Source organism: Podarcis liolepis (assembly GCF_965112155.1).
Source record: "Podarcis liolepis genome assembly, chromosome: 11".
In the NCBI taxonomy this organism is placed as follows: domain Eukaryota; kingdom Metazoa; phylum Chordata; class Lepidosauria; order Squamata; family Lacertidae; genus Podarcis; species Podarcis liolepis.
The window spans coordinates 15,398,259-15,520,154 of record NC_139565.1 but is presented as its reverse complement, the minus strand read 5'-3'; the positions used below and the strand labels follow the sequence as shown (position 1 = coordinate 15,520,154).

The window sequence follows — 121,896 nt, the reverse complement described above, 5'->3', positions numbered from 1 at the left end:
GAAGAAGGCAGTGGGTGGTGAGAAGGGATTTATGTGACCATTTGTGAAGAAACGATGAGCTGCCGACGTACGAGAGGAATCCCGAACTCTGGGCGCAAAGAGTTACTGGAAGAAAAGCATTTTGGGAAGACTAATTCTGGGGTTGCCATATTTCAAAAAGTAAGTTTTTTAAAGGAACACCTGGAAGTTGTTCAGCTTTTTTTAGGAAGACCCAAAATTGTTGAGCTTTGTGGTGTCCAAACTTTTTCCAAAGAGGGCCAGATGTGATGAAGTGAAGGACCATGAGGGCCGACCAAAGGACCAACCAAAGTTGTTGACCTTTTTTAAGGATTGAAGTTGTTTAGCTTTTTTTTAGGATTGAAGTTGTGGAGGTTTTTTAGAATTTTACCCCAAGAAATAAACTGCCACAAGGGCCGAATTAAGCCAACCGGCGGGCCAGATTAGGCCCCTGAAATGGACTTTAGAGGTGCCTGGTTTAGACATGTCTAACATTTCAAACATTTGCCCAATTTCCGAAAAATAATCCAGGCCCGCCTATTTCTGGTTTATTTCTGGAATTATCAGGTTTAACATATGGAATGTGAGAGCGAGAAGAACCGGTATTTAAAGATGAGTGGGGAAATGATACAGTGGTACCTCTGGTTACGAAATTAATTCATTCCGGAGGTCTGTTCTTAAGTTGAAACCGTTCTTATCCTGAGGCGTGCTTTCGCTAATGGGGGTCTCCTGCTGCACGTGCGCCTCCAGCACATGATTTCCGTTCGCATCCTGGGGCAAAGTATGCAGCCAGGAGACTTACTTCTGGGTTAGCGGAGTTCGTAACCAGAGGTACCACTGTATATGGAAAACCATAGCACAGGTGAAAACGCAGGCAGAATGAGACAAAATCGACATTGCAAAGTGACATTTGTAGGTGTTGCAGGAGTGGAGAACTAATAAAGAGTGGCTATAGTTAAAATATGCAGGAATAAGAGTTAACAACAACAACAACAATAAAATTTATTTATACCCCGCCTCCCCGGCCAGGACTGCGCTCAGGGAGGCTAACATCAAAGTATGATACATTAAAAACATAAATCAAACAATCGATTGAAATACAGTTTAAAATCAAATTTGGAGCAGAATAAAATCAGATGGCAACCCACGGATTATAACTATAACTATAGGGGATGAAATGAACCTTGGAAGGAGGAGGAGGGAAGAAACTGAAGATAGAGAATACGATGGGAAATGTTTGTGGTGAGACGTAAAAATTGATAACTCAATAGAAACTCTGTCTATATATAAAATAATGAAATGAAATTTAATAATAATCCCGGGCGCGAGGCGAATTGCTGGACGTGTCCTGGAAAACACGGACGTATGGCAGGCCTGGGAATTCTGAACCGATTCCCTTGCGGAGAGGCGGTTGCGGAGGAGTCTCGTGTAGCAGCAACCCCCCCCCCGTGGGAGTGGCGCCGGCTTTAGCCGCTCCTTCCTGAGGGAGGCGCTCGGAATCCACGGCCGGCGGCGCAGAGCGAGGCGGCGCCGGCCTCCTTGCCCGGCTCCAGCAGCAGCAGCAGCAGCGGCCGCTCGTTCGCTGGCTGCTTCTTCTTCTTCTTCTTCTTCTGCCGCCCTTGCGCGGAGGAGGCCGGGCCGTGGGAGGGGCCGCCGCCGCCCAGGTGCCGCCGCCGCCGCCAGCGAAGCCCGACGTGTGCCTCCGCGGCGCCGGCGGCGGGAGAGAAGTTTTCGCTCGGAGCCGCCGCCGCCGCCGCCGCCTTCTCTGCCTCAGCTGCGCGCCGAGAAGCGGACTCTGTGGTGACGGCGAAGAGGCGGCGGCAGCGGGACCCTCAGCTCGCCTCCCCAGCGCCATGGCCGCGCGCTCCCGGCGCCCGTGGCTCAGCGTGGCGCTGGGGCTGGTGCTGGGCTTCACCGTCGCCTCGTGGCTCGTCGCGCCCAAAGTGGCCGAGCTGAGCGAGAGGAAAAGGCGAGGCGGCGGCGGTGGAGGAGGCGGCGGCGGCGTGAGTTCCGCCGGGGCGGGCGTCGGCGGCGGCCGCCTCTGCGCTTTCTACGGCCGCGCGGCTGCGCTGCCCGCGGACAAGAGGCAGCTGCGCCCTGAGGCGGCTGAAGGGGAGAAGCAGAGGCGGGAACCGGAGGGCCAGCTCGCGCCCGCTTTCGCCGTGGCAGCCGCCGGAGAAGGAGACCCGTCGCCCCCGCCGCCGCCGCCGCCTCTGGAGGCGGAGGAGGAGGAGGAGGAAGAAGAGGAAGAAGGCGCCGGGCGCCACGGCAGCAGCAGCCACAACGGCAGCGGGGACTACGCGGGCGCGCCGGGCTGCGCGCCCCGCGGCCGCTTCCTCTACGTCGGGGTGATGACCGCGCAGAAGTACCTGGGCAGCCGCGCGCTGGCGGCGCAGCGGACGTGGGCCGCCTCCATCCCCGGCCGCGTGGAGTTCTTCTCCAGCCAAGGCTCGGTGCCTCCGGCCGCCTCGAGGGGGGAGCGGCCGCTGCCCGTGGTCGCCTTGCCCGGCGTGGACGACTCGTACCCGCCGCAGAAGAAGTCCTTCATGATGCTCAAGTATATGCACGACCACTACCTGGACGCCTACGAGTGGTTCATGCGCGCCGACGACGACGTCTACATCAAAGGTGAAAAGGGGAGGGATGGAGAGGGGCGCCCTGTTTCACAAAGTAAAAGCCAGGGCACCCCAAAAGTTGTTGAGGTGTTTTGTTTTTTTAGGAAGACCCGAAATTGATGAGCTTCTTTTTAAAGGAAACCCCCAAAAGTTGTTGAGTGTTTTTAAAGACAAAACCCAAAAGTTGCTGAGGGTTCCACCCAAAAATGATTTTTTGATTGACTTCGGAAATCGCCCCCCCCCAAGTCAATCCCGCCTTTGAAATCTCAGCAGTGTCTTTGAAAATCTAAACATATGGCTGCCCCATATTTTTATGAACATGAAATTTATAATGCAAGTTGTATGTTCTTTGGAGTTGATTTGTCGTTTGGCCTGCTAAATGATGCTCAAGCTGTTTTCTGGGTGCAGTGTTAAAACATCTGAACATATGGCAGCCCTGTGGATGGATGGCGGGGCTGAAGGGCTGAGCCCCGGGACTTGCTGCTGATGTTTCCCGGGTTTTTAAGCTCTGAACAACCGTGTGAGGTATGGTGAAACAAGGCGGACCTGAGCATGGGCAGAGTGCATGGGCGCACCACTGAGAAAGTCTCAGTAGATGCCTGCATGTGTAAAACTAGACCACCAGACCTTCTGGTGTAGAGACTCGATGCCACTCATTTTAGGAGTTGTTCTGGAATGGCGTCTTACACGTGTCCTGCAATCCTGAGTGTTAGGGCAGTGATGTGCCCCACTGACCTCAGTGCAAACATGTATAGGATTGTGCTGCAGCCCATAGGTGCTGGTACCCTGGGTGCCTGAGTACCCACCAGATTCCCCATGAAGGGGTTGGGCAAATTTCAGTGCCAGGGCCATTCACTCCATGGCAACCTACAAGTGATTAAGAGTAGCACCTATCCTATTCAGGCCCTTTCTCTGGTTGGCTTACCTTGCAGAGTTGTCAAAAAGGGACACACTGAGATGTATTTCATTTTTTGCAAAGCTGAGTTTGTTGCATCAGGTTTCAACAAGTTGGTTAGAATCTCAGGTGCTTTGGGTAGCTTTCTGCTGCATCCTACCTGCAATAAATAACTTGGAAAGTTATGCCATTTAATGACCCCCTTTTAAAACAGAAGTGAGTGTGGCAGCGTGGCTGGCTTCCTAGATCTCTAGTGGTTTTGTTGAGCACACGCCTGCCTATGCAGGTCCCTGCCCCACCTTCCAAACTCCAGGACTTTGCTTAGACCTGTCAGTGTTTGTCAGAGTTTAAGGCTTTGTTTTTCCTCTGGCCGAGAGCCCATCTTGTGGAAGAATCTTAAGTCACCTGCAGAGTGGGATGAAAACAAACAAACCCAGTCTTCCCTCTGGCCTTAATTGATAGAAATACACACATTCACTTATTATTTCTACAGATTTGGAGTTTTACCTGCATTAACATATTATCAAGAGCAGTGATGTTCACAGTAAATGTTCTGAAGTACTGTACTCACAGAAACTGTGACTTGCTTGGAAGTGTGATGGGAGACCTGTGGCAACAACCAGGAAGCTTCAGGACTATTTTGTTGTGTATTATTATTAGACTGTTATAAAAGTTATACTGGTAGAAGGTGGATGAGTTGGATTTCTTCCTAGCAGTATACACAGTCTGATGTGGTATTTAATTGCATGAAAGCTTTTATGGTTTGCAGCTTGTTAAGGATTTGCAGGTTTGTGATGAGTTCCAGCAGAACAGCTGGAATCCAGTGCTTAAGTATAAAGACAAACCAGTTTATTGTCTCAGAAAGTTTTGCAAAGTGAAGCTGGAAGTGGACAGAGAAAGTTGTAGGATGCATATACATTGTTGTGACAGGCTGAAGGGAAGAGAAGTGAACAAGGCAAGAGGTTGAAAGTGCAAGGAATAATTCATGCCAATAACTGGGTGTAAAACAAGATTATGATGCCTCATCCATACATATTCTCTTTTTTTAGATTTAGAAAGCATAGCCAATATTTTTGTACTCGGCCACATGTAAACATTTCTTTAATGTCACTAACAACAAATACTGGAATTATCCTTCAATTCTTTGCTTATTTTCAAGATCACTTGGCATGTTGTGCGAGTGACATGTTGAGATCCTGGTGTCCATAGCTCTGTGGGCAATGCAGAAAGGAGCATGTGTTTCAGAAGTAATGTGCTTGTCAGCATAATAATCAGTTTCCTCTATCCATAAGTAGTAAGGAATGTTGATAACATTTCCTCTTAGAAATAAGATTGAAGTGTTCACTTCAGTCCCTAATGTGGTTTAAAAGTTCTTAGTTTCACTTAAGTAACTGTTTATGTGTTACAGAGGCAGCAAATGGTCAAAGTGTGATCATTCAGGTGTTATCTGTTTCATATTTCTGCATTGCACTGGTTGCCAGTGTTGTTCTTTAGTTGGAACTTTCTTTAAATTACAAGGCAAAAGGAACTGACTCAAGACTTTTCAAGGAATATCAATATTAATTATGGAACCAAGGCATCTTTTTGCTCAACTATGCCCCTTAGTGATCTCTGTGACCAACTGGGAATATAGCCTTCTAGGAACACAATCACAGTTCAATATGTCTTGGGCTGCAACCCTAGACTCATTTACTGGTAGTAAAGCACATAGAACCTAGTGGAACTTACATCTGAGTTAATCATGAGATAACAAAAAGGTGCTGGAACCTGTCAAATGTTGTCCAAACATAATTGTTCTCTGGCCTCTCCAGTAAAAATAAATAATCTTCCCTGAGCCCCCAGTCAGGGAAAAAGGGCGGGAGATAAACAAACAATCTAGTTTACATGGTGTGAAATAAAATGCTAGGGAGATGTTAATTTAGGGTTGCTAGGAATTCAACATTGTTGTTTTTTAGTATGCTACAGTTGGATTTCTTGCATCACTCAGCTTTGCAACCTAAGGGTGGCAGTCCATCCTCATCTTACCCTTTGTAAGTATACAGGTAGCATTACATGTTGGTTATCCATTGCTGTCCTTTTTAACTTAGGAACTGGAATGCAAACGCTTTGTTTCTTTAATGACTTTAAATATCCCCCCCCCCCATTTTAAAATGTAAGGAAGATAAAAGTAAAAAATTGTAAAGTATATGTTATGGTGTTGCTTAATTCAGTGCATTTTTGTTGTTGTTGACAATCTTCCCCCCTCTTCAGTTCTTAATAGAGATAGGCAACTTGTCACATTCCTGGTCTGGGTTTGCAGCAGGGCATTGTGGAAAACCTTTATATGGATTCATCAGGACAGAATCTGCATGCATAAGTACCCTCCCTTTGTGCACATTGCTGATGTACTTCCAGGCGCACATCTCTATGTGCATTAGGATGCTTACCTGAGCCCCACTGAAGTGGATGGATGTGTCGCTTGTTGCAAATGGGAATGCAAGTCCTTTGACTACAGCTGGCTTTGGGCTACTGACAGTATACCGTATTTTTTGCTCTATAAGACTCACTTTTTCCCTCCTAAAAAGTAAGGGGAAATGTGTGTGCGTCTTATGGAGCGAATGCAGGCTGCGCAGCTATCACAGAAGACAGAACAGCAAGAGGGATTGCTGCTTTCGCTGCTAAGCAATCCCTCTTGTTGTTCTGGCTTCTGAGATCCAGAATATTTTTTTTCTTGTTTTCCTCCTCCAAAAACTAGATGCGTCTTGTGGTCTGGTGCGTCTTATAGAGTGAAAAATACGGTATATGTTTTATTATTGTAAATCCAGAGAGTATGTTCTTGAGTGGAGAAATTTTAAAGCAGTGCCCAAGGTTTTGCAGTACTTCCTTAAGAAACTCAAGTCCATTGATTTCATTGGGTATGTTCTGAGTATGGCTAAGGTTGGACGTCACACACTGTTATGATGTAGCAAATAATGGTCAATATTACCAGTGATGTTAAGAGACTGAAAATTAGTGATGAAGTGGATCAATCTGAGTTACACTGCAAAAAGAATAAAAATCATTTAATGTGTGCATTGTGATAATATTTCTCTCTCTCTCTCTCTCTCTCAACAAACTGTGTGTCCTCATATGAAATGGCCTTCGTTACAAGTTTCAGTTTTCAAGTTAACATATTCAGCCATGGAAGTGCAGGGGAACATGTACTTATTGATGGTTCAAATTGCTTTCTACACTAGGGCTAAACTTTTAAAAAATGTTAATAAACTCAGCCAGATGGGCGGGATATAAATAATAAATTATTATTATTATTATTACTTTGATACATAACAATGGACTCTGCAGCTGCTTTTGAAATTTGTCAGGTGCTAGGCACATATTGTACCTGGCTATCAGTCAATTGTGACCAAGTGAAGATGTCCAGGCACCAGAATGATGCCTGACGTCTCCACCATCTGGAGATAGATGCCTGGAGATCCTTGGATCTTGACTGTTTTCGCGCACTAGCAACACGTCCTGTAGAATTCTGCCCATGATATTTGATCTGCACAATCGGACCAAATTTCAGGAACCAAAAGGTTGTACAGTGGTACCTCAGGTTACAGACGCTTCAGGTTACAGACTTAGCTAACCCAGAAATAGTACCTCTGGTTAAGAACTTTGCTGCAGGATGAGAACAGAAATCGGGCGGCGGCAGCGGGAGGCCCCATTAGCTAAAGTGGTCCCTCAGGTTAAGAACAGTTTCAGGTTAAGAACAGACCTCCAGAACGAATTAAGTTCTTAACCCGAGGTACCACTGTATTGAAAAATAGACTTTTGAGGCATCTCGCCCAAAAATGGCAACCAGGCATTCCATTTTGGCAACTGTAACTCTGGTTTAAGGAGCCACTTGGTGCCTAGCGTATATACAGTATCTGAGTTTATAACACTGCTCTGCAACAGTGACGTTGCGGTAGCCTGCAACAGAATCAAAAGAGGAATGTAGGAAGCTGCCTTATACGGAGTCAAACCATCTAACTCAGTACTGTCTGCACAGACTTGCATTGGCTCTTCAAGATTTCAGGCAGAAGGTCAAACCCAGTCCTATCTGGAGATGCCAGGCATTGAACCGGGGGCCTTCTGTATGTAAAGCAAATACACTGCTACATTTCATGGCCCTTCCCCTTTAAAAGATTTTTATAAAGTTCATTTATCCATATAACTATTGCCCTCTATTTTAAATTTAATTTGCACTTCTAGCTCAAACCGTGGTGGAGGGAAGTCAGATTAACAATATAGTACGAACTAATGTTCTTTTATGTACTTTAATGTGCTTATGTATTTTGCTTTTTTTTCTTCTTTCCTTTTTGGAATGTTTGTGGTTTTCTTTTTTTGATGTATTTTATGCTGGAAATAAAATAAAAAGAATTAGCAAAAAAAAAAATTAATTTGCACTTCAGTATATTCAATTAGAATTAAATTCCATTGATTTTAGTGGGATTTACTTTAAGGAAAGTATATAGTTATAGTCCCTTGTTTTAACTTGGAGTATTTTTCATTGTCATAAACAGATCTCAGCCTTGCAAATATATGTCTATGTCGGTAATTTTATTTTAATATTTATTAAACTTTGCTTGCTTGGACTCTTCCTCTACTTTTTCCATATTCTTCTTGTTCCACTGTTGTAGTTACTTACCTCTCTTTATTGTATTTGGATCTAGTTGGACGAATGGATGACTGAACTATTTTAAGTTTAGGTATGCTTTTCTTTCACCCAGGGGCTTGAATAGCCCTTGAATGCCCAGAAACTCAGCAGTGTGTATATGATGGTTACAGTCATAGAGAAAGGGAAAATGGGTACAGTTGCATCAGTAACCAAGTGGGGAGAAATTGGATGGTGGAGATTGGTGTATTTTAAGCTTGCCACTTAACTCTTGAATCTGGGAATTAGTTTCTATCCACAGAACTCAGTGTAGAGTTCTGCTTGCGTAATGGGGCTTTCCATTCTCTTTATCCCACTGCAGATTCTGAAAAGGTTGCTCATGAAGTTTGAAATCCAGTGTAGAAGGATGCAACTGGGGGTGATGGAGGTTGGAAATGGTAGGAATCTGATTTCCCCTTGTGTAAGCAGAAGTGTCTTTTACTGGTTCTAGGGACTAAGCCACTGTCCTAGAGAAACATTGACTTAATGTTACAGGCAGTCATGGCCCCAGTAGCATGTAGAAAGTTTTTCAAAGGCCTACTATCCTTGTCTTCCTCTTGCCTTGGTATGCTTGCATTTCGTTGAAGTGGAAGAGAGGTAATTGCTGTGTTAGTGAAAGAGAGGTAATTGCTGTGTTAGAGCAAGTGATTATAGTTGTAATGTCAAAAGACAGAATCTCTTGATTGTGTGGCATAAACAATATTTCCTCTCCTTTTTCTTACAGGGGAAAAATTGGAAGAGTTCCTTCGGTCACTGAACAGCAGTAAACCTCTCTATTTGGGCCAGACAGGACTGGGGAATATTGAAGAACTTGGAAAACTGGGCCTTGAGCCAGGAGAGAATTTCTGCATGGGAGGACCTGGGATGATCTTCAGCCGCGAAGTTCTTAGGAGGATGGTGCCACATATAGGTGAATGCCTTCGAGAAATGTACACTACTCATGAGGATGTGGAAGTGGGCCGATGTGTTCGCCGGTTTGGTGGAACTCAGTGTGTCTGGTCGTATGAGGTAAGGAAGAGTGGATTAGTAATGGTGGTTTTTGAAATTAAACGTCTTCCAATATACATAGAAGTGTAAAGCTGTCATCACGCAGTCCTGATTGGAGGATATGTCCGCACACTGGAGGATTTGTAGTGCCCCATCACAATCCTGGATTTTCATGAAGTCAGGTTGGGGGGTGGGGGAGCAAAAAAGAAGGCAGGTTTTAAAATGGCAGTTGAATAAAGGAAACAGAGGGGAAACAATTTGAAACAATTGCAGAGATGAGAGCTGAGTGAGCAGGATGGGTTAGGAGACGTGGCCATTTAAAACATAACTGCTTTGCCTCAAGCTCATTTCCTGCCCCTCCCCCTGCTATATAGGTCCATTCTCTGGTGACACCGATCAACCCACTATGATGTAGGGAGCCAATTTAGGGGTGTGACGAAACTACTGTATGTCTGCTTAATATACATGGAGCAGAAAAACTCTGTTTTCTACATCCATAGCCAACCCTAAAAAAACAGCTGTGAAAATCTGTACCAAGCTTGAAGCCCTATGCACATTTGATATATGTTTTGTCAAAATTAAATGAAAACATCTGAGTGAGTGTGGTCAGGATCAAGTTATTAATCCCCATAACTTTTCAGCAAGGTGACATGCCTAGATTTTGCGTAACATCAATGGATGACATAAACAGTCATAACTTTTATTATGCATATGATCCATGTTTTTGTGCTGGTTTAGTATTAGAATATGCTTGCCCCAGTGTCACTATCTCATTAAGTAGTGAAAAAAATCAATTTAAATAGGCCAATGAAAGAGGTTATGTGCCATGAAAAACAAAACGCAGAACAGCAATTGGATTTGTGCATTATACAGCAAATTTCAGCTAAGGGTACCCTGTTCTTTTGATTGAATGTGTTTTTTAAGTAAAGCCTATGACTTCTAAACATCTATGTTCTATAAATATATTAAAACCAGTATGATATATTAAAATGTAATATGTAAAATATCAGCTTTATAATTATTTCAATGAAACTCCTTAATTGAGTTGTGACCTTTGGAAGGAAAATACTATTTTCAGGAGTTTTTCAGGGCATTATTCAAGAATCTGTTCTGAGCTTTGGATGTGCTCTTTCTTTATCCAAAACGTTTACTTGTGAGTTCATCTTCATTATTTCAGGCTGCGGTCCTAAGCACAACCACCTTGGAGTAAATCTCATTGAGTATAGTGGGGTTAACCTGAGTAAATATGTATTTGTTGTTTAGTCATTTAGTCGTGTCTGACTCTTCATGACCCTATGGACCAGAGCACGCCAGGCACTCCTGTCTTCTACTGCCTCCCGCAGTTTGGTCAAACTCATGTTAGTAGCTAACATGTTAGTTAGCTACTAATTCATGTTAGTAGCCAAACCTAAATATGTATCTGTTTGCATAATGTGTTGGTTTTTAAAGTGAGAATGTGACCATTTTTATTTGGTTGGCTGTACATTTACATTTTCAGTGCGCAAATGCTGAAGTACTTACATTGTCTTTAGTGGGCCTTTGCTGAAAGTAATTTAAAGTGAGTGCAGATTATTTGCTGACCTTAAAAATAAATCCTTTGAGAAGAATCTCTACTGGCATTTTAGATATATTCTTTTTCATTTCATGTTGACTATCAGCACACAGTTTCTCTAGATCCCCTGGGATTAATGGTGTAATGCTAATTTAAGTACAGGATTTCACTGAATTTGCGGGAGCATACGTATTAATGGTACATAGTTCAGGGGAAGACCCGAAAAGGCTTAAAACATGAAGGCATTTGACTATTGGGATGGCCATTTAACCTTGGGTCATATATGGAAATTTCTGAACACACTGCAACTCTGTGATGTAGGATCTTTGAATCAAATACCTGGAACATGCCACAAACAAGACTGATACTCACTGTCAAACATTTCTAGCTTGAAAATGTGACTGTCAGGCAGAGTGGGAATATTCCCTGTAAATGCCTTGCTCTTTTGTGTTGGCATGTAATTTCTTCACAGCCACTGCTTCAGTTACATTTTTCTTTGAAACCAGAACCTTGTCTTCCTAGGTGATGCCTGTCAGATTTTGCCTCGTAATGATGTCACTGAGAGCAAACCAAGCTAGTTCAGAGTGACGACAACTTCGTTGAAGTTGTCTCATACTTAGTTTGCAGCCTTAGGAAAATAGTTCGTCTATCTAATCCAGCATTCTGGTTGCAGCTGCTTTCTGTGTGGCAGAGAATATGGGCAACCGTGGCCCCATATTTGTCTTAATGTTGTTCAAGGTAGAAAGATGAGGAATGTGTCATTTGTGACTTGGCTCGCTTTCCGGAGGTATTTGCTTGAACAGCAAATTCCAACCAAAGAAACTGCATTGGGATGTCTGTTTAAGAGTGGAGGAGCAGTGTGTTTGGTTTTTTGGGGGGTGGGGGAAGATATGGTTTCAAAATCAGTTTGGTTTGGTTTGGTATGATTTAACAAACCATAGTTACAGCATAGATCTCCCTGCAAAAACTGCTGCTGTGCCGTATAGAGTAGAGTGTATTCATGAACCTGATTTTTTTTTTCCTCTGCAAAGGTAATTAAAAACCCTGTTTAGGGAAAGGTTATCTCAGTAAATACCAGGTTAATGAAATCTGTTCATTTTGACTTTCCACTGACAAGTTGCTATTACTTATTTTCTGCATCCATTCTCAGACATGCAGCATGACCACAAATACTATACTATACTGTACTGTACTAGTACCATCAGATTTCGAGTCCTTATAGTAAAAATACATAATTATGGGATGGTTTGGGCATCTTGCTAAACTGTAGTTTTATGAACATGCTGGAACAAGGCTTACAAATTCCCTCATGCATGGCTGCAAAGAGTTATGAAACTTTTGCTTCCCTTTTAGTTTAACTGTAGCTGGATGTGACATTTGAACTTGCGCAAACTGTGGTTAGTTGTAACTGTGGCTACTTCAAACTGTTTTTATATTAAGCTACTTTGTTTCAACATGCCATAGTTCAGACTCTCCAGTTCAGGATTTGATGACATCTGATCCAAAGTTGGTCTAGGATGAAAATGGAAGCTTCCAATCTCCTTCCAGACACACTGGAATCGGAGAGATGAGCATGTGAGCCCGTCTTGCTGCTGTTCGTTCACATAATGCAAATCTATTGTTTAAAGTTCTGTCTCATTGTGGCCATACTGGGGGGGAAATGCAAATATAGAAGCTTAAATAACTTGCAATATCGCTTGTGAAGCTTCCTGACCCCCCATATGTATTGTTTCTCTAATAGTTTTTGTATTTGTTAAATATATTTTAATTATTTCACATAGATGTATTGGCTTTTCCAGCTGGCTTTCATTGGTATTTGGGTTAAGATAAATTAGTTACAGAACGTAATAGCTTAATATCTTGCACTATTAGGCAAGCTGATGCTTATTTGCTGAATTTGTTGGCCTAGTGAGCTAGTAAAATTGCTAATGAACAAGAACCCATTTTTATGCCTATAACCTAGTTACACAGCAATAGCCTAACTGCAACACACAGCCAAATATTGCTCTGGGGCTTGTGGACATCACTTGTACATGTTAATATTATCTTAAAACAAAAATTTGGCATTCCTTTGTTCTGTCATTGTACTCTAAGGAGTGAAAAGAGTACGTAAACAGAAGGAAAAGGCTGAGGGAAGGTGGGTGGTTCTTGTGTCCTGGAAATTGGCATTGATTCTGCTTTGGAATGAGTTGTGCTCTCCCAGAAAGAACAAGTATGCCATTTGATGGTACTCCTTGATCTATCATTCACTTGGGTTCCTGATGACCAGAGTGTTTTTTACCAGCTTCAGCTGGTTCACCAAGAGTGACTGTTCCTGGATAAGGATAGCCTAGCCATAGTGAGACAGGCTTTGGTGACCTACTACTTTATTACTGTAATGCATTCTATGTGTGGTTACCCTTCAAGACAATCTAGAACAGGGGTAGGCAACCTAAAGCCCATGGCCCACAAGTGGCCCACAGGGGTCATTTAACCGCCCCACGAGCCACCCCCAAACTGAGCTGCCTAGTTGGCGAGTCCCTGCGTGCGGTGCGGGAACTCACTTCCATGGCCCCAGAAATCGCACCTGCGCAGACGCCGGAAATCGTGGGCGCAATCCGGCCCATGGAAGGATCTCCACTAGAGTGAAATGGCCCAGGCGAGGTAAACCTTGCCGACCCCTGATCTAGAAGCTTCATTAGTACAGAACCCAGTTGCAATAATTTTCATGGGGGTAGAAAGAGTTGTTCCATAATTTTTTGAAAAATCTACATTGATATAATCTACCCACTTTCAAGCCCGATTTAAGATACTTGTGCTGGTCTTTTAAAGCCTTAAATGATTTAGGACCAAGATACTCTAGGAGAGCCTTTCCCCATCTTTTAGAATCCTGCTTTAGCCAAGGGTATGTTGTGGTTTAACATAAAGGTAAAGGAGCCCTGGTCAGTTAACTTGCGGTTGCTCTGTCCAGCTTCTGCCAACCTAGCAGTTCGAAAGCATACTAGTGCAAGTAGTAAATAGGTACTGCTGCAGCGGGAAGGTAAATGATGTTTCCGTGCGCTCTGGCACTCATCACGGTGTCCTGTTGCTCCAGAAGTGGTTTAGTCATGCTGGCCAAATGACCCGGAAAGCTGTCTGCGGACAAACACCGGCTCCCTCAGCCTGAAGTGAGAGGAACTCTGCACCCCATAGTCGCCTTTCACTGGACTTAATGGTCCAGGGGTCCTTTACCTTTTTTTCTTTTCTATGTTGTGGTTTCACTAAGGCAAGGTTTTTTGGTTGGTTTTTTTTTAAAAAATGGAATGCTTTTCCTAAAAAGACATGTGTGGCATCATCATTTGTAGGCAAATAAACAATTAAGAATTACCGTATTTTTCGCTCTATAACACGCACCCGACCATAACACGCATGTAGTTTTTAGAGGAGGAAAATCCGTAGGCATGCCACCCGTAGGCATTCCCTCCATAACACGCACAGACATTTCCCCTTACTTTTTAGGAGGAAAAAAGTGAGTGTTATGGTGCAAAAAATACGGTATTTAAATACAACAACATTTAGTAAGCATAATTTGGACGGGGGATGTGGAACATCAGTTCTACTGCTTTCAAAACATTTCACATTTCAGGCCAAATCTTGATTTTGTTATTAAGTGTGTCCCTTTACAATATCACAATTTGAAACCACACTGAGGTGAGTGTGCTCACTGTGGTTTGAATACAAACATTAACCATAGTTTGCCTGCTCATACTTCATTAAAAGGAGGAGGGAACTTGCATGAGGAAAGAGCAAAGACTCAGCCTTCAGGTTACAGCAGTGAAAAATGTGAGCCTTCTTTTAATTACTCATTTGTTTTTAGGAATAAAACATTTGTCAGAAATATTGAATGTTTAATTACACTGTCAATAGCATTTTAATTTTATGTGCCAATGAGACTTAAGCTCACTTCTGTTGGACAAAATGGCAATGGCAGCTGCCAGTGCTTATAGCTTAAAACTGGTAACTTGAGCAAATGTTTCAGATATGCTTCCCCATCAAGAGACGTTATAAGGTGGTTTGCAGAATCCAGCTATTTTCCAAAAAGAACCTAGCAGTTTTTCATGATAAAGCAGAGGGCCTCTTTGCTTTGAGAAACTTGCGGCTTAGAAAACTATTTGAGCGTCTCCCTATTTTATAAAATGTGACATCTTTTAAGAGTTGTCATAATTCAATAAGGTGTTTAATTTAAAAGGTTGAAGAAGGACACACATAGGAGCAATACTGCAAAAATAATTGTATAAGAATAGATCTGTGTTCTTTGATTTCAAGCCTGAGGTGCAGTGCTAACAGCTCAAAATAATTTTGACCTGTTGGTAGCTTCAGATTAGTCCTGGAGCATAGACAGGATTTTAGAAACTCTTAAGTATAATCTTTTTTTTCTCCCATTAGAGGTAAAGAAGACTGTGATTGTATATGTTGGCTTTTCCATCTGTAAGAGTGTTTTCTCCCTGGATTTAGAAACTTACTCATCCCCCCCTTTTATATAGAAAGATGCACTCTGATTCCTGCTTTCTAAAATAAAAACAGGTAGGATTTATCTAATTGTAGGAGGTTGGAACTATGGAAAGATTTTCTTTGTGATCAGATGGAGTGACTAGCACAGTAAACGTGACACAAAGTAATTTATTAGTAATTCTTTTATGTATGCAATCTTGGTTTATTACCCTGATTTCTTAAGTTCCTTAAGGCAGAGTTCCCCTGTTCGGATGTATTTATTTTTATTTTATTTGCAACTGTTTTATACCATCAGTTAACCAAGTTCTCTGGGTAGAGGACAGAAAATATTCAAGATAACAAACTATAATATGCCTCAGGAACAAAAAACCAGAAAGAAAATTTTTAAATCATCAGAAAACACCAAAGTAACACCTGCAACAGAGAAGACTAGTGATAAAGATCTCTAAAGCACTAAACCAAATTTTTAAAAGTTGGGAAAATAGAAAAGTTTTCACCTGGCACCGAAAAGACCACAAACTAGGCACCAGATGAGTCTCTCTATTGAAGGCATTCTAGAACCAGTGTGTTACCACTGAAAAAGCCCTTTTCTTTAAAGCCATTCAATTTGCTTCATTTTGTGGGTGCACCCAGAGGAGAGCACCTGATCATTATCTTGGGGTCTGGGCACATATCTATGGGAGGATGCAAAAAGTACCTTATGGTGATACCAAATGAGGGTGTTTTTTGGGTCTTTTCTCCAAGGCCATCCAAATGTGGCCATATTCGCTAAAGATATTAAATACTTCAGGATCATTAGAACAAGAAGAGATGGACTTCTTCAAACTGAAAATGGCAAATTCACTTCAGTGTAAACAAGTCTAAAGACTTAATCTCACATATATGTTCATAGGATCTGAACTGGCCACAACTGACGAGGACCAAGACCTTGGGGTTGTAGTACAAAGCTTGATGAAGACATCGTCTCATTGTGTGTCAGCTGTGGAAAAGCCAAAATCCATGCTAGGGATCATTAGGAAAGGAAGTGAGAACTGTTGATACCATAATGCTGTTACACAGATCTATAGTGTGACTGCACTTGGAGTGCTTTGTACAGTACTGGAAGCATAGTTATACAGGTGAAACTACAAAAATTAGAATATTGTGGAAAAGTTCATTTATTTCAGTAATTCAACTTAAAAGGTGAAACTAATATATGAGATAGACTCATGACATGCAAAGCGAGATATGTCAAGCCTTTTTTTGTTATAATTGTTATTATTATGGCGTACATAATCATCAGTACAGTGTCTCCATTCCTTCCTCGAGGAATGAACCCAGAGTATGGTGTTGGGGGGACTCCTGTTCAGTGCCTTGGCTGATGGCTTGCAGGGTCCCTCCCTCAGGGTTCTGTTCTGTCTCCACATGCTGTTTAACATTTACAGGAAATCCCTGGAAGATGTTGTCCAGACTTTTGGGTTTCAGTGTCATCAGTATGCTGTTGACTCCCAACTCTTATTTTCTCATTTTCTCCTACAACCAAGGAAGGTGTGTCAGTTCTGAACCAGTGTCTGTCATCAGTAATGGACTGGATGAGGGTAAATAAATTGAAACTTAATCCAGACAATCAGAGGTGTTACCTGTCTTTCTTGGGAGACAGTGGAGGTGTGTGCCTTTGAGGGTGATGTCAAACTGTTGGAAAGTTACAACGCTTGCTGTGGTTGTAGAGACTGATATAGGGGAGACATAGTCTGTTGTAGCTGGGGCAGATGAAGGCATCTGATTGTGCTGCTGCAGATGCACCGTGGTGGTTCTTTTCTTTGCTCCTCCCAGCAGTTATTCCTTCTCTGGTCACTGCTATGGATGCATGACCTGACTGTCTCCAGACACTGTGGTCATCTGCAAGGGATTTCCGCATGGTGGGGTTGATGTTAACAGCCTTCATGTTGCATTTGCAGACATCTTTACAACACAGAGTTGGTCTGCCAATGGGCCTGGTGCCTGAAGCCAGCTCCCCGAGGACAAGACAGGTTGTGGTGACAATGATGGCTGGCGAATGAGTACAGTGATGCCTCGCAAGACGAAAAGAATCCGTTCTGTGATTCTCTTTGTCTAGCGTTTTTTTTCGTCTTGCGAAGCAAGCCCATTGAAGGATTAGCGGCGTAGCGCTATTAGCGGCTTTTAGCGGCTTATCTGCTGATCGGATCAGCTGATAAGCGGCTTAGCACTATTAGTGGCTTTTAGCTGCTTTTAGCGGCTTATCTGCTGATCGGATCAGCTGATAAGCGGCTTAGCGGCTTAGAAGAAGGGGGGGAGGGGGGGAAAAACCAGCAGGAACTCGCAAGACATTGTCGTCTTGCGAAGCAAGCCCATAGGAGATTCGTTTTGCGAAGCACCTCCAAAACGGAAAACTCTTTCGTCTAGCGAGTTTTCCGTCTTGCGAGGCATTCGTCTTGCGGGGCACCACTGTACTGATTTTAATCTCCAGAATACAGATTTTAGCTGAAGGCCTCCTGCCGCCGGTGCCCTTCCACAGTTCGGCTTCCATTTGGCTTCTGGTTTTGCGGAGCTTGTTCACCAAATAGTTTGTTAACAGTGCTGTTCGTAGTCTGAGGTACCACTGTATAGGGAATTTTTAATTACATCAACTTCTTCATGCGGATTTGGCATATGTTGCTGTTGTTAACTTTGCTGTCTGGTCTTTGACCGCAGTAATGATTGATTGCCAGGACATCCTTGGGGATCCTGCCATCTTCCATTTTGTGGACATTTTGGGATTTTTTCGTTCAGAGAAAAGGCGAGTAAGATGTGACATGATATAAATTTATAAAATTATGTATGGCATGGAGAAAGTAGTTAGAGAAAGGTTTTTCTCCCTTAACAACAAAAGAACTTGTAGACATTCAATGAAGCTGAACGTCAGAAGATTCAGGACAGATAAAAGAAGGTACTTTCCCCCCACAAAGCACATAGTTAAATTATGGGGCTCACTCTCAGAGGAGAAGGTGATGGCCATCAGTTTAGATGGCTGTAGAAGGCGATTAGAGAATGGAGGAGAGGGCTTCCAAAGGCTGGAAGCCGTGATGGTTATGCTCTGCCTCTACAGTCATGCTTCCATATACCAGTGGCTGGAGAACACAGGAGGAGAAAATGTTCTTGTGCTAGGATCTAACCCCTAAGTGTTCTTGAGGGTTCCCCACAGGCATTTGGTTGGCGGCTGTGAGAACTTGATGTGTACTGTTTATTAATACGTTGACCTGCGCAAAGGTGCTAAAATGTTCACATTTGGCAGTTATAATTTGGGAGGTGTCAGAATTAAGAAATATTTTGACAATGTGCACTTTATAAACTCAATGTCCCTGTTTTAAAGCAGCACATAATATCAGTTTTGTCTCTTTATCTTTACTTATTTCTAGGTTCCAGCAAATGCTGGTCTCTTGATTTGTTTACTTTTGCCAAAACACACACAGTATAGTATAGGCCTATGGGGCATGGGGAAAATAAGATTTTTTAAAATAAAAAAACCCTCAAGTATCTGTAGTTATAAATAGAACTATTGACAGTAGTACATGGTGTTTTCTTGCATGAATATTAAGTGAAACACTGGCAGAAATAAATGTTAAGTGTGGCAGAAAAATATGGATGAAAAATGTGTTATATCTTACTGCAACATTGTGCAAAGCTATTTTAATTTGATTCTAAGAGGAACATCGCTTAGTTTATTGCTTCTGTAAATTAGTCAAGAGGACCACTGGTAACTGAAAATAGTGTTATATTCCTAGATCTTGCCAGTGCAGATAAATATATATCTCTCACAATTGCAAAATGTGTACTAAGTAGAAACATACAAATAAGCATATCAAATGTCCAAATTAAATTCTTATACAAATTAAAGTTCAGAGCAACCCTTATTTTAACAACAGTCTTTACTGTCACTAGCTTACCTTGGTCTCTGCAGGGAGAACATTCACCTAATCAGCTGAATGCCCTAGTTGGGATAATCGTGAAAAGGTGGCACTCTATATCAAAATTTCTGTAAAAAACAGCACAATAGCAATATATAATTGAATGTTTCATTATTGCCATCTCTTCATACAATTTTGGAATAACATGCTCTTAAAACAACCCTCAAGTACTGCTGAAGACAGCACATTAAATTGTTCTCTCAAGAAAGCACTTCTGTATTTTCCCTTGCTCAGGAAAGCTCTTTCATATTTTAGAATAGATACATCTTTTAGGTAAGACATCATTGTATTATGAATGTTATTCTAGAAGCACATTTTGTTGGACCACTGTTAGCATTGCACATCCTGGTCATTTTCATGGTCTTATATTATATAAAAAAGAGGCCCAATTTGATTTTTTAGGGGGAGGGGATCTGTAAAATTCATTTATTTTGACAATTTATATACCACTTAATTACAGTATAGTGTACAAGAAGCTCAATACAAAACCAATAAAAATCAGTTAAAATTATAAAACTAGAATTCAGTTAAATTGGCTGCTGGATTTTTTTTTTTTAAGTATTTAGTAGGTGCCAGAATTTCAACAGAGAGTGGACCTCAGCTGAAGTGGAGTTCCATAAAAGTGAGCCCATGATACTGAATGCAAAGCTCCTGGTGGATACAGGCTCTGAATCTGAGCCATGGGGGTGGGCCACCACCACTGACTCCCCTGAAGACCTGAGTGATCAGGCAGGGATATAAGGGTACAGGTGGTCCTTGAGGTCTCCTGGACCCAACTTGTTAATGACCTTGTGAATTATTACAAGACCTGGATAGCTCAGTTGGTTAAAGCATGGCGCTGATAATGCCAAGGTTGCAGGCTCTATTACTGCATGGGACAACTGCATCTTCCTGCAATTCCAACTATGATTCTATGAAGAACCTCAAACCTGGTTGCAAAATGTATGGCCAGCCAGTGCAAGATGATCAGCCCTGGAGTTATGTGCTGGGAACAGTCTGTCCGCATCAACAGTGTAGCTGCTAGCTGCAGCTTTTTTCACCAGTTGGAGCTTCTGTATCAGGCAGAAGGGTAGCCTTAGACCTAGTAACCAAATAGATTTGGGTCAGTTTTACTTAAGAATAAGCAAGGGTGGGAAGCCTGGTGCTATTTATCTCATATAGTTTGATGCAGTTTGCAACAGACTGCTAGAATAGGACTGAAAATTACTAAATGGCTCTCGTGAGGTTTCCAGGGGAACCGTGGATTGTGAGTCCTAAAACGATGGCTGCAATCCAACGCGTAGTTTTGTGAAGATATAAAACCCATTAAAATCATACTACCTGTGTACGGGATTGCAGTCCTTTTCTGTCTTTCAACTTGCAGTGTTTGTCATTGTGAAAAAGATTGCGTGGTTAGAAAGCCCAATAGATTACTTTGCAAGCAATCATTTTCACACTTGCAACAATACCATTATTTCAGCTTCAGAAAGCAATGTTTCCTGTTTCTGTAATGTTATTATAGCAATGTTTTTCTTAGTTTTAATATGCACTCTACATAACTAATATATGCACCAAGATGCATTGATGTGCATAAAGAAAAGAAGCAGGATTAGTAAAGCACATTTCCAAAAAGTGATTATGGGATTACAAATCTAAGCATGGTTTTAATCCCATAATGGTCTCATCACCCTTTTGAACCTTTTTGGAAATCTATATAGGTTTAGGAGTTGGGACTTTTTAAAAAAATAACAATGTGCTGCTGTTCTTGTCAATTTGTCATCTATTTTCCAAGATGTATATTAAAGCCATAATTGTTTTGCAACTGTTTCCTTTTTTAATTAGCCAAGTTTATAATAGTGATCTGCCACATTGGAGAGGAATACAGAGGAGGAATGCTTCTAGCTTTGGAAAGCATTGGAAAGAGAATTTCTTGGAAGTATGGAAGGAGAAAGTAAGATATTCTCTGGAAAGTCTTAGCTCCCTCCCCTCCCATTTTTATTTTTTAATTTTTGCAGTAGTGGTTCTAAACTATGGAGCCAAGGGTTAGATCTCTCTCCCTCCCTCCCTCTCTATCGGTCCACAGTTATGATTACTTATTTAAATTCTACCCTTTCTCCAAGAAACTCAGAGCAGTTTACATTGTCCCTCCCCCTTTTATCTTCATAACAATACAGTGGTACCTCAGGTTACATACGCTTCAGGTTACAGACTCCGCTAACCCAGAAATAGTACCTCAGGTTAAGAACTTTGCTTCAGGATGAGAACACAAATCGTGCTCCGGCAGCGTGACGGTAGCGGGAGGCCCCATTAGCTAGGGGTGGTGCTTCAGGTTAAGAACAGTTTCAGGTTAAGAACAGACCTCCAGAACGAATTAAGTTCTTAACCCGAGGTACCACTGTACTGGGAGGAAGATTAGAGATTGTAATCAGCCCATAGACACCCAGTGAGCTTTCATGGTTGTGAGGATTTGCACCTGAGATTCCTGGTCCTAAACGAACACTCTGAGCACTTTGCTACACTTGCTATGATTCTTTGTCAGACAACTCAAATAACTTTTTGCCTGAATCCAGCAAGTGTGATTTTAAAATGGTCGAATCACGCTTTATCCAATAGAGAGTGAATTGTTTTCTCTCCTCTTGTCTGTGATACAACTCCTGCCCAGAAACCTATGTCCCCTCTGTGGAAGGTTGTGCAGATCCAAAAGTGGCCTGCACAGTCACTTACGGACTCACTGTTAAGACCATGTTCATGGAAGACAATCTTACTCAGCTATGCGTGATCACTACAGAAAAAAAAAGGATGTACAAGATAAATTAAATGGCAAAATTTCCACTCCAGACCATCATTGTAGGATCACCTTATTGGTTTAGTGTCACCCATTGTTTTTAGAAGCTGATCAGCTCTCCAAGGCATTCCTAGGAGAAATAAAGGGGACTGGCAACATCACTGGGGAGCTACAAAATATTGGTAGATGAATGTGAAGTTGGCTGGATCATGGTATCTTTGTATGTACATTTACAGCATATCTTCAGAGTGCCTTTTTGGTGTGTGTTATTGATGAAAGTGATTAATTTTAATAACTGAATTACTATAAATGATAAAATTATGTAACATATAATGAGATATTCCATGTTTTAAAATCTCCGTGAACTTGCTCAAAAGGCTTAAAACGTGGGTAAAAAATAATAATTCAATCACATCACATTCCTTTTGTCCGCAGGTGGTTTTGTATTTTAAATAATTTGCAGCTGTAGATTTTCCAAGTGTGATTGGTTTTAAAAATACCACTATGGCTGCTCTGCTGCTGATGTGAAAAAACATGTGTGACCAACAAGAACCTCTAATTTGAATGGTATCTGATCTTATTTATATATAATCTGGTGCACAGATTTGCCTAGTCATTGGCACATTTGCTTTCATAATACAACCAAGGAACATCATGCTGAAATATATTTACTCTGCGTAAATATAGAAGTGATTTTGCTGAAATTGCAGAAGAGGAAATTGGGAGTGCATAATTCAGAATATACTAATGAGAATTCATTGAATTGATTTCCTTTTAGCATGTGGATTAGAAACTGCATAAAATGGCAGGCGCCATCTATGTACCTAATAAGCCATGTGCTCATGTTCAAATCTGATGTGTGTGGCAATGGTGGTGGAAGACAAATGTTTTCGCCTGGTGCCTAAAGATATGTAAATTAGAAGTTGGTACTATTTGCTTCAAGATATTACATTGGGATCCAGGTTGGCCATGGAATTTTGTTGTTGGATAAAAATTGAATGGTTTTTGTAACAGTTACTATCCTCGATCACATTATTGAAATATATCCATATTTCACTTATTCATTCTTTATGGGGGTATGGAAGGTGAAGGAATAAGGATATTGGGATGATAAAGGTGAAGGGACCCCTGACAATTAAATCCAGTCATGAACAACTCTGGGATTGCAGCACTCATCTCGCTTTAAAGGCTGAGTTTGTCCGCTTCCGCAGACCGTTTTTCCGGGTCATGTGGCCAGCATGACTAAGCTGCTTCTGGCGAAACCAGAGCAGTGCACAGAAACGCCGTTTACCTTCCTGCTGGAGTGCTACCTATTTATTTACCTGCACTGTGTTCTTTCGAACTGCTAGGTTGGCAGGAGCTGGGACCAAACAATGGGAGCTCACCCCATCATGGGGATTTGAACCGCCGACCTTTTGATCGGTAAGCCCAAGTGGCACAGTGGTTTAACCCACAGTGCCACTTCTTTTGACTAGAAGTGAACCAGACCAGGATCCTGCCAGCAAGGTGTCTTTAAGGGGGCCTCTTTTGGTGGCATGTGTGGGGAACTGACTCTCCATGCCCCATGACTGTGGTTACTGTTGGGCAACCAAGTGTTACGACAATTCAAAGTGCTTGAAGATGGTTATGGTGATAGTTACTATAGTTACTATAACCACAGTCTACTGGAAAGGGACTGGATGAAAGATCCTCAGATCACTGTTTCCTATGAAAAAGGCAAAAACCTTTTCCTTACCTCCCAAATGGATACCCAGGTAATTATTATTATTATTATTATTATTATTGGCCTTGTCTGCTGGTAGCTGACAGAAATCCATAGCAGTATGAGAAGTGGATAGATAGAACTTACTTTACCTCTTTCCCAACACTCAGCAATGTGGAATAGTGGAAGATTCTCGATGGATAAAAGGAAATATTTCTGTAGCCCTGAACTCAACTTCACTTTGGACCTATTTTTGTAGCTTTAGGAATAGATCAGAGGGAAGGAGGCTTTCTCATCTGCATCAACTAGAACTCCCACCCCTGAAACTTGTCAGCTGAAGAGAGGGGTCAGTGTGGTGATGTGGCAAGGGACATAGGACTTAGAATTTGGGGTCGGGTGCTGAAGCCACATCTTTATGTGCTTCCCTCTTTCAGGCACAGTAAGCTTAGCTTATGGTCAGTGTATTCAGTCAAAGAAGTGGGCTTAAAGTTGAATATTCCATGATAGAAAATGGGGAAACAAAGGTGCTGGTTTTTGTAGTGAAAGTGTATATATAGTCATATCTTGGGTTACAGATGCTTCAGGTTGTGTGTTTTTGGGTTGCGCACATTGCCGAACCCGGAAGTACTGGAAAAGGTTACTTCCGGGTTTCGGCATCTGCGCATGTACAGAACCACGCTTTGCTCATGCACAGAAGTACCAAATTGCAACCTGCGAGTGCGCAGACGTGGCGCTGCAGGTTGCGAACGTGCCTCCCACATGGATCACGTTCGCAACCCAAGCATCCACTGAATATTATTTTGTAGCCAAAAAGACATTATATTGCTGATGCAATCAATTAGATGAAAATAGCAATGTATCACATCACTGGATTCTGTCTCTTTCTGGCTCTGATTATATTATGGCTAGAAAACTACTTCTAAAAACTAGTAAACATTTCCATAGACATGGATTTTTGTAGTGAATAAATGCCTTTATGTGGCAATAAGTATGTTTCTCAGAAGTTGTGAGCTTTCTGGTGGATATTAAAGCCTTATTCATGAGCACTGGCAGACCTCTCCCTCTCTCTTGGCAAGGCAGACACTTTTGACATAAACGATGTGGTTGCCACAGTCAGGGTTTTTTATAGAAAAAACTGAAACACTCTTAAAACAATTTTAGGCACTGGGCATGACTTTGTGCCATGATGCCATAATTTACTCCTCTGACCTTAATATGTATTTAATAATCTTAAATATCCCACCAAACCAAATATCCATCAAAAACAAGAAAGCTGAATCATAGTTGTGAGTACTTTTTAGCATGATTTTTTTTAAAAGCTTAGTTGTTTGAGCAATCAGTTCAAAGTAGGTGAAATATTTTCTACCCTTTAATGAGAACATAAATACACCATTGTTGCATGCTTTAAATGCAGCATACAGAACAGAAAATACTTTGTTACTGTACAAATTAAAATAATGCATGTTGCTCACCGATCTAAGAGGACAGATGAGATTTAAACTAAATGGAGCTCCAGGTTAAGAACCTTCATTTGTAAGAACCAACCTGTTTTCTTCCCAATAGCATTGATGTTCTGTTGTCATGATTCCAAAGAAGCAAAGGACACTACTCAAAACATCAGTTCATGTTATAGTACTTTTTCCATTTGTTTCCTGAATTTTACTTCCTTTGTATGGATGAGGTTATTGTTCAAGGCCTTAAAAAATTCCCACACCCTTGTGGGTCTAAACACACCTTATGCATCCTATAGATACAACTATATAACCCATGAATATATCAACAAATTGACCTTCCTAGCCCTAGACAGCATCTTAAAAAGCAGAGACATCACCTTGCCGACAAAGGTCCGTATAGTTAAAGCTATGGTTTTCCCAGTAGTGATGAATGGAAGTGAGAGCAGGACCATAAAGAAGGCTGATCGCCAAAGAATTTATGCTTTTGAATTATGGTGCTGGAGGAGACTTGAGAGTCCCATGGACTGCAAGAAGGTCAAACCTATCCATTAGGAAGGAAATCAGCTCTGAGTGCTCACTGGAAGGACAGATCCTGAAGCTGAGGCTCCAATACTTTGGCCACCTCATGAGAAGAGAAGACTCCCTGGAAAAGACCCTGATGTTGGCACAAGGAGAAGGGGACGACAGAAGACGAAATGGTTGGACAGTGTTCTCGAAGCTACCAGCATGAGTTTGACCAAATTGCGGGAGGCAGTGGAAGACAGGAGTGCCTGGCGTGCTCTGGTCCATGGGGTCACGAAGAGTCGGACACAACTAAACAACAACAAGCCCTTGTGCAAAGAAAGAAGGAGTGATTGAGGTCCAGACTCCTTGGTGGATGAAGACTATTAAAAGGGACCTCCACTTTGACCTTGGCTAAAGTTATAGCAGAAGGATAGTCTTGAGTCATTGGTTACCTTACCTCACCTCTCATAATCTCAAGTTGCTGTGGGATCCAAGCATCATCAAGAAATTGTGCAGTGTGCATGTTTACTGCTAAGGTGTGTTTCAGTATGTCATAGTCCAGGATGTATGTTGCTTACCCTGCTTCAATGTATGCAGGAGGAAAGACTGGCTATAAGTTAAACACATAGATAGGATGCAGACTGCTCCTCTTAGTGCTCTGGCTTTATACTCTGCAGATGACCCAGTTCCATGGAAAACCAATCCCGCATTGAAAAATTTGGACAGTATATGGATGGTTGCAAGGGAGCCAGTAAATTTATTCTGCCTCTCACTTTCAGCAGAGGTGAGAGTGCCTGCCAATTGCACAGACAAGCTGATGAACAATTAGGGCACAGTGTCTGAATCAGCAGTGGTTGTTGGCGCTGTAAAAGGCAGACTGGCTGCCTAATATTTATAATTAAAGTATGAAGAAGGGACAGTCTTGACCTTAATGGGACTCTTGAGAAAGTAAACCAGGGGTGTCATCCATGCCAACCATTTTCATGGTGGTTTATTGAATCTTTACATAAACACAGTTTTTGAAGATGTTTCCTTGATCTAAACATTGTATGCGGAGGTAAGGGAGTCCCATCTCTCTTTAGGATTGTTGGCTTCTTCCTGCAGATAGACATTTCTGAACTAGGAGAACTGTAGTCATGTATCTCCCCCACCTCAGAGTTTCTTTACTGGCATAAAAACCACAAGGCATGAAAGATTCTTTCTGTTGCTTCATGAATATGCAGTATCTAACTTGGATGCTAAATCAGGTAGACTGCTTTATGACAAGGTAGCATTATAGGTTTATTCAAGCCATTGACATGTACATTTCCACTGATTAATATTTCATATTGACTGGGCAATATTTATTGCAGTTACTTTAGTAGTCTTCACATTTGCCTGTGCAGTGCTTCCCCCCCCCCTTAAAAATGTTTAGGGGTACTCTCCTTTTCCTACTCATATTGAAATACTGCCCCTCAATGAAGCCAAAGTTTAATTCACAAAATGTTTAGGGGTATGCGTCCCCTAACGTCCTCCCAGGAAAAAAAGCACTGAGCGTGTGTATAAGTTCTGCAGCGTTGGATGGGGCAAAATTATAAAAATCCTGCCAATTGTTGGCTTCCTTATAGGCTTGCCTTGGGGGAAACGAACAGCTGTCCCTATGACAGTGGTACATAAAATATGGAAGACAAGAAATGCGTATTTTAAGGCAGATTCATATGAGTGGCATATGTAGTACTTTTATGTTCCAAGTTATGGAGAAAATGTCAACCAATCATCAGATATGAAAGAAATCTGAATCCATGTGAAGAAATGTTCAACGTATGTGACTTGTCTGCTGTAGAATGGGGATTAGATTTTGGCTTAAGATTTTTTTCAAGAACATGCTGTCTCCTACAGAGTGCCTAGGACTGTGATGAATTAATAAACTGGGAGATACTTCACTGAGCATTTGCCAGTACTAAACTGAAAAGACCATCTGACTACGAGGCACTAACTTGTAACAGTTCTTTGCATTTCACATTGATACCTGGTTAGTTATAGTAGCGGTCTGGGGTAGAACTAGCAGGAAACGGAGGTTTTCTTACAAAGTCTCTTCATTTGTAGGTTATGCATTTGTATGTGCCCTACAGTCAGCCAAAAAGGATACAATTACCACTTTTATCTATGTTTAAGACTAGGTTGTTTTTGTTTTTTTTAAATAAAAGGTTTAAAATTGGGGCTTGTCTTATACCGTATTTTTCACCCTATAGGATGCACTTTTTCCCCTCCAAAAATGAAGGGGAAATGTGTGTGCGTCCTATGGGGTGAATGCAGGCTTTCACTGAAGCCTGGAGAGCGAGAGGCGTCGGTGCGCACCGACGCCTCTCGCTCTCCAGGCTTCAGGAGAGCCCCAGCGCCAGCCCCACAAGGTCGGGGGACAGCGGGGAGGCGGAACGCCGCCATCCCGCTGTCTCCCAATGTGGTTTGGAGGCTGACGGCGGGGAAACGCGTGCTTCTCCCCGCCGCCAGCCCCGCAAGCTCCGGGGACAGCGGGGAGGCGCAGCGCATCTTCCCGCTGTCTCCGGAGCTGGTCTGAAGGTGGGTGGCAGGGAGAAGAGCTCTTCTCCCCGCTGCCTGCCCCGCAAGCTCCGGGGACAGCTGGGAGGCGCAGCGTGTCTTCCCGCTGTCCCCGGACCTGGTTTGAAGGCGGGCGGCTAGGCCCAGCTTGGAAGTTCAGGATGATAACTAGGGGACTATTCCAGTACATTATTGGTCCAACACGCTTCACAGGTCACTTCCTTAAGTTAGGGTTTTTGGGGGGGCTGGTCTTGGCTCCATATTAGAGGTCTTATGTCGTGAACTGACCATGTCCTGGTGAGGTTTGATCTGACAGTGACAGCCACCCCCTGCACAGAGGTAGGGAAACAATTAGAATGGTTCATCTCCAGAGACTGATGGGCTCTCAAAGACCCTCCTGAACGTTTTGAGGAATTTCCTGGTTGGCATGTCAGAGGATCCCGTCTTTAGTTTCATTATTGAATGGCACACTGGAAAGGGCCTCCCAACAGGATTGCTCCTAAGAGACCTCTCTGATACCCCTGGTTTGCCAGTGAACTTCAGATGGGGAACACACTTGAGAGGGTTGTGAGTGTTCTTGGGTGAAGCTATTTAAGTCTGGCTTCAGACCTGGTTTTGGCACTGACACAGTTCTGGTGTCACCCTTTTGGTTCTCCTCTTTTTTCTTCTATTTGTTTTTAAACACTGCATTATTTTGACGGAATGGATTTTATGGTGCATTGTTCCTTGAAGAGAATTGTAGGCAATGTTTGCCAACACAGGTGAAAGCATTTAATTAGCTGAGGGTATGCCTCGTAGTTCTGCTTTAGGATTATGAACAGGACTACTGGGCATGAATGTTTAAAATGAATTCTGTGTCTGGATTCATAATAATAAATGTTAATATAGTAGACTTGAATGCCTTGAGGTCTGTCTAATGGCATTATTTTTTATTTTTAGGTTTTCCAGTTTTACATTTGCACCTTTCCCCCATTCTTATACAGTAGTTCTGTTTGACTTCCCACCCAGCACTCCATGACAGTTCTTTTTACATCTTACTTAGCTGCATATACATTAATTCCTTCACCTTGTTTTCCACACTCTCGTATCTTTAAAATTGTCAACTGTTGGTCACAAAGTACCCCCTACCTGGAATTTGTATTTGAGGTCATTTTTTTGGTAAATATTGCCCTAAGTACTCCCATTCACTCCTCGTCTGTTTATCATATTGATTTCTTATTTTAGATGTCATGCTGGCAAGCTCTGCATATTCAATTAGTTTATACAGCCATTGTTCTTTCCCTGGGGTATCTTTTTATTTCCAGTATCTTGCATATACTATTCATGCTGCTGCTGTTGCATATAAGAATAGGTTGTGGGCTTTCTTTGGTAACTTTCTTTGGTTTCTTGGGGAAAGTAAATTTAAAGATTTTCTTTAACTCATTGCACACTATTTCCCAGAATTCCTTTGCCCATTTACATTTCCACCATAAATGATGTCTAATGGCATTCTGTGCAGCAGGCATGTTGACATATGTATGTTGAAAAGTGCTACATAAATATACTAAATAATTAAATAACATAGGCAATATATAGAATAGTTTGGCATAATGTAGCCACTGTGTATGTTTTTTAGTTCCCTAAGTTCTTATAGTGAAAAGAGTGGATTTTAAGAGGGCAACTGAGAAACAACAAAAATCTTACTTACATATATAAACAGGATATTAAAGAGACTTGGGAAAACTGCATATAAACCACTCAACTGATCTTGATAGTAGCCAATCTTTAAGGATTTAAAGGAATTATTATGTGTTCTTACGAAAGTCATGGAACAGCAGATGGCATTTGAAGATTGGGAAGAAAAGCCCCAAATGTACTGCTGTTCAAAAAAGAGAGAGAGAGAGAGAGAGAAGAAGAAGAAGAAGAAGAAGAAGAAGAAGAAGAAGAAGAAGAAGAAGAAGAAGAAGAAGATCCAGATAATGTTTGATTATCAAGTCCCTATCCTTTATTCTTTAGTAAGCAACTAGCAAATGCATCAGAGGCACATAATGTGTAGTTGTAATGCTTTTGTGTGCTGAACTAAAAGAGTTGTTTGTTAAATATGAAATAGACGTAAGCAAGCAGTTCCAGCCTAAAGTCACCTACTATTTATACTACTACTGCAACTACACATCTGTTAGTACAACAATTATGGTACCCACTGTAGCCACGGCACAAAACAAAATGTCAATCCGGAGGGAAGGGACAAACAACACTGATGGAGAGGTTAGTACCCTGGTTGCCAACTAATTTTTAACAAGGGCAGTTGACCAAGGGCTGAAGGGACAACATCACTTTTTCTTGTCCCCATTCGAGACAAACACAGGAAATGGATTCCTGAATCTCCCAATGCGCACAGGAACAGGGCCTTTTCTAGATTTTCTTTTTGCTTCTGGGCTGCTTGCACTCATTTGTCTTGGGGATGCTTGGGTGCATAATGGGATAGTATTGGGATCAGAACCATACTGGGGGGGGGGCAGAGTTTTGTGGGGCTGGACTAAGCCTCATTGATAAGGGACCAACACTGCCCCTCTGTAGAAGTTTTCCTTCATATACTGAGCTTTGCATAGAGGAGAGAGCAATACTGTGGTTGCTAGCGGTGCTCTGACATTGTGCACCCTGCCTTTGACATAGACTTGCCTTTTGCAAATATCATGCTTCGTGCAAGCATATGTTGGGCTGTGTGGCTTGTAAGAGTGGCCCTGCTCTTTTCTCCACATGTAGTGTCAACACATAAATGGAAACATCTGTATAGAACTACTGAGAAATAGGGATACAATATATCAAGGGTGGTCTTCCCATTTGGCCCGTGAGCCCATTTACCCCAAACCACACTCAGCTTCCCCATATTGACAGGTGTGGAGCAGGTGGAGGTGTGGCTGGATTGGCTGCATATGCACCCAAATCTTGCAAAATGCAGCATTAAAATGTATAGGGAGTTCAATTCTGCTCCGTTCAGTTGCACCAGTGAGTCGAGGATGGAGCAACATAATCAAGAAGATGGGAGATTTTCATTTATGTTAATGACTAGAACCTTGAACTTGACACAGAACAGAATAAGAAACCAGTGCAACCGGCCAGATAGAGAAGAGACAGCTACAAGTCCTCATCTGCATGGCTCATGGTTAGGGTTTGTGGGAGTAGTAGTTCAGCAATGTATGCACACCATATTGACTATGCTGTGCTATCATAATGGCAGAAAAGACAGTTACGTTTGGAGAGGCATTCTGAACAGCTTAGAGAGGGAAGATGTAACTAATAATAATAATAATAATAATAATAATAATATTTATACCCTGCCCATCTGGCTGGGTTTCCCCGGCCACTCTGGGAGGCTCCCAATCAAATATTAAAAACTTCCCTAAACAGGGCTGCCTTCAGATGTCTTTTAAAAGTAGAGTGGTTGTTTATCTCCTTAGCATCTGATGGGAGGGCGTTCCACAGGGCGGGCGCCATTACCAAGAAGGCCCTCTGCCTGGTTCCCTGTAACCTCCCTTCTCACAGTGAGGGAACCGCCAGAAGGCCCTCAGCGCTGGACCTCAATGTCCATGTAGTATGGAAGGCAATCAAGATGGGAATTGCATTCGGTGCTTTAACAGTCACATATGGAGGGATGGTTGTATAGTGGACATTGTGAGAAGGAAAGACTACACAGGGTTTGGGAGCTGCTTGGATTTGTGAGGGGGTGAATAGCTTGCTTGAATTCAGGGATGGGGTGATGCTGTACCTCAAGAGAATAGAATAAGTGTGGGAAGGAGAGTATATGCTGTACCATCATCTTTAAGATGTTGGCAATACACGTAGTAGCCAATATTGTATCACCTTAACATAATAAAAAAATATTTATAAACAGTTTACGTAGAAGCTATACAATGTAGAAAGTGGGCTTGGGATACAATATTTCATGTTAAGTTGCAGAATGAGAGAAGTCAGGCATAGAGATTCTCTCTAAAAGAACAGAAGAAGAGATGTATCGAATCCAAAGGCTAAGCCCTGAAGGGCAAAGCAGGCAGGGAAAACATTGAATGGAAACATGCCCCAAAGAGACAGAATGTGTACTGTATTTAGGAAGACAGAGAGAAGGGGACCCAGGAGATGGTAGTCATAAATATTTTTTTGGAAGACAAAATTAAATATAACCATCAATTGATTGGAGCAAGAGTTAAACTCCATGGAAATTGATTTTTTTACTTATTTATTTGTACAAATTTGTACACTCCTTATTCATAAAGACAATATCAAAGCAGTGACGAACAGTAAAACTGAACACCAAATATTGGGATAAAATTCCACAGAGCAATAAAACGAACAGTAATTGTTTATAGAATGGAAACATGCTTATTCATGCTACTGGATAATTTCACAGACTTCCCCTGTTTTACTGGGCATGTGTGGGCAAAGAAAGGACTTGACAACTTGTAGAAATACATTTTTTTTAAAAAAAACAACAACAACCCCAAAACCCCCAACAGATGCTTAGTAGCACCTAGAGGGTTATATTGTGAATCCAATATTTTGTTATAGGAATCTTCACACTTCAGTTTATAAATCAATCACTGATTGCCTGAAGCTAGAAATAAACTTACCTGGGCTCCCTTTGCTCTTCTGAAACGTGAAATAAAAGCTGTTTTATGAGACAGAGTGCTAGATACATTGTACTACTAGGTAAATCTTTTATGGCATCTTCTCTCAGCTGGATCTATCAACCAAAGCAAACATGACACAGTGCAGTAGAGAATAATTTATAAATCCAAATGATCTTTTTTTTTTTTTAAGTTTACTTCTGGGAACTCATAAAATAAGGATTATACAGTATTTTTTTTTTCTTTTGAAGAGGACAACATATCACCCCCCCATTTTAAACTCTGCGTTCACAGTCACCTAACATTTGAACAAGTACTTTGAAAATCCGCCTCTTTTCCCAAAGCTCATGCAGATAGAACATCCTTTTTTTAAAAAAAAAGAAGAAAAATAAGCTTCTGAGGGCATTTGAAGAAAGTTGACTGATTTTTTATGCAGCTGGAAACTAAGGAGAAAAGATTGCAGTGTCTATGGAAAGCATAACTTCTAAATCTAAAAGTTCTGAAATAATACTTTGTTAGGTTCCACATTTACCCCAGATCACACATTTTTTATTTCTGGAACTGCACTAAAAATGCAATGTTCAAATTGCTGACGGTTTTTATGGTGTCATCAGTTCTGGAAGCTGCAGGGCTCATATTTAGAACCTGGACCTTACCACAGGTGAGATTTATGTTTCAGTGAAGATTACATCTGTAGTGCGGATACAGATATTTATCTGGTTCCTCTGTCAGAAGTACCTGATAAAATTTGATATCTGAATTGCCTAGATTGAGTAAGGAGTTTAAAGGCACTCAGTTTATCTGTTACTTTTCTTTTGCATGTGGATACAAGATAGATAGAATATCTGGTGTTGAGATAAACAACAGAGATGCAGTTGAAATCTGGTAAAAACTGCCAAAAAAAGGAAACTAATTTTCTTATGTTTCTTGTGCTAATTTTCGTATGTTATAACATCATAGCATCAGCTAACTACACATTCATATGAAATTTGCATAGTTGTGAAAACATAATATAAACAAGAGTGATTGCAAATAAAATTCTTTTAAACTTTATATTTCTTCTCAATTTAGAAACTGGGATTTGGGGAAATCCTCTTAAACATAGCCTTTGAAGCAAAAGTAAGCAATCACTTATATCCTGTTTCTAAGGGTGAAACATTTGCTGTTCTAGTAAATGAGTCTAGAGGTCTACAGATTGATCTTCTGGTGTTTCAGTTGGGACTAAGAGTGACCTAGTTGATAATATCTGACAAAGGGTTAGTGTAAGATGAAAAACTGCAGAAGTTGTTCTATCTTTAGAACGTTTGCTAATGTCATTTTTTGCCTTTTCTGTCAAATGTGCTACATTTCTTAAGAAGAGGCAACTTAATCAGTGTCATGCTTTACTCATCATATAGCAGATGCAGTCATGAAATTTTCTTAACTGTTTTAAGCAAACAACAGTTGGGTCATCTTCAGTGAAAGAAACAGCATGCAGCATTTATCCATTCGCACAACAACTTGTGCAATATGCGTTTGCCAGTGAAAATGTGCTGCTTTATGCTGTTGATGGCAAGGAAACTGAAGAAGTATGTGATTCTTACTGCATAATTATATGGCATTATTAAATGATAATATTTAATATAATATATTTAGATATTCCTAATTAAATATGAATTAAAGTCTTCATATAAATTACAATTAAAAATATAAATCTTTTAAAACTTTTTTAATATGCAGAGATCAAATTTCTCTGCCCTATGGAAACGAATGTAGCTAAGATTGCAATCCTATATATGTGCACTCAGAAGTAAGACCCCCTGCATTCAATGAGGCTTATGTCCAGGGAAGTGGAAATAGGATTACAGCCTTAATTGTACAGTGATGAGTTTACAATCTCGTTATTTTTACTCTTGTTAATATTTAATAGACATATAGAACAATTATTAACTATTAATGAAATGCATGTTTAGTGTCCCCATACAAAATCAGTTCAAGAGTACATAAGTGGGTTCAAATAGAGGTACACTTTTAGAGGGAGGTTTAGAGAACCACCTAAAATTATAGGAATAGGGTCATCTTGTAGGATATTCACCCTCCCCGCTGGGAAGGCGCTCTGGCAATCCTCAAAGGAATGCCTGTGTGTCCCGGCAGGATTGGCTGTCATGCACAATTCAAAGTGTTGGTGCTGACCTTTAAAGCCCTAAACGGCCTCGGTCCAGTATACCTGAAGGAGCGTCTCCACCCCCATCGTTCTACCCGGACACTGAGGTCCAGCACCGAGGGCCTTCTGGCGGTTCCCTCCCTGTGAGAAGCCAAGTTACAGGGAACCAGGCAGAGGGCCTTCTCGGTAGTGGCGCCCTCCCTGTGGAACGCCCTCCCATCAGATGTCAAAGAGAACAACAACTACCAGACTTTTAGAAGACATCTGAAGGCAGCCCTGTTTAGGGAAGCTTTTAATGTTTGATGTATCACAGTATTTTAATATTCTTTTGGAAGCCGCCCAGAGTGGCTGGGGAAACCCAGCCAGATGGGTGGGGTATAAATAATAAATTATTATTATTATTATTATTATTATTATTATTATTATGCATGTGGAACGCTCCCTCCCATGTTGGGCCCAACTCAATGTGCCTGGTGATGTATATGAATATATATTGAATATTAAAACCTGGTTTCATTTGCGTTGTGGATCTTGGTAGTAAAGAAGATTGCTGCTGCAGCAGATACTTTATTTTTTATAGTTATTTATAAAATAAAATGGTGTGTAGCCTACCTTGCACAGTGCTAAGAAACTGGTGTTGAGCTTTTATATTTTCCTTTGCTGTTCAATACTTTGGAAATGAAATAAGGCATTTGTCATTGTGGAGGCATTTGTCATTGGCTGTATTCACACTATACCTTTAAAGCACATTTGAATAAGAATTTCCCTCAGAGAATTCTGGGCACGGTAGTTTTTTTAAGAGTTGCTGGGAATTGTAACTTTGTGAGGGTTAAACAACAGTGCCCAAAATTCTTTGAGAGAAATAAGGTGCTTTGAAGGTATAGCGTATACACAGTCAGGATTTGTTTTGTTTCCTTTAACAGGGGTGGGGGCATAGGGAAGGGTTTTTTTTTAAATAAAAACAAGAAACTGTAAAATGGCCTGGATGAGTTTTCAATTATTTCCTAGTCAGCATGATTACTGATTTATTAGTGCCAGCATCAACAGCCTGGCAATCTTGTGTAATAAGCAGTTGTCCTTTAGAGCCAATGTGATGCATAAGCTTGTTAATTTAATATACAAGCTGCTAAGGTAAGCAGAATTTGCTATGATATACTGCACTTCTGAATTAATAAGCGCATCCTATAAATATATTAGGCCTACTTCTTACTGAAATACTAAACCTGTGTCTGGGCCTGTACTGCAGACTGCAAATGGGAGCTCTAGTTGATATATTTCTTCTTGCAAACAACAACAACCCTCTGCAGATAAAATTACATGTCAGTGGGAAGGCTGGCCTAGAAGCTTTCTCCTTTTACATCTATTTTTTTTATAGATTTTTTTTGTTCAGAGTATTTGGTCATTTCAGCCTGAAGTTGTACAGGCCAGGCACATGTTTAACACCTCATTGAGAACTAGGGCTTGGACTCAGCTACATTAGTAAAGAATAGGCATTTTAAAATATGTTATAACACTGTGATGGCACTGTGGCACCCGTCTTTTGGCAACATGGTTTTCCATTATGAGGTCTACAATACGTTTTCCTGAAATGCTTTGTTTGATGTGTCTAGATCCAGCCCTTGATAGGAAAATTACACAAACTGCAGGTATTTGAGACTTCACATAGAATCATAGAGTTGGAAGGGATGTCCAGTGTCATCTAGTTCAACCCCGTTCAATGCAGGAATCAAAACACACAGTCCCCCATCCAGTTTGAAACCATACCGGACCCTGCTTAGCTTTGCAAATGTGCTAGCAGTGACATCCGCTTGTATGCACATTACACTGAGCCACAAACCAAAGCTTAATATGCAGAATCCAATTGCACTTCTCTCTCTTAGTACTGGGGAGAAACAAACAATGAAGCAAATCATGATTCCTGGTGTAGTGTTAGTTTAAACTTAAGGTTGTTTTAGGGAAACAAACAGCAATCCTTGTTTAGGATATAGGGACAAACCAGAGATTGTGGTACGTTTCTTCTATGCGCTAGTGGGGAGGAACAAAACAGCTCAGATAGGCATGTTCATGGGTTTACTGTGACATGTGAACTGAACCAGTATGAAAATTCTTGTAAGTGTTGAGACCGGATAGTTGTTTCCAGATAGCCTCAATATCTCTGAGTAGCACGTTACTAGTTTCGGGAAAAGGGCAGGGCTTCTCTGATTCAGCGACAGCTTGCATGGAGTCTATAATATCTGGAGGTCACCAAGCTGGTAACCCCAACCATAATTTGTGCTGGAGAAGCTAAAATAAGAAAGAAAAAGAGCCTTCTCTTCTCCTTGTTTACCTTCCTCAAATAGCGGCACAAGCAGAGGGAAAATCAGAGTCTGGTCTGAGTTGCAGGGTATTGCTTTGACAGCCTGAATGGTGGAGAGATCAGAGGGGAAAGGAAAACCCATCACAGATTTCTCAAACAAAGTGTGGCCAAAATAGAAATCAAGGTTTCTATACTCAGCAGTTTGCTGCAGCTTCAGTTTAGGATTCAGACACAATTATATTAGAATTATGACATTTCTTTGGTTGTACAAAATTTCTTTACCATTTTTACTTTTCCAGTTTTTAATTTGAAAAAGTATTTTTTTGCTTTCCATTCAGTAAACTATTATTAGGGGTATTTTAATATTAAAGTCATGCAGCTTTTTATTTTGTCAGTTGTGTAGTCAAACCCTTCAGGGCAATTTTCATATATGATACTGTGTGCACTGCTTTAATATTCCAATCTAGAACTCTTAGCTTTTTGGTTTTTATACATATGATTCATATTCAGCAAATTAAAAGGTCTTTCAATTGTCTTTAAAGAGATATGGTGTAGCATCAATGACTTTTACTATGGTTGTTGCTGTAAATGAAAAGTGAATAAAGTATTTGTATGGATTATTGTTGTAGTTCGGGCAGGGAGGGAGTGCGAGAACTCACTCTCTTAATTTCTTTTCTTTTTCGCTTCTTCATGATTTTTTATCAGGTTTTTTTTTTTAGGTATGCCTTATACCAAAAAGTAAGATACACTGATAAACAATGCAGTGTTACAAGGATTGTGACCATTTGGTGGGCAGAAAAGCTCCAGCAAAATGAGATTTTGGCAGCTTATTTTTTCCTTTGCTGCTGTAGTGCGTGTTTATGTATTGGTTTCTACATAATCTCCTGGGTTTTTCTCTCTCCCTAAATACTAGAAGTAATAATGACTTGTACAGCAGCTGCTTTGCTGTTTTTTTACATAAAAGTACCACTATACACTTTTAAACCTGTTTCATTGTGACTTTCTTTCTGTTTGTACATGTTTGTGTGGAGCTGCTTCCCCTTAACTAAGGCAAGTGCCCAAATTTAATTTAATTTAATTTAAGTTTAATTTGGCTAATTAAACTATCAATGGCCTTTTAAACAGTGTGTGGGGGGTATTGTTTTTGTTTGTTATTATGGAATGTATTTTTGTGTTTTTATATTGTAAGCTACCCTACTGCTTTATTTTTTATTGTAATTTTAATGTACTTTTTGCTACATACCAATACCGTTGACTGCTCTCCCTTTTCCCCATTGCAGACAGCATTTTCAGTACAGATTTCCCAGAAACATGGAGATGGAAATAATGAGTAGGTTTAGAAGGAAGCTAGGCATTCCACTAAAGAGTAATGACTGCATATTTTATGTAACTTGGGATATAAAGGCCAGGATCTAAAGGAACAGTTTGGTGTTTCGGATTAGTGTTTCTTAGACAGTAGCTCCCTGTGCTCTGCAGCAAACCACATTTGAAATTGTGGAGCTCATAACACAGCATGGAACTTGTGGCACAACACTCAAAAAATGAATAAAATAATTAAATTATAAGCAAGTTTAAAATCTCCGTAATCATGTGAGCCTCTGGGTTTGCCAGAAGTAGTAGTATTTTTGATCCTCCCCCAAAACAGTAGAGCCCTTTTCCTAATGGGTAGCAATTTATTATTTCCAATACTGAAATGTCCAGTAATATCTACAGAATGGATTGAATGTTCATTCAGGCTCCTGGAAAAAGCTAAGGATGTATTAGAGTAGCTGTCTCTTGGGAGGTGTTGTGTAGAAGAAGAAGAAGAAAAATTAAGAGTGCCAGATTTGTGGCTGCACAGCTGTTCCCTCTCCCAGATTAGACTTTCTCATCTGTTTTCTTGCCATGTCGACCTACCATTACATTCTGCATTCACTGAACTTCAATAATAAAGCCTAACAGACAAGAATATGCTGACTGCAAACAACTTGCAAACTGGATTTTAATTTACAATGGAAGGTCCAGCAAATCTGTTCACCTAGAAAATTCATTTACACATACAGTGGTGCCTCGCAAGACAAAAGTAATTCGTTTTTTCATCTTGCGAATTTTTCGTCTTGCGAAGCACGGTCAAGTCGCAACTGCACCTCTTCAAGCGGTTTTAAGAAAAAGGAAAGAAACTTGCAAGACGTTTTCGTCTTGCGAAGCAAGCCCATAGGGAAATTCGTCTTGCAAAGCAACTCAAAAAACGAAAAACTCTTTCGTCTTGCGAGTTTTTCGTCTTCCGAGGCATTCGTCTTGCGAGGTACCACTGTATTATTCATTGCACAAAACAGAGATTGGATTAGGCACCCAACTAGAGAGTAGTACTATTCTCTTCTGTTTCTTTTTTTAATAAAGAAATGAGAGTGTTTATAGATTCATGGAGTTGAAAGGGACCCCAAGGGTCATCTAGTCCAACCCCCTGCAATGCTGGAATCTTAGCTAAAGCATCCATGACAGATGGACATCCATAATGTAACATTGCTCTGTAACAGGCATTCTTATAAACTTCACATTCTTTGTTCAGTGCAGGAAACCGCAACATCTACAGAGAGTTTGTGGTTAATGTACTCATTTCTCAGAGTTGAAGGGTGTTTTGATGTGTGGTGCTCTGATCATTTTGTGTGTGTGTGTGTGTCTCAAAATAAGAGTGGAGTGTTCATTCCACTCTGAAAAAAATATTCTATATGACAAATATATATTGTGGACCAGGCATCTGTCTTTTGCATTGCAATAGACCTACCGAAAATTCATTTGTGTATTGACAAGCACAGTGCAAGTATTTCAAAACTACCCATTTTCAAGATATGCTTGCTTGATTTTGTGGGATAGCTATACATGTTAAGAAGTGTGCATTTTGGGCCCCACGTTCAGTGTCTTGTGAGTGGACTGCCCTTTCTTTTCATCTCCCAGGCAGCCTCTCTGCTAAAGAGGGTCCCTACCAATCTTCTTGAGTAGATAGGGTGCGCGCAACAACGGTTGTGCATTCTATTGGTGGGAGAGCACCATGGCTATGTTCTACTTGCTTTTGCAGCCCTTTCTGGTTAGAATATTCTTTTGTGTGTCTGTGACTATGGTTTGTTCTCAGCTACAGCTCATTGTTAACAAGGACAGAGTTTTATCCATAAGTCCTGGTTTGGACAGCACACTCAGTCAAACCTTAGATTAGATTAGTGTGCAGATTTCTATCTGGAAGCCCACTTGATTGCATGATTTCATTAAGCCAAGGTTTGCCTTAGCATGGCATGCAAATCATGTTTAAAAGATTAGAATATTAACAGTATTTGATCCTTCTTATAGCCTGCTTTTCTCAGGGCCAAAGTAGACATAAGGAAACTATTAGAACTGTCCAGTGGAATGTGATCTTCACTTGTAGTATGTGCTGCACACCTACGCATTACAAATGTGTGTGTGTGCGTGCACGTTGTCACATTTTATGATACTTGGAAGCATGCACCCAGTGGAAGAAAATCCATAAAACTGGGAACTTTAGAGCAGTAGCACAGAAGCGAAGGAAATAGCTGAAGGATGGGGGAGAGCTTTTTATTTGCTACTCATCTCTTCCTGTTTCTGTTGGTGGGTACAGCGAATTAGCATGCACACACCAAAAATATTTCTTGCTACTCCATAGGTTCCCTAAGCTCTTTGTTACAATATGTTAAGGTTTTGTGTAGCATAGATCAAATTGTAAACTTCTGTAGGCGTCCTAAAAAATTAAACTCTGCCCTTCTGAAGGCAAGGTCAGCAGAAACTCTAAGCCCAAGTGAAAAGCTAGGACATCTTGAGGATTATAGTAGTAGAAAAAATGATGTGTGTTGCCACATTTTTGTCAAATACAGAAAGTTTTCCCTTTAGTTTCTATTTTCATTAGACTATTGAATCAGAACAGCCCAAATCCCCATTAGATCTGGTCTACAGCAGTGCATTTTGTGTTGAAGTGCGCATTAGTAAAAGTCCTGACTAGACATGAGACCCATCTACACTAATTGCTTTATAACATTAAGGGATCATTATGGAAGGGTTATAACATGTATAAGGGCAGACTACGTCCTTCTATAATGCTATTAATGTGTTGTTACCTTGTATGTTATATCACTTCTCTTTTAATCGTTTTGTAGCATTTTACTTGCTTTTCTGCATTCAAACGCTGACCACCATCCAATGGTATTTGGGGGGCAATGTTAAGTAAAATCGTTCTATTCCACAAGCCTGTCCTGTGATGTTATAAAACAATCTATTTCAGATCATTTTGAAATCATTCTAGAGGTCAGTTTAGATCCAGCCATGGACTGTGTTAATGTGCACATTTTTGTACATATTACAAAAGCTTGGCTAGCTCACAGATCCTTCAGGTGGAAAGAGACAGTGTAATTCCCCCCCACCACAATGGTGAAGATGACCTGTCCTGAAGCTGCTATCTGCATCTCGTTGAGATTCTTCCTCTCTACTCTCGTGGTCCTGGGGCGAGTTGGGCTTCTCCACAGCTGCTACTTACATAAAAAACAAAAGTGCAAATTAATTGCATCCATACAATTAATGCATTTGATTTGACTTTGAGTTTAATGATTTCGCTGGTGTCAATTCATAGCCTCTATAAGCTTCTGTTGATTGTGCATAATACATATTTCCTTCTAAAAACGTAGTGCTAGAATTAAAACCTACGATACTGATATACCCGCAAGATACTGAATGATTTTTGAAGATTACAAATGAGTTCTCGCAAAGATGCAATTTAATTTCAAGGCTGTAGGGCCTGGGGTTAACCCAAGTTTTCAAATTGCTTTGAATAGTTTAAACCTAAAGGGTAACGACTTGGATTTATGTCAAAGTGGAAGGAGGCTGACTTTTGGCAAGTATTGGTTCTCTTTAGTCAAAATCTGCTCTCTGCCAAGACAGCCGTGCTTAAATTCCTGTTTTCCTTCTTGAGTTAAAAAATACACAAATGTTGCTACAGAAATGTGCGCTTGTGCATATGAGTGCACGTCTTGTCACTTGTCGGCTTTTGTTTTCACTCAACAGAGCATTTTAACTAAAATATGCACAGTGGAGAGTGCTGGGCTCGCCTCAATTTATGCCCCAGGGGGTGGACCCAAGCAAGGCCCATTGGCTGGTTGGCCCCACCCACTGGGGAATCCCCAGACCCAGGCCTGCCTGCAGTCCCCCCCCCCAGCTGGCTGCCAGATTGCTGACCAAGTTCGTGGCCAGGCTGCAATACCGCCTGACCATTTAAGGTAAGCGGGCCTGTGGCGTAAGTTTAAGCATACCTTGTTTATTCAGTTTATTTCTTGAATGGTATTGTAAGAGTTGTCCTCTTACTTACTACGTGTGTCTTTAAATCACTTTTCTTATCACATTTTGCTATACTTGTATGCGTGCAATATAATTTCAGTAAATACAATTAGGAAATATAAAGCAACGTCACAGAAGATGCTTCTTCTTCTTCTTTTATTTAAAGAAAGATTGGCTTTGTATGTGTCTGTTTAAAATATTAGACAGTAAGCCAACACTTGTAGTTTAAATCTTCCAATATCCTGATCAAGCCCCGAATGATTATTTTGTAAACCCATCTAATTAATATTTTAATATTTAATATTAATATTTTAAAACTTAAATTATGTGGTACTTCCTTTTTTTCATTTTGGGGACTGGTTCATGCTCTGTGAGGAGCAAGTTTTCACCCTAAGATTTGAGTTACATAAAATTGTCTTATAGAACATGGGTGGGGGAAGACTTTGAAATATTGAATAGGTGAATAGGAAGATGAATGGAGTAGTCTAATAACTCATGCCCCGCCCCCCCACACCTACATCACATCAGTTGTTTTTCTGCCAGCTGAACTATGAGGATGCATATAGACTATAACATTTATTATTATTGTTAGTTTCTATTAAATTTACATATGGCCCTTCATCTGAAGAGCATAGGGTGGGTTACACTATAAAAACACAAAAACACATACCATAATAACAAACAAAAACAATAGCCGCCCCCCCCCCCCCGAAGTTTAAAGCCATAGATTGGCTAATTAAATAAAGGGTTGGGAGTAGAGGAGCATTTCTGCATGGTGCCTAAAGATATGTATCAAAGGTGCCAGGCGAGTCTCCCTGGGGAGAGCATTCTACGAGCGAGGAACCAGCTCAGACAAGACCAGTTCTTCCGTTGCTGCCCAGCATCTGTGAATAGTATCCCTTGGGTGAACGTGCACAGCTTTCCTCAGTGTCGTATTCTGAACTAGATGAAGTTTCTTCAAAGGTAGCCATATACACGCGGGTGGCGCTGTGGGTTAAACCACAGAGCCTAGGACTTGCCGATCAGAAGGTCGGCAGTTGAATCCCCATGATGGGGTGAGCTCCCGTTGCTCGGTCCCAACTCCTGCCAACCTAGCAGTTCGAAAGCACATCAAAGTGCAAGTAGATAAATAGGTATCGCTCCGGCAGGAAGGTAAACAACGTTTCCATGTGCTGCTCTGGTTCGCCAGAAGCGGCTTAGTCATGCTGGCCACATGACCCGAAAGCTGTACGCCGGCTCCCTCGGCCAATAAAGCGAGATGAGCGTCGCAACCCCAGAGTCGGCCACGACTGGACCTTATGGTCAGGGGTCCCTTTACCTTTACCTAGCCATATACAAAGTGTATTGCAATGAGCCAGTTTTGGTGCAACTAAGGAATGTCTCGCGGTGGCCAGGTCTACATACCTACACAGGAAAGGACTCATTTGCCACACTAGCCTAAGCTGGACAAAGATAATTCTGGCTATAGCTGTTACCATAGCATCCAGCTGCAAAGCACAACCAAACTGCAAACCTAATTCTGCAAAGGGAGTACTGTCCAGTAGAAGGTGCCACCCTGGGACTACTGTGGCACAGCCCTCCCAAGGAGAATGTCAAGCAATTAAAAACAAAACATAACACCTGAAATGGCCAGTTCTGACATACGTCTTTGCAACTGAATCCCCAACACAATTGCATTATTGTTTTGCATGTACTATCTACATTATTTATAAGATGGCATTGCTAAATGATACTTTCTGAAACATTTAAACATAGCCCAGGTTACAAAACACAGCAAAACCATATGTTTCTGGGACTAAATAAACCTGCATTTTCTAGCAAGTTGCACAAAATCCAAGGAGTCGAAATGAGGGATGATTAGTGTGATTTAAACTGAAAAAGTAATACACTTAGGTAGCATGTAATTATCTGAATTGCAAGTTGGCCAAGACATGAGGGTTAGCTCCTCACCCTGGAGAATAAAGAACGTTTTATTATAGCTAGCTACATTGCAAGATTTAGCTTGCTGAATATATATATATCATACACACACACACACACACACACACACATACACAAGATTAACTGTTCATAATCCTAAATGATGCTTACTGACAGTGCAATTTGGCAGACTTTATTACTATGCAGTGTTTCCTACTTCTTGAATGCATTAGCACTTTAATAGCACGTATATAATTTCTGTTGCTCATCTGTTGTTACCAGTCTGTGTTACACAAGAGAATTAGCTTGAGCAAGACAAATAATTCACATTATTGCTACACATACATCGTTACCCTTTTACTGTCATTATTAAAGCAATGCTAATTTTCATTTTCCATAGGTGAAACACTCCCACTGGTCAGCAACAAGTCCTACTCTCTTTTGTAGAATAATATAAAACTCCTATATAGTACATAAGTTGCTAAAAAAAGCAGTAGTGGATGGTACTTAGATCAGTGTGAAGCCACAGTGTTCAGCTGGCTTGTAGCTAACATTTGGCCCTCAGTATTTTTTGGACTCAAACTATCATTTCTGACCATTGGGCGTTGTGGCTGATAGGAGCTCAACGACAACATCTGGAAAGTGATAAGATAGCCTTTAGTGTCCTAAACTATAGTTAATACTAAAGCAGGATGCGGGTGGCCCTGTGGTCTAAACCACTGAGCCTCTTGGGCTTATTTATTGGAAGATCAGTGGTTCAAATCCACATGACTAGGTGAGCTCCCATTGCTCTTTCTCAGCTTCTGCCAACCTAGCAGTTCGAAAGCATACCAGGGCAAGTAGATAAATAGGTACCACTGCGGTGGGAAGGTAAACAGCGTTTCTGTGTGCTCTGGTTTCCATCACAGTGTTCTGTTGTGCCAGAAGCATTTAGTCATGCTGGCCACGTGACCCGGAAAGCTGTCTGAGGACAAACGCCAGCTCCCTCCGCCTGAAGCAAGATGAGCACCACACCCCATAGTCGCCTTTGACTGGACTTGAGCATCCAGGGGTCCCTTACCTTTTACCTACCTAGTTAATACTAACCAGGTTCAGACATGGGAAGTAACTGTAGCTAGCTGAAAATGGAAAACAAAGCTTCCCATCTCATGTCTGTGCTGGAGGAATAAAAGAGATGGATGAACTCAAGAATCTAAGTCTGACCCATATAACACTAGAGAACAGTGTTTCCCAAATTTGGGTCTCCATCTGTTTTTGGACTACAGTTCCCATCATCCCTGAACACTGGTCCTGCTAGCTAGGGATGATGGGAGTTGTAGTCCAAAAACAACTGGAAACTCCAGTTTGGGAAACCCTGGCATAGAGTTATGTCCCATCATAACCATATTGGCTGACTGCTTTATAACTCTTTCCCAGATAACTAACAAGCTAAGCATTAAAAACAAAAAGCTCTCAGTGTCACATGACGCAAATAATCTGTCCTAGTGGTTAAAACTACCAGTGACCGCTCAGTTCTAAACTGTAATTTCACTGTGTTTACACATGTCTCTGTAAGTCTGTAGCCCTTTTTGAGGTGGAGGTTTCTCACTCATTAATTGGATACAGGAAAAACATTTTAGATGTATATGACAAAGATTATTGCTTGAATAACTTTACTGGCAGCAAATATTTCAGAAATGAAGTGTTTTCGTGATTTGAAGAAAAGAGGCTAATAAAGCAGTGTTGGCATTTCATTACAAATGGCAATCGAACGTCAGGGTTTAGGTAATTGTACAGTTTATCTTTTTTTCAGGGTTAATGGAATAGAACCAAATTCTGATTAATTCACCTGATGTGTCAGACTTATGTAAGGGAAGAGCAACATTGTTTAATCATTTATAATTGTAAAAGTACAAGTGATTTTGCTTTTCTACTTGCAGGCATTAATAATAAAGAGAAGTGAGCAAGTTTATATCCTTCATATTTCTGGTATAGCTTAGTGGAAAAACTATAAAGTAGTACTAGTAATATATTTTATTTCTGTCTGTTAACTGTACTGTGGTACCTCAGGTTACATACGCTTCAGGTTACAGACTTCGCTAACCCAGAAATAGTGCTTCAAGTTAAGAACTTTGCTTCAGGATGAGAACAGAAATCGGGCTCCGGCTGTGCGGCAGCAGCAGGAGGCCCCATTAGCTAAAGTGGTGCTTCAGGTTAAGAACAGTTTCAGGTTAAGTACGGACCTCCGGAACGAATTAAGTACTTAACCCGAGGTACCACTGTATTACGCTGAGTTACAAATGGTTAAAATAAGAGGCACTTTGTTAGATTCATAGAACTTTAGAGTTGGAAGGGACTCCAAGGGTCATCTAGTCCAACCCCCTGCAGTGCAGGATTTAAACAGAAATGGCGGCTGCTTTCACAAGTGACAATAAGCCCGAAGCATGGCTCAGTGCAAATGTGCTTTACTGCTCTCAGGACTTTTCAGATATCCGAGCCCCGGATTATGGTTAAGGTCTCTATTCCTTAACGATGATCTGTAGGCAAGGCTTTTCCTATGGTTATAGATTGTGGTTAAACTGGTTTTGACGTCATTTGTTTCAGCTAGCCATAGTCAAGATGAATCCTAGTTTTTCCAGGATCGGGCAGCATGTCAAGAAAAGAATCTAAAACAGAAGCTCTCCTGGTGATTGGAGCATATTAGCCAGAGGTTCACTGCAACTGATTCCTGTATTGTTAAACTATAGCTTTTAGAATGCTGGAAAATTCCCCTACCCGTGCAGTTAATTGTGTTAAAACTACCTTGTTTAATAAGATCGCATTTCAACAGTAATGATTGTCCGGTAGTGCATTGTTTATCCTTAATTTAATAATTGAAAGATTAAATGAAATCTTAAATGGGTGGTTTGGTGTTATGTAATGGTTCACTTGCTTTGGTAGCTGTTAGAAATTCAATTAACCTTAGCTCCTCTTTTTCTAGCTCCTTGCCAGCAAAGACTTAAGTATTATGAGATGCTGTATTTGGCATCTGAGAAAATGGAATTAAATGTACTAGATTATATATAAAAAAGGTAAAGGACCCCTGGACGGTTAAGTCCAATCAAAGGCAACTATGGGGTTGTGGTTCTAATCTGGATTATTATATATGTAATCCTGTTGCGGGTAATGCCTCTCATGGTAGCTGGTCTTCAAGAAAAAAAGAGTGTATAAAAAGGTAGAAAGAATACTGATGGGAGGGACTGATTTATTTATTATTTAACATAATTGCATACCAACAAAAATGTAAGAAGCTATTACAGAAAACAAAACACTAACATTCTTGATAAAAACAGTCATATGAAAGACAATTAAAATCAACAGTGGCTAAAAGAAGATAAAACACATAACTTCTGTATGCCTGGATAGGTTTGCCTAAACAAAAACAAATAATACAGGTGTTGGAAAGAATACAGTGATCTCAATAGGTGGGAAGTTCTGAAGTATGCTGGAAGACTGATTTCTTGCAAGTACAGAGCAAGTATTATATGACGCTTTCAACAGTGCCAGCTGCACAGATTGAAGCAGTTGTGTGGGCACATATATTTTAGCACGTAGTTGGGTAGGCGGCTGCCACCACACTGGGATAAGTTGAAACAGATCCCACAACACATCAATCATGGCACTGGACCTGTAGTAACTGCAGTGTGAAGAAGAAGAAGAAGAAGAAGAAGAGGAAGAGTTGTTGTTTGGATTTGATATCCCACTTTATCACTACCCTAAGGAGTCACAAAGCGGCTAACATTCTCCTTTCCCTTCCTCCCCCACAACAAACACTCTGTGAGGTGAGTGGGGCTGAGAGACTTCAGAGAAGTGTGACTAGCCCAAGGTCACCCAGCAGCTGCATGTGGAGGAGCAGAGATGCGAACCCAGTTCACCAGATTACGAGTCTACCGCTCTTAACCACTACACCACACTGGCTCTCAAGGTCAGCAGTAGTGTAGCTGGGGGCAGGGGCGGGGGGGGGGGGGAGAGCGGTCCGCACTGGCGGCAGCCTTCTAGAAGGCAGCCCAAAGCTCACTGCTGGACACTGGTTGCGTGTGGCCTGCAGGGTACCCCAGCCGTGCCCACGTGCAAGATGTGCACGCCTGCCCCAAGCACCTGAGCGGCTTGCTATGCCACTGAAGGTCACTGTAAGCAAATGTGTCCTCAAAATGTGTAATCAGATGGGCACAGCGGGTCATCAAATGCTCTAGAATTCCTTCTGCACAGAGGGAGTCAGTAGCCTTTGGACCATCTGAAATAACTCTGTGGGCAGGCTACTAGAAGGTCCAGTGCAAGCTGCCAAATAAGCCACCTTCACAACCTGCATTGCCGCATGATTATGTGTACTACCCAGCAATTGGTTGGCTTCAGAACAAGACTTGCACCATTCATGCTCTAGTTTTCATCACTATGCCGGCATGGTGATGAAAATTAAGATGAATCATTTATCCATAGTGGGGGAAACTGATAGATTTATGTAGGAGATTAATTGGTAAATATAATGATGATTGCACAACTGTATAAGTATAAGTATATTATATTTATTTTTTTTTGCCTTGAACTCTTACTACATTGCTACTTACATGTTGAGGAAATGTTATGCTCCCAAACTTTAAAACTTCATATTGCAATTTCTTTTCTGTGCATGTCAGTCTCTTGGCCTCAGAAAATACGTGATGGCATCCCCTGGTTATTTAAAGGAAAGTGTTTTGCTCCATGGGTTATCAAAAATGTGCCTTATCAAGAATGATGTCCTTGCAACTCACTCATCTTTTAAGAAGTGTGAGAACATTTTTTCTAGCTTCTGTTGCTCTTTCTCCCCCTCCCCCTTTTTTCTGAAGATCCGAAAGGGTGGTGCTTTATAATTCTTCACGCTGAGCAGATATTATTCACAAACATTCAAATCATCTTGCTCTGTCTAAACTCAGAGAGCATAGAACCCCTGACTTCCTTGAATTTTTGCAACCTGTCTTAAGCTTTCACAATAATGTAGCATTATTTTACTTACAGCTCACAGTAACCTCTTTTTAAATTATGAATCTCCTCCATGTATAATGCTTAAACCAGAACAAGGAACCCAGTGATCATGGAATATTGGCACATTCATTTAAAGAAATCTCAGAGTAACTTTATGATGCAAATACAGTAATGGCCTATAATTCTAGTCTAAACTGGTTTATCCTTTAATGCCTGGATGATCTTTTATTAAACTTTGCCGTATTTAATACTCTTGAGTGGGAAGTAAGGCAGATGCACACTTAAAGATTTTCCAGAATCATTTCTTGTAGCACTTGAAATATTACAGGGACTTGAATTCATAAGAGTCATTGCATGAGTGGAGTCATTGTGGGAGAACTGGGAGCCCCCAGAGCAGATTTGTATAGGTTTGCAGAGGGAGGAGGCATGAGAAGGAGGGGAAACTTCATTGCACAAGTGGAAGTTGTGAAACACAATCATTTTATGATGATTTATAAATCTTTTTTGGGGGGATTTTTTATTACAATGAGTGAATGAATGAATAAAAACAGAACTGCACTTTTAAAAAATGCATTTTGACTGCCAATAATATTGATGCACAAAGTGGAAAAAGGAGCTTAATAAAACACAACATTGTTACCTGTAACGACTGCGTTGTTTAATGAACACATTCAATACTTTACCATAATCTCCCTTCTGGTTGCAGCGACAATCATAGACACATTCCCAAAACAGAAGCAACACTGAACAATTGTTTACCCTTATGGGAAATGAGCCTCCTGAAGCCTTTGGATTTAGCACTCCCCTTTCCTCTTTGTGTCTCCAATGCATCTCAGATCAGGAGACTAGAAGCAAATGCATCCTGCTTTAAGCTAACTATTGTGTGTGTATATCGATGGATTCTTCCAGGGATGGGGAACTGCCATCCTCTTGCTTGGCTTCAGCCTGCAGAGCCTTTCTATTTGGACCATAGCATCTCCTCTTCCATCAGATTTTTCCACCAGATTATAATTGCCCTTATGAAAACTATTCAGTTACTCAGGGCCGTCTTAGGCATATCTGGCGCCGTGGTGCAAAGATGCCCCCTTCTCAGAGTTGTCGACCAAAGGGCTGGAGGAGACGGGCAGCAGCTGGAGGGTGGCTCCTCTGGAGGGGAAGAGGCAGAGGCTGGATGCGGCGCCTCTTGGCTCAGCTGGCCGCTTCGTGCTGCGGTGGCTATGGCAGGCAGGATACCGAGCGAGCGGCCTGCACTGAGCGAGCGAGGGTGCGTGCGCTGCTCCTGATGAGCGTTGGCTCGGTTTTGTCCCTTTTAGCCTTCTGCCGCCCCACAGAATTCGGTACCTGTAGGCTAAAAGGGAAAAAGCTGAGTCGACGCTCGGCGGGAGCGGTGCACGCACCCTCCCTCCCTCCCTCACTCACTCAGCATGCTCGTTCGGTGTTCCCTGGACTCTCGCCTGGCGCCCTCCAGAACCTGGCGCCACCAGCCTCTATGGATAAGACAGGCCTGCAGTTACTCTTCCAATGCCTCCTGAGACAAATGGATGCCAAAAATTACCCTTACAAATACTATTCAGTTTGTGGAACTGACAACATTCTATATTCTAAGTAGTAAGTAAAGGTAAAGGGACCATTAGGTCCAGTTGTGGCCGACTCTGGGGTTGCGGCGCTCATCTCAGCTTTCAGGTCATGTGGCCAGCATGACTAAGCCGCTTCTGGTGAACCAGAGCAGCACACAGAAACGCCGTTTACCTTCCCGCTGGAGCGGTACCTATTTATCTACTTGCACTTTAACGTGCTTTCGAACTGCTAGGTTGGCAGGAGCAGGGACTCATCAACGGGAGCTCACCCTGTCGTGGGGATTCGAACCACCAACCTTCTGATTGGCAAGTCCTAGGCTCTTTGGTTTAACCCACAGCGCCACCCGCATCCCTTTAAGTAGTAGATTCTCCCTCTATTCTCTAGAGATGTTTACTCTTGAGATTACTGTTCTGAAGATACATTTGTTAATATTTCAAACTTTACTTCGTTCACTTTATATCCAGATTATTTAATATAAATTCATATTATGCTTTCTGAATTAACAGGGTCAGTAATTGAAACAACACTGTCATTCACATATAACATAATTAAACTCATTGTTGTGAATTGTATTAATTCCTCATTGTTTTCCTCTGTCCTTGAATAATGAGAGTCAAGGGCTTCATCAAGAATATGAATATTATAGGAGGGAATGGACTCCTAACATATGCTGCTCTGAAGATAAAAAGGTTCTTTGTAATTCACTTTTCTTGCAACTTTCATGTGAATACTTCCTTTAATAGAGAAAGTAGGCTATCATTCACAGGATTACCTGATTTATGAGGTGTGACACAGTATGGGAATTGACTCAATTTTGGCTTAAAGCAACAAACCCAAACTTCCCATTGCTGTATTCTTCAGCCATCTGAACAAAATCTTTATTATTATTATTATTTTTAGTTTCATTTATACAGTAAATTGCTTGATACCACATATAATCTATGTTAAACACAAACCATAGCAACAGTAAAAGCAAAAATAGGAATAGCAGCAGTTCATATTTTTTTTTAAAGGATCAGTCAGAAGTCAGCACCATCTGTTTCACAAAAGCCAAAGTAGATGGAAAACTTTTATTTTGCTTGTAGAGAAAGACAATTGCTGTTTCACCACATCATGCTAAGCCAAACCATGGCTTAGTGCAAACGTACAAGGACCTGAAAAGACAATTAGCCACTTTGTCCCTCTCCAATCATTGTATCATTTTGCTGCTGTACTGTGCTTTGGGTTGCCATATTTCAAAAAGTAAAAACCAGGACACCCCAAAGGTTGTTGAGCCTTTTTTAGACAAACCCCAAAGTTGTTGAGCTCTCCCTAGACTTACTGGAACAGTAACCCAGGTTTGTCCTGTGGTTTACAGCTCTTTCAGTGGATCTGGGAAGGCTCCCTCGCAGAGGGAAGCATTCACCACTGCAGAGCCCATCGCCCAGCGCTTCCCAGCTCTCTTTTATTAGCCCGGATGGGCAAGGATCAAGGAGACACATGGTCAGTTTCACTTGTCCGAACAATCTGCCACATCCTCGGAGGTAACAGCTTAGAATTGATCCCATGTAACATGACTAGACAGGACTCTAGCACTCTCCCCTGCTCCCACGGTGGAGTCTACCTCCTTCCGAATCTGAGCGACTTTATCTGCAAAATACTTTGCAAAAGCAAAATAACTCTCTTAAAAACAGCACTGGGGGGTTGGGGGGACAGCACTAAATCATTTCAAAACCTTTAAAAGCACACACAGAAGTACAACACCTACCCTCAGAAGACTGTGATAACAGCCAGTTAGTGGCCCAAGGTCTTTTAGAACAAAGAAGTATTTGCCTCCCAGCAAAAGGAAATTGGGGAGAGAACAAGTCTAGCCTCCTGTGAAAGGGGGTTTCACAATCTTGGAGTAACCACTGAGAAGGCCCTCTCACCTGTATTCACCAAACGTGTCTGCAAAGCTCCTTTCCAGAAAATCTCACAGCGCAGGCAGGCTCATATAGGGAAATATGGTCCGTCAGATGTAGGAAGATGTGATCTTTAGTTTTAAACTTAAACATGAAGGTATGAGAAGTGTCCAAGGAGGTTAATCAGCCGTCAGAATAATATAAGATTCACCTGATCTGTTATGTGGTGGTTTAAGCAGTGTTAACTCAACCACCATGCAAGCAACAACAACTACCCTGTCAGGGAAAGAATATGCTGTTGCCATAAATTAAAATTACTTTAAAATTTTGTTCTTTTGTTGATTTTTGCAGAAGGTTCAGGATCCAAATTTTCATCAGTAGGGAAATATTGCCTGCTTAATGTAGTTTCACATAGGGCAGTACTACAGTTGTGGGCTTACTTAACTTTGCTGCCCTATCCTATTTCTGCTCTGCCTCCTGCCGCTTAAAAAACTGTCCCATGGCGTTCAGTGAGGCTTTCTTCCAAGCATATGTGTATAGTCCCCCTCCACCCTAGCATTTCATTTTCTAGAATATGAATTGTTTTTATATATGCTTATATGCATAATTTGAAAATTTGTTTGCTCCCTATACTTAGCATTGCTCCTGAAGGGTTCATGCTAGGGAGCAGAACAATAAATGTGTAAAGCATGAAGAAAAGACACCTGAGGCACAAAATTATTGTGGAATCAGTTAAATGTTTTCATGTGTTGTTGTTGTTTTTAATTTTTTTATCATTTGGATTTCCTCAAATTGAGTTCCCTCCCCATCTCACCATTTATTTTCCTGGTGGGGAAGGGGCACAATTGGTTGTTCTGCTTCAGGCAGCAAAATGTATTGGACCTTATTTAGGTGGTAAATTTTATGAGTGACTGCTGTTACGGATAACCATGGGTATTATTTCCTTTTCACACAACAACAACAAAAGTTGCTGGTTTGCTAGTCTCTCCCTCCCCCCCCCCCGCTTCTTTTGATTTCTTATTTGCTGCAGATGGTGGGAACAGATCATTTGTTCTGTAACTCGTTAGTTTGGCAAAGGCCCATTTTTCCGCTACTGTTGAAGCAACAGATGTAAGTAGCTGAGAACAAATGTTTGGCATAATCTTCTTCTTTTTATGTGTGGCTTTATTCTAAGAACAATCCACTTTATTGTTAAACTTAGGAGCAAATTAGGCTATAGGTACTAAGGAAAGTCAAGGAGAAAGCGCACCCATGTTCCACTTTTTAAATGGTAATATCTGTAAACTTTTTAAAAGACAACAACGTGAACATTCAATATGTAAGCTTAGGTATAAAGTCAGTGGAGAGAACAAACCATTAGATGTAGTCTTGTATAAGTGTAATTGTTCTTGTTTTTGTATTTGTTTAAAAACCACTAATCATTATTATTTTTAAAAAGGTGTTGGTGTGACAGCACTAGAACAGTTTCACAAGTGCAGCATTTAACAGATTTATGGGATATCCATCACTACAAGTTTAACACATACTCCAAAGATCTTTCGAGACAGTTTATTTAGGGGTTGCTCTGTTCAGGGCCTAGGAATGGTGAACCTAACAGCAAAATTTTCAGCAAAGCTCAGTAAAGGCTTTAAGTATCGTATGCAAAAGTGCAGCATTAACAAATGTGTGTGTTTACTTAGTATATAAAATTGAAAAGGTTGCAGCATTAAAGGATGGAATCTACCATGTTTACTCAAGTCTAATGTGCCATCGAATCAAATGCGCACCTCAATTTTCAGAACCTTGAAACAAAAACAAAAAAAAAATGCATTTGCTGGTGAATGTAAATGTGCCATTGAATCAAATGCGCACCTTAATATTCACAATGTAATTTGGCCTGAAATGGTGAGCATTAGATTCAAGCAAATACAGTATTTTTTTATTTGAAAGTAAGTCCCATTAAACTTGGAGGAACTTTCTTTCAAGTAGACATGCATAAGTTCATGCTTCATCTTATCACCCATGCATGGAATACTCCTAAGCGATGGAGAATGGAGGGAATATCCATGGGGATATTGATAGCACTGTCATGTGGCAAATATAGCAGACACCTTCCCTCTTAAAGTGTGCTGTTGACCACATATTTCATGGCCACCAGCCTTACAGTTTACATATCCACAGTTCATGCATGTGTGGTAGTTTGCAGCACAGTGATGACCAGCAAGGTCAGCTACACATTGACAAGGTCACTGGGGCAGGTCTTGGGGTCATATCTTTCTGCCACCACATTTAGGAAGGAGCATGTGGCTAGATATACGTACAGAGGAAAATGTAGCATAACAAATGTGCCCAGTAGTTCTCTTTCCATAACTTTTGGGAGGTGAAGATTTCATCCAATGCATTTCTCTATGCTGATATTGGAGAAAAGGAACTCATGGAGCCCAGAAAAAAAATACATTGTTCGAAAACCATGCTATAAATAGTAGTGGGCATGTATATGTAATCCTGCCCTCTCATGGGTGGAATATTTGAGAAGCTTTCATGTTTCACCACCCCACTTCAGTGGTTGCAAAAGAGGCTGCATTTAATCATCCTAAAAAACTGTAGAATCTGATATCTAAGCATTTTAATAAAATAATAAAGGTAGTTTTTCTAAATGCTGAATGTTTTCTAGAAAAGATGCAAAATATTATTTCTTCAGATATTGTCATCAGTGTTGTCACAATAGCTACAAATCTCGTTAGCAATGCCCTCGTTACTACAAAGCCTTATTTCTTTCTCCACCCATCAGGGCTGGTACCCAGATCTCATTTTCAGAGCAGGGAGCAGATTATATTCTGTCTTCATACGCAAAGAACAGGCATTAGACAGCAGAACAAGTGAACCCAATTATTTCACTGTTCATCTGAATAAAATGAATACAGATTCTGGAGATACTTGCAATTTTTGAAGCTGTTCGCTTGTCAAAGATTCCTGCCTTCCTAATGGTAACCATTGGAAGGTCATTTCATGATACTTGAAAAGGTATTCTTAACTGATGTGGAGAAGAGCTGGGAAGTTTTAAGCAGTTCCTATTGCTGCAGACCCATATAATAGTTTAGAAAGCTCCAGTAAATGAAGGGGAAACTTGTTGGAATGAAAGCAGTCTGAGGGGGAGGAGGAGAGGGAGGAAGGGGTAGCTAGCAATAACTTAAAATGTGCTAGGAAAATGGGTCAGGCCTAATCGTGCTATGCTTCCTTACATAAGCATATCTGTTTACATGTGCTCATGTAGACTTTTGTTTAAAGAACTGTGCGTGCAAGTGTGTTCAAGTAGGAACTGAAGTAAGAGACATTATTTTATTTTTTGTCAACTCCCCTCTGCCTCTCCCCAAATTATCATCTGCAAGAGAAAGTGCTTTTGTGGGCAGAAAGGCTTGTTTTAAGTAGGGTTGCCATATGGCCACAATTTCCCGGACGCATCTGGAATACTGCAGTCGGCAGTAGTGTCTGGGTGAAAACCGGGCAAGTGTCTGGGAAAATCCAGACATTTCCCATAAAAATAGCTCCGTTTTTTAGGGGTGTGTGTGTGTGCGCGCGCGCTCATAAACCAAGAATTTTAGTGGGATATGCAACTAGTTGCTGGTGTGCCAACAGCAGTTGGGGGAGATTTCCCTGCCCCCCACTGACTGCGTTATGACACTGGACACTTACTGTATGATAGAAATACAGAGCAAAATCAGTTAACTTCATAGGATAGCTTTGAACAATAGATATGATAACGATCTATCAGGCAGGGTTACCAAACCACCCGCCTGTGGGGCTTATAGTCTTTCCAGTTCCTTGAAATTGAAACAATTCTAACTGTTCAGTCTATTAAACACTCTTTGCATATAGAACAAACAAACGTGCCTCTTTATGCTCTATATGCTACAAAAAGGAGTCATCAGAATGTAAGAGTGGTTTGCTGGATCAGGCCAATGGCCCATCTATTCACTGTGGAAAAAGCAGTAATGTATCAAAACAAACTTTATCTTCTTGCTTTGCTATTTTGAATACATATTTTTCGCTCTATAACACGCACCCGACCATAACACGCATGTAGTTTTTAGAGGAGGAAAATCCATAGTCATGCCACCCGTAGGCATTCCCTCCATAACACGCACAGACATTTCCCCTTACTTTTTAGGAGGAAAAAAGTGAGTGTTATGGTGCAAAAAATACGGTAAATATTTTTCAATGCAGGATATTTCAAACGGGGTACTTTTAGGAAGTGACCTTAATGTAGACGAAACCTTGACTTAATAGTTTGGGGATACATTTATATAAATTCAAATTGAAATACATACTAATTTTTTTATTAGAAAATGTTTGTTTACAAGTCAATTAATAGGCAGTGATGCGCATATATAGATATATTAATAATAGTAATTCCTGTGGAAATGGGGTGCGCACAGAAGCAGCTTTAATAATAATAATAATAATATTTTTTATTTATACCCCATCCTCCCCAGCCAAGGCCGGGCTCAGGGTGGCTAAGAAGCAATAAGAAGAACAAGTTGAATGAATATAACTTAAAAACAAGATTAAAATACAACATTAAAATATTGAAACAATAAAATATTAAAATGCAGCTTCATCACAGGAGGAGAAAAAGAAAAAAGAAAGAGGGGGAAGGAATAAAATTGGCTCCAAGCCAAAGGCCAGGCAGAACAACATAGGCTTGTTTATAACTATACAGTCAATAGATTAGGCTTGTATATCTTCTGTTATACAAAATATTATAGACTATATCTCTTAGGTTTATTTTTACACTGCCTGAAGGCCTCCTCCTCCTTTTCAGCAACTGGAATTGGAATATTTTAACTATGCAGGTTATTGCTGATACAGTATTGTAAGGGTCTCAGCCCTTCATTCCACTTCTCACTTGTTATTACCATATGAAATGAATGGATAGTTATAAGATGTTAAGATGCTTATAGTGCATTCAAGTATCTTGAGTATTTCTAACCATTCAGTCTATTAAGCACTCTCTGCACATAGAATAAAGAATAATTGTGCCTTTTGTTGTTCTGTATGCTACAAAAGCAGACTGTATTCATTCTGCATTTTCAAATAGCAAAGTATTACAGTGTAAGTGTTTTCCTACTTTATTAGGTGTTATATGGCTACTTCTATTCCATTATGGCTGGTATCCAATAAATATTTTGATAATCACTTAGTTGTATGAACATGGTAGCCTTAAGAACAGGGGTCAGCAAACTTTTCCAGCAGGGGGCCGGTCCACTGTCCCTCAGACCTTGTGGGGGGGGGCTGGACTATATTTTGGGGGGGGGCAGGGGACAACAACAACAAATTCCTATGCCCCACAAATAACCCAGAGATGCATTTTAAATAAAAGCACACATTCCACTCATGTAAAAACATACTGATTCCCTGACCATCCGTAGGCTGGATTTCGAAGGCAAAAGGTCCGTATCCAGCCCCCAGGCCTTAGTTTGCCTACCCATGCTTAAGCACAATAATTTTTTAAAAAAATGATAGTCTTATCTAAGAAATGGTGGAGATATCTTAAAAACAACAACAACACAGCAAGGAATGTTTGCAGCAGATTAAGTAGAAGAAGAAGAAGAAGAGTTTGGATTTGATATCCCGCCTTTCACTCCCCTTCAGGAGTCTCAAAGCGGCTAACATTCTCCTTTCCCTTCCTCCCCCACAACAAACACTCTGTGAGGTGAGTGGGGCTGAGAGACTTCATAGAAGTGTGACTGGCCCAAGGTCACCCAGCAGCTGCATGTGGAGGAGCGGAGACACGAACCCGGTTTCCCAGATTACGTGACTACCGCTCTTAACCACTACACCACACTGGTGTACCACACAGTAGTAAAGCGATTAGTTGCGCACCAGAGAAGTAAGTGCTGGTGCCTATATTTATGTTTTAGACAACTGTTAAAAAAGGAAAACACCTATTGGTATTTTTTTAGAGATCTTTGAGAATTTGTGAATTGCATTATGGCAAGATAGAGAGAGAGGGTTCTCTAGTCACTGACAGAAGTTTCAGGTTTCGTCACCATTTGGGTTCAAACTTGAGATTTAACTGCCATTTCAAAAATGTTTGGAATGCATGAATGAAAGATGGGAAGTTATGTACTAAAGTGCAATCACAGGTCACTTATAGGCTGATATCATCCACTTAAACTGTATTCCAGAGTCCTCTAGTATGCTTACCTGAAATATTGATGGAGGCAACTTTAAACATGCCTTGGTAGTTACTTGTCAGGCACTCTCTAGCTTGCTATTTTATGAACTCTTGGGCATGAAATTTTAAATGCAAGTTGTATGTTCTTTGGAGCAAGTGTAAAGCAGATTTGTCATTTGGGCTGCTGAAGCTGTTTTCTGTGTGCAGTGGTAAAACATCTGAAATCATGTGAAGCGTTCTTTGCACATGACTGTCAGGAACAGTGGAAAATACAATTGGAAGAGATGGGCTTGTGAAATATTTATAATGACTACTTTAGCAGCGGATAAATGCTAACGAAGTTGGAAGCACTGCCAAGACTGCTCAGATTCGTTTCCTTTAAAAACCTTTTTAGTTCTTGTTTAACTGAAAACCTCTTGGTTTAATTCCTGCTTGCATAAAGGAGAGCTGATGTTACATACAAGGCCAACAAAAGGTGGTTTCATATCTTGCCTTATTGATTCAGTCACATAGTGTGGTGCAAACGCAAGAGTTGTAACATCAGGTCATTTTGCTGAGGGTTAAGTTCAGTCATCTGATACTAAGAATTGAAAGGGCTGATATGCTTCTGTAATTTTAGTGATGGATCTTGCTTTTCATTTATATCAAGAATTGGGGGGGGGGGGATTAGTTTAGAAGAAATATGTTCTTAACCTTTTATTAGTTCCTTTAAAGTAGCATAGATTGATGATACTGTTCTACCTACTAAAGTCGTCTTCTTCTTTGGCGATCACTCGTAGCTGAGTAAGATTGTCTTCCATGAACACTGTCTCAACAGTGAGTCCGTAAGTGCCTGTGGAGGCCAATTCTGGATCCACATGTCCTTCCACAGTGGGGACCTAGGTTTCCAGGTGGGGGAGTTGTATCACAGACAAGAGGCAAGCAAACCCCTAGAAGGTTGAAATCATTTTGGGATTCAGGAAGGATATCCTTGGATATAGTTAGACGGCTTGCAAGAATTTTGCTGGCTGCAGATAATAAAGAGATGCGTCAATAATTTCTGCAATGTGTTCTATCCATTCTATAACCCACTAAAGGAGGAGGAGGAGGAGGAGTGGAAAACACTGATCTGCAAAATTCTTCCATCCTCATGGCTAGATGTTGCTGAATAACTTTGAATGCCTGGAATGGATCTATAGGAACACAATCTGGGGCTGTTGTCAGCCTTGTAGGGTCTGGTTCAAGTGCAGCCAGTCGATTACTAGTGGGGGTATTACCCTTAATAGGAAATGCTGGAGAAACCAAAAGGAAACTCTTTTATTTTGTTTTGGCTTGAGCACATAAGAAATAAAGCTGGGTCTACCTGAGCATTTGGCACCTGATAAATTGAGAAAAAAGATGATTAAAACACAACTTATTAAAACATCCCAAATTAACTGAAATACACAGTATGACTAAAATAAAGATGAAATTTTAAATCTTGGCATGTCATATATATTTCAGAACTCTGACATAAAAAGAACTTATATAAAGGCAATTGATGATTAAGATACATCCGTGTGTTTTTTCTAGTTCTCTAGAGTGAAGTTAGTGTGTAATACACTGCCAAACATTCTTAAAACAATGAACAGGTGATTAGGCAGCTATATTTTTTAATTTGAGCTTTCTAAATCTGTATTGCAATGAAGACAACTCCTACAATTATATTTTCATGATACAGCTCCACACATCTAAAGGACAAGTTCTTATTTTCAAAATAGCAATTAATTAGAAATGGTGTGATACAGTTTCCATAGCAGCTTTACAGAAATGATGTACTTTTCACTGGTTTCTGGCAAGAATGTTATCTCTTTGAAACTTCAGAGGGCTTTGTTTGATTTATTGCTTACACAAAATTACATTTTCCCTCTAATCTCACACATACGCTGATTTCTCTCTCTCTCTTTCAATGCAGATAGTTTCATAGAAACTAGTGGGGCTGTTGATCATTTTAAGGTGCTCAGTTTATTTTAGGATGTAACATTGTGAGGTCAGAGGAGCTGGGTTTACTCTTAAGTACCACAGAGCTGCATGCTGTACTAACGGTGTAATAGCTAGTTCATGTCTTCCATTTCTATGCAAATGTCTCAAAGAATTAATTAGATTAGATTACTATTTTTCCCAAAGGCATCAAAAGAGATGTAGGAAATTCTGTTCTCTCTGAGTGCCCTGGGGACACATGTTTGATGTTTTGTTTAAACTGGATTCCTCAGTTGCAATTCCTACACTATGGTAGTAATTTCCACTATTTTAGGTCAACTTCTTTTACCCCCTTGCAATCACTGGAATCACCTAAGAATAATCATTCTCTGTGTGAATGCATCCCTGAGACCTTTGATGAGAATCACACGGAGACAGTGTTGATAATAGTGCCAGGCTGTTGTCTAAGAAATGCTGAATTATAAGTAATAATTTATCTACACTGAGACCGTGACTGCATTAATAAGGCAGGAGATGAAACCACCTTTTGTCTGCCTTGTATGTAACATCATCTTTCCTCCATGCAAGCAGGAATTACCGTATTTTCCCCTCTATAACACGCAGATTTTTTCTCCTAAAAAGGAAGGGGAAATGTCTGTGCATGTTATTGAGCGAATGTGTGGTCCCTGGAGCCGAAAAATCAGGCAAAAATCAAATCGCGCTTCACGGAGAAGGGAAACCTGAAAAGAGGAAGCGGCTGCTTTCCTGCATTCTGCCTCAGGGTCTTACTGCCCACCCTCCTCTGTTTCTTTGCTGTGTTTGCTGAAACGGAACAAAGAGCAGGGAAAGCCCCTCCCCTCCAGGCAAGCAGAGGGGAAAGCAGAGTGTCGTTCCTTCTAATTCCTCTCTGTGCTCCGGTGCTGCTGGGGGAGAGGGAGAGAGAGGGGGGAGGGAGAGAAAGGGGGGCGGGAGGGAGAGAGAGGGGGAGGGAGGGAGAGAGAGAGAGAGAGAGAGAGAGAGAGAGAGAGAGAGAGAGAGATGGCTGGCTTGGGTGGGGAGAAACTTTTGCCTTTCTTTCCTCCCTCCCTAAAATCCCTCTCCTGCATTCTTAGCCAGCTGCTTCTCTGCACACTCCTCTCATGTCCCTTCTTTGTTTTTCCTTCGCTCCCCACTTAAAATGTGGTTACAAAGCATAGATCCGTATGGATCCTCAGGATCTTTGCATTGGGTCACCCCAAATTCACCATCAGATCACATAGCATGTCCATGGCTACAGCCTGCACCAAGAAAATCACGCACCCACTGTTGCCTGGGGCTGCAATGGTGCAAAAATGTGGTTACAAAGCATGGATCCACAGGGATTCTCAGGATCTTTGCATTGGGTCAACCCAAATTCACCATCAGATCACATAGCATGTCCATGGCTACAGCCTGCACCAAAAAATCACGCACCCACTGTTGCCTGGGGCTGCAATGGTGCAAAAACGTGGTTACAAAGCATGGATCCACAGGAATTCTCAGGATTTTTGCATTGGGTCACCCCAAATTCACCATCAGATCACATGTCTGTGGCCACAGCATGAAGCACAAAAATGATACATCCACTGTTTCATTCAGAATGTTTTTTCCCTTGTTTTCCTCCTCTAAAAACGATGTGCGTGTTATGGTCAGGTGCGTGTTATAGAGCAAAAAATACGGTAAACCAAGAGGTTTTCAGTTAAACATAGCTTAGCTCTCTATTTGCATCTAAATCAGGAAACTATTTGAAGGAAACCAGGGCTGGATCTACACAGATATAAAAAATGCTATTAAAAAATACAGCTCCCAATGGAAATTTTCATTGAATTCAGATCTCTGCTCTACAGTGCCATCTGGTGTCACCTTTTTATAACGCATATATAGTGCTATAAATTTACCTGTATAGCTGAGTCCTAGGTTATTAAATCACAGTTTATGCTGCCTTGTTCTGAAGCTGGTACATAATCAATTTCCTGGTTTGGCAAAATGGAAAACGATGGTTAATTGCAGGATTCCTGGTTTGTTTAATCATTCCACAAAGGGAGATATGGTCAGTGAGTCATTCATATCTCTGCTTTTTCCATTGATATATGATCATCCAGCAGGGTTTATCTCTTTATTCAACATGTATTATTTGTCACTGTTACAATTCATTACAGTGTTGTTGTTTTTTGCATTAATTTAAAACTGAATGAATGCAAATTAGACTAGCAGGATTTGTTCTTCTATATTCAGAACTCAAAGGAGACCTGAAACTCAGTGCAAATTTACACTTGGTTTCTCAAATACTCATTCTTTCTGTCATCACAGAGAATTAAAATGTGTTTCTAAGGACTTGGGTGGTTAATTCAATAATACCGTATTGGCCTGAATATAAGCCTCACCCCCCCCCCCCAATTCTGACCGTGAAAAGTTAAAGTGCGTCTTAAATCCATGACCTTACAAAAATTGGCTTTTACGATATCGCTGCTGAAACAGACATACAGTAAAACGGAATGGGTGAGTGCCTGTGGAATTTTAAGGGAGCGGCTTCTATTTGGGTATTGACTTTCTCTCCCTCCCCCCCCCCCAATTTTTTTTTAAAGGTGTGGCTTATATTCAGATGTTGCTTATATTCAGTCCAATACGATACTAGTGTGACTAAAAATATCATAGCAATGCTTTAGGTCTGATTGATGGAGCATAATATTATATGATGTACAACTGAATCAGGTTGTCATTGATATTGCTTGCTGCTCCAATGCTGCTTGCTTAAGGACACTAAAATCAGTAGTAATTAGTGAAGATTTTGGAAGTGGCAGATACTTGCCTTCCACATTTTCATTCAGCCCTAGTTAACTCACAGCCTGATATTTGAAACTTCCTAGAACCCTTGAAGTAACTTTCTGCTTTTGGTAACCTATTTGCACACCTTGTTTGATTTTTATATACTGGTCATCTAAGTGCCAGGGACGCGGGTGGCGCTGTGGGTAAAACCTCAGCACCTAGGGCTTGCCGATCGCATGGTCGGTGGTTCGAATCCCTGCAGCGGGGTGAGCTTCCGTTGTTCGGTCCCAGCTCCTGCCCACCTAGCAGTTTGAAAGCACTCTTAAGTGCAAGTAGATAAAAAGGGACCGCTTTCTAGCGGGAAGGTAAACGGCATTTCCGTGTGCTGCGCTGGTGCCGGCTCGCCAGAGCAGCTTCGTCACGCTGGCCACGTGACCCGGAAGTGTCTCCGGACAGCGCTGGCCCCCGGCCTCTTAAGTGAGATGGGCGCACAACCCTAGAGTCTGCCAAGACTGGCCCGTACGGGCAGGGGTACCTTTACCTTTTACATCTAAGTGCCTGTAGCACATAAAGGAAGTCAATTTAGTGGAGTTGATGTTTAACAAATATCTCACTTCCTTAAAAAAAAATACTTTAGGTAGAGCAAATGCACTGCAAATTGGAGCAGTGTGGATTTCTTATATTGCAGCATTTGCAACATGTTATCAAAACCATAATATTTTCTTTTAGCCTTTCTAAGGTTCTACAGATGCAGTACAGTCAGTGAAAGTTACTCTTATAAGTGAAGTTTATTTTACTCCTGTATAGTAGATCTGGTAATTCTTTTTCAATGTTTCCCTTTACAGCATTGGTAGTAGCACTGCAGGCATTTTTCATGGAATAAAGATCCATAAAACAGAAAACACAATGAGTGATTTAGTACAATGCATTAGAGTATACCAAAGTACATAGGGGGGTGATTTTGTATTAATTCTAACATGAAAATGGTTGCGTTGGCTTCTGTTCCATTGTTTCTGCAAAGGGAACAGTTGTCACATATGTCAATAGGAATCTGAAATTGAGTTTCACTAGCCCTTCCACGAGTCTTGCCATATTTTTTTCACTGGACTCTAAGGAGAAAACATGACTGAGAAAAATACTTTGGCTTCCATTTAGAGTCACTGATTGGTAGTCAAAATGCATTTGCTTTCTCTGGTGATACATTCACTTAAAAATGAAGACATCAATTATGTTCCTATGCATTCTTAAGTACCACTGGTGTTAACTGAATTTATGAGTCAGTAAATAATTTTACAACGCTAGACTCTTTCCACTTTTATTTCCTAATTGATAACAAGGCTTGGTTTTTGATACGAAACACATACGTACTTGGGTTACAGAATGTAAATGTCGACTGCTATGAGCCACAGTATGCAAAGAAATCAACTTCAATATTTGAGTGATACAAAAGCCAGAACCAAACATAGATTAAAATGTTTAGCGAATGAAAATATGAAGCTGGTACTTTAGGTCTGTTATGTCGGGTTTAATAAAAATGAAAGAAATAGCTGTTCTCAGAGAAACATGCTAAGAATTGAAATAGATTTCATCCAAGGATGCAGTCTGCCAACCATTTTTCTTATTGAAACGAAGGGGGGGGCGTCACAGTTTTTGCATTACTTAAATTATTTTACTAGGGGGTGCCTCTCTGCTTGCCAACTTCCTCTCCATGCCTCAGTTTTCCTTCCCTAGAGATTCCCTCTCCAGGATCATATCTCCTTCTTGTCTGCCTCATTTCTCCCTCATAACCATCTTGCACCCTCCTCACGCCTCAGTCTCCCTAACACCTTTCTTCTGAACCCACAAAATGTTCACAATATCTGCCCCACCTTAGACCATGCTCTCTTCCAACTACAGCTTCCCACCAAAGAATAGTGATATCTCCCTTTCTCCCTCTCCTTCCTGCTAAGGAGAAGAGAGAGAAGAGAGCCCCACAACAGGTCTTGGCAGTGCCTCAATCCTCCCCCCTGACAAAGTGACCCATTTGGGCTATGAAGTGGATTGCTGCAGGATACATCTTTCAAGTCTCAGCTCAGTCTTGTGCCCTCTAGCGACTCAGACTGACATCACAGTATAATGGCAAGCCAGATATTTCTTGGACTTGTTCTAAGATGAAAGTAAGTTTTTCCCCCCAGCAATGAGCCCTGCAGCTACCAGGCTGCCTTTCAAGGTTTGTCAGCTCTTTACCATATTGCTGTAGTGACATTATTTACTCTGATGTGTCTGCCCAGGTCGTGTGTGTGTGTGTGTGTGTGTGTGTGTGTGAGAGAGAGAGAGAGAGAGAGAGAGAGAGAGAGAGAGAGAGATAGCCTGTTGGCAAAATAATGGGAGCAGTAGATCTTTTACCTTCTTTTTTTTTTAAAAAAAAAATACTAGACAAATAAAAACCACCAACCATAAAATTGGTTCATTTTGTCTTTGGTGGCAGATACCAAATGTTTTATTTCTTTCCACAAGCTGCAAATCCATCTCTCTGGCAGTTGAGTTAATGAAACAGGTCTTGGGGCTTGAGAATGGTTGGACTTTTGTCTTCTCACAGCAACCTGTTTTTGAAACAGGGTGCTTGGCCATCGTTCCACAGCAGACAACTTGCGCAAGAATATATAGTGTTCAGTATTTCAGCTTGAAAGATATGTATACAGACAAATTCCTACATGATAGTACACACTGTGTTAGATTAGATTTTATTTAGAACACTTTGCCAAAACAATAACAACTGTCGAACATAAAAAACCCCCAAACTTCTAAACCCGAGGCTCAAATTCAAAGTTACACATGGATATGCGTGATGTTTTCTCATTAATTTTTCCTTAAACTGAAAAGCAGCTTTGGAGCAGTGTTAGAAACTGAGATATGACTGTTAGGAGATAAATGGCACCTTAAACCTAGGCTGTGGGTGCAACAACAGAACGTCTAGGCACACTTTTTTATAACAAGAATACAAAGCTGAAAATTAATGAACTGCAGCTGAAATATTGTGTTCATTTTTCACATGGTCTAGTTCTTCCCTGCCCACCCCCTTAATATTCTCAAGAGGGTCATTCTCCAGCCTTGAGAGAGTAGCTGGAAGTGGGGAGGCAGAAAAAGGTCCTCCTTTCTTTCCATTTTGCATTTTTAATCTGAAATCTTAGGCGCAGTACTGCACCCAGAGCTCAGAAACTGCTCGCGCTAATGAAATTCCCTTTCACAAAATGTGCCTGGAACAATGCAAGTTTCAAACACTGCTTTGGAGGTGACTAATTTGATATGTCATGGGGCAAGAGATGGTGGTATATTCCACTGAACATGGTTTGTTTTCGCTGCTACTTGCCCCATAAAATCATGCAAGTTAACCATACTGATCTTGAGCCAGTGTGGTGTAGTGGTTAAGAGCGGTAGTCACGTAATCTGGGAAACCGGGTTCGCGTCTCCGCTCCTCCACATGCAGCTGCTGGGTGACCTTGGGCCAGTCACACTTCTTTGAAGTCTCTCAGCCCCACTCACCTCACAGAGTGTTTGTTGTGGGGGAGGAAGGGAAAGGAGAATGTTAGCTGCTTTGAGACTCCTGAAGGGGAGTGAAAGGCGGGATATCAAATCCAAACTCTTCTTCTTCTTCTTCTTCTTCTTCTTAACCAGCTAACTGCATGGAGAGGTACATGAAGGCAGATGTGATGCTATAGTAGTATCTGGTGGGCTTTAAAAGAACTATTGGAGCATGTCTGCTTCACCTTTCAGTCCTATGTGTGGGTACCCATATCTTTCCCCGCAGGGATGAAAATTATCTGGGGGCTTGGACTTTCGAGTAGAAATGCAGTTGGTGAAAATGAGTTAAGCATTCCTTTCCTTCACCATAGTCCTCCTATTAGACAAACAGCCATCCTAGGTTGCTTTTCTTGTGCATCGAACGTAGTACAGTTTTGATAACCAATTAGGTACCGTATTTTTCGCCCTATAGGGTGCACTGGCCAATAGGACGCACCTCGTTTTTGGGGGGGGAAATGAATAAAAAAAATTATTCCCCCCCCCAGCCCCGACCCCAGCCCCCAGAACAGGCTGCTATCCGCAAGCCTTGTGCACCCGGGGGGAGTTCCCCCGGGCGCGCAAGGCTTGCGGAACCTGCCCGAAACACGGGGCGTCCTCCGGAGGGCACCCCAGGCTGCAGGCTGCCGCCCGTAAGCCTTGTGAGCCCGCGGGAACTCCCCCCGGGCGCGCAAGGCTCAAAGCACGGGGCGTCCTCCGGAGGGCGCCCCATGCTCTGGGCTGCAGGCTACTGTCCGCAAGCCTTGCGAGCCCGCAGGAACTCCCCCCAGGCGCGCAAGGCTTGCGGACACCTGCGCGAAGCACGGGGCGTCCTCCGGAGGGCGCCCCGTGCTTCGGGCTGCAGGCTGCTGCCCGCAAGCCTTGCGAGCCCATGGGAACTCCCGCCGGGCGCGCAAGGCCTGCGGATAGCTTCCTGAAGCCTGGAGAGTGAGAGGGGTCGGTGCGCACCGACGCCTCTCGCTCTCCAGGCTTCAGCGAAAGCCTGCATTCGCCCCATAGGACGCACACACATTTCCCCTTCATTTTTGGAGGGGAAAAAGTGCGTCCTATAGGGTGAAAAATACGGTAACTAAGATTTGATTAGCAACCAAGAGCTTATTACCTTTATTTGAGGTAAACCTGAGATGTTAATCTTTGCACAAAGAAACCTTGATATATATTGATATAAAATGGTGCTTTTTGATCCATTAACTACTGTAGGGGCTTATTTGTATTTGAATAAAGATAGGCAATGAATACAAATGAATGACTGATTGCATTTTCGCTCTTTCACCCCTGTGTGGGCAAATTGGGCACATACATGCTGTCCTTAGACAGTGTCAAGGCAAGGTTATTCCTGTTTCTCATAGTGACAGGATGCATGAAGGCAGGTTGGATACGTGAAATCTAGTATTTTACTTCTTCAAGAGTTCGTTTAGAGTTTGCTTCTCTAAAAGCAAATGATGGCAAAGTGATTTGAAAACAGCAGTAGATTACCAGTGTTAACTTTTAAATCGCCCCAGGTAATCACTCCATTTCGAGCTTGCTCTGTGTGTGGCTTGAATTCTAAGAGTCTCATTGCTGTTAACGTAGGTTTATAAATAGCTCCTTAAAAGTGCTTATAAAAAGCTTTGCAAAGTAAGTTCAAAAATAGTCGGCGAGAAGACTTCAAAATGGCATTATTTTTTAATCCTAAAATAAAGATTCATTATTTATTAAAGTATATTAGGAGATCGTTGCCATAACATTATTCTTAAAAATTGTATTGACCCATAGAAGTAGAGTAACAACCTGGACATAAAGATAGCCATACCCTCAGGGATGATAATCAAGAACCAGGATCCAATAATGATAATTATTCCTTCCCAAGGGAAAAACTAGGCTGCTTTCTGTTTCTGAGGAGACTGCAGAATCTTGACCCAGCTCAGAAGGAAGCATCCTGACAGTCCACCGTTGCTTATGCTGTTCCTCTGTGTCCATTTTCCCCACTGTTTTGATGAGTGCAGAGTGACTACAGACTCAGCTACACTAGTCAAGAAACAGTGTTTTGAATGTGTTATAAACATGCAACACCAAATGGTGCCAGAGAGAGAGAGGAAAGAAAAAAATTCTGAGCAATTTTCCATAGCATTTTTGTTTTGTTTTGTTCTAACGATTTAATTTCTGACTTATTTATAGTGGTCCCCCCCCCCCGTGTGTAGCTCTCATCAGAGATCTGCTACTATTGCAGACACCACTCCCCATGTCCTCTATTTCTGCTTCCATATCTACCACCATGAGGAGGCCGCATGCTGAGGGCCTTCTCAAACCCAAGCTCTTACATAAAGAGGAACAAGAGAAGACACAACAGACCTCAAAAGTCTGAAATGCTCTTGTGCAGATGGTTACTTTTTACCTGTTGCAACAGAGGACAGGACTAGAATCGATGGTTGGAAATACTTGCAAGGGAAGCAGTTTTTGGCTGAAAATAGAAGAAGGAGCTATTTGATAGTGAAACAGACTTCTGCTCTTTCAGTGGAGTTATTTAAGTGGAGGCTGGCTAGTCACCTGTCAGAGCTGCCATAGTTTCATACTGCACTGTAGATCCTGCAGTGAGCAGGGAGTTGGGGTTGGGTTGGACACTCTTCCGTGTCTCTGCTAATGTTATAATTGCATGCTTCCAAAGAACAGAGTTATGTTCTTGTTCAGTTGCATTTTATGTGCATTGTTCCTCCCCCCCCCCTTAAACCCCTTAAATGCAAATCATATTAGCTGGAAGGGGCCCTGACAATTAACTGGATCATATCAGGTGTGGAGGTGAAATTATAACCCCTTTCTCCCAGAGTTTTGGAGCATAGTTGAATATGCCTGTACGTGAAATTAGCAAGTAGTTACAACGTTTTGGAATCAGTCCTGTCCAAATACCACTGCCATCCGTCTTGTAAGCTGAGCCATAGGGCATGAGAAGATTGTAAGGAAGGCAGCTGAAATAGTGCTGCAGTTCCCTGTAGCTAGGTCTCTGCTATCCCTCTCTGATAATGAACTCATGCTGCAATACAATTCCTGTACCATCACATTATTTCTGAATTTTTCACTACAACATAGTTATTAGCCTTTCTTGGAATCACTTTCTGTGACTACTGTTTGTGTGGACACACCTTGGCACCTTTGGATATTTACAGTGGGAAAAGAAATGGGTGAATGCAGAAGCACCAGATATTCTGGAGTTACTGTTGTAGGACAGTTTGCTGGGGCTTGCATAAATGTTGGTAAACTTCAGACCATTTCTTCTCATTTTTCATTTAAAAAAATCAAGTCTAATTTTCTAAGTCCCACTGAAGTCTAGGTCTCAAAAGGCAGGTTCCCATCTTGTCATTGCTTAGATTTCTCTTTGCATTGTAGTATAAGGCTAACAGCCTGAAAACTTAAAATGTATGTAAATTCCACATTGAAGACAAGATTGCATTCTAAAGTAGTACCGTTCTGCTCTGTGAATGCTTAAGTGTCTTCTATACAGATGGGGGTAACTAAGCTTTCATGACAAGTTCACAGTCTCTGAAATCAATGTAATTAAATTTGGACTTTGGTTAGGGCATATGTACTCTGGTTTTAACTCATTCAGCTTTTAAGCTGTTTATAGACTGGTGTTTAGACGTAAGAATAAACATATCCCAAAATACCACTGAGCTGTCAAGTTCGCCAAATGTTTCAGAAATAGGAATTTGGCTGAACTGACAAAACTCATTCATACAGCTGCATGAGGCTCTCATTGGCCCAGAAAGACAAGCAAAAAAATATTTTAGAAAGTCTAGCTGCCATTAGAATGACCTAATTATCTCTAGTTTGCCAGCTGCTGAACTGAATAGGGCTTGTTTTAGCACAGCAATTGATTGACTGAGGTTCCGGTTATCTATGTAGTGCAGCTTAATGTGCACTGCCTACTCTCAAGATGATGCTCTGAGGATTCAGACAAAATGCTCTGAGACACAGGGACGGCTCAGAGTTATTCCAGTACTGCAACAATTTATTACACAGCTACAGCAGACTCTGCTGTTTACTGCTTGTTCTCTTCGAGGCCTTCATCACATACTCCTGGTCTTGATAGAAATGGTACAGATTCATACAGTTAGCAGCCCCCAGCCATGTGAAGGGGCCCCTTCTATTAATGAACAAAAAGGCAAGTGACTGAAAAAATGAACATAGCCTGTTGTACAAAGGTAGCAGTCGCATAACTTTGCAAATGTCCCTGTTTTCAAAGGGGCAATCCTGGATTGACAGATGCACCCACTCAGCCACATTTTCTGATTTGATCCTGAAATGTTCCACTTTCCCTATTTTCATCAGAGAAATGTTGGAGGGTACGGAATCAGCTGTCCCTATTTTCATTGGAGAAATGTGGAAAGGTATGCACTTACGCCACCCACTTTTGTCTCTGCTCCCCTCCCCCATTGGCACGTAGCCTTCCAAAGTGCAGTGTTTGGGCTGAAAAAGGTCTCCCACTTCTGTTTTAGGGGGATGGACTAGGAGTAATTTTGAACCATTTCCTTCTGTAATTCATTCATCTTTTTTTCTTTTTAACATTGAGCTTTATGATCATAAATAATTCCTGCTTTTCTTTTTCTTTTCTTCTCTCTCTCTTTTTTAAAAAACACATTTGTTGGATAGTGTGCTTTGCTAGGAATAGCTATTGATAATTATGCTCACACTTTATGGCTTTGTAACATGGAAAAAAATGAAGTGTATAAAAGTATGCTTATTAAAACTGATGTGCACCACAGTCTGTCTATAAAAGCTTTCAACTGTAAAAGCCTTTGATTGGTGTTTCGAGTCACAAAATGAAGTGAAGAGCACTGATTGTTCCAGATCTTGTTTGCCTCTACTCCTGCAATTAGAGCTTTTACAACAGTTTTGATGTTTTCCTTCATTTTCAAAAGGAAGGGTTTACACTTCCAGCTTTAGTTCAGCAGTTCTTCCTCCTCCCGCCATTATTTCAAGGCAATTGTGTAAGACGCCTGTTTAGAGGATAGCTTTTCAGTCATATATAATTATCAGTCGGTGTGTGGTGTGATATTTTATGATGGCCCCAATCCAACCATGTGCACTTGCAGCAGCTGAGGCTGTGCACATAGAGACCTGTCAAAATAACAGTAATTACACCAAACAGAGGGGAAAGTCAAGGAGACTGAATATTGACTTTGTTTTCTTTACTGAACAACCGTATGGCACAATTATTGCTGTCTTAGCATAGTCCCAAGGATGCTAGAATTGCAATTGGATTGGTGGATAGATGATATGATGGAATATCATTTGTGCTGAGTTTCCCAGGTAGGTAAGCAGCTGTCCCCATCATGGTGTCTTCAATATGTTGTTTGAATATAAGCCCCATGAGCCCTGACCATTGGCCATGCTGGCTGGAGCTGATGTGATGAGTTCTAGTTCTAGTTTGGGAAGGCTGAGCAAGAGATCTGGTACACAGATGTTTATGGGCAATGATGGCCGTCTGTGGGCCTCACCCAGTGATGATGCCATAAGAATAGTGTATTCAAAACAATAACTTTCTTAGGATTAGCCAGTGAACTTCACAACTGAGCAGGAATGTAAACTTGCATTTCTCAAATTCACACACAAGTAGGCTCTCAAGCCATATGGTGGTGACCAACTATTCAATAAAAGTGTTCCTGTTGCTACTTGCCAACGAAATGTCATGTCTCCCTTTCATAAACCTGAAAAAATATAACAAATGACACCGTAATTACAATGCAACCCTGAACCCTCAGGAGCAGAGAAAAGGTAATCTTGCGCTATGATGAGTAAATAGCACCAGTATATGAATGCTTAATTGAAATTACCTCCTCATTATATGTAGAAACCTGGCAGCAAAAGCTTGCAAGAGGGTTGATGGTTTTGTTACATGGCTTCATACTTTCTGATATTTCAGTATTTAGCAATAATCAAAATTAAATATATTTCAACTATCAGTTTGTGGGTTCTTGAAGTCCTAAATGTTAAGTCATGACTTAATCATAATTTAGGGCTGCCATATGTCCAGGTTCTCCCAGGCACATCTGGGACTTAGGCAGGAAAATGGTGTCCAGGCAGATTTTCAGCAAATCAGTGAAATTTCCAGCAGGGTTTCACTTTTGGGAATATAGCAACCCTATCATAATTTGAATTAAGGAAATGACCTGATGTGGAAGATATTGTATTTACTCAAGTCTAATGTGCCATCAAATCTAATTGCGCACCTCAGTTTTCAGAACCTTGAAACCAAAAAAAGCATTTGCTGGTGAATGTAAATGCACCATTGAATGTAATGCACACCTTATTTTCTGCAATGTAATTTGGCCAAAAAAGGTGAGCATTAGATTCAAGTAAATACAATAGTAATGGGGTTCAAATATAGGCTTCCCTTGGGCTTAACATGGAAGCTGTAACTGGGACAGAACGCAGTATAATATCCAGGTTGTTGACTGGGTCATCCTGTCAGGCACTCTATAACACCTCTCCTGAGGGAGGTACTGTGCCTCTTCTTATGCTACTGGGTGCTCTTGAAGGTTTTGCTATTAGCATTTGGAGCCCTGAACAACTTGGGACCAGGTTACCTAAGGAACCGCCTCACCTCATGTATTCCTGCCTGCCAATGGCACTCCTCAGATGTGGCACTGTTGAGAGTACCAGACGCCCTAGATGTGCTCTTGGTTTGTACTAAAAATCAGTTCACTAGTGTTGCTCTCTGGAATCAATTGCATGCCAAACCGCAGAAATCCCACCCAGCACACCTAACTACTGAGTGGGAAATCAATGGACACGACAACTGTCTGGGATTTAGAATGGCCACAACTTCATTGATTTCTGGTGTAGGAAGCCTTGGCATAGGCAATGGGCGTGTATCCTTCTCAGCTCCCCTGTGAGGGGACTGAGGCATGACATTCAGGGGGTAAATCCATCGCAAAACGCAGGTTTTCACGGATTGCCCCCAAATGCTGAAGGAAACTCTGTGGCCCGCTAGCCCTACGCAACTGGTTCTTTGGACAGAGACTTCCCTCCTGACCCCTCTAGCAGGGTACCCTGTTATCACCGCCACAGACAACAAGGGGTGGGTGAGTCACCACTTTACTGCACCCCAATTGGATCCCAGCTGACCAGATGAAGCGCTAAGTGGTTGGCTGGGCTAACTAGATGGTGAGTGGACCCAAGGGAAACCTCCCTCCCTCAGGTCCACTCACCATGCCCCGCCCCCCTGGGCTGCCACGAATTGGCCCATTTGAATGGACGGGTTTGGCGGGAACTTGTGAGCCTCTGTGGTGGTTGAGGGTGATGGGAAAAACAGCAAAATGGCATGGTGTGTGCAGGTGAGAGTGGAGGTGCCACGATTGGCCTCAACCACCACTCAACAGGAGGATGGTAAGCTGCCATTAGTAGGCAAAATTATAGGTGCTCCAAATAATGACGGCCCCAGCTAAAGACATTTCTGTTTTAGAAGGCTTTATCTGAGGTGTGACCCACCGTACATCTGTAGGACTGGATTTTTGCTTATAATTATCCTTATCATTATTAAATTTATATACTGCCCTCCGTCTGAGGAGCACAGGGTGGTTTACAGTAGAAAAACACAAAATACATGGCATTATAACAAACAAAATGAAACAATCACAGCAATCTTACAGGGTTTTTGCAGTTCACACTGGGCTATACATGATGGACAGATGCTTTTTCTTCGTCTTCATCTTTTTATGCTATGATTATGTTTGTTGTTGTTATTATTACTGTTCATTTCATTTGTACACTGCACCTCCTTCCAAGGGGCCCAGGGTGGCAAATGCCTCTTTAATGAATTATTTCTCACAGAGAAAGAGACCATGGGCTTCATCATGCCATGTACTATAAGACATGAACAAACCCTCACACCAGTAGTATATAAAAACCCAAAAAGTTGTAAAACGTTGTTGCCTGTAAGTTTAATATCTGCTTCTGTTTTTCTATCAAACAGACCAGCTTTTGAATTTAATTTTAAATACACTTCATTTACCTTGTGGCTTCCACCTTCAATAGCAGCATAGAGCAAACATTTTTATTAACACACCAGCTAGATATTAAGTTAGCATCCCAATCCTTTTAAACCTTTCTGTTGTGCTTGCCTAATGTGTTTTGCGAAAATGAATCTTTCATACTGCTATTTGTACATTAAATTATGAACTGCGACATTCAACCAGGTAAAGACTTATTGATACCATCACAGGCTAGGATTTGTAAGCACCTATTCAGCACTATGATGTAATATATTCAGATGAATATGCAACTGTGAAATTATGTAATTTACTGTAAAAGCAGAGTATAATGTTTGCTCTTTTGGCTGCTTGCCCTACTGGGTTTCATTCAGATATAAGGGTCTTTGTTCGGTGTGAAGACTTGAGAACTTTCTTCTGAGACTGCTCCAGTTTATAGCCAAGTCTCTCTTTCACTCTGTCATAATTACCTTTACAGCAAAAAGTAAAGTGTGTGTCATATCCAGAAATTAACCAGGGTAAAGTCCAATTTTGATACATCTTCTGAGGTGACTTGTGATACAGGGAATATAATTCCAGGAATCACTGGGAAATGTGTTTATTTAATTTGTTTTAATAATTTTTTAAAAGTTGCACACATTTTTCCATTGTGGAAGAAAGGTTTACTTGTTTTTTTATTTCATTTTAAGTTTAATGGACGAATCCTGAGTTGACCAAAGCTTGAAGCAAATACAAGAAAAAATGACTGCTTTCACTGCACTGCCTGAGCAAGGGCCCCTGAACCTTTGAAAACGTCAGCATAGCCCTGGGTTCTTCACCACATTTTAGATCCCCCCCCAGCACCCCAGTGATTGTGTGATGCTGACCCAGCAAGGCAACTAATTTTTTTATTCTAGCACCAAAGCTAAGGGACTGTGTTTTCCTCCAGCTGAATGTATATGTGTATATGTCATTGGAATGGATAATGTATTTTGTTGCCACTGAGCTTCAGAGTCATAGGTGTGGGTTCTTAAGAATGCAGTTCTTGAATTAGACTTGCAATTATATGAATTACAAACAGCTCCCCATTTACACGTGCTCTATTTGTGCACAACCACACACACACACACACGGTGCCAGGAAGTGGATCCCAGAAATGGGGAGCACCCTGGAGAGTCCTTCTGGCTTGCAAGGAGACCCTTCCCAGAGCCCAAAGAGGGTGTCCTCCTCTTCAGGCACCTAACTAGCTGGTGTGCGGGGTAGCACAGCAGCAGAAATTGCTTCTCCGCATGTCAGCTGACATGCATGGAAGAACTTTCTCCACCCATCAGCTGTGTAAGAGCTGCACTGTAGGGTATGTGTGTGAGTGTGCATGTGTGTCTTTTCTCAGAGCAATATATTCTGGATTGCTGTCCGAAAAAGTGCCTTCATAGGTGCCACTTTCTGCAGCAAATAAATGCTTACAAAAAAAATGCAAAGCTATTTACACAGTGAATTGACAAAGCCATAATCAGCAAATTTTGAAGCAGTTGTTCGGTGACTACAGTACTATGTGACCTAACAACCTGGGTCCGGCATACCTTAGGAAAAAGGCTCACTATGTATAGACCAACCTGTTCCATGATATCTCAAGGAGCATGTGGTGATGTAGAAGTCCATGTGAATGGAGGGTCCATCTGAATAACCACGTTTAGTGTGTATGAGACATGAATGGAAGCCTGTTCACATGCCAAGATTGTACTTAATTGAGTTGATAACAAAACTTCCTTGATCATATCCTGCTTTCTTTTACCTAGGAGATTGTGTCTGCTTTACTAGGAATAGTGAAAGCTATTTCATTTTCATTTTCTCTTTCTCGTTATGCTATATTTATGGGCAGTCAGTTCTTCATGCATAGACCTTCCAAGAGACAGCATCACTTTCAGGGCATCACTTCCAGAGAAAATGAAGTTATTGGAATTCCTAGCCATGAGTAATAATAAAATGTGTGTGGTTTTGTTTCTTAATTTTAAATAGGGGCCAAGGGGGTAATTCAGGGTTTAAGATGCATGGATAGAATACGGGTGATGAATATAGACTACATAAATTATGGAGAAAGTCTAGAGACCAATATTTTAAAAGCAGTTTTTGAACATCCTACTGTGCCTTTTTATTTGTTTATTTATTATAGGTATTTAGATATTTGCTGTTGCAAGTGTATCTGTATATGTTGAACAAGACACTTTCCCAGCAGCAAAAGCTTCCTTACATAACATTTCCATTATTAATCCATGAGCTACTTTTCACTCAGTTAAATTGTATTTCTGTACTTGGTCTATAATCCCAATTAGCATGCTAACTGCTGTAACCAGTGTACATCAGAATATTTGTACATAAACACTTAACCACAATCATCTTCCATGGGGAAATGACCATTAAAACATAGTTGTTTTTTCTATCTATGTCGCTGTTGAGCACGATTGAAATAGAGAACGGCCTGGAGGCAATTTTGCAGTGAAAAGCAATTATAAAAAAATATACTAAATTATAGGAGCTGCATATAATCCCCAATTAGTCTGCGTTTTAATGCCCCAACCTGTCTCCAGTGTTTTACCCCAATGGAACAGATTTCTTGACAAGTCATACATATTTAGTTCTGCATTTTCTTGTCAAGTCGCAGGTTTTCACTATTATATTAATAACAAAGCAATTTCTCCTTGTGATAAAACCTGTTATATAATTTGTCAAATCAAACTCCATCCTGAGGGTCCTAAATGAAGGATTTCCCATGCCAGAATTCTGGTTTCATCTTGAAGTCTGATTAAGAAGAAACATTGAAGTAGATTTTAGCCTATAAAAATGTATCCCACAAAAAGGTTGTTAGTTTTTAAGGTATCACAAGACTCATTGAAAAGTTTCAAATAACTTAAATCAAATAAAGCAATATTCAATAATCCATTAGTATCTGAAGAAGTGTGCATGCACACGAAAGCTCATACCAATAACAAACTTAGTTGGTCTCTAAGGTGCTACTGGAAGGATTTTTTTTAAAAAAAATTTATTTTGTTTCGACTACGGCAGACCAACATGGCTATCTACCTGCCATTAGAATCTAATAGTAAACAGTAAAATTAAACATCAGCAAATAATAATTAAGCAGTTTACACTTATCAGTTATAATAAAGAATTACTAATCTGTGATCTAAAAATAACAACAAATCACAATGCATAAAATACCATAAAACGTACAAAACCATGTAAAACGATCAAATTGAGAAACAAGGACACACAACTTATAAAATTATTTTTTTAAAAAAATATCCCTAAACTCTTCTATTCCCAGATGATTCTGCAGTCTTCAAATTCATGCTCTGGGAAAGGCTCCCATGGTTGGAGTTGGGGCAAGGCGAGTGGAAAGGCCATTGCCTCATGACCATCAGAAAGTCTCTCTCCCCTCATAAATGTCTGCCTTACTGGCTAAAATGCATACTTCCTCCACATTTTTGTCCTGACCCAAAAAACCCCAACAACAATGTAGCGACCGCTACACTATTGTACTTTTATGGAAATACATATATTGGTGTGGCAAAAGCTGTCTTAAAACTTTGGAAATGAAAAGAACCTGTCCCAAACCACAGAATGAATCACAGGTAGATTAGAAAGAAAAGACAGAAAGACAGTTCCATCTGTTTGTTAACCTAGATAAAGCCTGATCTTACATAAATCAGTTTTATTGGATCAAAAAATATTTATTTTGAAAAAAAGATTATATTGCTGCAGTATCATAGTAAGCTTGGACCATAACTGGTTAGATGAAAGTAATGGTTTGCTGCCAGGGCCAGGCACAATTTATGCAGTTGGCACTGGTCCTACTCCTCCACTTCTCTTCTATAAGCAGTTTCGTGACAATCTTTCAATTTTATGCTTGTGTAGCTTATATTAAAGAAAGGGGTTGCAATTAATTATTTACCTTGGAGTGGCAATGTTATATTGTGTTCAGCCTATTTTGCAGATTATTCAGCACCCTTCCTTCTGCTTTGAAGAAACTGCTTTATTTTGAAGAGAATTCTGCACTCAAGCAGCAGTCCTAAAAACACTGAAGATCCACTGAACAAAGTGAAACTTATTTATGAGTAAACTTGAAAGGGTTCATACTGTTGGCATCAAACTATCCAGAATATTGTGCCTTTTATTTCTAGAGTAAATTATTTTCTACAAGTAGCTCTTGCAGCAAAAGGAGTGTATCCTTCCTCCTAATAAGAACTGCTCCTGTTCAGGGTTCCAGTTTGCCATTCCTTCCTTGCAGAACATTTAAGCCTTACAGAGCTACAATTCCCAGCACTCTTGAAAATCTACAGATCCCCCATGACTCTTCCCATTGCACCCGTCTTTTCCAGTCCCAGGGCTTAAGCCCTTGTTGGACTGGTTTTTGTTTTGCATTGCTCCGCTGTTTTTTAAATATTCTTTGTACTTCTGTAAACCTCAGAGTTTTCTCAAGCATGCTGATACTTTCCTCTTGTTTCTCATGACCCCGTTCTGGCTTCAGTCCTGGTGGCACAAGGCTTGAGTTTGCTATAAAAGATGGGAATAATACAGAGGATTTCGGCGTGTTTCTTAACTCATCCCAGAGTTCATAGATTGATAGATAGAATAGAAATAATATATATATATATATATATATATATATATATATATATATATATATATATATATATTTTACTTATTTGGAATCAGAAAAATATTTATCCTGTAATCTCCTGGCAGTTTTTCTGGAAATTACAATTTTCAGTTTCTGATGTTACTGAGTCGTGGTAGAAACAGTGAACCTTCTAAGGAAGGAATTTTCAAAGAATACTAATGGTGCAAACTTTTGAAAGAAGTTTATTTATTTATTTAATAAAATTTATACACCACCTGACTGTGGCTGGGGAAACCCAGCCAAATGGGCGGGATATTATTATTATTATTATTATTATTATTATTATTATTATTATTATTATCACTTGTTTCTTGTAGTGTTCAGAGCCAGTCAATATTGAATAAAAGAATCTAGGAAATAAATGATAGGATTGGAAATAATGTTTTCCAACTGATTTCATTATTATGCACACTATGGATTTTTAGAAGGTCACAGTTGGGGTGGTTTTAATTAACCATATGGTTTGAAATTGACAGATGTGGGTTGTGGATTTGTCGGAGGAAATAAAACTTGATTCCCAGAATTAACCAGATGTTCTATGCAGTAATACAGTGACCTTGTTGATTAAGCAACATCTATGTAATGCACACAAAGAAGAAACTGGAAAATTTGTTCGATATATCCTGTCTGCTTCCCACAACAAATTTACAAGTATCATTCACTGAAATATGAGGTAGAAGATGACAGATGTGGAACTGTGACTAATAAGCAACTTGTATTCCTCTAATAAGATTTCAGTGATAGCACTGACTTAATAGTGCTGGGATTCTATTGAGCATCTCTAGTGCAGCTAAATGTAGTTAGATATTTGTACCATACAGTAGAGCAATAGTTCTTTATAACTGGAAATGTCTCAAGCACAAGATTGCTGGTTTTATGACATATCAAGGAGTTGTGATCACATTTGTTACTGTATTAGACCATCAGCCTAGGGATTACATTGCTTCTAATATCATCTCATGAGTCACAAAATGTATTAAGACTATTCCATTCAAACTGGAATGACATGGACATAAATGAAAGCGTAACCCCAAGAGGAAAAATGAAAGATCAGTTTGTTAGAACATTTACACCCCATCTTTCAGTTCTACAATAGAACCTCCCACAAACATCTTATGATCTAAGCAAAAAACCTAAACCAAAATACATACCATAGTTATAAACAGAAACAGTAACACAGAGAGAGATTAAAAGGCTAAAGATTGGTTGGTAGTTGTTCTAATCCTAATTAAACAATCACAGATGTTTCTTGTGCAAGGTGTTGAATTGTGTAGTTGTGGTTCAAGGACCCGATCCCCGCTTTGTGGAATGAAGACACACGGACACGGAATATAAGGTTAATGGGCAAGAAAAGGCCACAACTTTATTGATTACAGCAAGTGAAAAGGCTTAGGCATTGGACCACGACAGATTGACTCCACCCACTCAGAGAGGGGTGAGCCCAAAAGGGGGTTTATTCACCAGAAGGTGGAACCTGTTGATGCTAATACAACTATAAGCTCTCCCCTGATGTCACCAAGGGTCGTACCATGGCCCCCCGCCACACAAGCATCGGACAGGATCCACGACCGCCGGATTCCTTTAACGGAATACCCAAAATTGAAGGGGTAGGTGATGGCCACACCTAGCCCTTCCAAACACCACAAACACATTCCATTGCCTAACCTACCCACCAATACCAAGAAAGTTGTGACGATTGCTACGAGGTAGGCGAAAAAACCACAAGGCCTAATGCCAGATGGAAAAATTCCTACCAGGCCCCCAGGACAACTTGGGCAACCAACCTAAGGTCCATAGCAAAGCCAAGAGAAAAACTAAACCCTAAACTCTAAGGGAGTGGAGGGTGGGTGACTCATGACAGGAAGGCGGAAAATGAGGCAGAACGGCTGGCGCAGCAGTAAATTAAACTGCAAACCACGCCCCCTCCAAGCCACCCGGTTGGGCGCTTACCTGTGGGCGTGGTGCGCCAGCCAGGTGAGTGGGCAGGGGCCATAACGGCCCCTGCGTGACGCAGAAATCGCGTCCCGCCCACAACATCTCCCCTCTTAGAAGAAGGAGATGCTTTGCTGACTAACTCCAGATGAAACTACAGTGGTGCCCCGCAAGACGAATGCCTCGCAAGACGGAAAACTCGCTAGACGAAAGAGTTTTCCGTTTTGGAGGTGCTTCGCAAAACGAATCTCCTATGGGCTTGCTTCGCAAGACAGAAATGTCTTGTGAGTTCCTGCGGGTTCCCCCCCCCCTTTTCTAAGCCACTAATCCACTTATCAGCTGATCCAATCAGCAGATAAGCCGCTAAAAACCGCTAATAGCACTAATCCGCTAATCCATCAATGGGCTTGCTTCTCAAGACGAAAAAACCGCTAGACGAAGAGAATCACAGAACGGATTCTTTTCATCTTGCGAGGCACCACTGAAATACCTATATTTGTTGCACTTTGAAATCTCACTCATATTGGGAACTGAATCTACCTTAGTTGCCGTAATCGATGACCTCTACCCAGAGAAGCTGGGTGAATGCAGCTGAATTGATTCTGTTGGATTTCTTGGTGGTATTGAATACTATCGGCCATGGTACCCTTCTGGATAGGCTCTCTGGGATGGAGATTGGAATCACCATTTTTCATTCGTTCCATTCCTACCAGGAAAGCCACTCTACAAAGTAGTATTAATGGGCTTTACTTTTCTCCCATGGCATTTATGTTAGGGGACGTCCTTGGGGATCCATTCTACCCCGCTAAGTTTTCAGCATATTTATTTGAAGCCAGTGGATGAAGGTCATCAGAAGATTTGGAACTGGTTGTCACTCATATGCTGATGATAGTTGACGTTGGAGAGATCACTTTCAGGATAGTGGCATCCACAGTAGGGTCAGCCTTGCATTAAGATCAGCTTTGTGTCAAGGGTAAGTTATAGCAACACTCCTATAATTTTGGCATATGCTGAGCTGTAAAACAGAAGAGGTGTGGGGTGCGTATGAGCTGTTCTTAATATATCATGTAGTATTGTCTGTGGGTTTTCTTTTGTTCATTAGCGGTAGCAACTAATTCATAACCCTTACAGTGCGACAATCCATAACATCCTGTTAATTCTCTATTAAGATGGAAGAGGAATTGTAAATGTGGTATTTTCAGTCTCTGTGAAGCATGTAATTCCAGCTTGGATTTTACTCTTTTTTTGGTTAAGACTGATTCTCTATAAGGTTTTAAGAATACATTTATGCTAATTAATGCTGTATTTTCATCTCATCCCCTAACAAAACATAACTATGGCACTGGAAAAGTATAATGGCAATATAATTAAAATTTCTTCTAAGGAAAACATTGTAATAGACATCCTGCCATGCTTATGCTATTTTAATTGGATGTTTAGCTCTAGGGATGTTCATAATTTATCATAAAACTTTAATGTTAATAAAATCAGCTGGGAGGAAGCTGTACTTAATCTCCTTGATTACACCATAAGGGCTAAAATCTTAATTTAATTTTTTTATGTGCTAACAATGGAAGAAAGAGAAGGCAGGATGTTCGGTTCCTCATTTGTGAACTGGCTGCTCCTCTGTGTGTGAACATGTGTCTGTATGCAAGAAAATTAATTCTGAGCTAAGATAAATCTTGTTATAGAAGCCATGCTATATGTTAAACAGTTTTGGTTTGTAGTCCTGGGTGAGCTTCCCAAAGAAAGTTTGATATCATTGACAGTGTTCTAACAACTTTTAGCATGGTTCTAGTTTCCCTTTTAGTCCCCTGCTGTTATTACAGTGGTACCTCGGGTTACATACCATTCAGGTTACATACGCTTCAGGTTACAGACTCCGCTAACCCAGAAATAGTGCTTCAGGTTAAGAACTTTGCTTCAGGACAAGAACAGAAATTGTGCTCTGGTGGCGCAGCGGCAGCAGGAGGCCCCATTAGCTAAAGTGGTGCTTCAGGTTAAGAACAATTTCAGGTTAAGAACGGACCTCCAGAATGAATTAAGTACTTAACCCGAGGTACCACTGTATTGAAGTCACTCCAGTCCCCTCTCCCCATGGGTTTTTATCTAGTCCACTTAATCAGTTTTGAAGAAGTATTGCACATGTTTCATCTGTTGTGTAATAACACCTACTGTTGTAACATAGAGTTAAAGTCTTAGTGGTAATTTAAAGAAGGTAAATTTCCAGGGGGGCGCTGGGTAATATATATTTTTTCTGAAAAGGGGGCGGTAGGGTAGGCCAAATATGTTGGGAACCTCTGATCTAGTTCAACTCTCTGCAATGCATGAATTCTGCCCACAGCTGTCCCTGGGTGGGCATGCTTGAACCACCAACCTTCTGGTTAACAGCCTGATGCACTGACTTGCATGTGTGTGTGAGAGTGTGCACGTGTGCGCACAAAGCCCTTGAACAGGCAAGTGCATGCAGTACACATCTGCCCAAATTAGTGAACAATGGATGTCTCTGTGTAATCTGAAACCCTTTGGCCTTTGGTGGCTGAGATGGAGCCACCAGAATGGAGTCTATATATTGCCATTCAGTTAACATTATCTAAAGAAGTTTACAATGCAAAAGCAAAAACAACACTAAAATAATATTCAAAATATTATTTGTCTTAAAACTCAGTAGATGTATAAAAAGCCTGCGAAAGGAGAAGGTCTGCCTGGAATTGAAAAGCTAGTAAAATGAGTTGCCAGGCAAGCCTTCGGGAGGGGGGGGGGATCCATTGGTGAATGTCATCTGTTCAGCTGCCTCCCATCCTCCTCAGATTGAGGGGGGGGGTCATCTAAAGACACAGACACAGAAGTCATAGACACAGAAAATCCTTCAAGCACCCAGATCTTACATAAACTATGTAGGGCTTTAAAGCTAAGCCCCAAACCCTTGCATTTATCTGTTAAGCATGCAGCTGGGTAATTGATAGCCAGTACAGTTCTTTCAGCAGTGGTGTAACATGGTGGCGATCAGCTGCTCCAGCGAGCAAGTTGAAAATTTTGCACTTGCTGCAGCTTCCTGGCCAGTCTAAAGGACAGCTCCACAATAGAGCTCATTGAATTTTGCTTAGAAATGGATCAGGAGCTATTGGAACTGTTAAGCACTGACAAGAGGTATTCACAACGACCAGTCTGAGTTAGTGTCTGTGTTGAAGAAGAAGAAGAAGAAGAGTTTGGATTTGATATCCCGCCTTTCACTCCCTTTAAGGAGTCTCAAAGCGGCTAACATTCTCCTTTCCCTTCCTCCCCCACAACAAACACTCTGTGAGGTGAGTGGGGCTGAGAGACTTCAAAGAAGTGTGACTGGCCCAAGGTCACCCAGCAGCTGCATGTGGAGGAGCGGAGACTCGAACCCGGTTCTCCAGATTACGAGACTACCGCTCTTAACCACTACACCACACTGGCTCTCTCTGTTGTACCAGATGCAGTTTTTGAACAGTCTTGAAAGGCAGTCCAGTGTACAACACTTTGCAGTAGTCCTCCTTAGAGGTTACCAGAGTCTGGGTAACAGGAGTGCCAAGTCGAATAAGATATTGTGGGTGCCCAGGTAAGCCCCATACCACATAATTGATCGCATGATGCAGTGCACACACACCATTTGAATGGCAATGGCCACCAACTTTGTGGGGAGCCAGCCTCCTCAAATATTTTATTTGAGCCCCTAGGAGTTGGCTCCTATGCTGGGTAACTGTGGCCAGGCTATCTGTGTCTGCAAAGAAGAGCTGCTTCTTCTATTTAGTCCAGAAAGTCAACTTACACCTCCTTGGTCTCAGTGATGCCCTTGTAGAACTCAACAGGGAGGAGGATGGGGACAATTACTAGAATGAGTCATTGGGTCTGGTGCAATCAAGTGTTGGCCTTTATGTCTTCTGCCCGATCAGACCCAATGGGCGCCAGCCCCCACTGAAAAATGCATAAATCAAGGCAGCTTATAAAGCCTTGATGCAGGACTTCAGAGCAGTTGCTGCTCTTAGGAAGCTCCAAAGTGCCCTCCCCTTGCTTCAGGGACAACCCAGTTTGCTTTGGAGGAGGTCCAAATACCAAACTGAAGTGGAGCTTCACTTTAGCATTCAGGCTTTGTCTGAAGTAGATGTATATTGCTAATACGTAATTGTACAAGTTAGCAATATGCATTCAGGAATATTATATAGCTAGAAACCATAAACCGCAGCAGCCTACAAAGAGTGTGTGTCTTCTGAGTTGTCTGTGCAGTTTCTGCCATTGCTGTTCCAGCTGCAAACCACAGACTGCTTTTTAAATCTAATACTTAAACAGTGGTTTGGATTTGCTAAACTTCAGCATCAAACACTGGGGGGAAACTAGGTTATTTGACTTAATGATTAACATATTTTATACAAGGGAACTGGCTTTTAGTTTGATTCTGTTTTTATTTTGTTTTTATATACTGGTAATGAATTCTGCAGAAAATGTTTATTAGATTATGGACTACACCTTCTCTGACCTGTTGTAGGGGGGGACAAAGAATGGATTGTGCATTGTGACCTTAAAATTGAAATATCCTGCTCCATTTACAATGGAATCCTCTACTGGACTCAGAAGTCATATACTTGCAGGAAAAATACTATGAATCATTGCTAATTACAGATAATCACATAAATTGTTATGTATTACTAGAATGAAATATGTGACTTAAACTGAAGTAAAAGGGTCACTACAAGTCAAAAGCAGAAAATCTTGCACTCTGTAGGAGCCTTCTACGTTGCCTTTGATTGTATTCCATTTTTTGACTGAAATCAATAGGCCAGAATTGGATTTGTAGTGGTGCAGTATTGCCTAAGGGCCCAGCATAATTGTGTATTCTGTACTTCAACAAAGTTTCTAATGGTTTAAAAGGAGGACAAAGACTTATAAAATCCATTGTACCAGGCCTCTGCATGTTTGCATAAATGTTTTTGAAATGTCCTCTTTTTAATAATGCTTTCAAAACGTTGTGTTTTTTTTCTTCTTATGAGGCCCTGTTTTGTAATAATGTTTTCTCCCAGAGCTAAAAGGATTTCCCATTTGAGAAGATGGGAATGTAATCCATAGAAATACTGAGTTGCTTTAACTGTAGTCTGAAAGCCGGGAAGTGTAATCAAAACGGAGAAAAAACAGCTGTCATTCCCTTTATTTCTGATGTTCAGTCTCGAGTGCTGATACTTATGTAGACAAAAGGACATCACACAAATGGGGTGGTGGCGGTGCTGTTGGCAAGTTCAGAAGAACTCAGAACTTTTCAGAAGTACATTTTTTAAAAAACACACACCAAAGGGGTAAAACCATATCCAAAATAATCTGCACATGTTTGTACTTGCACGTGTGGAGAAGGAGAGAGAAAACACCGAGGAGGCGATACTTTGAAGATGTGGCTCTCTGGTATCCCTCCACAAGCAAATAAATTTCCTAGAACTGTACATTCTCACCTAAGAAGGGAAAGCATTGAAGATGCTATAGAATCATAGTTGGAGGAGACCATGAGGATCATCTAGTCCAACTCGCTGCAATACAGGTATATTTTGCCCAATGTGGAACTCAAACCCACGACGCTGAGATGAAGAGTCTCATGCTCTCCCACTGAGCCACTCTCATTCCTGATATGCACACACAACTTTGCATATACATGCTCCACATTTTTTGGTGGGGTCCAACTTATTAATTCATCAAGAACTGCACAATTGTATAAATAGTAGGAATGATCCACAAGCGAGTATTGATGATGATAATGATGATGAATGCCCATGCTTTTTGTAGTGTATGTAGCAGAGCTGGAAAAGCCTGAGCAGTCTTGGGACAGGGTGGGTCTTAAGAGATGCAGTTTAACTCTGCCTCTCACTGCAACAGATTTAACATTAATCACCTCAGGAAAGCTATTGTTTGCACTAGAAGAGAAGCCTCCTTTGGCACCAATGGGAGCTTCCTTTGAAATGCAAACAATAGCTTCAGAGAGGCGATTTTTCTTTCAGGACCATGGAAGGGAGAGAGCCAGCAGGCTAACTCAAACCTTCTACAGTGCCAAGGGTCCACAGAGCTGCTATTTACATAACAAAAAGCATGCACATGAATTTTATTAACACAATTAATGCCATGTTTAGGTTCGCCTTCCTTAACTTCCTTCTGGATTGCACTGTTTCTTCTGGCATATCTTGTTAGCTTCTCCCTGCGAGGCTGCTATACTATGTGAGTCTTTTTACTCACTAAAAACAGAAAGTACAACAGTGTGAATTGCCATACAGTGGTACCTTGGGTTACAGACGCTTCAGGTTACAGACTCCGCTAACCCAGAAATAGTTCCTCGGGTTAAGAACTTTTTTCAGGATGAGAACAGAAATTGTGCGGTGGCAGCGGGAGGCCCCATTAGCTAAAGTGGCACCTCAGGTTAAGAACAGTTTCAGGTTAAGAACAGACTTCAGGAACGAATTAAGTTCTTAACCAGAGGTACCACTGTACTTGAAAAAGTATTATGAACTTTTTCCAGAAAGTGACAACATCATTTTAGCAGTTGAATAGATAACGCTAGATGGTATGGTCCTACTGAATCAGCAGCTAATAAATATTTATTGTTGTAATAAACAAGCAGCCACAACCTCTTGATGATTGCTTACTGGATTTGCAGACTACTGTAGGAAAGAATGCCTAACTATTAAGTATAAGGAAACAAAGGTTATGGTGTTTTCTGAAATGGGGGCCAAATATTCTTGGGCCACGACTGGCCATAATTCAGAACAAGTTGATTCTTCCAAGTACCTTGGGATCTGATTTCATGACTCTACCAAATGCATTGTTCCAGGCAAGCTAGGAAAGGCTATAGTGGTGCACTAGAGCATTGCTTAATTTTTTTTCTGCGCAAAAGGAGGTGCAATTGCTCTAGCGGCCCTGGGGTATGCACGGCAAAAGTTGTGAACCAGGTTTTATATGGAGCCTCCGTCTGGTTCCTTGGACTTCAATTTTCTTTTGCTCTTCTTTGAGCTATAATAGTTATACCTACATTTGTTGCCAGCGCTGCTCTTAATTTCAAAGTGGACTGAATGCATTCAGTAGCTTAGCATAAATATCCTCCATTCATTATGGTCTCTGAATCTGCTCCTCTGTCTCTGGCATTGTTGCTTGAGTCTTTTGTATCCACATGGAGAACAGAGTTGTGGGGAAAGATTTCAGCAGCACGGGTTGCCAGTTCCCCCCCAAGTCCAATTTGATGTGTTCACATTAATCTTTAAAGCCCTAAATGACTCAGGCTCCAAGTATCTGAAAGACTGCCTTCTTTGCTACACACACTTGGGTGCTAAGAAGGCAGAGAGGGCCTTCATGATAGTTCCTTCATCCTCAGAGGCTTGGCGGGGATGGCCTGGGAGAAGGGCATTCTATGTGGTGCCCCCTAAGCTGTGGGACTCTCTATAGAGGTGTGTCTGGCGCCTTCATTTTACAGCTTCTGGTGAATGTTGAAGATGCACCTCTTAACACTTGATTGAAAGCCTCCCAGAGTGGCTGGGGAAACTCAGCCAGATGGGCAGGGTATAAATAATATATTATTATTATATTATTATTAACTTTGGCTTTTGACCCTTGAGGTGAACATTTTTAGGACCCGCCTTGCTTTTCTGATTTTAACTTGTTTTAAACTGTTTTTAATATTGTGCTTTAATGTTGTAACCCACCCTGGGACCTTAGGGTGAAGGGCGGAAAAGAAACAAACAAATGTTAATAAATGTTGGTTTTCTGCTGTCCTTGGACCTAGTGCAAACCAAATCTATTGTTACGCAGAATAAAAGATAACAAATGCGCAAGGGCTAATGCATCAGCTTAAGGGGCCACAATCATGGGTAGGCAAACTAAGGCCCGGGGGCCGGATCCGGCCCAGTCACCTTCTAAATCCGATCTGCGGATGGTCCGGGAATCAGCATATTTTTACATGAGTAGAATGTGCCCTTTTATTTAAAATGCATCTCTGGGTTATTTGTGGGGCATAGGAATTTGTTCATTCCCCCCCCCCAAAAAAAATATAGTCCCGCCCACCACAAGATCTGAGGGACAGTGGACTGGCCCCCTGCTGAAAAAGTTTGCTGACCCCTGGGCCACGTACACCACCCTCACTGTGCCATACTTAATCTACTTCAAACAAATGTACACCATATCTATATTTTTTAACAATAGCCAAGTGCAGAAGAGTAGTTTGGCTGGCACATTTTAACATTTTATCCTCCAAGATCGTGGACGACAGATTTGCGAAACTTCCTTCCAAGGACAGATGGTGTTCTTTCATTCATTCAGAGCTTGAAACAGTCTCTCGTGTTTTTCTGTTGTAGATTCTATAGAGGGGTCAGAGGACACAATTTATCCCCTTAAGAGGCAGTTTCTTGCTTGATCCTTGGAGATGAGACCCTGTTGAGTAGAAGGGTTCTAATAAATTCATTACTAAACAAGTGGCAATATGTCTGAATGTAATACGTCTTAGACTCACTCTGATTGTTGGCTCCTAACTTGACACATTTGTTCTTCTGAGGCTTTGATTTTATATTTTTTTATACTTTGTACTTCCTTTAAAACTTTGATTAATTGATAACAAGTAGGAGCAGAAATGTACATACGGTCACCCAACTGTAGTAGCAATAATAGGTCACTAAAAATATGAGACTTGGATGCTTACAAAAATGTACTTGAAATAGTGTTTTCACATTTTAAGATTAGAAGAACTGATTAGCTGGTCCTCCCGTTCCCTCTTCTTTCCTTACCCTTCTCCCCAATATACACATTTATACTCTAAAATAGAGTAATTTTCCTGTAAAATAGATAGAATTTCTTTTCCTTACATGAGTGAGTGAAGAGAAATACTATAGTTGGAAAAACCTTTTTTTAAAAAATAATAATAATTCAATGGTGAAAAGCAAGCTTGCAGTATAGCGTATTATTTAGGAAAAAATAAGTTAATATAAGTGAGTCATTGTTTTTCCTGATATGTCATAGCTGGAAGAAACACACCTAATAATAGTTATTATTTTTGTTTTCTAGATGCAGCAGTTGTTCCATGAAAACTATGAACACAACCGGAAGGGTTATATACAAGATCTTCACAACAGCAAAATTCACACAGCCATTACACTTCATCCAAATAAAAGGCCAGCCTATCAGTATAGGCTTCACAATTACATATTGGCCCGTAAAATTTCAGAATTGCGTTATCGTACCATCCAGCTTCACCGGGAAAGTGCCCTCATGAGCAAGCTCAGTAACGATGAAATCAGCAAAGATGATCAGCTTCTTGGAATGATGCCATCTTTCAACCGCTTTCAGCCACGTGACAGGAATGAAGTCATTGAATGGGAATTTTTGACTGGAAAGCTGCTTTACTCAATGGCTGAGAATCAGCCACCTAGACAGAGTATTAATAGCATCCTGCGGGCAGCATTAGATGATACTGTAATGCAGGTAATGGAAATGATCAATGAGAACTCTAAATCTAGAGGAAGGCTGATTGACTTCAATGAAATACAGTATGGGTATCGTAGGGTTGACCCTTTGCATGGTGTGGAATACATTCTGGATTTACTTCTTTTGTATAAGAGGCACAAAGGAAGAAAAGTCACCGTTCCAGTTCGGCGCCATGCATACCTTCAACAATTATTTAGTAAACCATTTTTCAAAGAGGAAGAAGAGCTGGATGTAAGAAGCCTGGTAGAAAACGTGAACAGCGACATGCAGTCTTTCTCCTTCCTTTCTAATTCTCTGAAAAATTTTTCATCATTCCAAGGCACCAAAGAAATAGGGGGAAGCAGTGACAAGAAGATTCACATTCTTGTCCCTCTCACAGGGAGATACGATATATTCCTAAGATTTATGGAGAATTTTGAAAAGACCTGCCTTATTTCCAAGCAGAACGTAAGGCTGGCAGTCATTCTCTTTAACTCTGATTCTGGTCAGGATTCCAGCAAACACACAGAGCTGATCAATGAATATCAAAAGAAGTATCCTATGGCAGACATGACCGTCATTCCAATGTCGGGAGTTTTCTCTAGAGGTTTGGGTCTTGAAATGGCCTCCTCTAAGTTTGACAATGACACTTTGCTGCTATTTTGCGATGTTGACCTGATATTTACCCCCGATTTTCTCCAGCGGTGTAGAGCTAACACCATTCAAGGACAACAGGTTTATTATCCCATTATTTTCAGTCAGTATGACCCCAAAGTAACACATGGGGGCAACCCTCCAGCGGACAGCAACTTTGTTTTCACAAAGAAAACTGGGTTTTGGAGGGACTATGGGTTTGGGATTACCTGCATTTACAAAAGTGACCTTGTGAATGCTGGTGGATTTGATACCTCTATTCAAGGCTGGGGACTTGAGGATGTAGACCTCTTTACTAAAGTAATAAATTCGGGACTTAAGGCGTTTAGGAGCCAAGAAGTGGGAGTTGTACATGTATTTCATCCAGTTCATTGTGATCCCAACCTAGATCCTAAACAATACAAGATGTGTTTGGGGTCCAAAGCAAGTACATTTGCCTCTGCCATGCAACTAGCTGAAATATGGCTAGAAAAACATTTAGGTGTCAGGTATAACCGAACACTCTCCTGACATTCTCACTCGCTCTGCCATCCTAGGGGATTTTACCTCATTCCTTCTTTCTTTTTGTTTGTTGCATTCTTACAACTCCATTTTTGTCTTCCAAAGGATATGTTTTTGACCTCAAACGAACAGAGTCTGCTGTCGGGGACATTACAGATTCCTACTGAACTGATTCAGTGTGGTCTCTTTCTACTCCCTTTGATCAATAAACTGAGTGAAATCATGGCAATCAAATAATCCCACGGAGCACATCCGTCACGTGGAGCTGCATCAGAAGAATGTTCTCTTTGGGCTGTAGGATTCCATATCAATCTTCATCATGTCTGTCAAACTTAATGTGATACAAATATTTTATGGTGAAGATACCACAAAAGTGCTTTATGCTTCCTCTGGGAAAGAGACTCTGCCAAACTTGAGTTTTATAATTTATATGAGAACTAAAATAAACAGTATTATTCTTCATCTTTATAATTTTTAAAGTAAACAAATAACTGACTGTATCTCTATTTTTTTAAAAAAGAGGAAAAACCACATACAAACTGAGGGTTTTCTTTCCTAGTGCAACTGGTACTGGCTACCAAGAACCTTAAATGTCGTACGCGAATGATCTCCTTATTACCGTCTACTCTGAATGCAATTGGACTGTGTTTTCTCAAGGAAGCATGACTTAGTCAAATATTTACATATGCTGAGAAGGTTCCTGAACCAATGTCCTTCATTTGCTGGCAAGAAGAAATCATGACACAATGTGGTTATTTATAATAAAAGTACAGACACACCATATTTTTTTGTCAAAGACAAGAATATGTTGCTTTGTCTCTGTTTAGAATGAGCCTCTAATATATAAATAATTTTATATTTTGTTCCTTTCATAAGACTGCACTTGATACAAAGGGAAATAAAAGGGTACTTAATATTGTCTTTTTATAATTGTGCATTAATATTGATATTCTGAACCAATCCTTGTTAAACTTAAAAGGAAATGTAATTATTTAAGTATGAAATGACTATTGCTGGTCAAAGTTCTTGCCAATATATTTATATTAGTGAAGATTTATAGGAAATGGAATGTGTTAAGACCTCTCTCTGAAGAATACAGAAATGTCAAGGTATATTGATGGAATACTGAATGGAAAATCAATTAGATACCAAAATGTTAGGTCTGTTTTTTGTATTAGTATTATTATTATTATTATTTTGTAAAAGCAAAGGAATAGCCATTTCAAACAATTTCTTGCCCAAATTCTTTTAAATTGCATTTATGACAGAGAGGTAGAATATTTTGTAACAAAACTGTTCTAAGAATCCAGAGGACATATCCAAGAAATGTAAAAAAAATAATATCAAGATGCATATGTAATATAATGCAAACAACAGGGAATCTGAGCATATAATATTTATGGATGTTTTAAGGAAGCATCCCCCCTTACAATACGTGTTCAAATGCATCATATGTATCTCTCTCGGTTATAATAACCTTTGATCCTATTTCCATAAGTTTCCAATGAATCACAAATCATCAAATGCCACAGTTGAATGGGCTCATAAGGCTTGTAAGGAAATGAAAGGGGAATGGGCATTAAAGAGTGTATCCTGAAAACTCCTTTAAAAAATGACAAAGTCATACCTAGCAATCATGTATCTAGATCAGGCATAGGCAAACTTGGCCCTCCAGATGTTTTGAGACTACAATTCCCATCGTCCCTGACTACTGGTCCTGTTAGCTAGGGATGATGGGAGTTGTAGTCCCAAAACATCTGGAGGGCCGAGTTTGCCTATGCCTGATCTAGATACCCTTAAACCAGCATGAATTGTAACTGGAGAGACATCACATAGATGTAAGAACTAGAAAAATATTGTGAATTGATTAGAATATTTAAGTCAGAGCAGCATTGTCCCCTGAATATTATTACTAGGTTCCCAAAGCCTTTTTCTGCCATATTTAATCTTCCATTCTTCTTGGTGTTGGGAACCTATGATGCTGTTCTTAAATTAAGATTTACTGTTCCTGCCCTTCATCTCTCAGAATCTCCCTGCAGATCTGAACAATCACATTTCACAGTCATTTGCGCATGTACGTATTTCATGGCTAGCAATCCATACCAGTTCAAAAACAAGCAAGGCATACCTTCCACCAAGCACTAGCAGTTTCTCTCCTCTTGTGGTTGAGTGTTGCTACATGTTGCTCCCTGCATTGCTTGCGCACTTCCTCGAAACCAGGTTGGAGCTGTCATGAAATAACTATCATCTAGGGGTTTGTCCCTGACATATATTTAGCCTAAGGTGTAAATCCTTCTGGCACATGACACTCTCAGAATTTCTTGCATGCATAATAAAAGTTTAGGTTTATCAAAAACTTCACTAATGCAAAAGCTAGATCTGGGTAAGCCAACACATTCGATTGATGTGTCCATCACAGTACTCCCATCGCCTTATATGAAGTCAGAATAGGCATCACTAATTTTTCTGGCATTTAGACAGGATGTTGACAGGCAGAAGAACTCACAGTCTCAGTCCTTTGTCTCTGAAATATGTTGTTCCCCAGTTACTGAACTAAATTCTTCAAATTGAAATGTGTAACCATATGTCAAAGCCAAAACCTTTACTTTCCAGGATCTGCACATTCTTATGTTGTTCTGTTTTAATTTATCCAGCCAAGCCAAGCTTTGCTTGAAACTCCAGATAATTTACAATTTGACTATATATATATATATGTCATTTGACTGTGCACAGCATTTGAAAAACTAAGCTCATTGCTGATGGCAAATAAGTCCTGGCAGTCTGTCTTAATTATTCCTTTATATACCTGCTAAAATATTTGTGCTCACCTTTGGACTAAATTTACATTGTTTGATCAGACTAAATTGCGCCATAGAACGTGAACTGAACTGGGTGACTGCAGAGGGAGTTCTGTGTATTAAGGACTTGCCGGATCGGGTCCTGTGTTGAAAAAAAACTTTAAAATGTTAGTTCCTACTATTTAGAGATATTTATTTAGTGTATGACGAATTCATTTGTTTATATGATGGATTTCTTTGTTACAAACTGGATTATAAATGTTTGTTATAAAATATTGCATTGTGTTTGGAATAACTGTTCTCAGATAAATCGTGGTAGCTATTTTGTGGTAGCAGATACCTTCTATAGATGACATTGACATAATGGTTGTAGTCTACTGGGGTTTTGCCATGCCCAAGTCCTAGTGGGTGAATAGGAGCTGTGCCCAAAAAATTACAGCTGTTGTCCATTCCAAAGGATCCTGTTGAATTGCAGGTTGATTCCTGCTGAGTTACACCCAGAATTAGAAAATACAACACAGCATTATGTTGTGAACATACGTCTCAAAACTACATTATCTTACAGTTCCCCCCCTTTCATCTAGTGTCTTGTTCAAGCATCATTGCTTATGTTTCTAGCGTGTCTTTTTGACAGTATAGATAGTAATAGCCAATTTCTCCAGACATCTTGAAGATAAAATGATATATTATTTCTCACACAATTCTCTATTAATTTATGGCTGGGGGGAATGTGTAATTTGAAGTGCAAATGAAAACTGAGATATTTTTGTCTTCTCAATTCAAAGTAGTTTTCATTGTAGTTTAATTAGCAGTATATCTGGCAGAGAAACTTTGGTGCTAGCTAGTCATGTTGATTTTAGCCATTTGCTTTTGGTACAAGTTTTACGAGAGACCTAATGATGGTGCAAAGGTTTCCCTTCTCTTGAAACAGTTTGGAATATTGCACCTGAGATCAACAGTCATGTGGGACTTAGGACCCTGTTTTATGTAAAATTCCCAATTGCCAAGGACAAATGACTGCATATAAGAGTAGGATTAATTCAGTCCCTCCCATGCACACCCACAACTCATTACTTCAAGAGTTGTATTGTAAAATACTATCTGCCCAATTACACATTACCCATCTCCATGAAAGCAGTGAGTAGGTTTTAAGAAGAAAAAAATATTAAACCTGTTCAACCTAATGCTTTCATTTTCCCAATGACTGTGTACCCCCATCATGTCTACCCTTGGCATATTTCAAGATGGTTAGTCAAAAATGCCACCGACCTAATTAGCCAACAACCTGGTTAAAGCCACCGATCTAATTAAATCTTTCAAAAGAGGGGGAAAGAGGGATCAGTAATGCAAGGTGATAGGTGTTCTTTTCAAGGTTTAGTTCTGAGAGTTGTGAAAAACCCTCCGGAAAAGCCCTACCTTTAAGTTCACCCCACCCCCATTTTTTTCATTCCTGTTTGGAAACATTGTTCAGCTGATGCTTTAATGTCATTTCCCCCGTTAACATGGAGTTGTTGATAATGTAATGCATATGATGATTTCACAGAGCTACGAGCTATACATCCAGTTGAAATTGACTGTATGCTGCCTTGAGCGAAGAAAAATCTGTATTTCCCCCACTCTGAAATGCCAAGCCAGCTTTAATTGCACCAAACAACATCTGGGCATAGCTGCACATGAATGCACGTTGAACCCAGCCAGTTCAGACCACCTCTAGTTCAAATGGCCAGTCAAATGATGCTAAAAGGTAAAGGTAAAGGACCCCTGACAGTTAAGTCCAGTTGCAGACGACTCAGGGCTCACCTTGCTTTACAGGCCGAGGGAGTCAGTGTTTGTCCGCAGACAGTTTTTCCAGGTCATGTGGCCAGCATGACTAAACCGCTTCTGGTGCAATGGAACACCAAAACCAGAGTAATACATGGAAACGCCATTTACCTTCCCGCCGGAGCAGTACCTATTTATCTACTTGCACTTTTTGGGTCTTTTGAACTGCTAGGTTGGCAGGAGCTGGGACTGAGCAATGGGAGCAACGGATGCTAAAACCAGCTCTCAAATCTAGTAAACCAAACAGCTAGTTTCAAAAATGTTTTAAAACCAGAACTGGCTGCCAAATCAAACCAACTGAAATATATAAACATTCCTCTTTCTTTCTCTCATTTGTATCCATGGTAGTGCAGTTGATGAGATGATTTTGGAGGAGGAAACTGAACAGCTTATCTCAGCTTCACTGTGCTCATTCCATCACTTAAGTCTCCTCTACTCCATGTTTGTTGTTAATACCTCATTCTTGCCTGTTTTCCCTTTGTCACATGCTTATGATAAAAAAGTACTTGGAAGCAACACTACATGAAGCAGAATATGAATAACAGTGCTGGTTTCTCCACTCCTTAGAACACTCCCAAGCCATGCGCCTTCCACAGGCCTTGTTACATGTCCTCTTCAACTGGTTTGTTGAATTTCTATATCGCACTTCACCCAAAGATCACGGCATGGTTTCCGCCTGGCTGAAATGTGTTGTTGAACTATGATAGATAAAGCCTTTTGCTTGTTTCAGAAATGGAGAGGGGCATGCTTATAGAAACATTTGGATTTTGCATGGCTAGAATGTAGGTATGAATTCCATCATCCATGGTCTCATCGACTTTTGGCTTCTGGCTCCAACCAAGCATTGTCATGTGACACCCCGCCCCAAACATGGCTTCCAGACTAGAAAAATATTCTGCACCTGTTCCCTATGGGCACTAATGTCCATTCGAGAGAGGGGAGTGTCATATTCCTGAAAGGGTAAAAATTTGGAAGGTAAACTACATCTGTCTAAACTTCCCGTAAATGTTGTGGTAATGGAAATTTGCAAGGGGTAGTAGGGGAAGGAGAGTTCTACAACATGTTCATGTACTTCCTGTTTCATATAGGGTTCCCATCTATTCATTTTGTAAAGACGTATTCCTATTGTGGGAGCACCTGTTTCAAGGAGAAGACATAGGGTATATTCAGATGTGAGATTATTGCGTTAGGGGACCCTCAGTTAAGTTCCACTGCCTGGCTCCCTCAATTTTAGCCAAATCATCTCCCCATAGTCTTCTGAAAGCAGTAGCTAAGTTGAAGCTTTCTTGTGAAATCACACAGTGATGAAACTTTTAATTGTAAAGCGAAACTATAACTTAATTTAAATAACAGAAAACTGTGTTTTCACTTGACGTAAAAGCAAACACCCATGCAGAACCAATGATAAGCTTTGTGCAATTTTTTTTCTTCATTCCACAACCTAGTTTCCTGAGTAATGCTGTTCCAGGACACATAATAAGGACAGAAAGCCATGTCTGGCTATATTTCTGTATAGATGAGTAAGGCTTTTAAAGGGTTTCCTTGACTCACTGGGATTCCTGGATGAACAAGGAAAGGTTAGGGATGAAATAATACCATTCATGAGGCTATTAAAGTATTGTTGACAGGCAAATGGAAATCATTTGCAACAGAAGTAGAAACTCATTCAGGAAAGTGCTCTGCTTCAGCTTTTTTCAATAAACCAAAACCAGAAATATCATTTTAGGAGAAGTTTGTGGCAAATCTAAAAGGGTAAATGCCAGAAAGAAGGAAAACTTGGAAAAGTAGTACTGAAAGAGTGAATCATGGAAATTTTTCAGCACTGTAGTAGCACATTAATAAATACTAGCCTCAGAAATGTAAAAGACTCCAGACTAATTGGTAAGATGATATAGCCGTTCATGTTGACATTAGCAGTGTTCAATACAGTGGTACCTCAGGTTACGTACTTAATTCGTTCCAGAGGTCCGTTCTTAACCTGAAACTGTTCTTAACCTGAAGCACCACTTTAGCTAATGGGGCCTCCTGCTGCTGCTGCACTGCCGGAGCGCGATTTCTGTTCTCACCCTGAAGCAAAGTTCTTAACCCAAGGTAATATTTCTGGGTTAGCGGAGTCTGTAACCTGAAGCGTATGTAACCTGAGGTACCACTTATAGTATTTTTGGTCACAATGTTTAAAGCACTCTTACACCACTTTAACAGTCATTACTTCTCTCAAATAATCTTGCGAGCTGTATGTTAAGGATGCTGGGAATTGTAGCTCTGTGAGAGGTCTTCTAACAAATCTCAGAGAGTGAGTTCTTTAAATGTGATGTGTATGTGATCAACAGTGGAGGCATTTATAGCTTAGTGGGAGCTTAGTGGGACTCCTCATGTAGGTTTTTGGAATCGACCAGGGCTATCTTTATATTGGACAATACAAGGCTTCCATAACAATTAGCTTAGTTGTGCAGCATATTTCATTGTCAAGGTTCTTCCATGGCTTAAGCTGGTATTTATTGTGTGGCTGAGCTTTAAAAAGGTAAAGGACCCCTGACAGTTATGTCCAGTCACAAACGACTCGGGTTGTGGCGCTCATCTCGCTTTACTGGCAGAGGGAGCCGACGTTTGTCCACAGACAGTTTTTCTGGGTCATGGGGCCAGCATGACTAAGCTGCTTCTGGTGAAACCAGAGTAGCACATGGAAACACCTTTTACCTTTCCACCAGAGCAGTACCTATTTATCTACTTGCACTTTGATGTGCTTTTGAGGTAGTTGTTTATCGCTTTGACATCTCGTGGGAGGGCGTTCCACAGGGCGGGCGCCACTACCGAGAAGGCCCTCTGCCTGGTTCCCTGTAGCTTTGCTTCTCGCAATGAGGGAACCACCAGAAGGCCCTTGGTGCTGGACCTCAGCATCCGGGCAGAACGATGGGGGTGGAGACGCTCCTTCAGGTATACTGGGCCGAGGCCGTTTAGGGCTTTAAAGGTCAGCACCAACACTTTGAATTGTGCTCGGAAACGTACTGGGAGCTCAGAAAGGAATCCCAAGGTGATTTACAACAACAGCAAAGTAGGAAACAATTAAAAAATTGAAATACAAAACAAATATCCTAAAATGGATCATTCAAATTCACCAAAAACAAAAATATCCACCCCAACTGAGCACAATAATGAGCACTGACAACATCCACTCAAAGCAGGACTACTGAAACTGTTGAAATGCCCAGCAAAAAACACAAAAACACAAACACAAAAAATATTACTGCCTGATGCCAGAGAGCCCTTGGCAGGCAAGTCTTAACAGTTGCACTGATATAATAAATCTCATATGAGGGATTGCATGTACTGAAATGAAATGAGAAAAACTGGGTTAGGAAACGACCTCATTTTGATTTTACCAAGTATGGGAGTATCATGAGACCCAGACCTCAAATATAATTGTAAATTACTTGCAAGTCTATAGGATATAGTTAGGATATTGGTCAGAAGGGGAGATGTCTAAAAACAAATTCCAGCTTTGTTCAAATTGCAGCTTTGATTGTAGCTTTCTTTCTCTTCCCATTACGTAGCTAACAATTATCCATCCTGAAAATTGAAATATTTAGAAAGACATTTCCTCTTATTTCAGGAAAGCTCTTAAAAGCCAAGCTAAATAGTTCCAAATGTGTTTCATTTCTACAGACAGGGTAGGAAGATTAACGGGGAAGTTCCTCCCCATCCTTCTTAGCAATATCATTATTATCTTATAACCCATGGCAATCTCTTAATGTCTTGAGTTCTAAATTGGATTTCTTAGAACTGCCCTCTTTTATCAAGAAAGATGCGTAACTTCATGAATGAAAATTCTGGGCTCCATTCCCGTTTTAGAAAAATTGATTTATTTATTTTTACAATTTGAACCATTAATTGATGCAAGTAAAAAATTGCAGAAGCAAATTCCTTTGCTGGAAGCTCAAAGTGAAGAACACTAAGGCAAGGGTTGAATGGAAATATCAGCTAAGGACACGGAGGAACAGGAGAAGGGGTGCTGTGTTTGTTTAAACCACTGACTTGGAAGGGCTTATCGAACTCCTTCACAATTCTTCTATTAAAGAGTAATATCGTCCTAAATAAACATGTTGTGCTGTAGCAGCCTGCACACTGTCAAATGGCTGGGCATGTACTTTTTAAATTGCTGCCTTTTGCAAGTCAAGGAAAAAGGTAGGTTGTTTTGAAACATCTGAGCAGTAGTAAGGGCAGAGGTCCTGCAAGGTTCATCTACAGCAGTGGTGGCCAAACTTGGCCCTCCAGCTGTTTTGGGAATACAATTCCCATCATCCCTGACCACTGGTCCTGTTAGCTAGGGATGATGGGAGTTGTAGTCCCAAAACAGCTGGAGGGCCAAGTTTGGCCATCACTGATCTACAGCGAAACATTGAGCCATTATACTAGAGCCAAGGTGGTTGTGTCATACAAAATACCTTCTTAGGCAATACCCAGTGCAGCTCCGCTGACCTCAATTGCCTTGGACCGTTAGAGAGGGAGCAACTTCGGTGTGGTTTAGGCTAACAGAACGTATCATTAATTCTGTCAATAGCAGCAAAGGGAGAAACGTAGAAGAAGGAAAGCACAACCTTAGAGACAGAGCCAAAACAGGCAGCATGCGAGAAGTCTGTGATCAAATTTCCTCATCCTCTCCTTCCCCTACTTGTCTGGGGCATAAAATACTGTGTTGTAGAATTGCAGAGCTGAAAGGCTCATCTTGGAAAATCCCCTATGATGCAGGAATCTTTTGCCCAACGTGGGGCTCAAACACACAACCCTGAGATTAAGGGTCTCATGCCATAGCGACTGAGCTACCCTGGACTTAGTATTCTGGAGCAAAATGGTAGCCACTCCATTGCTAGGCAGCTGGGTTTTTCAGATGGCACCACAGCTGTATGGCAGCATCCGTACTGTTTTGTTTTATTTATTTGCTAGTCTCTTACGATGCAAACTGCACATCTGTGATCATGAATTTTACCTGGTGTTCCTTGGTTGTGCATAGAGGGACCGTACCTGTGATTGATGGACAGGAAAGGAGCCAGAATAAAACTCTGACCTCTAATAGATCCTGTGTGGCTAACTCAAAAATTCCTTTCGGCAACTGAAAGAAGAGGAATCCAATGCACCAGAGGCTGCTTTGCAGAAAAATAAAATCAAAAGTCTCTTCATATTGCTTATTCCTGTGACCATATGCACAGGGAGAGGGAATCTTTGTTTTCCTGACTTCTTTTCTTCAAACTGTACATACTATGGCTTCATATTTACTAGTTAGCATTAATCATGGAAACAATGATATAATATCCAAAACTACACCAGGTTTATTTAGCAGTTCTGGTCTGGTATGAGTCTACTGAACTATGTAATTCAGTAATGGACAGAGAAAATTGAATGGATAAATATGATTTTCCATTTTTCTCTTTGATTCCTGCATTGTGGGGTTGGACTACTAGATGACCCTCCGGGTGAGAAGACAAGTTTTATCTGCTGATACTGAATTCAGGGGCATACAAAGTGGGGGGCAGAGGGGGCTGTCCACCCCAGGTGCCACTCTGGGGTGTGTGTGTGACAAGATGACCCCTGCCTCCGCCCAGCTGTAGAGCGGCCGAGGGTGCGCACAGTCAGTATAGGTGCCGCCGCTCTCACGCGCTGCCCATACAGGCATACGTATGGGCTGCCTCTCGCACAGCGACCATACGGGCTGCTGCACGTGCACATTCTGTACGGGATGCCACACATGCGCATGTGCAGCATCCCATACGGATTGTGCATGTGCGGCAGCCCGTACCGAATGCGCACGCGCGGCAGCCCGTACAGTTGCCGTGTGAGAGGCAGCCCATATGGGATGCTGCACATGCACAGTCCGTATGGGATGCCGCTTGCGCAGCAGCCCATATGGATGGCACGCGAGCGGTAGCCTGTACAGACTGCGCATATGCGGCAGCCTGTACCAAGTGTGCATGCATAGCAGCCCATATGGTCGCCGTGCGAGCGGTGGGCTGCTGCACATGCGCACTCTGTACGGGATGCTGCATGTGTGCAATCCGTATGGACGTCGTGCGTGCACCACTGGGCGGTTTGTCCCACCCCTCAGCGTCCCACCCTGGGTGCCAGAGAGGATTCCTCTGCCACTGATTGAATTATGCCTTACATTTTTGACAGGGTTCCAGTGGTGCTTAAAGTCATTCTGTAGGAGGCTTATATGTTTTGATTGGAGATTTCTATTGAGCCAGAGTTGGGGGAAGGATTATTTTAACAAAATATGCTCCATGTAAGAGCAGCAGTGGGAGTATGCATGTGTGGAAGAACACTGATTTACAAACCATATGGGAAGACATCAAATGTGCTTGCCGGTGTTTTCTTACTAAAAATGCATTTATTCAGTTATTCTGGTTGGATGTGAAATCCAGAATAAACATGAATAATACCGAGGAATCTGTTTCTCTATAAAACCTATTTTAAGGAACTGGTCCAAATGGAACAGAAGATTTGTTATTGAACTATGTCCCAGACCATGTCTGGAAGATAAGATATTAAACAAAAGACATACACACACCTTGGATGAGAATAATTTTAATATCTTGGAAATAGGAAAAAGGATATCATCACATCTTTACACTCTAATACATTTTGTAGGTCCTTCACTTTAGATGGTCGTGTTTGTGTGACAAATTCACTGCAGTCATTCTCTGAAGATAAATTTATATGTTTCCTCACTTGCTGAGAGGTGTTTAGAAAGAATAATCTGAATCAGCAGTTGCTTTTAGGTATCTGATATTTGCTCACCATGACAGCTTTGTATCGGATTAGATTTTGTAATATCTTCTATGTAAATTTATCTTGCTCTGAGAAGAAGTCAGGGTGGACAATGTGTGTTTCATTGGTCATTTAAGGAGATAAATGGATGACCTTTCCAGATGTTTGCAACAATATTAAAGAGTTGGTGTGGTACAGTTTACTAAGGTTTCAATCTTATGAACAGCTACCAGGAAGTAAGTCCCACTGAAAGTAAATTTTGGTGGTGGGGATACTATTCTTAGCAAAGAACCATCAGGTATAGTCAGAATTAACTATAGCAATAATATCAACCAAGGACAAACAGACATCCTTTCTTTAAGCAAAGGGATTTGTGAATGTGTGAATGTGTTCCGACATTGCTGATACACTCTCATGCTGTGGCAGTGTTTCTTGTGGTGGGGAGCCACATAATTTGTAGGATAAATTACCAGAACCTCCATGATAGCTGGATAGGGGGTTTTTTGGGAGGGGGGGATACAGGGAAGGGAAAAAACTTAGCACAGCAACCCATTGAATGTCTGCTTAGAAGTAGGCCCCATTGAGTTGAATTGGATTTCCTCCCAGGTGTGTATAGTAGGGTTCCCAGACGTCCCCAGTTCCCAGGGACAGTCCCCGGATTCACCAATCTGTCCCTGGACAAAATCTGTCCCCGGAATGTCCCCGGATTTTAATTAATGTCCCCGATTTATGCCTGGTTGACTTCCGGCGAGGCAACATGGCGGGTGCCATGGCAGCGAGCAGCACTGGAGGTCCCGGCCACGTCAAAGTTCCAGCCAGCCAATCTGCTGGCTGGTGGGGGGCGCTATTTAAACTGAAGCGTGAGCCAGAGAGCTTCCTTCTGGCTCGCTTCCTTGATCAACACTTGCCCTGAAATCGTGCAGAGCAGAAGAGCTACGGGCTCTACGCACCCAAGTTGGGGGGGGGGGCGAGTGAGGCGCTGAGGTGGTGAAAAAGAGGAGGAGAAGCCTAGAAAAGAGCTGTGCTTTGTTGTGAGAGAGTGAGAGAGAGAGACGGAGCCTTGTGTGTGTGTTTTAATGTGTGTTTCCCCAAGACCAGCAAGTGCCTTTACTCAATCTCTCTCTCCCCCCACCCCAACCCCTCTCTTTTGGGCATTTGTGTGTTTGTAGATGGGCTTCTCTGCATGACTTGTGTCAAGGTGAACGCCCGACAACTTTGGGGTTCCCCCCTCTAAAAAAGGCCAAGAACTCTGGGCAACCCTTTCCTAAAATAATAAAGCATGGATTTTTATTTTTTTTTAAAGTCTCCCCGGATTCCTTGTAAAAAAATCTGGTAACCATAGTGTATAGAGTTGTGCCTTTCTAGAAGAATGCAAACTTTCAGAAAAACGTGCTTCCCCGTTTCAACTCTTTCCTAGTTCCATATAGGACAGGGGAATAAAATGTCTTGATTTTTACTACTGGAAGGAATTGTGTCTGTAGGCAGTTTTGCCCATGTGCCCATTTCACACAGTGTTACATAAATCTCAGCTAGACCAACTTTTTCCTACACCTCGCAGCCTATTTATAAAACTGCAATGAGTTTGTATGCTTTTACGTCACTGCTTCATAACAGCATGGTCAGAAAGACTGCAGAGGGAGTTGTCAGGTCAATTACTAATGGTTTTGAAATGCCTTTCCCTGAACTTGAAAGAATTCTGGGTTTCATTACTTCACTCTTTCCTCTCTCGTGTACTTTTGTTTCAAACCCTCAACTGAAAAGGAACAGAAGAAACACAGCCGGCTCCCTTCTGTGGAAAAAACAAGGCCAGCTGTACTAGCAAAGTCTGTCTCCATCCTTAAGTGAAGCACACAGGTTCCCTGATGGGCGAAAAGCAGGAATAACGAGAAATTGGGCAGTCTTTATATTAGCAAAAATGAACCTGGTGGTGTGCCAGGTAAAAATAACTGAGTAGCTTTTGCTAGCGTTCGGAGAGTATGTTCTTTTGGAGAATAACGTTCTGTTCTTTTCCTGCTCCAGTTTAGGGTCCCAGTTTTCGACTGCTATATCTGCTTCTTTCACAGTTACACAAAGGCAAATAGTGTTGGCCAATATGGAAAAAAATAAAAATAAAAACCACATTAGGCCAATAAATTTATTAGGCCAATCCAAATAACACAACATAGGGTACCAGCTTTTGAATGCTCCAGAACTCTGCATCAGCCTAGTCAATAAACAAAGGGCAGGGGAATGTGTTTGAAGCAGTATTCAAGGCAGCACACAGAGAAGTGAAACCTCTCACATTTAAAGCCAAAAATAATAGAAGCATCAGCCTGAGGACACAAGCAGAGCCCTGTTGAATTTGCCCAGTGATCCATCTAGTCCAGAATCCTCTTTTCCACAGGGACCAATCAGGTGCCTCTGGCTAGCCTGCAAGCAGGGCCAGAAGGCAGGTACCCTCTCCCATTTTTGCTCCTCAGCAACTAGTTTTCAAATACCTCAAAGCAATGAGGTGGTCCCACAAGAGGAGCACAGCTACCACAAACCTATTGCCAGGCTATAAACCTGCAATAGTGTCGTAGAATCATAGAATCATAGAATCATAGAGTTGGAAGAGACCACAAGGGCCATCGAGTCCAACCCCCTGCCAAGCAGGAAACACCATCAGAGCACTCCTGACATATGGTTGTCTAGCCTCAGCTTAAAGACCTCCAAAGAAGGAGACTCCACCACACTCCTTGGCAGCAAATTCCACTGTCGAACAGCTCTTACTGTCAGGAAGTTCTTCCTAATGTTTAGGTGGAATCTTCTTTCTTGTAGTTTGGATCCATTGCTCCGTGTCCGCTTCTCTGGAGCAGCAGAAAACAACCTTTCTTCCTCCTCTATGTCACATCCTTTTATATATTTGAACATGGCTATCATATCACCCCTTAACCTCCTCTTCTCCAGGCTAAACATGCCCAGCTCCCTTAGCCGTTCCTCATAAGGCATTGTTTCCAGGCCTTTGACCATTTTGGTTGCCCTCCTCTGGACATGTTCCAGTTTGTCAGTGTCCTTCTTGAATTGTGGTGCCCAGAACTGGACACAGTACTCCAGGTGAGGTCTGACCAGAGCAGAATACAGTGGCACTATTACTTCCCTTGATCTAGATGCTATACTCCTATTGATGCAGCCCAGAATTGCATTGGCTTTTTTAGCTGCCGCATCACACTGTTCTTTCATTGTTCCACATCAGAGCCTCCTTGCACATCACTTTAGTAAGAGTGCATAGAATCACATAGTTTGGAGAGGGCACTGATGGCCTGAAGGAGCATCTCCACCCCCATCGTTCAGCCCGGACACTGAGGTTCACCTCCGAGGGCCTTCTGGCGGTTCCCTCACTGCGAGAAGTGAGGTTACAGGGAACCAGGCAGAGGGCCTTCTCGGTAGTAGCTCCTGCCCTGTAGAACGTCCTCCCATCAGATGTCAAGGAAATAACTATCTGACTTTTAGAAGACATCTGATTGCAGCCCTGTTTAAGGAAGTTTTTAATGTTTGATGTTCTATTTTTAATATTCTGTTGGGAGCTGCCCAGTGTGGCTGGGGAAACCCAGCCAGATGGGCAGGGTATAATTATTATTATTATTATTATTATTATTATTATTATTATTATTATTCCGCCCAGGAACTCCAGAGTTGGAGCATCTCCAATAGCTATCAAGCTTGCACTTGAAGACATCCAACAAGAGATCGCCCACCACCCCTTCATTTTCTTTAACAAAAGTAATTTCGTTGTCCCCGAGAGGGGGCAATGACAATAAAGATATTATTATTATTATTATTATTATTATTATTATTATTATTATTATTAAAATTCATATACCTCTTTATTCAACAGAAAGCATCTAAGTGCTATGCCTTCAGAGTAGTGCCATTTTTCTAGAAAAAGAGGTGCTGGAACTCATCTCTTTGAATAGCAATGATGCCCACCTGAGAAGAAGTGCTGGAACTCACCTGAGACGTGCCAGGACTGAGTTTTGGCAAGTTCCCCCTGAAAGCCCAGCTTCAGAGTACAATGTCCTGTCTAGGAAATAAAGCTCTGTCTTAAGAGTCTGCACCCATCACATTTCCCAGTGACTATGTGCCTTTGCTGGAAAATAGCCACATTTGAAACCTTTTCTACTTGACATCCGCTTGATCCGTAAGGCGCAGGTATGAGCCCACTACTATCTGCTTGTCTGCATCTGTCATCTAATCTTTAAGCTGCTTGTTGGCCGGCCAGCAATAATTTAGTGCTGTTCTAGTTTTGCACCGCATCATTGTGGTTTTCCCTCTGCTCTGTGCTGACCTCGTATCTTGCTGCAAGTATTTCGTAGCATAATCTTACCTCGAGGGCTGTTCTCTCATGGAGGGGATTATACACAACTCCCATTAATGCTAATGGAGTTATATGCATCGTTGGCTCCAGAGACTATAAAATGTATGCACGTCACACTCCTCCAAAGTATAATCCCATTGAATAGTGATGGTACATTTGTGTTTCTCACAGCAAATTATACTGAGAGAAAGGCAACTGTTTTGTACGATGCTGAGATCCACTCATGTATTTTTATCTTATTTTGCAGCTCATGATTATATTAGGATGGGCACACATTCACAGAGCCACGTTTTCAAAACAGTTTTGCATAAATTCAGTGCTGATAAAGAATGCTCTGCTTTGGGGGTTATTTTATTTCCAAGTAACTTGGTTCAGTAATCCCCTTTCCCGAATGCCTCAACAAAAGCTATCTGGGCCCCAGGGAGTCTTCCATAAATATCCATTGTTAGTTTCAATAGGTAAGTCAAAGAACAGAAACAGACTCAGAAGCCGTAAAATGCTTCAGTGCAACGGGTGGTTAAAAAAAACTGACTGAAGAGAATCAGAAGATTGCACAATTAGCTTGTTAGAAATCTCAAAGCTATATGCATGACATTGTCTACAAAAATTATCATACTGGTTGCAAAGGAACAACATTATTCATGAAGATCAAGCAGGGTTCATAGGAGGATACAGGTGGTTTTTTTACAGTACCATGGATCCATGTTTTAACCTAAGCCATATTATAAGGAAATACACTAAGAACAGTAAGAATAGTCTATGTAGCTTTTATTGATATTTCTGCTGCATTTGACTCTACTGGTTGAAATAGACTGTGGGAGAAATTTCAGTTTGCCAACATTGACTGCAGACTTTTGCTATGGACCCAAGAACTATATAACAACAAAGAAATGAGGGTCAGAGTAGTTTTAAATGGTGGTATGACTAATAATAATGATGAAGGTGATAATAATAATAATAATAATACAGTGGTGCCTCGCAAGACGAAAAGAATCCGTTCTGTGATTCTCTTCGTCTAGCGGTTTTTTCGTCTTGCGAAGCAAGCCCATTGACGGATTAGCGGATTAGCGCTATTAGCGCTATTAGCGCTATTAGCGGCTTTTAGCGGCTTATCGGATCAGCTGATTAGCGGCTCAGAAAAAGGGGGGGGAGGAAAAAAAACCCGCAGGAACTCGCAAGACATTTTTGTCTTGTGAAGCAAGCCCATAGGAGATTCGTTTTGCAAAGCACCTCCAATACGGAAAACTCTTTCGTCTAGCGAGTTTTCCGTCTTGCGAGGCATTCGTCTTGCGGGGCACCACTGTAATGTATTTATTATATTCTGTCCGTCTGACTAGGTTGTCCCAGTCACCCTGGGTCACTTCCAACAAAAATACAGGAATAACAACAAACATTAAAACCTTTCTTGGAGTGTCTGGAAGTGGTTGGAGGATGGATGGCAGCTAACAGATTGAGGTTGAATCATGACTAGACAGAAGTACATTTCTTGGGGGACGGGGTGGGCAGATGTGGGGGTCTCCCTGGTTCTGAATGGGGTAAATGTGCCCCTGAAGGACCAGGTGTACATTCAAACTCTATTAAAGTTTTGGAAATGCTGCAGAATATTTCCTTTCCAGAAGCTACATTTGCTACCATCAGGAATATCAACAGTTTCTCTTTGTACAGAATCCGGTTGGCCAACAATTAAGGCAAGAGTGGATTGCACTCAGTCAAAATATATTTTTGAAATTGCTGCTATGCCTGTTGAGCATTTTCCTGCTCTGTGATATATGAAACTGGATGGTAAGCAACTCTCGAAAGCAGCTTGTCAATTTAGACTATTATTATTTTCCTGAACTGAGCTCTGCTTTGACCGTAAATAAGTGTCATCTAAGTGATTGGCTCTTCTGGATAGACTCCAGAAGGAACCTGAAACTAACTAGAAACTGAGCATTTTGGAGCTGGTTATCAGACCAAACTCTCACCAGCTTCCCTAAGAAATGCTTTTAGTGGTGTCCACTGCAATCTTAGGTGGCTCCTACAACTATGAAAGCTGTTTTCTATTAATATGCTCAGTAGACGAATGATAAATTATCACTGTGTTCATTTTCAACAGCATTGCCTGAACAAATCATTTGCTGGATGAGAAATATGCCTTGTTAATGATTTAATAACAATACACCCATAAGTCATCTTATATGTTTCTGACCCAATATTGACTTTCTAATTTGATCTTTGGCCATTGGCGACTGTGGGGAACACATATGAGACACCTTTAATCGTTCAGGTAATTTCATTTTATACAAGCAAATGTCAGGTGTCAAATTCATAATTGACTGAGCAAACACTGTCTTCCAGAACACCGATGGCAGAAATTATGGATAAAATAGCTTTATTTCTAATTAAGTGATTATCACTGATGACATTTTTAGCAAATAAAAAGGGCAGTAATGACAGTTTTGTGAAGCTGCAAAGATTACCACTAATAATGTAACATCTGTTGGAACTTTATATGAAAGTTCCTCTAATTAAAAAAGAGAAAGCGAGAGAACCGATGAAGGATTGCAAGCTGTAAAATTCATATCTCTGTCCCATCCCATGCGCAGAATGCTGGTTGATGGTGTGCTACTAAATTGCTGATTATACCCATCAGAGTTCTGCAGTTTCAAAGTAACGTTAGCTTTCACTTGTTCCCAATGACTAGAACAGAATCATTCCTAATTCTGCTTGCACTGCTGGAACATGACACACCAGTGGAGCAGTATCCCTTCGCTGGCAGGACACAAGATGGCCACAGCAAGGTGGAAAACTGGATAAAGTTGCGGTCGGTTCGGTATTTATGTCTTGTATATCAAGACACTTGGCTCGGAGTTATATCACTCCTTCTCCATGTTCAGAGAACTAGAAGCACGCGATAAGGAGTTTGGGTAATGACTTAGTGCAAAAGGACAGACGGATAACGCCTATGTTCCCAGAACTCTAAAAGGTGTCTTAGGGTTTGGTTTTACCCAGGGGCATTCTGAGGGGTGGGGTGGGGGTGGGGCGGTCCGCCCTGGGTACCATTCCAAAGGGTTGGGGTTTTTTTGACAAAATGTCAACCCCTGATCGGTGGCATCCCCCAGGGCATGCACCACGCACGCCCCTGGTACAGGCACCACACCCCAGGGACGCATGCCACGCCCCCCGTGGGCAGTGCGCCATGTCCTCTGGGACGAGCGCCACTCTTGATACCGGAGCAAGTTGCTTCGCTTCTGGTTTTATCTATGGCAATAGCAGAGCTCTTACAAAGATTAGATGGACTATGAAAGAACTTAAGGAAAGGAAGTGACTGAAGAACAGATGTAAAGGCGAATTAGATAACCAAGAGATGTGTGGTGAATGCGGTGGAAGTCTTTCATAATATTTTAACTAGGATTTATATATTGTAATGTTTGAAGTATGAATTTGGAATTATTGATTATGAAAAGTATTTTTTCTCTTCATTTTTTTTGTTTCTTTCTTTTATCTTTCGTCTTTCTTCTTTTCTTTTCTGCATTCTGGAAAATTGTGTAGATAATTTTTTTTATGTATGATTATGTATTGTTTCTATTTCGTTTTGTTTTTTTGGTTTTTTTTGGTAACATCTAATAAAATTTAGCGTGCTTTGGTCCATGGGGTCACGAAGAGTCGGACATGACTAAACGACTAAACAACAACAACAATAAAATTTAATTTAAAAAAACAATGTGCAGACACAGTTTCATTCTAAGAAGTGATTGTCATGAAATCAGGGGCTCTCATTGATGCTTTGTTTGGGAATTCTGTTAATAAAAATAAAAATGGCAGTTATGAAGTTGAGCTGTTGCTGGGTGGTGAGTTTGGTCACATCCCTGAAAAGTTGTTGAAATTTTCCCAAACCACTATTTTTTCTGCTTGTAAATGGGGTAGTAAAATAGAAGGGCATTTTAGCTCAGCCTTAATTTTTATAGTGGGGAAAGGAAACAGCAGCAACAAAGCAACAACCAGGAGATGAACCCATGATGGTGGCGAGTTTCTCCCATTGATTTACTTCTGTTCCCTGTGAAAGTTGCAGGGTGGTGGTGATTCAGCCAACCTTTGGAGCCCCAAGTTCAGAAGTTCTCCATAGCTCACTCTCAGCAAACACTCAGAACCAAAACATCTAATTTCTGTTGTTTTCTTTGGTTTTTGAGACACTGAGTCACAAGCCTTAATGGACAGGATGTGTTTCCTAATATTGATTTATTAGAATGACGCTGAAGCACCTTAAAGCATTAGTAAGCCGAGAGCAGCTTGCAGTTTGATGAATTCCTTAAGTTTTATGAGGTTATGTAACCTGAATTTTAATAGCTCTAAGTGCTAAAAAAAATATCTGTAAAACTATCACCCAGTTCCACAAGTGAAACACTTTCTGTCTCTTCATCTGCTCGCACTTGAAAACTAAGACAGAAGGAATGGCTGTTTTTATTTCATGGCTGATTTGAAGATCCTTTGATGTAGGATTTTTCAAGATTTTTGCAGGGAGAGGTTGTTGGTTTTTTTTACATATTAAAAAAACCAATTCTGTGGGGAAGAGGCATGGACGAAAGGATGAATGTCATTTGGATGACATTAACTGGCAGATTAAAAGAACACAAGACAAGGTTTGAAAAAACTGAACACAGTCCTAAATAGACTCAGAGGCTCTTCCAATTCTTTGTTGTTCTGACTTAAGAAGAGCAGAATTTGAGAGAGAGAGTTATACCTGATAGTGATATTCATTCCCTCTTCCTGCCTACACACACACACACACACACACACACACACACACACACACAGACACTGTAATCTCTGTGAAGGAGAATTAGTGTAAAAAGTTGTGAGACACCATACTATATTTAGTTATGTTGAAGTCTACCCCCTACCCCTGGCTCACCCCCAAAAGCCATCAAATCTTGTGAATATTCTTGTGGAATATTTAAAAAACCCAAGTAGGTAGGTGAACCTATTTATCTGCCCTTGCTCCTTCCCTGAGCCCTCTCGAAGCCTTACCTGGCAGAAGGGAAGGAGTAGCAGGTGTTGAAGAAGGCCTATTACCACCTATTACTATTATATACACACAACGGAAGTTCCCAGCAAGCTGTGCTAGAATGTAAACAGACATGTGACATGCAACAGTTCTACATGTGTGCTCCTTAAGGTGGAATGGAAATTTCAACAGGATCCTGCTGCTGTCCATCTGGCAGCAACCAGAAAGAGGCCCTTCTCTCACCAGACTCCGGAAGGGCACTCTCCCAGAAATAAGGCACATGCCAGCACTACTGCAATTTTGATGCATGCTGAATATCTTATTTACCTTGGCCTTTGCTGGTTCATCAGCCATCACAAGTTTACATTTCTTTGGACTACTGATTGTATTTGGGTTTTCATTTTATTGTGATTGTGTAACATACCCTCCAACATTTCTCCGATGAAAATAGGGATGTCCCAGTCCACAATGATAATTTTACTATTTGTACCCCACACATCTTACTGGGTTGCCCCAGCCCCTCTGGGCAGCTTCCAACATAGATAAAAACATAACAAAACATTAAACATTTAAAAACTTCGCTGTGCAGGATTGCCTTCAGACAGCTCAGGGGTTGGATAACTCCATACCCTCCAACATTTCTCCAATGAAAATACGGATGTCCTACCATATCCTTCAACATTTCTCCAATGAAAATAGGGACATCCTGGGGAAAAGTGGGACATTCCAGGATCAAATCAGAAACCGGAACTGCTTCTCTAAATCAGGGACATCCCTGGAAGATCGGGACACTTCTAGGGTCTTGTGTAATGCCTGGAGAGCAGACTTTTTCATGCCCGAGGCCCTAGGTACAAACCCTGGCATCTCCAGGTCCTGTCTAAAACCTTGGAAAACCACAGCTACAGCAAAAAACATTGAACTAGGTAAAGGTAAAGGGACCCCTGACCATTAGGTCCAGTCGTGGCTGACTCTGGGGTTGCGGCGCCCATCTTGCTTTATTGGCCGAGGGAGCCGGCGTACAGTTGCCGGGTCATGTGGCCAGCATGACTAAGCTGCTTCTGGCGAACCAGAACAGCACATGAAAATGCTGTTTACCTTCCCGCTGGAGTGGTACCTATTTATCTACTTGCACTTTGATGTGCTTTCGAACTGCTAGGTTGGCAGGAGCAGGGACTGAGCAACGGGAGCTCACCCCGTCGCGGGGATTCGAACCACCAACCTTCTGATCGGGAAGTCCTAAGCTCTATGGTTTAACCCACAGCACCACCCGCTGAACTAGACGGGCCAGTAATTTACCTCCATATAAGGACACTTCTTTAATTGCCTTGAGTTATGAATTCCTCTCACACTGGATATTCCAGATGGTGTACTACCACAAAAGATTTGCACTGTATTGAGTTATAATGAACTAAGAACTCCCCTATATGCTGTACTTTAAAATAATAGTAAGATATTTTTTAAGGGCAAAAATCAATGTGACATAACAAGTCTCTAGTGCTCTAAATAGAGGAGAATTAATTAATCCTCCTCCTTGTGAGTGGGAGGCTTTGAGGGATTTTTGTGCTCCATTTTATGACAATAATATGAGACAATTCTCCTGACATGTGGATCATCATAGCTCATGCAATTCAAACTGTAAATCCTCGCTGTCAATCCATATCCATCTCAGTTCCAGGTCTGTAGGTTTCTCTTGATCCATTTTTTGGGGACCCACAGTCTCAGGGACAAACTACATGTTACACCCAACCATACCACCTTAATGAAAAACAAGATGGAGGAACCTGCAATTCTTAATGAAGGAGTGGTGAGGGAAGAGAGAGGCCAGGAAGCTCACATATCTGAAAAGTGACTCCTGAACCAACTCCAACTTGCAACCTAGCCAATCAGCATTGGTGTATGTTGCTCTGCCACCCAAAACACATATTTTCATTGGACTTTGACAAACTGCCAAATTTTGATTGGCCAAGACCAGTATTGCAGTATTTTCTTACAAAAAGCACATAGGCTTCCTCTGCTACTGTTCTGCCTGTTATGTCAGCATATAGTCTGCCAGAGAGGTTGGGCACTCCATCTCAAGAGGACATAGCAGTTTGGAGTAATGTCCGGGTGCAGTTGGAGACTGTTGAATTGAAAGGCATGAAGGGAAATATGGTCTTAAGGGGAAATAACTGTAGATATATAAGGGTTTATGTGGTGCCTTCATTCACATTTCCTTCAAATCCCTTCTAAAGTGTGTGTGGGGTTTTTTGGGGGAAGGGTGCATGCATTTTGGCCTAGACTCTGAATCTCTATCCCCTACTGTAGCGAAGTACACATAATAATAGGGTTGCCAGGTGTCCTCTTTTTCCAGGATACACCCTCTCTTTCAGGGGTAAATTTTCTGTCCAGGTGGATTTTTTAAATTTGCCACAATGTCTCTGGCTATACTTTCTAGATAAGACATAGACATGGTTGAAGACTTGCTTTCCTCTTCTCTTCTCCTGCCCCCCGCAGCAATATTATCACACCTTCTATAGCCGACATATAGTAGGAGTATTTAAAATGAGAGTTGTCATGGCATCCTCTTTTTTGCTCTTCAAAATATGGCAACCCTACATAATGATATCTGCCCCCCTTTACCCCTTCCTACCAGCAGTGGTGTTTTGTTTTTAGGAAATGTCATTGATGTGTTTTATTCTTTTTATGCAAATTGCTTAGAATTTTTTTATTATATTAAGCAATAAATAATTGCCATATATGAATGAATGGCAGAATAGTATTTGCGTCCTCCCGGTGGCAGGGCTTAGAATTTGCCAGTTTGGTGGTGAGGTGTGTGAGGTAGTGGCAAAGTTGAAAGAGCTTCACAACTTCATCGACACTTTACTTCACCCTTCCCCAGCCCAGTGTACAGCAGCAGCACTGCTGCCAGGGGTACAGCACTACAACTCTGCCCCCCACCCCATGCCACTGCCGCTCCCTGTCCCCACTTTCCTCTGTCTTCCTTAGTTATTTCCCCAATGTCTATTTTATATTGTACATTTCTTGGAAATGGGTATATCAGACCCTTCCAGTGTCCCTTTTTTCCAGTGATGTCCTTGATTCATAGAAGCTGTCTCGGTTTCCAGTTTGATCCTGGAATGTCTCGTTTTTCCTTAGGATGTGCCTATTCTCACTGGAGGGTATGGAATTATCTGACCCTCAAGCTGTCTGAAGGCAATCCTGTATAGGGAAGTTTTTTATATGTTTAATGTTTTATTATGTTTTTTATATGTTTTGGAAGCTGCCCAGAATGGCTGGGGCAACCCAGTAAGATGTGTGCAATATAAATAGTAAAATTATCATTGTGGAATGGGACGTCCCTATTTTCATAGGAGAAATGTTGGAGGGTATGACATGTTTATGTTGCCTTTGTAGCTCTGTAAGGCATTGAATATATTGCACGCTGGTTGTACGGTATAATTAGTAGCAGTTAGGAATAAATCCCCATGCAATTAATGTAGCTCTTGGAAATAGAAAATGCTAAGCAGAATATGCCAGCAGAGGGGCAATATCATTGAGCTGAAATTGAATCACTTCTGACTTTTCCTGGGTGGTGCCTTTTCCAACGCAGGCCTGTGTCTAGAGAAGTCAGGGGCATTTCCAGAATCAGAACATGGGATTTGTACTTGAGCAGAAACCAAAGGTGACTGTGTTAACAAATGTAGTCTCGGTATGAGGAACAATGGAGTTTTAAATGTTAGCTGTAATTGAAGCAAATGAGATTTGACAACCTTTATTTTTTATAAAAATCGGATCAGGAGTTTTTCAGAGCAGCAAGATTCTTTTTAAAGCGTCAGCATATTATTATTTTTTGTCACCACAGAAACTCTCCACAACCTTCACTGTCATCGCTTTCAAGGAGGAGCTATGACTTTTTCTGAAGCTGCCTGTTTGGCCTTGATAACCTTCAACTGCTGAGTAACGCATTCTCCATGTTTCACAGAGATTTTTGTTAATTGTCTGTAAATCACAAAAAGCATATCATTTTGACAAGGACAATTATGCTTATTAACCCACACACAACTCTTCAAAAGGTGTCTTTAATTTGCTTGAATGTCATGAGGAAGAATCCAGAAGCCATATCCAGGATGAAGAAACAAAACGAAAAGATTGGTTTGGGCCTCTTCCAACATCAGCATAAAATTTGGAAGTACCCTGAAGCAGTTGCCTCTCAGCAGTTAAGTGATGACATCGCCCCCTTTAGCCACATGTGTGATGAAATCAACATGCTAAGTCACATGATGCACCTTCTGTTTAGTAGAAGGCAATAGAAACACAGAGTAGAAGATGATATTGATGGTGGTGGTGGTGCTGCTGCTGCTGAATTGAATTTATATTCCACCCTATACAGGGAGGTCTCATATGATGGCAGAGTGGGAGAAGGAGGAGGAGATGGCTCCAATAGTAGTGAAAACTTGAATGAATGATAAGACAGCATCAGCAAAATATTGCTGAGGACAGGAATTATGGACCTGAAAGGGTCTTGGGAGATCATCTCGTCCTATTAGCAGAGTGACTGGAATAAAGCAGATGGAGTCCAGAGAGGAAAACTGATAATACTGATAATAACTGAAGAAAAACAGTATTATTATAACAGTGTTATCGATTTGAAATTAACAAATGGTAGGGTTTTGATTGATTGGGATATGGATGAAAGTAGAAGCTGCAGAGCTGTGCCTGACAAGGAATCCCTAGGCTGGTTTATGCTGGGAAAACCCAGCCAGATGGGCGAGGCATAAATAATAAAACTGTTGTTGTTGTTGTTGTTGTTGTTATGCAAACCAGCCTGGCTGGCCAAGTGAAAATCGAATCTGTTAACACGACAAAAGGAGTTGATGGGAACACCTGAGAGGAATCCTTTGGCCTAGAGATACAGATGTAGTCAAGGTGCTGGGGTGTGTGTGTGAGGTGACAGGAAAAGAGAAGTTTTTAGTAGGGTGCTTTGGGAAAATGAAGAAGAAAAACTGGGATCCATCTTGGGCAGGTTAGCTGAAGGCAGGCTGGGAGTCTTGGCCTCCAGGGCTGCATTGCTGTGAGGGACAAGTCCCTCTTGAAATGACCATGCTGGAAGATCTGGACTCCCTCCACGCAGACTGAAGGTGTAAATAGGTGAATAAACCATATTTCTTAAAGTCTCCACCATGTCTCAATTCTCCATGGAACACAGATGCTGGGTAAGTGCCTGGAACCCCCTGGGATCTTGCTATCATACACCCAACTTTTGTAACATTATATAGCATGAGGAGAAAATAGAGAGTACAGTATTGTCTTTCTTAGGTCAGGAGGGGAAGAACTCCTTCAGAACCGCTTCACCTGGCTTCCGGCACCAAATGTCAAATGCCAATTGCCTTCCTCACTGACAGCTAACTCCCAGCTGACAAGAACCTCCATCCAATCAGAGTCTGCTGTCACTCAGACTAATAAGAGAAGTAAGTCACACACTGAATGCTGCCTGCTCAATGCAGGTTCTGTAATGCAAGATGCAACTACACTCTACAAGGCATTCCTGATGGATGGCCATTCAGGCTCTGCTTAAATACCTCTGGATGCAGCTGTTGTACCTTCTGCTGCTGCTGCTGTTGTTTAGTTGCTTAGTCATGTCTGACTCTTCGTGACCCCCTGGACCAGAGCACGCCAGGCACTTCTGTCTTCCACTGCCTCCCGCAGTTTGGTCAAACTCATGCTGGTAGCTTTGAGAACACTGTCCAACCATCTCGTCCTCTGTCGTCCCCTTCTCCTTGTGCCCTCCATCGTTCCCAACATCAGGGTCTTTTCCAGGGAGTCTTCTCTTCTCATGAGGTGGCCAAAGTATTGGAGCCTCAGCTTCAGGATCTGTCCTTCCAGTGAGCACCCAGGACTGATTTCCTTCAGAATGGATAGGTTTGATCTTCTTACAGTCCAAGTCTCCTCCAGCACCATTATTCAAAAGCATCAATTCTTCGGCGATCAGCCTTTTTTATGGTCCAGCTTTCACTTCCATATATCACGACTGCGAAAACCATAGCTTTTACTATACGGACCTTTGTTGACAAGGTGATGTCTCTACTTTTTAAGATGCTATCTAGGTTTGTCATTGCTTTTCTCCCAAGAAGCAGGCATCTTTTAATTTCGTGGCTGCTGTCACCATCTGCAGTGATCATGGAGCCCAAGAAAGTAAAATCTCTCACTGCCTCCATTTCTTCCCCTTCTATTTGCCAGGAGGTGATGGGACCAGTGGCCATGATCTACGTTTTTCTGCTGTTATCGTAATGCTATTGTCGCCAGTCGTCCATAGCTGAGCTGAGCTGGGTTGAGAAGGAAAAACTCCATGGGATTCTCCCACGAATGGGCGTCAGCCACAGTGATAGCAGACCTGCCAGTTGCCTGAGAGTAGCCCGGCTCATCTGTAGCAGTCTCCTCATTTGTCTGGGAGCAATTTGGCTACTTAGCTACACTAAGTACAAGTTATGCAAATGAATGCTCAGTAATGGTCATAATAGGTGCGCTTGGGAGTTAAAGTACAGGTGGTACGATATTTGTGGTGTTTGTGTGTGGCCACAACCAAGCAACCAAAACAGCATCAGATTTCATTTTACAGCCTTTTAATAATTTAACAAGGGCATGTTGCCGTGTCGTCACCCCATGTCAGACACATTTCTGTTATGTGAACAGGGAAGCAAGGGCTGCTGCCAAGTCAGGCCAAGAGCCAAAATATATTCAGCTGTGCTCTGCTTTGCTCTCTCTTTTCATGTAGAGCCAGGCACAAGGAAAGCAGCTGATAGAGGAATAAGATAGCACCGTGGTCATGTCCAAGAAAGGAGAGTCTGCCTCTGTGAGTGCAAGGATAATGACTTGATCTAAATCTATTTACCTGGGAGTGAGGTAAAGGTAAAGGACCCCTGAACGGTTAAGTCCAGGCAAAATCGACTATGGGGTGCGGCACTCATCTCCGCTTTGAGACCGAGGGAGCTGGCGTTTGTCCACAGACAGCTTTCCAGGTCATGTGGCCAGCATGACTAAACCGCTTCTAGAGCAAAAGAACATCATGACGGAAGCCAGAGTGCATGGAAACACCATTTTCCTTCCCACCACAGCAGTACCTATTTATCTACTCATGCTTTTGAACTGCTAGGTTGGCAGGAGCTGGGACAGAGCAACGGGAGCTCACCCCATTGAGCGGATTCAAACCGCCGATCTTCTGATTGGCAAGTGTAAGAGGCTCGTGGTTTAGCACCAGGTGTGTTGGGGTACCTGGGAGTGAGCCCCATTGAATTCAATAGACTTGGCTAGGATGTTGTAACTCAGTAATGCAAGAGAGTATGGCATTTGGCCCTTAGGACACTGTTCTCAAATGCTATTCTACTATAGCTCCTTTGAAGCACATTTCCCCCCTCACAGAGCTCTGGACACTGTACTTTGTTAAGGGTTGCTGGGATTTGAAACTCTGTGAAGGGTAAACTACAAAGCCCAGAATTCTTTGAGGGAAAGAATGTGCTTTGAATGTACCTCACAAAGTATAGTGCGTACCTAGCTGCTGATCGAGAGAATCATATTAAGCTCAGTAGGACATAGGAACAGAGGAAGATGCTTTATATCACATAGAACTATTTGTCTATCTAGCTCAGTGATTTTCAACCTGTGGGTCCCCAGATGTTGTTGGACTACAACTCCCATCATCCCTGACCACTGGTCATGCTGGCTAGAAATGATGGGAGTTGTAGTCCAACAACATCTGGGGACCCACAGGTTGAGAACCACTGACTGTTAATACCAGTTACTGTAATTGATATTAATATTTTCCTGATAGGCTTTTACCAAAATGCTTCATGATATATCATTACATTGTTTGGGTTTTGGGTTGTAGAGCCATTTTTGGTATTCTCTGGAGCACAAGGTGGTATAGACATATCTTTATAAATACATAAGCAGCCTACTACTGCTTACTGTGACTGCTGGCAGCTCTCAGGTCTCAGCCAGAGAGAGGTCTTTCACATGTATTGATTCTTTTAACCACAGAAACTAGACATTGCACCTCAGACAATTATTTCTATGTGCAAACAATGTGTTCTGCTGAGAGGATTGATTGAACCTCACGACTTTTTGGCTACTAAATAATGGTACAGTTGCATGCCAGGACTCCTTGCTCTCTGCCCTCCTGGCTGAACAGTAATAATGGACACAAAGCAACTTAGTTTTTGGAGCGGATAAGGTCACAACTTTATTGAATACAGATGAAAGAGGTTTGGCATTGACATTGCACAACCTTTAACTACCAATCCGTCTGCTGCAAATGACACCAAGGGTCAATCTGTCAGTACTGGGACCAGGGTGGGCAACCTGAGAGCATATCTGAGGGTTGCAAACATGCTCCATCAGGTCCTCCCCCAAGACAGACCCAGCCTCGCAGTCTGCTGGCTGGGATTGGCCAATCGTGCAGGCAGGCTTGGTTCCAACTGCCAATAGGCATGGGGTACAGGGGCACTGACTTGGGCTCCAGATTATGGGTGCCCAGCGTCGCATACGATATAACATGACATCATGACATCACATTGCTGTGTGATGTCACTACATCAAGTTATTTTGCACACCACAGCAGTGCCTGGAAGTCATGTTGGAGGGCCCGGGATGCACATCCCAGGGCTTGAGGGTCCTTGAAGGTGGTATCTGAGGCCTTGCGGTGCCTCTGATGTGACTTTCAATGCTTCGTGAGTGTCAGGAGTGAGTGCAGGAGCCAGGCCCTGTGACAAGTAGGGCTTCGCAGGACTGGGGTTTTCCTAAGTTTCTTCTGGAGAGGCAAGGTGTGGCTGCACAGGTGAGGCCGCTTGGTAACTCAC

The 121,896-nt window shown here is 41.3% G+C and overlaps 1 protein-coding gene across 1 annotated transcript; it reads left to right on the top strand.

The window, feature by feature from the left end:
* The first annotated feature begins 1,511 nt into the window (after positions 1-1,511).
* On the top strand, positions 1,512-95,442 carry CHSY3 (chondroitin sulfate synthase 3). The gene is made up of 3 exons (XM_083464466.1): positions 1,512-2,625; positions 8,889-9,172; positions 90,814-95,442. The coding sequence occupies exons 1-3, from the start codon at positions 1,851-1,853 to the stop codon at positions 92,374-92,376; spliced, it is 2,622 nt and encodes an 873-aa protein (XP_083320592.1). The 5' UTR covers positions 1,512-1,850; the 3' UTR covers positions 92,377-95,442.
* The last annotated feature ends 26,454 nt before the right edge of the window (positions 95,443-121,896 follow it).

Bases quoted from the DNA above. Each gene is read 5' to 3' on its own strand.
- CHSY3 (XM_083464466.1), top strand. From the start codon at position 1,851: ATGGCCGCGCGCTCCCGGCGCCCGTGGCTCAGCGTGGCGCTGGGGCTG. The intron at 2,626-8,888 runs GTGAAAAGGGGA...TTTTTCTTACAG, and splicing joins CGACGACGTCTACATCAAAG to GGGAAAAATTGGAAGAGTTC. The intron at 9,173-90,813 runs GTAAGGAAGAGT...TTTGTTTTCTAG, and splicing joins AGTGTGTCTGGTCGTATGAG to ATGCAGCAGTTGTTCCATGA.